General features: G+C 41.0%; 1 protein-coding gene and 1 non-coding gene across 5 annotated transcripts; one reads left to right on the top strand and one right to left on the bottom strand.

Moving 5' to 3' along the window:
* Positions 1-3,246: 3,246 nt before the first annotated feature.
* MID2 (midline 2) lies at positions 3,247-120,748 on the top strand. 4 transcript variants are annotated; one of them, XM_055122830.1, is made up of 10 exons: positions 3,247-3,371; positions 20,800-21,515; positions 35,952-36,047; positions 93,066-93,173; positions 94,749-94,897; positions 101,974-102,101; positions 104,494-104,727; positions 112,807-112,968; positions 114,721-114,928; positions 115,926-120,748. In XM_055122830.1, exons 2-10 carry the CDS (start codon positions 20,856-20,858, stop codon positions 116,326-116,328), a joined length of 2,148 nt encoding a protein of 715 aa, XP_054978805.1. In that variant the 5' UTR covers positions 3,247-3,371; positions 20,800-20,855; the 3' UTR covers positions 116,329-120,748. The 4 variants fall into 4 exon arrangements, with proteins under 4 accessions (XP_054978805.1, XP_054978807.1, XP_054978804.1 ...); XM_055122832.1 differs by having other exon boundaries at positions 104,494-104,637; XM_055122829.1 differs by lacking the exon at positions 3,247-3,371 and adding an exon at positions 3,830-3,968.
* On the bottom strand, positions 81,905-82,023 carry LOC129400601 (small nucleolar RNA SNORD22). The gene has a single exon (XR_008627808.1). It is a non-coding gene; the product is annotated as a small nucleolar RNA SNORD22 (small nucleolar RNA).
* Positions 120,749-121,943: the final 1,195 nt, after the last annotated feature.

The raw sequence follows: 121,943 nt of genomic DNA on the forward strand, positions 1-121,943 counted from the left end.
CGGCCCCATCGTTCTTCCTGCACTAACATACGCCTCAGAGACCTGGGCCCTACATAAACAGGATGAAAACACTGTTCAGGTATCCCAAAGAGAAATCGAAAGAGGTATGCTTGGAATATCATGTTTCACTCAAGTGAGAGAAGGAATCCGGAGTTCTGACCTCCATGGATGATCAAAAAACAGGGACGGTGTCTTGTTTACCAAGGCATCAAAAATCAGATGGTAGGACACGTAATGCGATTTAGAGACGACTGTTGGACTAGAGCTGTTACTGACTGGATTCTATGGGATGTCAAAAGACCACGTGGCCGCCTACCTACGAGATGGTCAGACTTCTTCGTTAAAACCCTGAATGAATGGTTTGAAACTCTTCGTGTTCCTGGAGCAAGCAGATGCTATTGGACTACACTAGCACGTGACAGAGACAAATGGAGACGATACTGGCTCCCGCTCGAGCAAATCAAAGATCAACAGGAAGACAAGTGATGAAATGTATATGCCACATTCCACTGCAATTTGTCACATCTTCTTTTTTTAATAAGTTATTTATTTTTTAATTAGTGAGTCACAGTGAGGGTACTGTTACAGATTCGTGTTTGTTTTTCCCTCATTCTCCACCACTTATGAACCCAGTATCCTTCCCACCCCCCTATCCCATCCCCCCACCCCGCTCCACCTCTGTGGCAGAGCATTCCAATTTGTTCTCTCTCTCTCCTTTTGGATGTTGTGGTTTGCAATAGGGGTATTGAGTGGCCATCATGTTCAGTCTCTAGTCTACTTTCAGCGTTGTCACATCTTCTTTATCCATTCACCACGCCACTGTATGTATATGCCACATTTTCTTTATTCATCACCTATGGGTGAACATTTCAGTTGCTTCCACCTCTTCATTATTATGAAAAATACCGCAGTGCACATGGAAGTGCATAAATCTGTTTGAGATTCTTTCCATTTTTTGTATTTATTTTAAAGTGAGCTAGCAGAAAAATGGGAATTCTATTTAAATTTTTTTTTGCTTTTTTAGGACCACGTCCATCAGTGCTTGGGGCTCTTCCTGGTTCAGTGCATTTAGAGTAGCTCCCAGGAATTGGTGGGGGGGAGGAGACGGGGATTAAATTTAGGCCTCCTATATACAAAGCATGGGCTCCAGCCCCTTGAGCTATTTCCTCTGTCCTGATTCTAGGCTTTTAAAAAAGAATAAAAAGAATGATAGCCCTTTTTAGAGGGTGTGAGGTGATAGAATTACATAGTGATTTTGATTTGCGTTTCCATTGGTGGTAATATTGACTGTCTTTTTTTAACCTGCTGACTATTTGTATGTATTCTTCAGAGAAATGTTTGCTCAAGTGCCTTGTTTTTGTTGCTTTTGTAGTTTGTTCGGGGGCCACACCCAGTGTGCTCAGGGCTTTATCATCTCAGGATTTGGAATCACTCCTGGCAGACTCAGGATCATTTGTGGGCAGCCACGTGTGAGGTAAGCGTGCTACCTGCTGTACCTCCAGACCTCAAATGCTTTGAAATTGTTTTAAATTGAGTTATTTATTGTTATGTTACAGTGTTGTAGAAGTTCTTCCTATGTTCTGGATAGCAACACCTTATTGAATTAATGGTTTGCAAATAATTTATTTTCGCTTTCTCTCTCTTCTTTCTTTTCTTTCTTCTTCTTCCTTTTTTTGTTTTTTTTTCTTTTTGGGTCACACCCGGCAATCCACAGGGGTCAATCCTGGCTCTGCACTCAGGAATTACCCATGGCGGTGCTCAGGGGACCATATGGGATGCTGGGAATCGAACCGGGTCCGCCGCGTGCAAGGCAAACGCCCTACCCGCTGTGCTATCACTCCGGCCCCTCTTTCTTCTTCCTTTAGGGTCACACCTGGTGATATTCAGATTATTTCTGGAGGTGCTGCTCTCGGGACCATGGTTGTTGGGGATTGAACCCAGGGCTCCCGCATACAGAGCATGTGCTCCAGCCGTTTTAGCCAATTCCCTGGCACCTTTCTCTCCATTCTTGCCTCTCATGCTGTTGAATAGTTACTCAGAATATTTTAAGGGTTTTGGGTTTTTTTTTGAGTTTTGAGTCACATCTGGTGATGCACAGGGGTTAGTCCTGGCTTTGCACTCAGGAATTAGTCCTGGCAGTGCTCGGGGAAGCTGGGAATCGAACCTGGGTTGGCCGTTGTGCTTTGCTCCAGCCCCAACATTTTAAGTTTTGATATAGTTGCAATTGTGTACTTTTGCTTTCACTGCGTTTTTGGTGCGACACATTAAGTTTTGCTTCTATGAGGGACACACTCTCATCAGATAACTTGGCTGTGATTTTTGCCTGTTTCCACCTCAGTGCTATTTAGTACATTGTTTAAAAGGGGTGTTGGGTAATTACTATTGGTTCCCTAATAAGACACACCCAGAACTACCTTAAATTTTCTGGATTAATTTTCTATATTCCCTGAGGATGGGGGGTGGTGGCAGGCATATTGTTTCCTCTTGTTTCTCCCTTCTTTCCCTCTTTATCTACCCTTATAGCTCACTTTAGAAAGATTCTCCTCTGGGGCTACCCCTCAACTCCTAGCTCATCTTCCGTATCATTGTGAATAGTGTGTGTGTGTGTGTGTGTGTGTGTGTGTGTGTGTGTTCTCAGAATCAATGACAGGTGAGCCAACAGGCTGACTCCAGACCAATGGCAGCTCCTGGGTTCCAGATGGACCAATTAGGTTATTAGGGACATTGGATAGCTAGCGGACAGCTAGCACCGGCCTCATTGTCTTCTTAGTAATGACCCTCTTGTTCTGCCCGTCAAGGAATTCAATGTGCAGATGCAATGCACTTTGTGTATTGGTTTTTTTTTTTAATATTTTGGTGGCTAAAATCCATCCCCACCACTTCTGCCGAGGGCCAATAAAACACTGCCATTCTCCCTTTATAAAAAGAACGAGGGGTTGGGTTTCCTTCAATTGTCTGCCCTTTTTGTGTCTCCTCTACAATTTTTTGTTTTGTTTCACTCTGTAGTTAACTTTGCATAGAGCAGCTTCATCCAAGCATTTGTGCGCTGGACCCAGGCCGCGTCTTCGTATCGCCGACTGCAAGGGGGGCCTCTCGGGTGTTCTACGCCGAGGGTTTGTGGCACCAAGTGGGTGGCTGGTGGAGGAAGAGTTTGGCTCTAGTCTTGCTGCCTTTCATTTCACACATTCTGCGCGCGCTCTCTCGCTCGTGCTCTCTCTCTCTCTCTCTCTCTCTCACTCACACACACACACACACACACACACGCACACACGCACACACATCCCCACGCGCGCGCGCGGCCGCCGGGCCCCTGTCGTGTGTGCTCCTTCAAGATGCCAGGGCGCCGGAGGAGAGGCTGCTGGCATCAGCTGGTAGGTACAGGAGTCCCCGACCCCACCCACCGCCGCCCGGGCTCGCTCAGGTTTCTCCGGTCACTCCTGCCGGGGCGCGAACCTGCACGGGCGCCTGCAGGGGAGGGGCCGGGGGCGGCGGAAGGTGAGCCGGGAAGGTGGCCGGGCTCGGCGACGGTCGGGCCCTTCCCTGCGCTCCCTCCGGGCGCCGGCCGCAGCCCTGCGCGCTCCCCCCCGCCCCGACTCCCCCCTCCAAGTCCTTCCCCGGCGATCGCCCTTTCCCCCCACCCCTGCGGCGGCGGAAATGACAGTGTGGTGCCGCCGCGGTGTCACGGCGCTGGCCCTGGCCGGAGAGGCGCAAACTCCCTAAGTTTGGCCCGGGAGAGGCGGCCGCCGGGCGGTGCGCGGCGCGGCGCGCGGGCGGGCGGATCCCGGCTGCTGCGCGGCGGCGGCGGCGGCGGCGGCGGCCGGGGCGGGCGGCGGCCTAGAGCGGCGGCGGCGGCGGCGGCGGCGGCGGCGTTGGCCCGGGAGCCCGCGCCCCTGCTGGAGCCGGGGGCCGCGGAAGCCGGCGGGCGCCTCGGGACGCGCGGAGATGGCCGGCAGCCCGGGACGCTCTGGGTAAAACGGGCCCCCTCCCCCGCGCCGCGCACCCCCTCCCCCCCCCCCACCCCGCCACCCCGGGGGACCCGGCGCCACCGCCCGGGCGCGACTCGGCCGCCCCGGCCCGGGTCGCCTCTCAGGTGCCGCGGGCCCGGCGCGGGCCGAGGGCTGCGGGGCTCGGGGGGGCGGGGGGACGCGGCCCGCGGGGCTCGGGGCGGCGGCGGCGGGGGGGCAGGGCGCCCCGCGCCCCGCGCTGTCCTCCGGGGACGCACTTGGCGCTGCCGGGCTGCGGGGCGGGGGCGGCCGGGGCCTCGCGTGCAGCTTGGCCGAGCCCGGCGCGGGCGGCCGGGCGCGAGTCTGGGAAAGGGCACCGGCGCCTTCCCACGCTCCCGCAGCCCGCAGCCTGCTCGGCCCGGGGGGCGCCCCGTGGCCTGTCCCCCCGCTCCGCGGCGCCTCCCGCAGCCCTCGGAGATGCTGCCAGCCGCCCGCCCGCGGGGAGGCCCCAAGGAAACTTAACCGCGTTCTTGCCAAGGGGTGCGATCCTCGAATCTGCGTCGGGGGCGGCGGGGGGGCAGGGGGCGAGGGGGTCCTTAATTCCTGGCCTAGCGTGGCCAGGGGACTTGACATCTGTCCACAGGATGGACTGCGACGGAAGCAGGCAGCGGTGGGATTTTTTCCATACCTGTCATGGAACAATTAAGTACATCGTGGCGGGGTCGTTGGACAGAAATGTATTATTTTTTTGAAATGCCAAGGTTTTGCTACTTAGTACTTCCTCGTGTGCAGCACGTTATTTCGGCAAGGGCGGGGGTGTGTGGTTTCTTAGCGCCGATCTCCCAGTTCCCCCGGCCCCTTGGGTTCTTCGCTTTCTCTCAGGCTCACCACCCCACCTCCGAGCTCACTCCCCTTCTTCCTCCACGTGGTTCCGGCTCACCTAGGACTGCCACCAGCACCCATCAATCTCCTAGTCTCCTTCCCCTTCATCCCTCCCCGCACTCCCAGCCTCCTGGCCTTGCACTCTCGTGCTTCTCAACCGGTTTGCCTTTTAGAGGATTTTTTGTGTGGGGCGGGTGAATAGTGATGGTTGTGTGTTTCTGAGGAGGAGTCCTTATAAAGGAATATATTGGAGGCTGTAAATAGACAAGCACTGTGTGTGGGTTGAGCCCTCTCATTCTTAAGTTGGGCCATAAGGGCTGCCTTTAACCCCATTCTGTTTCCTCCCACTATGATCTTTCTCTGGCAAGTCCAAGGGAAGAGGAATGCTAAATGGAGACATTCCTTCCCCCACTTCTGACACTGCCCCAGCTGATTAGCCCTAACCCCTTCACACCCTTTCCAGTCCTTGCTATTTTTATATAGTCTTGCCCAATCAATTTACTTAATACAGATAGGCAATGTGAGTTAGATTTTTTCCGATTATTCCTTACAACTTGATTTATGTGGGTGACATACAGGTCTAAGAGCCAAGAAGATCACACAGTTCGCCCCAAATCTGATGTTGCATCGGCTTCCTGGCTTTGGGACATTTCTCTGACCTTTCCTTTCTGTAGCTGATGCACTTGGGTAAAAGACGTATTGTATATCGGGTATTGTGAGTCTTGACTTGGCCCTTTGAAGATAAAAGGGTTCTATAAACTCTCACCATTTATACTTTTCAAAGAAAGTACTTCATTTTCCTTTTATTCAGAGGATAGATTCACCAGGTGTAAGCAGGAACCCGAGTTTACTGGAAACCGAGCTTGCTTTGGGAGCGAAATCCGTCACTGTACTTAAGCCCTCCAGTCTGGTGGTTGTGTTTTTTTTTTAAATTAATGCACATACACCTGAATGAAAACATAAATAAGACTCAGCATACAGAGTACCGATGATTCTTTTAAGTCAAGGCATGAATCATATCGAATGTACTCCAACCTAACAGTCTGAGTCAGACTGGTTTGAAAACATAACCTCACCCATTTTTAGCCAAGATGGGGGCTGTTCATGTCTACTGAAAAGTGGCCTAAATAATTTCAGTCATGTCTCTCTGAGCATGATTAGCGTCTCACAGTGGGTGAGTCAATAATATCTATGAAATGCAGTCTACGGTGTCCTCTGCAGCCTGTGCTAAGGCCATGATCCCCTCTTAGTGTCTTGGGCTCCTGCTTGTTTGGGGCCTGGTTCCTCAGCTGCAGCTCTAGGCAAGGTCAGGGTGCGACTCTGTGGGCAGAGGTAGAGGACAAGGATTTGAAGGAGCAATTATTTCTTTCCCATTTACTTTCAGGACAACTAAACATCTTGTCTAGCATGTTGTGCCTTGTAAAGCTCCCCTCCAGGAAGTAGTACTGCTGAAAAACAGTGGCTTGCTTGCTTTATGAAGGTATCTTCTAAACAGTGCGAATTGATTTCGATGGAATCAGTTTAGTTAATCCCTCCCGTAAGTGCAAGATAACTTGCTCCAACTTGCAGGTCCTAAAGCAGTGCCAGTGGAGTCTCATAATTGCATTCAAAAATTGCTCTCAGTAGTGAGCCTGTTCATTCCCTCCTCCCTCCTCCCATGAAATCTGCTGACACCATGACAGTTGCGAAGAAAGTTGCAGAAGGAATATATCTTTATCACTCAGCAAACCTCAATGGCTCGATGAAGAAGTGAGCATACCGTCTTTTCACTCTATCCCTTTAGCACTCTAGTTCTCTCATCAGGGACATGGCCCTAAAAAGGAGGTGAAGAAAGTACTGCAGTGGAGAATGTGTCTCAAATGGCTATTGTCAGAGTTCTCTGCTCAACCTTGTATGCCTCTTTAATTCAGTCTTCATGGATTTTGCAACTTCCTAGCTGTTGACCTCGAAGATGACTGCTAGTGGAGGCCAGGTGGTGCATTAAATTTTTGTCCTCATCTTTGAGACCGGGAAAATGGGACTATATTTGCAGATCACCTTCATACTTAAGCTGGCTTAGAGCATTGTGTCATCAAAATATTACAGTAATATTGGTATTACTGTATCACTGTCATCCCGTTGCTCATCGATTTGCTTGAGCAGGCGCCAGTAACGTCTTCATTTGTCCCTGTCGCATGCTAGTGTCTCCCTATGGCATCTGCTCACTCCAGGAACATGAAGAGCATGTTGTTGTTACTGTTTTTGGCATATCAAGTACATCACAGGTAGCATTCCAGGCTCTGCCATGCGGGGGAAAAATAAAATAAAAATAAAAATAAAGAGGTCGTATGGCTGCATTTGTGACCACACTCTCCAGGAAAAACTGTGTCACTCTCTTCCAGGAGTTTTCATCTTGGTCGTTGATGAAATTATATAGCACGGGCAGGGGCAGGGGCGGAGGGGAGTTTGTGGGTGTGACTGTCAAGCTACTGGAAAACTGGTGATCTGGGCAGAGGAGGCCCAGTCTGATCTGAGCAGGCTTGGAGATCTCAGCCATGGGTCCCACATACCTGGGTTCCTCTGTCAGTTCCTTCATGGGTGAGGCTCGTCCGAGCATGTGGAGAGTGGCCTTGAGCATGGCTGTGGCTGGATTCTGGAGGTTTTTGGCTACCCGGGCTCTGCTTGGGACGGGGAGGAAAACTGAACCCGTCCCCCTCTGAGGGGGCCCCAGTGAAGACAGCCTGGTGCAGGGGCAGGAGATTCTGCATCGCTCTCTTCTGGGAGCTTTGTTTTATGGTCTGTAGATCTTGGCTGTTGATGAGATTACATGGTGTGGGGGGACGGAGGCAGTTTGTGGGTGTGACTGCCAACCTGGGGATCTGGGTGGAGGAGGCCCAGTCCTAATCCAAGCAGGCTTGGAGATTTCAGCCACAGGTCCTGCATACCTGGGGGACTATAGAGAGTGAATGATATTGTAGTACTAGGATGGAACCAAATGTTTGTTTCAAGGCTACAGAGAGAGTGTAGCAGTTAAGTTGCTGGCTTGCTTTGCCCATGCCCACGTGGACTCAATCACCAGCACCACATATGGTCCCTAGAGCCCCACCAGGAGTGAAACCTAAGTGCAGAGCCAAGAGTAAGTCCAGAACACTTCTGGGTGTGACCTAAAAGCCATACAACAAACAGAACCCCCCGCAAATGTCTGCATTTCAGGTCTCTTCCTCTTTTTAAAAGGTTTTGGGCCACACCTGGTGGAGCTCAGCGGCCACTCAGCTTTGTGCTGGGGCAGGGAGGGGGATGGTTTGATTTTTGGCAGTGCTCAGCGACCATATGGTGCCCTGGTTCAAACTCAGGCAACCTGCATGCAAAGCATGCGCTCCAGCTTGTTGAACTATCTCTGGCCCTGTATTTCAGGTTTCTTTTAAAACACTGTGTTCATCACTGAGCAGAGTACAGAAGAGAATAAGGAAGTGTTTCTCAACCAGGGGTTGGATCATCCTAGATCGGATGAGTGGGGTTGACAAGGAATTTTAACTCCAGGGATCTTGTGCAGAGGGCGAGTTCCTTCTTTATTTCCTCTCCCAGGGATCAATTTGTGTTTTTCTCTCCACATTCATGAATTGAATTAAAACTGTGCTTCGGGCTGAGGATGTAGCTCAGCAATCGAGCAGAATCTTATATATGTGAGGCCCTGTTTTATCTCTAAAGCTGCAAAATTTAAAAAAGAAAACAGTGCTGAGTCTTCCATGGATACTGGAGTTTTGTGGTTTTCTCTAGCATTTCTCACTACTGTTTATATATTCCCCTTCTCCATGATCAGAACAGATAAATAAATCTCCCAGCTCCCAAAATTTCCTCCGACTACTAAATGATGAAAACATGGGTGGTAGAGAAATTTTGAGTAATATACCAACAACCTTACGATTTCCTTACCTATTCCGGGTTCACCTGAGTGCATGCTAGGTTATGGTCAAGCTAAATTAGCTAGAAAAATATTGGGCTTTTATTTGGGTGGGGTTGGACCATACCCAGCAGTGTTTAGGGATTATTACCTGCTCTGTGCTCAGGGATCACTCCTGGCAGGCTTGGGGCACTGTATGTGTATAGGGATCTAACCTGGATTGGGCCCCTTGAAAGGCAAGTGTCCTACCTGCTATATTCTCTCTCTAGGCCCCCAATATTGTTTTTTGTGTGGAGACTTAGAGGGGCTCATACCTGATGATGCTCAGTGCTTATTTCTGGTGGTGCTCAGGGGATTATATGTGGTGCTCATGATCGAGCCCACGTTGGCCTCATGTAAGGCAAGCACCTTCCTCACTGTACTATCTCTCAGGTCCAGTAAAGTATTCTTTATAAGTTTTGTCCTATTTGGAGTCTTGTTTCCCTGAAGAGCTCTTAACTATTTGACCTTGGGTTTTGTCTCTCCTGTAGGTCAGAATCCTCTGGGAGGTAAATAGTGTTCTCAGTCTTTGTATCTTCCTCTACAGACCACACAATCTGGATCACAAGCTCATTCTATCATCTAAAGCCTCGAACATAAAATCCCAGGTTTTACCATTTCCTTGATGTGTCGGCAGGAGAGACATTATATAGATATTATACATATTAGATCATGAAGGGTCTGAATGTTTATAGCACTGAGATAGAAAAATGTTTTATGGTTCCGAATCCTTGATTGCTTTGTCTGTAGCCCTTTGTTCAGTGTTACTAGGATCCTTGTAGTTCCTAGGGGAGTAGAAGCTTGGTTTCAAATAGTCCCTTGTTTTGTCCCTTGTTTTTGACCTCAACTTGGGGTCCTTTCAGCCAAACCTTCAACAGTTTGCTTTACATACATTATTGCCAGTTTTATTCAGTCAACATACAGGTGAGCACCCATCCAGGTGTGCCACTGAACATTAGAAAATGTACTCATAGTTCATTCACTGGGCAACATGTTGAGAAAAGCAGTCCTAGAAGAGATAGAAAGCTATCATTGGCAGCCGTGGGTAAATGAAGTTTGTCTCCATTTGTTCTCCAGCCTTGCAACTGCCTGTGTAATCTGCATGAAGATAAAGGTATTATGAATTGTATTTAGGATTCCTGTCAATTATCACGAGTTCCCTTGGCAAACCTGTTTCTTGGTTACTTAGATTAATCCTTTGTGTTTGTGGCAGACTTCGAACTTTTCATTCTGCTATTGTGATCGTTGTTTTTAATGTTTATAATGACTAGATTATATAAAATAGCCAATGGTTGGTTTTAAGAGCTCATTATTGTAAAGAAAATATCATTAAGTCCACATATTATAAAATATGAAGTAGACTTTAATAACCTATTAAGCAGGAACTGGCTCTGGCACTCTTTGGCAGTCGGTAATCAACCTCCACTCCTGAGCTCTCTGAGTGCATGATTAAAGCTTTAGAGAAAAGAAGAGACCTCTTCTTGCCTAGAGGGGAGGGACCCATTTTAACAGGGAGAAATTTGAGCATAAGAAACAGCAGGTTCAGATCCAGTGCAGAACTCTTGCGGGAGGAGTGGCCTTTATTTCAACCGGGTGTTTTGGAAACATTTCTGTATAGTCATTGCTTTCCTTCACAGTTTGTCTCTCATCAGTGGATGTCTAATGTATCTATATGATTATGTGTCTACATGTGTATCTATATTTGTAAAGTGATTTAATGGTTTATTTGCTTGTCTTCTGATCCTGACAAGAGCCTGTGAGATGGCTAGGGTAGGTATTTTTCATTCTTCAGATAAGGAGGCTATGTCCCAAATACTTTTTTTTTTCTTTTGGGGCCACACCTAGTGACGCTCAGGGCTTACTCCTGGCTCTTGGCTCAGGAATTACTCCTGCCATGGCTTGGGGAACCATATGGGGCGTGGGGGATGGAAGCTGCATTAGACATGTGCAAGACAAGGGCCCTACCTACTGTACTATCTTTCCAGACTCCAAATACTTTAAATGTCTTGAGGAACACTCAGCCTATTCACTTTAGAGCATAGCTGTGAGCAGATTCAATAAAGAAGGTCAAATGAGAGAATGGCCTGGAAACCACTTGAAACAAATATGGTAAACCAGTGTAAGATGACGTATTAATTATGCTTACGGGACTAACACGCCTTCTTTTTTCTGGATTTCTATTTTTAGTCTGCATCCTTTTTAGGGTGAGAATTCTGAGTCTTTTTATGTTGCCTTTTATGTTCCCAAGTGATCTTTTTTGAGCTTCAAAGGGTCTTTTCCTAATAATAGTGTTCTAGGATTTGGCAGTCTTCCTTTCCAGTTCCAAACGGTGTTCTCATTAGTTTATACTTCCTTGGCATTCCCCTCCCCTACCCCATTAGTTGTCCTCTGGAACACCCATTACTATCTTCCTGGAGATACAGAAAGCAAAGCCAACAACTGTGCTTGAGCACTTTGGCTTACTTAGCAAAGAGAAAGTAATGCATCTTGTTCCCTTCCACTTCCTTATCTGGTGATGCCCATGGGTTGGCAGCCCTTCTTGTCAAACTAATAAATCAGATTTGTGTTTTGAGCAAGTTTACAGACAGCCAAAGTGCCTTTTCTACCTGGTAACAGATAGCAAGAGCTCTATAATAATAGGATGTCAGAGCTGGAACGCATCTTAAAGAGATCATAAAGTGATTCTAGTTCAACTTGAATGACATTTTACAGTGGAGGAGACATCAGACTAAGTCAGAACTCCTTTGTTTATTCCCATCCTCCCCAAGGCAAAGAGACAGTTTCTACTGTTTCAAGGAAGAGCGATTGGGACACCAATGTTAGTGCCTGAAGAATGTTTACTTTAGAATAGTTTGTTTTTTAAACAAATCCTACCACTCAGCTCAGTCCTCAATCCTCATTCTCCAGACCAGATGCCAGTCTTGATTTCATACTCCCAGTGTTTTCTGTGAAGCATGTTATCATGACTGCTCAGGGAAGTAGTGAAAGCCCAGAGCCATGCTCTGCAGACCTGCAGAGAAAGATGAAAATAAGATGACATAGCAACTGTTGATATAAATGGGCATTTAATTATGTTCAAATAACATTTGAAATAATTGAATCCTGCAAGTGCAGCTCATGGATTCTCTTTGATCAGTTATCTTGAATGCTGTGTTTGGAGGGCAATGCTGAAATCAATCTTCAGTTTTGTGAGTGTAGCATACATTATGCTTATCTTAATCATCTGCATTGAGTTCTCTTTTGTGTGTCGACCTAATCACACAACCTTCTGACGCCTTCTTAGAGTGTATTCTCCTCGATGTCAGTTTTCTAAGGTCTCAGCCTGGAGAGGGATCTGGGTTGGACGATAAACCTTTCAGAAGCAATTTTATAACAGAGCGAAGGCAACTATACACACATCCATCTTTAACTCCCAGGCAGTAACTACATGACATGGAACAACCCTTCCTTGTGTCCAAGGGTAGGTGTGTATGTGGACATAAGTATTTGCTCTGTAACATGACTATTGGTCTACCTCTCAGGCATTTCATCGATGTAGGTTTATGACTTGCTATTGTGTTTTCTTGTAAAAAAATATTCCTGATTACCTATCATTGGGTTGCACCCTATCTGGTTCAGTTCCTGTCTTTATACTTGCATACTCTCTAATTCCTCCTATATTAGTGATTCACAAACTTTATGAAGCTGCAACACTCGACTACTGCTTTATCTTTGTCATACCACTTACCCCTGCACTTCCTGAAAGAATTTGTGTCATAGGAGTCAAATAGTGTTAGGAGTTTCATATTCTTAAAAGAATAACTCTTGGAAGCTGAGCATTATCTGACACCTATTGATCGTTCATTACAAATATCCCAGGTATTACAAAACCTGTACAGGGAATCTCTGACCTAGAAAAACAGTGGGAAAGAGTAAGCAGAGTATAGAAATCCTGCATAATCACACAATTGGCAGCGTAGTGGTGTGGTTAACTGTTTATGCTCTGGAGTCATTCATGCATGGTTTTGTATCATTTTAAAGATTGAGATAGAGGGGCCAGAGTGATAGTACAGTGGGTAGGGCATTTGTCTTGCATGTGGCTGAACCGGGTTTGATCCCAGGTATCCCATATGGTCTTCTGAGCACTGCTGGGAGAAATTCCTGAGTGCAGAGCCAGGATTAAGCCCTGAGTATTGCCGGGTGTTGCCCCCCAAACAACAATAAAAATGAAGATATAATTTGCATGCCATGAATGTCACCACTTTAGACTGTACATTTTAGTGGTTTTTAGTATATTTATAGAATTAGGCAACTGTTACCACACATTTTCTTAAACATGTTTGTTATCCATCCCCTTCTGAAACCCTATGCCCTTCAGAAGTAACTCCACCTCACCCCTACCTCAACCACTTCCAGTACCTTCTGCCTTCTGTTCTTATAGGTTTTCCTATTCTGAACATGTCATATAAAGGAAATCTTAAATCTTTTTGGGGGGTTATCAAATCTGGGTTGGCCCCTTGCCCGCTGTACCATCTCTCCAACTCTGTACAAGTACTTGAATGGATATGTACGCCTATGATTCTTTTGGATGATGTAGAACTTAACATTTAACCTTTTGAGGAAGTGCCAAGTGATTTCCCAGAGCAGCTGTGCTATTTACATTCTCAGCAGCAACATATGAGGTTTTCAATTTCTTGACATCCTAGCTGACATTTGCTATTATTTTAAATTATAGCCATCCTAATGGGTGTGAAGTAGTAGTATTGCTGTCTTAGTGGGTGTAAAGTAGTATTATAGCCATGCTAGTGAGTGTGAAGTGGTGTCTCAGTGTGATTTCATTTGCATTTTCCTATTTGCTAATGATGTTTTTCATATGTTTTCATATGTTTACTTTTCCTATGTTTGTCTTATCTGGAGAAAAGTACTCAAATCCTTCGCCAGTTAGAAATTTTTGTCTTTTATTTGTAAGATGTTTATATCCTAATTGTAAGATAGAACTTGTAAGAGTTAGATATTTTAAGATACTAGATCCATGTTATTCATCTATATCATTGGCAATTAATTTTTTCATTTTGTGGGTTATCTGTTTTACTCTTTATGCTGTTCTCATTTGTAAGCACAGAAGTTTCAACTTCTGCTGAAGTTCCATCTGTATGTTTCCCCCACTTTGCTTTTGTGCCCTCTTAGAAACCCTCGCCCAACCTAATTGCATTATGATTTACACCTTATTTTCCTTCCAAGAATTGTGCAGTTTCCACACTTATATTTAAATTGTCAGCTTAGATTGGGTTCATTTTATAATGAGGTGTGAGTTAGGGCTCTAACTCCATCTTTTCACATGTGGATATCTAGTTTCCCCAGCATTAATTATTAAAAAGATTATGCTTTCCCCTATAAATGGTTTTAGAGCCCCCTGTCAAATCAGTGGACCATATATTTGTAGGTGTGTGAATTTATTTCTGATTTTCAGTTTTATTATGAGCTTGAATATTAGCTTTATTTTTGAATGCTAGCGTCAATATTTGCAAGTATGTGGGATCCTTTGTTAGTTATCTTTTTAAAAATGTAACAGTTTTGTTACCTTTCAGAGGGTTGGAGAAAATTAAATGAGATAAGTGAATTGAAAGGATTCATTTCATTTCTGTGATAGTACAGTGAGGAGGGCATTTCCCTTGCATGCAGCCAACCTGGTTGATCCCCAGCATCCCATATGGTCCCCCAAGCACCGCCAGGAGTAATTCCTGAGTGCAGAACCAGGAGTAACCTCTGATCATCGCTGAGTGTGACCCAAAAAGCAAAAAGTTAATCACTGTATCACTGTCATCCTGTTGTTCATCGATTTGCTCCAGTGGGCACTAGTAATGTCTCCATTCATCCCTGTCACATGCTAGTGTAGCCTGATGGCGAACTGGGGGGTCTTTCAGGATCAGGGGAATGAGGACCATCATTGTTACTATTTTTGGCATATATAGTATGCCACGGGTAGCTTGCCAGGCTCTGCCGTGCGGGCCGAATACTCTCAGTAGCTTGCTGGGCTCTCTGAGAGGAACGGAGGCTTTTGTGGTGGCCTGTAATCGCCTTTACTGGTGTTTCCAGTCTACCAAATGTAAGCTTTTGGTCTACTGGCATGTTGAAACGATCTGCACACTGACAAACACGCACCTGCCTGCGTCTCTGGGCAGCACCTGGTACATCTATGGCCTCAGGTTGATCTCCTTGAGGTTGATGGAGTGCGCCCAGAGGTTGTTGAGCAGCTGGTAGACCAGGACGGCAGTTGGGTTGTGGAGGTCGGCTGCTGGGGCTGAGTCCCTTATGGTGGGGAGGGCTCTCACCTGCCCCCTTCTGGGGCACCCTGAGTGAAAACAGCCTGGCACGGAGTTTATTTTATTTTATTTGTTTAAATAAAAATTTTAAAACTAAAAATAAATATATAAATAAAATGAATTGAAAGGATAATATTTTGTATAGGGCACAAGATATTTCATGCACTCTAAAGGGTAAGGTGCTCAGATTGTTAGGGTATGGGGAAACTGGGGAAATAGTTGAAAGGATGGTGAAATATTAGGAGTGACCATAACAAGGTAGCCTCTAAATGAGAGGTGAGGTGAACAAATATTGGAAGTTGAAAATGCATTTAATTCCCCAAGTTGTTATGTATGCTAAAATAGAATGATTTGAAACATTGTATAGAACAGTTGCTTGCCATTAGTAACAGCTTGTAACCATCTCCTATATTATTCTTTATAGAGCTGAAATCAATTAAGGCGTGCATTTTAGACCACTGATGTTTGTCTTTTTTTCTGTCAAGGAGTCTTTTGAGAATATTTTGAGTACTAGCACAACCCTCTCTCCATGAAGATGCATATTTGACATGCATTTGACATTCTTCAAACAGTTCTAGGAGTTCAGCAATCCCTGGTTAATAAATCCTATTTTGATCTTACCAAGGCAATCCTGACTCATGCATAGCATGCTTTCCTGGGCTTAATTTCATAGGAAGGGTCTAGTGTCACATTTACTTTGGGGAACAATTTACGGACTTTCAGAGAGTTTTTTTCCTTTGTACCGAAGAATTTATACAGAACCCTCCTGAGACCGAGAAAGGTTGTGGTACTCTGTTTTTCTATAGGTTTTAACACATGTATGTACATTTATTTCAGCTATGCACCTGATAGGCTGTCATTGTGGTGGGAGGCCGTATTTGATTTTTTCCAGGTAGCTCCTAACACAGACAATGAGGGACGCAGGAAGAAATAGTGATATAAATGTGGTATGAGGTGGTGATGGACCTAGATGAGAGAGATATGATTCTTGAGGGAACTGGAAATGAGAGGCAGATTCAGAGAAACTCAGAGGGACATAGACGAAAATAGCAGCAGAAACAGGCTGTTTAGAAACTCTTGTAAATAGCCAAGATAAACTTCAGTAAAGGAGGTGAGATGACTGCAGTAAAGGTGTAGGGGAAAGAGCACAGGCATTGGCATTAGACTGACCCGATGCACTGGCCTGTAGTTTCTTGGTTGATTGACTTATCAATGCTGAGCCTAGATTTCTAACTATAAGATGGATATAGTACTAGTTGATGCCTCACGGGGACCCACTGGAATTTAATGAGATAGTGTGTGCAAAGTGTGTACTATAGTATTCCATATACAGGAATACAGGAGTATATTCCAAATACAGGAAGTGCCTTGACTACTCATTTAAGAGATTCTTTATTTAACCATTATTAAGTACCTAGTGTATGTAACCATTGTGTTCTGAATAAAAATAGAGTATAATTGATGCCTTCTAGAGTTAGCTAGAAACATGATATAGAAGTAAGCCATGGGCCAGACCAATGGAACTGTTTGCCTTGCATGCAGCCAAACCGGGCTTGACCCCTGGCACCACGTATGGTTCTCAGAGCCTCCTTGGAGTAATTTCTGAGTGCAGAGCTAGGAGTAAGCCCTAAGCACAACCAGGTGTGCCCCCCCCCAAAAAAAAAACAAAGGAAGTGAAACCAAATGTTCAGGAAGGAACCAGTGCTAAGGTTAGGAGAAAGATGTCAATGAGAGAACCTTTAGGTTTATAGATTTGCATGGTGACAATCACAGGAGCAGAAAAAGCTTAAAGAGGAGCTGGTGTTTCTTTTTTATGGGAAGAGGAGACTAACAGGTAGGTTTTAGACATGTTGACTTTCAGCATTTGTGGGATATCAGGAAGTGCTGCCAATGGCAATATCTTGCCTTGAGTGGAAATTGAAATCTGTCATATATCCCTTCCAATTCTGAGATTCTATGATAGAAGCACATTTTATTTATTTATTTTTAATTTATTTTGTTTTGGGGACACCCACCTGGCGATGCTCAGGACTTACTCCTGGTTCTGCACTCGGGATCACTCCTGGCAGTGCTTGAATGCATACATGGTGCTGGGGATCAAACTTGGGTCAGCTGCATGCAAGGCAAGTATTCCACCCGCAATACTCTCTAGCCCCCAAATGCACATTTTATTTATTTATTTAATATTGAATCATCATGAGATACAGTTGCAAAGCTTTCATGATTGGGTTTCAGTCATATTCATTCCAATACCCATCCCTCTACCATAGTACATTTTCCACTTCCAGTATCCCTAGTATCCCTCCCACCACACCGCTCCCCCAGCCTGCCTTTATGTCAGGGACTTTCTCTCTCTGTCTCTCTACTTTTGGGGATTATGGTTTGCAATGCAGATACTGAGAATCCATCCTGTTTGGTCCTTATCCACTTTTAGAACAAATCTCCCACCCAAAGCCATCCTTTCCAACCATTATTGTCATAATGGCCCCTTCTCTAGTCCATTTCTAAATGCACATTTTAATTGTTTCACTTTTCAGATGAATGCTGATAGATGTCATAAGCTATAAAATACTGCTTAACAATTCCTAAGCACTTTTCAGTTCTAAAATAAGAACGTCAGATGTCTCATATTTTTTAAAAAAGTAGTCATGGACCAGAGTGATAATACAGTGGGTAGGCCATTTGCCTTGCACGCGGCTGACCTGGCTTTAATCTCTGGCAGCCCATATGGTCCCCCAAGCACCTGAGTAACTCCTGATTGCAGAGCCAGGAGGATGTGAGCATTGCTGGATGTGACCCCCTCCCCCAAAAAAGAAGTGGTCATACAAATGCTTAAACTTACCAAATCATTTCAGTGTGACTATTTTACAAAAGTCTTCACTTTCACAGCCCACATTTCCTGTAGATATTTGTTAAATAGCTAGCTGTTCCAGAGCACTTAAGAGGAACAACTTTCAGGGCACATGCATCGTGCTTATCCTCAAGGCATTGTACTCACTACTTAGTATCATGTGAAAGGACAATGCAGATATCACTGCTATATGAACACAATTCAAGCAAATATTAATTGTAGAATCAAAATATCAAACCTTGATGAGTATCTCTGATAGAGATGAGAGATAAATGTTATATTAGAGTGAAAGATGTCTTATTTCCTATAAGCAGGATTACCAGTTTTAATGAGATGTATCTTTCCTTTTTCTTGTTAAGACTTGCTTAGAATATTTCTAAGTGTTAGCTTTAATTAGTGGAATAACCACATCAGTAAGTAAATGTCCGACTCAGAAATGTCTGGGCAAAGAGAGAATATGACTAGGGTTAGATTTCTGTCAGAGGGGGCTTCTTTTACTCCAGTGTATACTCTAAAGATTACTACTACTAAAATGAAGGTTATTTGGAAATATCTGGCTCCTCAACTTGCTAATTTAGATCTAATTTTTTTTTTTTGCTTTTTGGCTCAGACTCGGCGATGCACAGGGGTTACTCCTGGCTCATGCACTCAGGAATTACTCCTGGTGGTGCTCAGGGGACCACATGGGATGCTGGGATTCGAACCCAGTTCGGCTGAGTGCAAGGCAAATGCCCTGCCCTCTGTGCTATTGCTCCAGCCCTTGTAAAAAACTAAAGCACGCCGAAGGGCGTGTGCACTCGCGGGCTCTCTGGGCGGCTGTCTCACTGCCCACGTTCTGTGCTCTGGAACTGCTGTGTATGGGCTGGATTGGGACAGCTGTTGGCCAAGGACAGGCGAAGGAAGAACGAGGACCAAGCTGGTTGCTGATTAGTTACCGTTTATTCAATCTTCCATCTTTCCCATCTCCCGCACTCCTAGCTCCGGCCTCTCTCTGGATCTGCTGCAGCCTCCTGGATCCCCTCTCTCTCTGTCTCTCCTCCCCTTTTCCTCTCTCGCCCTTGCCCCTAGGTTACACACTGCCACTTAGCAAAATCAACATAAAAAGCCCTTCCTGAGGGCTGTCAGGTTCAAAGGAAACACAACCTAGGGGCATTCCAAAGCCCTTCCTGACTGCCAGTAGGCAAGATACCTCTTAAGGGTTTTTTTTTCCTCTCCTTATTCCAAACACTCATTAACATCTTAATACTAGTTATTTTTGTATGGACATAGCAAGAGATACATTGAGGCTTGCAAGGCAGCTCTCCTGGCAACATCTTGCCACAGACTCAGACTGCAGCACTCAGGCCAGATTAATCACTCCTAGTTATCACTGTTTGGATCATGACAGCATTTGTCCATGACCAAGCTCTTAACTTATAGTTAAGCATTAGGCCCATCTCGATGCCAGGGTAGCACACAACTCACCACTTGCCCTGGGTCCATCTCGTCCCTCGTCGGGACCCTGCTTTTGGGGGTGCTAGGAAGTAAGGGCAGCTGAGGCTTAGGTCAGAGAACAGATGCCCAGGAGGAAAATATCATGTAGAGTCAAATGACTCCTAGGTAGCATTTGCTAAGTCTTCCTGTGTCCATACAAAAAGGACATTGCTCTGAATAAACTATGCAAAGACTCAAGGAGAAGAGAAAAACAATATTTACAAGTCAACAGAACACTAAGAAAGAAGCTACAAATAAACAAAGAAGAATGGGAGCACTGTAATGGGAGTAACCCAATAAACCCAAGATTTATATCTAAATCTTGACTTGAACCTTGTTACATTTGTGGGGAGTGCTGGTTTGACCTTATACCTCTCAGTGCTCAGAGGTTATTCATGGCTCCGGGCTCTAGAGTGACCTCAGGCAGTACCTGGTTACCCATATACAGAGCCAGGGATCCAAACTGGGTTGATCCATGCAAGGCAAGCACCTTACTTCCTGTACTATCACTCTGGCTCCACTGTCTTGTTAACTGATAACATATGTTATGAGGTATGAAAGGACACATGGGAGGTGAACTCATAGCAGGCTATTTTTCTTCATTGGATGTTTAATAATAGTACCAAATAAAACTTACAAGTCATATGTGTCCATTATTGATTAGAAACTATTGCTGAGGAAGGTGAAATCATTTCTTTTTCATTCAGCTTGGTGAAAGGAAGAATATGCTGAATGTGAGGGAAGAAATTTAAAGTGAAAATTATCTTTTGCCTCTACTAACTCAGTTTTCTGGAAATGGGATGGAGCAGAGCTTTCCATGTCTGGTAATAGAAAAATAATTCCCATTCACACTCTGAAGAATTCATTACCCGACACTGAGTACTATATTTTGTCTAAAGCTCTCTCTTTCTCTTCACGCATGCTTTCAGAATGGAATCACTCAAGAACTAGAGAGTTAGTTTGAAATATGGCCTTGTTTTCCTTCCAGTTGATATGAAGTAGTAGCAAGCCCTTATATTTTACCTTGAAGTAAAATAAAGGACAGTATTAGAGAATGGAGGCTGAGATTTTCCAGGGCCTTGGGCTCATCATAATCCAGGACAGGAGATGTCAGTGGAGAACATATAAGAATGATCCATGCCAGTATTGTGAATTGGAATAGTAATGTTAATCAGTAAACCAGTATCTAAAGATAGCCACTCGACTCTATTTATTTGAAAGAAAATAAACTCAGGCATTAGTCAAAACCAAGGTTTGAAGGGGAAGAAAGGCTTTTTTAAAAAATCAATTCCTAAATTGTTTTCTATTGCTTGAGCATCCTGGGGAATCCAGCATGTGACATTTCTGTTGGTTTGCGTATAATGATGCCTTGTCCACTGCTTTAGGGTTTGAAATGGCTTTCTGATTCTCTCTTTGTATTGCTTGCAGGTGAAAGCCCAGCCTCTGTGGTTCTTAATGCCTCAGCAGGATTATTTTCACTAAAGATGGAAACACTGGAGTCTGAATTGACCTGTCCAATCTGTCTAGAGTTGTTTGAAGACCCCCTTTTGCTCCCTTGTGCTCATAGCCTCTGCTTCAGCTGTGCCCATCGCATCTTGGTCTCCAGCTGCAGCTCTGGTGAATCCATTGAACCCATTACAGCTTTCCAGTGTCCTACGTGCAGGTATGTCATCTCACTGAACCATCGTGGTCTGGATGGCCTCAAGAGGAATGTGACCCTGCAGAACATTATTGACCGTTTCCAGAAGGCTTCAGTCAGTGGGCCCAATTCTCCAAGTGAGAGCCGCCGGGAGAGGACTTACAGGCCCAGCCCCGCCATGTCTAGTGAGCGAATTGCTTGCCAATTCTGTGAGCAGGACCCGCCCAGGGATGCCGTGAAAACATGCATCACATGTGAGGTCTCCTACTGTGACCGTTGCCTCCGGGCCACGCACCCCAACAAGAAACCTTTCACCAGCCATCGCCTGGTGGAACCTGTGCCAGACACACATCTTCGAGGGATCACCTGCCTGGACCACGAGAATGAAAAAGTGAACATGTATTGTGTATCTGATGACCAATTGATCTGTGCCTTATGCAAACTGGTGGGGCGTCACCGAGACCATCAGGTCGCGTCCCTGAATGATCGGTTTGAAAAACTCAAGGTAAGGGAGCTGGGAGCTAGCCCTGACTCAACTTTGCCTTTTGTTTTCACTTTCTTGATGTATCACTGTGAGATGGACCCTTACAAAGCTGTTCATGATTGGATTTCAGTCATACAGTATTCCAACACCCATCCCTCCACCAGTTTCCATTTTCCAGCACCAGTGTCCCCAGGTTCCCTCTCAGCACCGCCCCCCCCAGCCACCCATCTCCTGCCTGCCTCTATGGCAGGTGCTTTTCTTCTCTCTCTCTCTTTCTGTCTCTCCTTTTGGGCATTGTGGTTTGCAATATCGATATTGAAAGGTTATCAAGAAAAATCCCTTTACCTGTAACTTTGCCTTTTCTACACAGTTCCACAGCTAACAATTTCCCTAATAAAATGGGTCTTTTTTTATTTGACAAGTGACTTGACTCCAAGTTGTTCTCATGAGAATAACCTACTCCCCTGCAGATTCTCACTGGGACTGATTTCATCTGGTGTATAAACCTGTTTGATTTTATTCACCTCTGGCCAGTTCTGGGGAGTTGGCCCATATCTCGCCTCCCCAGTAGTCCACACAGGGAAGTAGCACCCTGTGCCCTCTTGTCAGTGACAGAATGCACACTGCATATCTTTGCCATGATCTTTCCACCTCTTTTAAGTATGTGAGTCCGCGTGTAGGTGTGCTCAAATTAGCATATGTGCTGATCTGCATATGTATGCATATAGCAATGGGAAGGCTGGGTGTGTCTCTGTGTAGGTGTGGGTGGAGGTGTCTGAGTCTATTTATGTAGGTGCAAGATTTTTGTGGAGGACAGTAATGTGTATGTATTTGCATTCTCAGTACATTGAAAAGCCCTAAAGTTGTTACCCATCCCTTTACATGGGGCTGAAGAGAAGCATCCCTTTTAGAAACATAAGGAATTGTAAGTCATGATGCCTAAAATAAAATAAATAGGAACTTGGAGAGATTGTAAAGCGGGTAAGCACTTGCCTTGCACATGACTGACCCTGGTTTGATCCCTGGCAACCAATGCAGTCCCCCTAACCTTCCAGGGGTGATCTTGAGCGCAGAGTGAAGATGAAGCCCTGAGTAAAGCCTGGGAGTGGTCCTGAAACCAAAAAAAATAGAATAAATAAATAACAAGGAAACAAATAGACAAAATAGGGGAGCTTCCGTGTACCTTCAAGCCAGCAGAGATGATCAAATATCATACTTAAAATGAAAATTGAAGGTATTACTTGCTTCATCCATTTTCCAATTTTGTGCCAGTGTTTCATTTTGTGGTCCTGGACTGAAGCATTTATTTGTAGTCCCTTGGAAGTTCCTAGCTCTTTATTTGTGTTCTGTGGCCATAATTTTCCGAAGATGTTGTGCCACAGAATTGAAATGCCTATTTTTTAAAGCCCTATTGCCTGGTGGTCCTATTAACAAATGTCACATCCAGCAAATTATTTTATTTCTATTGCCTGCCAGCTATGTGCATGTTTCTGCAATGCGGTTCTGTTAACTGTAGTTACCATGCTGTCTAGTTACCATGCTGTGCATTCCATCCCTAAGATTGATTGATTTTGTAAAAGGAAGTTTGTTTCTCTTGACCCCCTGCACTGATAGTATGATAGGTTAAGTGGTTCGATCAAAATCACAGGACTGGGAACGTGGAGAATTTCTCAGGAAGTAGAGTAGTCTCCTAGCATGTGCACGGAGTCCAGTCCTTGCTTACCACATGCGTGCCTAGCTCAGTCAGGTCTAGCCCTGGTGACCTGTGGGCCCTGCTGAGTGTGGCGTGGGATCTCCCTCCTAGCGCTAGCAGTCCCAATCAGTGCCAGGAGTAGCCCCAGGTCCTTGAGCACCACTAGGTGTGACCCTATTAAAGCCAAACAAAACAAAATTATTGAACTGATGAGTCGGAGAGCTAGAACTGGGAGTCCGTCCCTAACGCCTGATTAATTGTACTTTCTACTATAGCCTGCTGCCACTTTGTTTTGGATTGAGGTTTTTTTTTCCGTGAAATATGATTTGAAACTTAACTTTATGCTCCAGCAACTGCACATTTTATGGGTCACAGATAAACGATTAAGAGCATTAAGGGAAAGACATATTGTATAAACTTACAGCTTCATAATTGCAAGAGACAGAGGCGGAGATGCAGGAAGAGTGGGGGTATGGAGAGGATGGAACAGTCTCTGCCAAATATTTGCAGGTGTTGGAACTATAATAAGGCATTGGCCTTGAGAAATATTCCAAACAGAAAACTGTGTCCATATGTACCTTTGAGATAACAAATGGCTGATAGAACAAGCCTGTATCCATAGAACACCAGCTTTTTAAAAACATCCGAAAACATAAAAAACATTGGATAATTGATTAGATATTTGGCATGATACAGCTATAACCCTCACCCCCAGGGATGGACAGAGAACATAAGTATTTTACCAAAAGATACTTTAGTCTGTAACTAATCAGCAATTTTTTAGAAAGAAAGGCCAGATTTTGAATAGTTCCCTTTAATTTTTTTAGGAAATGTGCAGAAAATTCTGATTATAAATTAAGTGGAAACTTTTTTTTTTTGCTCATTTTTGGACGGAGAGTAGAAACATATGAATCATTCCCATCATGTGGTTTGTTATGTTGTCTGGAACATCTTTGACTTTGGGAAAGGAGAGAGAGGTGCTGCTTGTGTGTGTGTATCTGTGTGTGTCTGCGGTCATTTTAGTTTGACGCCAAGTGTAAAAGGATATTAATACACCATATTAAGCAGAGAGAAGGTCTGATTTTAGTGTCACATATACTCACTTCTTTGGGTTAATTTTAATTTATAAAAGCATTTATGATTATTCCCCTTAATCTGCTTGATTTTTCCCCAAGGAAGAAAGAGAACTGTAGATGTGAGATGCTGAGGGAAGGTGACCTTGAGCGTACTACCTTTGCCCTGATACAGGAGAGAGAGCACATGAGTTTTGCAAAAGAAGGAATATGTTCCTAGGCCCTTCTAAGTTGTTGGCCAGTTACTGCAATATGATGCTATTTTTTTTTATTCTGGAGTTTTACTGTTGGCAATGCCAATTATCTTTTTGGCAACTTCTCTGATTAGGTTTAGTTCTTTCTAGGATATTTTTTTTTGTTCAACAAGTAATAAACAGACTATTATATTATGGATGAATTGTTAGAACAATCAGAAGCTAATCCAGAAATTAGTTCTTCATTTTAATATGAACTCAAAATGCACTCTAGCACTGTTATCCTGTTGTTCATCGATTTGCTTGAATGGGCACCAGTAACGTCTCCATTGTGAGACTTGTTACTGTTTTTGACATATTGAATACGCCACAGGTAGCTTGCCAGGGATACCTGTGGGATACTCTGGAGAGCTTGCCGGGCTTTCCGAGTGGGACGGAGGAATCAAACCTAGGTCGGCCGCATGCAAGGCAAATGCCCTACCCACTGTGTCCAGAACTTGTTCCAGTCCAGAACTCAAAATGAATTAGAGATAATTTGTGAAAATGTTGTGCTTTTCATTTGAAGTTTTGGGACCACAACAGAAATTCGCAGGGGCTACTCCTAGCTTGTTGCTTGGGGGTAACATGGTGTTCAAAGGACCATGAAATGCTGGGAATTGAACCCAGGTCTCTAGTAGGCAAAGCATGTGGTCAAACCTTTGAGCATTGTCTTTGGCTGAGCTTGTGATTCTTCATGTATTTTATTATTTTTATTTACTTGTCTCATCTACCTGCATATCATTTAGAAGGCTACTAGTGGGTTATTTCTTAAATTCAGAAGAATAATTATGTTTAAGAAAATTATTACAATAAGGCATTTCAAAGTAATTCTTTCCTCTGCTTCCTCTTTCTTCACATACTGGTCCCAATATATATTTTTGTTCGTGCTGCTTGCTATATTTCTATAAAAGTGCTTTTTCATACTTTAGAATTTTCATTGTGACAAGTTCACCCCTCAAATAAGATTACTATTATTTTAGTTAATAAGTGTTGTTTTTGTAGAAAGATGTCATATTTCAGTGCCTCTCTATTGATGCCAGATCTTAACTTGATTCTCTAAGGTCATCACTATGGTTGCCACACTGCCCTTCTATCTTTTCTCCCTACCATGCTCAAGCATGTGACCTTTGTCTGCTCAGACTAGCTTCTTGTCTGCTAAAACCACTGTTCTCTTTTCTGACTCATCCTTCTCAGTAGTGCTCTTCTCTTTCCTGCTCAGGAATTCTAGCTATACTTTAATGTACACTTGAATCCCCACAAGTCCACTTCGTCACACCCCAGCTCTGTCATAAATTCTTTTGAGGCCAGGTATAATACCTTTTCTTTTCTCAGTAGCCTCCTTAGTGCTTGTACACATAGTCTGTTCTCCAAAAGTTCAAATAAGCTCAGTCTTTTGAATGGATTTGCAGGAAGGGAAGTATACCAGTGTCTAAAGGTGGCTTTGGTTGTCATTTCATGAGCTATAAATCTATCTGGCCATAGTGAATACTTTCTAAGTCTGAAAAAAATTCCTGTGAACTACTAGTACTATTCAAAAAAAAAACCTGAGTGTTAGCAAAAGCATGGCATGTCCTTCATTTTAAGTGCCTATTCAATTTGATTGCTGGATTTTCCAACCCTATGGTGACATCTATATAAATCAGATGTGATTATTATAATTCTCTTTGAGAGTGATGTCTTCACATTTCCATGCCCATGGTCTGCCAAAAATATAGCTGATGAAAACCAGGGGAACAGAGGAATTTCCTGAAAGGAATAAACAATCACATTTTCATTTTCTCATTACATTTCCAAAATTCATTACTACAAATAATTACTACAAATACAAATGTAACTGCAGTTACTTTCATATCTCAGAGAGATTGTTATTATAAATATTACCTGACATTAAAGTGAAGTTTTTCTTATGGGAAAGTAAAACACATAGTCATACATGAAGAGAGATTGAGGCATTGCTAAAGAGAAAGGAGATAGGAGACTTAGATAATGTTCAAAGGAAAGCCACCATAGGAGTTAACAGGTTGGAAAATATGATATTCTAGAATGTTATCATAGTTGATTACTTGTCTTTCCGACTCAGTCACTCTGTCATCCACCCACCCATTCTCACTCTGCCACCAGCTTCTCTCAGTTATTTGTCTACTCACCCACTTAACACCCACTTCTGTCTGGCTTAGACAGATACCCTCTCAAATTATCTACCAATGGGCATTTGACTATTTCTGAACCAGTATGAGTATGACTATAAAAGAAAGAAAGAAATATCATTATGAGAGTCTGGGTTGAAAGGGGACACGTTTGTATACATATGTCTGTGTCACTATATATGTGTCTATGTGTATCTGGCTTAATGAGTGGTTGAGAATGACTCTGTATGTGTTTTAGTATATCTGTGAATGAGTGTCACTGTGTGAGAACAGTGTCTGTGTTAAACATCTGTGGGCATAACTGTAAATAAGTTGGGCATGAGGAAGCCATGATTGTAAGGCAAGCTTTCTGTGCCCGATCCCAGTAGAATCTATCCTGACACCAGGGATTGCTCTGAGAAATGAATCCGATCAGGTATTCTTATGTTTTGAAAAAATGGAGGCTAGGATGGGTTATTAGAGGTGAAGCTACGGAAAGAATTACTTCTCATCCTTGTTCAGTTAGGAAATAAATCGCAATAGCTAAATATAATGGGAAAACATTCAAAACCAGATACATTCAAAACCAGATACGCCTTTTCTAACCTTTGGTGATGATGGTGGTGGATGTGACTGTGGGGTGGAGGGCAATATCAAACACAAAGGTGCTCCTCTGAATTAGATTTCAACTCATGACTTTTTTCTGGTGTGTGCCACACCTGGGTGTGCTCAGAGCTTACTCTTGGCTTCTCACTCAAGGACCACACCTGACTGCTGGGAGAGCAGTATCAGGGATCAACCCCAGGTCAGCCACATGCAAACTAAATGCCCTGCCCACGGTATTATCTCTCTGGCCCCCAACTCACAATCTTAAAATCATTTTTGCTTATTAGACTTGGCTTCCATTACCATAGTGTACATGAATCTGAATGTGTTTAGTGTGTATGTGTGAAGAGTGAAATCCATTTTTAAATTCCACCTCTGCTTAAACTGGGTACTGAGTCATTTGAGCCCTTTTTCTTTTTTGTGGCTCTTTGGGTCACAGCCAGCAATGCTTAGGACTTCTGGTTCTGCACTTAGGAATTACTCCTGTTGGTGCTCTGGAGGACCCTTTGGGATGCCAGGGATCAAACCCCAGTCAGCCGTGTACAAGGCAAATGCCCTACCCATTGTACTTTTGCTCCAGCCACCACCCCTTTATTTTTGCAACAATTGTACTGTTTCTCTGGCTTTGTTCACAGATATTATTAATAGGACTCTGTTTTAGAAGATATTCTCTACTCTTTCTTAACTTTGAGAGCAAGTTTATCAAGAAGATAGCCCTATTACCTATTTTTCATCATTCTGCTTTTCACTAATTCTTTTGTCCCAAGTCCTTTCCTTATCAACATCTGAAAGGAGCTAAGAGTCTGAGAACAATTTGCAAAATGTTGACTCAGAGTTTGTTCTTGGGTGGATGAAAATCCTTTCTGTTATTATTGGGCAAAAGAACATATTACTGAAATATAATACAGGTGAGGAAAGATTAAGGAAACAAGAATTATTGAACCCCCAAAAGCAAAGCTTAAAGGGGAATATGTGATAATGACATTCAAGTTCATGAAAGGTTGACATAATGAGGTAACAATGTTCTTAATCTCCCCTCCAGGATAGGACAGACAATAACTTAAATGGTACCATCAAGGATTTACATCAGGGACTCATTCATCCATTTAACAATCAATAAAAAAGAAAAAACCAAAACACACAAAATTCCAAACAATTAATGAATATTATTATTTTTTAAAGCACTAAATTATTTTTTAAATGTGGTAAGAGATAGGAGCATAGGAAATAATGCACAGTGCCTTCCCCATGGTGCTTTGAGCTTAGTAAGGGAGAAAAAGATAGACTGAGTACATTGAACATTTTAGTTCAGTATGGTAAGTATAATGATAGAGGTTGTTTGGGATGATTTGAAGTACAGAGGAGGCGTCTGGCAAAATTAGTTGATGAGTTTAAGAACAGGGATTCATAAATGAATTTATTGGAGAAGAGGATTAAATTGTACCAAAAATGTGAATGACAAAGATTGTGAAGTTATTGGACTTTAGTGAGTGACTGTGGTGCCTATAGATGATAAACAGAATATAATGCACGCTGATTTTTAAATAGGAGTATCTTGAAAATGTGATATGCAAGAAGAAATGGGAGAGTAGGAAGGAGCTAGAAGTTTTGGTAAGATGAATTCACTTTAGATGTGCATTTTGATGTGGGTTATTCAACAGTTGCTCATTCATCAAACACTGAAAACCTGTTAGTTGCCAAGCACCAGGAGAGATGTTGGGGTTATAATAATACAGACTGCATAGTCCCAAGCCTGGTGGAGTCTTAGTGTAATGTGGGGAAACAGGAAAATAAGGAAACATATGTCAGATAGCAAGTCTATGACCATGACAACACAGAGGGTTGAAAGAGCGTATAGGAGGGGCATGAAAAGAGTTTGTGGCTGGGTTTTTGAACCCTACCTGGGAAGCCGGGCTGGATAAGAGCAGGGATTGCTTTAGTCAGTAGAAACTTTTCACATCTTTGGAGAAAAAACATGGGAATACTGTGAAAACTAAAAGGCAAGTGTGCTAGAAGGATTTGCTATAGAACCTTATTTCTCAATGATGACGAAAAGATAAGGAACAGAAGCGTAGATTTGTGTGTCCTTGACTTTAGCATGGAGGTAGAGCCATGCAGTAGTGAGCTGAATGGGGGCCCAAGCTGGAGCTTGATAGCACTGGTGATCTGGGAGGAGGGAAAGTAAAAGGGGCTGTATATGATGACAGCAACTGAGAAATGAATAACCCAAGTGGGATCCAATAGTGAGGCCTCCAGGAAAAGTAGAGTTGGTTTTGGCTCACTGTGCTGAGTGCTATCAAAATAAACATGGGATTTCATTTTTAGTACCAGTTTTCTTTTAAACGAATCAAATAAGAATTTGCACATTTCAAGTAGAGATCAAACTACTATGCCACTGAAGAGAGGGGGAAAGAAAGAGTGTTGGATGGTTTGTGTCACATTCCTGATAAGGAGACTGGGGATGTGTGGGCTTGGTGATTAGATGGGTGCAGGAACTTCAGGAAAGAGTAGGGTAGCAATCTGTTTCACCTGGCTTGGTATGGTTGCACTCCACCATTCTCAGAGTACATCTTGGACATCTAGTTTGTCACCTGCATCTCATCACGGGACGTTGTCTGTCTATGCAACAGCAAATAAATGTTTGGGAAAGGAATAAACTCAGGCATAAGGGTGTGGGCTTCAGTCTGTGGACCAGATGGTGTGTTCTGTTGTTGAAAGGCCATATGTAATTGATACATAAAGTGACAGACTGAAGCAAAAGCAAAGTAGGTATTTTAAGACAGGCGGTTAAAAAAAAGAAGGCAGAAGTGACCCCCCAAAGTAGGCTAAGATTTTTGGTTACTGGCCATTGGAAGAACTGGGCACATCATTGAGTAGACAGGATGGCGAAGACTGGCAATGAGGTAATTAGATAAGATTCGTTGTAAAGGTGTAGTTGGTTGAGAAGACTAGGTTGGGGTGTGTTATTGACCTTTCTTTCTTCCTTTCACTTGTTCCCACGCTTTCCCACTTTGCTGACATCCCTCAAGGTTTAATTCCCACATCCAAACAGTTGGGGAACTTTCCATTTAGGTAAGGTTCCTGTGTACTTTGCATTTCTTTTTTATTTTTTGTGTGTGTTGTGCCACACCCAGCGATGCTCAGGGGTTACTCCTGGATTTGCACTCAAGAATTACTGCTGGTGGTGCACTGGGGACCATATGGGATGCTGGAAATAAAACCTGGGTTGGCCGCATGCGAGAAAAATGCCCTACCCACTGTACTCTGATCTCAGCTTCCTTCCATGTACCTTTTAGCGAGCAAAAATAAAATAAAATAAAATAAAATAAAAAATACAGGCTTTCTGTGGCAATACCACTGGTTCGATAGAACAAACAGGGCTGCATCTGTTTCAGGCTTCAAATATGCTGTGTCACATAGGTGTGTATAAGCATGTTCATCAATGTGTGGGTCACATGGCCCTTCACAGAGCATGAGGAATGGCGATTATGGCCCAGTCTTGCCTGAGGGGGAGGTTTCTCTTGCTTTAATGAAGAGCTGGTGTTTTGATGTATAACTAGATTTTTTAAGGCGGCCAAGGAGGAAGTTACCTGAAATAAGCTGTGTCTAGAGGAATGAAAACAAGGACAGCAATTATTGGAAAGGGTTAGAGAAGCCATTTCTTTTTATGGGATGCTGTCTGGAAGAAGAATAGCCTTTTCTTTGGCTTTATCAGAAATGGCAAAACAGTTTCCTCTGGGAAGAACATAACAGAACCCCCAAGAAGCTGCTTAGATAGGACACAGATGAAGTGGAACTTGGGGAAGAAGGGGATCAGTATAGACTGCCAATTTAGTTAAGTCGGGTCTTTTCAATGAAATCTCAATTAGGCAAATCAGCCAAATCTTCCTTCACAATGTGCTGTTTAGACACATCTGCTATTTTATGAGAGCTATAATGATGCAGTCATCTAGGGGGTGCAGAGGGTCTCAGTGTTTCACAGCTTAAATGGCTTCACTAATTCTCTCATACGGGAAGCACTGAAGAGGTAACTTCCTACAGCAGGAAATGGGAGCTTCATCCTGCTCCCCCTGCCAACCTCCTGTCCTCATTTCCTCCCTACACATATCTCCATTCCAATCGGCCCTGCCACTTTGGCTCTTCCACTGGCACGGCTCAAGTCTTCCGAGAAAGCTGCACTAACTTGACAGAGGGAACCCGGCCCAGTCATTAGCTGGACCATACAGGAAAACAGCAGAACCAGCCAATTTTTCCTACCTAAATAGCACTACCGTAACTTATTTTGCACCACAAGTTTTGCACTAGATTTTATACAGGAACACACACACACACACACATACAACATGTTTACATACCCAAATATCTTCTTTGTTTACTCAGCCACAGAACAGGCAAGAGAACTGCTTGGTCAAATCGATGAAATCATTTAAGCTTAGAGTAGCCTAGAATTTCTAGTTCTAAATTATTTGTCAGTGCGAGATATGATAAGGTACGGTGAGGAAATTGACTGCATAATTGCTTCAATTCTCCGCTTCCCTTTGCATATGCTCATTATTGAGAATCAATTCCAGTTTGAGAGGAGGCTTTAATTCCTTGTAAATGAACAGGAAGTGAGTAAGTAAATGTTCGGTGTTTTCCTCAAATTATGTCTCATAAGAAAAACAGTGGCAAAAAGCCATCAACAGATGGTGTTTTCATTAGGCAAAGATTTATTTTTCAAAGCATTTTCATATTAATGAAGTAAGGTTGAAATTAGAGTCATCTTGTCAGTTCTAGTTCTATGTTGTTAAAATGTGCTGGCATTTGGAAAATTGCTAGGGGGCCTGAGTAAAATAGCCAGTTGCCATCATTTTTTAATGGCAACCCAAGGTCCATAGTCTAACCAGCTCCCAAATTATATGTTCAGCCCTAATTTTTGTTTTCAGTGGCGTTACAGAAGCTGAGAGTCTCAGTTCTGGGCCATAAATGAGGAACACACAGCAGGGATCTCAGTCCTCTCTGCTCTATGAATTATGTATAAGATATCAATTCCGTGACAAGTGTTGCAACAGGTTGCATGTTCTTGTTAGAAAACATTCTCTTGGTGGAATGTTTGAACAGAAACACTTTGCAGCTTGAAATGCATATTTCTAATATTATATTTGCTCTGTGCTCATAAATCTTCATTGTGTTTCTGTAATATGCCAATAGAGTCCTTTGAAACCCAGGGGATTTCCATAGATTTTTGGAAGGGGAGCAATCTGCTAGAAGAAATCACAGACTGACCAAGTCTGTGGCTGCTTTGCATTCTCTAACATAAGCCGGGCCCTTTCCTCAAACTCCAGCTCTCTCATGGCCACTTCACACCAACATATTTGAGGAGTCCAGACTTGCAGCCTACGCTGCTTGTCACTACTGCTTTTCGTCTTAACCCCGTCCGAATTTGGCTTCTGCTTTTATAACTCTCCTGAAGTAAAAACACCGTTCACAAAGGTCCCCAATGACCTTTCATTACAAAATCCAGCTGTCTTTTATCAGTCTTCATATTTCTTGCACTCTCTGCATATTTGACAGTGACAAATCCTTTCCTGAGACAGGTTTCTCTTGATTACTCTCTTAGATTAGTCCAGACTTGAATTACCAACTAACTGCCCTGAAGATTGTAGCCTCCTTCTAACCAGAGTCCTTGCCCCCCGGGCTCTCCGTTCGAACCAGCCCCACGTATTACTGGTTGGTTGATCTCCTAAATGTAGCCCTGATTATGTCACCACCTTGCTCAGAAGCCTTTGGTAAGCCCCCTGCTTAAAAAATAGGCGGAATTCACCTCACTTAGGCACCCCAGACTTTCATGACAAGGCCCATTTCTCCATTTCCACCTTGTCTGCCCGGCCCCACTCTCTTACAACCTCATTTCTAGGCGAACTCACACTTACTGTCCTGAACATATCCTATGCTTTATCCCTTTTAATTTTACTCTTGGGATTCCTTGTGCCCGAAACAGCCTACAATCTCTATTAAAATCCTAGTTATCCTGCGGAACCCATCAAATTTCACCTGTTCTTTTATCGTTGAGGTTAACTTCATCTTAAGCAGAATAAATGCTGAATGCCTAGTTTTATAGGAAATCTTGAACTGCTATGTTCTTTTTCCCCAGATGTCTGTTTGCCTTAGAGATCATGTCTAAGTTAATGATTGCTGCCCTTCGTTTTTTCCTTCTCTCTGTTGTTGCTAAGGAGAAAGCCACAGGTTGAGATAAGGGTGGATATAAAGAATGGCAAGGGAGAGGTTTCCCTCAAGCTAAGAAAAAATAGAATCAATGGTGAAAAACCACTTTCATAAGAACAAAGTTAAGGAAACCAAGATGTGTCTGTCAAGAAGGGAAGCAAAAGCTAAGCTGGTTTCATAATCCAATTTGAAAGTAAGTGAAACCAGGCTATATAGCCTGAAAGTCCATATATCCAGGGAAATACATTCTCTGAGATAGATCTAGGGGAGAAGGATATTAAGGAAACACAGATAGGTGTCAGTTACATGAGTTTTTTCTCCTTCCACCTTCTCTCACATCATTATGCCCTGTTCCCTCCCTCCTCTGCCACAACCAGAAGCTTTTTTGTGTGTTTCATATGTTTTTAGGTCACTCCTAATGGTGCTCAGGACTGACTCCTGGCTCTGTGTTCAAGGAGTCACTCCTGGTGGTACTTGGAGGATCATATGTCATACTGGGGATCAAACCAGGGTTAGCTGAATGAAAAGCAATGCCTCAATTCCTGTTTTATCCCTGAACTTTGAACGATTACAAATCATAGGATCTATGTAGACAGCAATGAAGCAATCAACAGGAACCAAGTGAAAGAATGTTAGTGGGGAAAGGATTAGGAAATTGGGGAATTACAGGCTATGGGGTGCAGAGGTAGTGAAAGAGAGAAGTGGGCATTTGATATTTGGGTAGGTCGTAGAGGAGAAACAGCTAAAAATATACTGAGTTCTGAGTACTGCTGTACGATGTTATGCTTGATTTACAAAGTTTTTCTAATGTATGTATACCTTAAGGTTCTGTGTATCAGAAGGTAATTGCAAGCAATGCAAATTCTGTCTTGATAAGGTGTGACTTGAAGTTTTGAATCTTGTGTCTCATGGGCTCTTTTTCGGTGCCCATGAAAGGAAGCTTTGAGTTACAAAGCTAGATTTAGATTAAACTCATATTTATTCTTTGTTGCTTGCCTTTGGGCAACACCCATTGGTGCCCAGGGCTTACTTTTTGACTATGCTCAAAGATCACTCCTAGTGGGGTTTGGGTTCCATATGGAGTGCCATGAATTGAACCCAGGTCAGCTGCATGCAAGGCTTTATCTGATGTACTATCTCTCTGTTCCCTATGAATGCTACATTTAAAATGCTATCTTTTCTTTCAAGGAACCTATTGATAAATGCGTAGTCAACAAAACAACAGGGAGCAGGAGTGATAATTATAGGTGGTAAAGGGCATTTCATGCAGCCACCCCTGATTCAATCCCTGGTACCAGATGTGATCCCCAAGCATTGCTAGAGGTCACTCCTGAACACATATCCGAGAATAGCGCCTGAGCACCATCAGGTGTGGCCCAGCCACTACCCCACCTCCTCCAAAAAGAAAGCAAAACAAAAATAAAGGTACTGCAAAAACCATGGATTACAAGGGACAAAGCTGTGACTGAGGCTCGAGACCTGGGTTTCGGGTTTCTGTCCTACCTTAGCTATATACTAATTATCTGACTTTGCACAGCACTAGCCCACTCTCATCTACTTCATGTGTCATTCTGATGATTAAATGGTATATATGAAATTACTTTGCATACTGTCTGACAACTAGTGATTTTTTAAGAGACAATAATATTCGCCCTTTTGTCAAAGGACTGTTATGAGGCCAAAATGAGGTACTGACTACAAAATGACACTTCATTTTGGTGTGGGATTGGTGGGCCACACCCATTGGTACTCAGGACTTACTCCTGGCTCTGTGCTCAGGGGTGGTTCTTGGGAGACATTAGGAGGTGTCTAATGCAAGCAAGGCAAGCACGAGACAAATACCTTAACCCTTGTTATCTCTCCAGTCTTGCCACTTAATATTTTTGGGTTTTTTTGTGATTAAAAAAAAACAAAAAAATGAGTGTATTGTTAAGTATCAGTTTTGAGGCAGCAGATCCAGAGGCAGTACACACCCTCAGTACTGAGAATGGCCCTACGAATTTAATTTTCTAAAAGCTGTTTTATACAGGCCAGGCATTTATTATATATGCTTTGCTATATGTTAGTGCTTTAGGTTTTATTTGTCATTTGATATGACCCAGTAAGCTATTTGGGGGGTCTAGGTATACTTTGGTATCTTCCACATAAATTAATGGTAATTTCTTTTTCACTTTATCCCATTTTTGGTTTACAATTTCCTTTTGGATAACAGGAAGCTTTGACTTCAACAAATTAAAAAAGTTATAGGAAACACAAAATTGCTTTAATGTCATCAAATTACTATAACTCAAGCATTATCAATAGTACCCTTTCTGCAAAAATGTCAGTCTGGAGTCAATATGAAATGTTATTAATTAGAGCCTATACCATTGTTTGTCCCATTGTAAGTGTTCAGTGAAACTGAAATACATTTCAATCGAATGATAATTTCCACATGAAATTTGCTTCCAGGCTCACTAAATATTTCTTCTTTTCCTTTTTTTCTGGTTTCCCTCTGGCTCTACAACTCTCTGCGATGACAGCAAACTCTGGAGATGAACCTTACCAACCTGGTTAAGCGCAACAGTGAATTAGAAAATCAAATGGCCAAACTAATTCAAATCTGCCAGCAGGTTGAGGTATGTAACAAATATGTGGGATTCTTTCAGAGGAGGTGGATTAGATGAGCTTGGGCTGGGGGGTATTTGAGTTTTCCCAGACTGTAAGCTCAGTCATTTAGAGTGAGGAATGGTAATTCTAAGAAGTCACATTTCTTTAGAATGTGTATTCCAAGAAAACTGGAAGATAGCTGTTGTTTAAACAAAAAACAGATGGGCAGTGGTGATGGGTCTGGGGGTGGGAGGTGTTAGCAAACTGGAACAATCCCTTCTCCCTTACAAAGAACAGGTAATATGATAGTCTTTGGTCAAGCTGGATATTTTAACTCACTTAAATTGCTGAGGTGTCATGGGAAAGCTGGAAATTGTGAATCCTTGGGTAGGGTGAAGTGTTTCATAGAGTTTCTGTAACCTTGTCAGAACTTATTCTCTGCTTCCTAGCCTCTCCTTTCGTCTCCTGGCACCTTATCTGGTCACCAACTATTATCTTTCCAATAATTATCCTGTCATTGATAATTGGTATCTATGTTAAAGCTGTCAATGATAAAGTGTTACAAACTATCAGGTTTTCATCAATTGTTATCACTATCAATTCAGAGCAAAGCTTATGAAAAATTGGTATCTTAAGTAGACATAAGGTTTATTTTTTTAAAAAAAGAAAGATGTTTCTCAAGAACATGAAACTTCAGCTATAGCACTTGAATCTATGTTGATTTTTGTTGAAGCAACCATGTTATGATTGAAAGGGATTAGGTAAAATGTTATGGGAATCCTCATAAGAATGTTGGATAAAAATGTTTGTAATTATATATCACTGTATCACTGTCATTCTATTGTTCATCGATTTATTTGAGCGGGCGCCAGTAATGTCTCCATTCATCCCAGCCCTGAGATTATAGCAGCCTCTCCTTACTCGTCTTTCCCAATGATTGGAGGCGCTTTCAGGGTCAGGGGAATGAGACCTGTTATTGTTACAGTTTTTGGCATATTGAATATGCCATGGGGAGCTTGCCAGGCTCTGCCATGCATAATTATATATATAATATATGGATATACATATACATATTATATATATGCTCTTCCATCTATTTTAAACAGCAGAATAATTTTGTTAAGATTTCATCTCTTAATCCCACCTGAAGTGTTCTAATTCAGACAATGTGGAGAATCTTCTCATAAGGCCAAAAATTCCCTTACATAAGTAATCACTCTAACTAGCCCTCCTCACCGTGACATTGCTTGGATTTCTAAAGGTACTGGATTTGTTAAAGTAGTTTCTTTTTTGTATAGCATTCCATTAGTGGTTTAATTCCTGCTAGCTACTACATTTGTGGAGAGAGTGGTGCTATTTGTAGTGCATGGGATATCAGTGGTACTCTGTTGTGAGATTATGACATTTCTCTTGAATAAGGATGTTGGAAATAAGGATAAGAGTATAAAGAATGTAGAATATGAGTTGGAAATGTCAGTTCTGGAAACTGGAATGTGAGTTGGAAAAGTGGGTCTTAGACTTGACTCTGCCATTAACTAACTGGTGGTGTGAACTTGATCTTGATTAAGTCATTCAGCCTCTCAGCTTCAGTGTCCTTATTTATAAAATGAGTGTTTGAATGGACTATGTGGCTTTCAGTGCTTTTCCTGATATCATAGTTCACAATTCTCTGAATGGTTACTTTATTTCTTTCTCTGGACCATCTCATCTTTCCCAACAGGGGAGAAACAAAACAGAAGACAGTTTAGAGTGGTTTTCAGCTATCAGAAGCCCTCTGTGTCTCATCTATTAAAGCTTCTGATTATGTTACTGGATTAGGGGTAAGAAACTTATGTGAAAAAACAAAGGAGTATTATAAGTAGACAAGATAAGGGATTGTTTGGTTTAGAATTTGCATGATTGAGGTTGGGGCAACAGCTAAAAGTGAATAAAAATAAGAATTAGAAATCATAATCATCTTCATTATCATGAAAAAGACAGATCTAACACAAATTATAGTCAAAATAGTAAAGTAAGCAATTTATTTTCATTGTGTATTCACTTTGGGACCTCATAAAATCTTATCCTTCCACCCCAGGGAGCTTCATCACTTTGGCCGGTCCAACCCAAACAGCCCTGTTCCAGCTTTTCCCAGACCATTGCCCCAATCCAACCATTATAAATTCCATGTCAAAGAGCTACTCTCATAAAACAGTGTGTCATTGTGTGAATAAAGACGGACTCATTTTGGCCCTCTAGGTAAAACACAATATTTTAGCATTGCCTGTCTGAAGTTAGTGTTCCTCCTTTGGCCTTGAGGAGAGGACACAGTGCTGCCAAATATGAACAAAGTAGGAAGAAAGAATAGCTCCATGATGAACCAACAAATGACTTGCTTAGAAGTCTCACTTAAGGATGCTTATTAAATTGTGTTGCGTAGATCACTGTCTGCTCTGGTTAGGTTAAAGGTCACCTTTTACTGTATATGCATGATACTGTATCAGATATAAAATCTGTATAGAGCACAATATCTTCTCTCAGGGAGTTATATTTAACACAAATCCACCCTGATGTAGAGACATGCATGCAGGAAACAAACAATGAATTTGCTTTTGGGATTTGGGAAAGATCCGGAAGATACTGCTGCATGTCAAGGGTTAGACTATATTTTGGGAGTTCACTCCATACTTTATTGAGTGTGGAGCGCTTTGTTGATATGGGCTAAATGGGATGATTTATGGAGGACCGTGACTATTCTCTTAGACATTGACTCTTAGGAAAGATTAGAGATGTGCCCTTAACTTCCCCATAATAACAGGGTGAATCCAGGGTACTCATTATATTCAGTCAACACAGAGCCTGTATGTCCAAAAGGTTTCAGGACAAGCCCCAGGGTTAGCGATGCAGTTTAGGAAGGAACTTGAGACTCATAAATGCATATGTATGTATATATATATATTGTAAAATGAAATACACTGTTGGATATTATCAGTCTTGGCAGCCAGATATTGAAGGGTGAGTTGGGCCTTTTTTGTTATTTTTTTAAAACCAGGTTTATCTTTAGTGAATGACTATATTCACAATGTAAATCAGGCATTTCACATTGGGCGGGGTAGAGTATACTAGCACAGGCTCTTATGAGAAGACTGGAATAGGTTATTTTTCTTGCCAAACCTGTTTTACTTCCTTATTGTCTGCAAATGTTTTTGTCACAGATTGACTTTTCATAAAGGGGCCATAAATACTGTCTCCCTCCCCTTGTTTTTTTTATTCTTCTTGCTCTCTATTCTCCTCTAAAAGTAAACAAAGCTGCACTCTTCCTATTATTACAGAAACAGAGATTAGGATCACTACCAACTTGTGAGCTGAATACGATGGCAATGCATTCTCTTAGCGTTGCAACCCAGCTTTAAAAATTGAGGTAGACAGTTGGGCAATAATTTGTTGGAGCTGGAGAGAATGGTCTGGATATGTCTTTAGTCTGGATAAGGAAGGACACACTGTGACCTTGCTACTCTTGGTACTTGAGCTCTATATATAGTTCTTTGTCCTGTCTCATCAGGCATCCTCTGTTTACTTTTCCAAAGGAAATTTCTGTTTAATGCATAGCCAAGGGAAAATGTATACCATCAGATGGATATTTCCTCTTGGTGCCCAAGACAGCTTGGTTTTGTGAATAATAACCATTCCTAAAAAATACCAAGAGGGCAGAAAAGAGTCAGATACCTAGTATTCAGTTTATCAATTCCATTTCTTGAGGAAACACTATGCACCCAGTTTCATGGGCGGTCCAGGGGTATAAACATAAATGTAGAGGATTCATGGCTTCCAGGAGCTTCTAGTCTAGCCGAGAAAACAAAATATCCAATCAGAATGAGCAGTATTTAGAATGCAGCATTCACTCTAGATAGTAAAAATAAGTGTAGTGTTGCCCTTCCGTTATTTACTTATTTGGTCTCGTATTACGTTTTGGGGCACTGGGCATATTAAAACACTTCCACAAACATGTAATATATTGCCTCTTTTCTTCTCCTGAATATCTGTAATCCAATGGGGCACCAGGGTTCAATTGCTGCCATACTCAGCCAATGAGGAGTCAGTGCTAGAACCTGAGGATGCCGTGCCTGGAGTGGGGTGGGGTGACATGCAGTGCTAGTGTTTGAACTTGAGTTCTGATACATGCTTTGCATCTGTCCTCCATAGCTGAACTTTCTCCAGACCCTCATCTCAAACCTTTTAAAAAACACATTATTTTTGGGGGCTGGAGAGATAGCATAGCGGGTAGGGCGTTTGCCTTGCACGCGGCCGACCCGGGTTCGAATCCCAGCATCCCATATGGTCCCCTGAGCGCGGCCAGGGGAAATTCCTGAGTGCAAAACCAGGAGTAACCCCTGTGCATCGCCAGGTGTGACCCAAAAAGCAAAAAAAAAAAAAACATTATTTTTTATTGATTCACTGTGAGATATACAGTTACAACGTTGCTCGTGATCGAGTTACAGTCATACAATGTTCGAATGCCCATCCCTTCACCAGTGCACATTTCCCACCAACACTGTACCCAGCTTCCCACCCGCTCCCCTCCCTCTGCCCCACCCAACCCCTGCCTCTATGGCAGACACTTCCCTTTTCTTCTCTCCCTCTCTCTCCTATTTTCCTCTTAGGCACTGTGGTTTGCAATACTGTTACTGAAAGGGTATCATGGATATCACTTTACCTCCTTTCAGCACTCAGTTCTTGTCCAGAGTGATCATTTCCAACTATCATTGTCATAGTGGTCTTTTCTCTGTCCTAACTGCACTTCCCCTACCCCTTGGTGGCAAGCTTCCTACCTTGGACGAGTCCTCCTTGCTCTTGTTTCTTTGAATATTATTCAATCTATTTTTAATATGTGGCAAATGAGTGCAATCATTCTATATTTTCACCTCTTCCTCTGATTAATTTCACTCAGCAGTAGAGCATTGCAGTATAGTATTAAGAAAGAAGAAAAGGAGATGTATTGCGACAGAGGGGGAGATTTCCTCCTTAGTTTGAGGAATTTCAGTTTTCTGTCTTGCTACCCGATTTTAGCTTCAATAACTTAGGGAAGTCCTTTTCCTAAGTTCAAACTGAGGTGACTTGATATTCTCCCTTTTCTGTCCCCATTACTCACTGCAAGGATGTTTGGTTTGCGAAAAGAAAGAATCAGTGTTGGATTGCATCTCTGAATGTGAAAATGGGTGTTTCAGAGATAGTACAGCTGGGAACACACTTGCCTTGCAGGCAGCCCACCCAAATTCAGATCTCCGGCACAGCATATGATACCCTGAGCACCATAGGAAGTGAGCCCTCAGCACAGAGCTAGGAGTAAGCCCCAAGCACTGTTGGTGAGGCACAAAACATACAATTAATCTTTTTTTTTTGTTTTGGGGCCACACCCAGTGGTTCTTGGGGACTACTCCCAGTGCAGATCTATGAACTGGTGGTGGATGGGTAGCTGGGTGCATCTCTCTAATGGTACTTGGGAGCCCCGTGTTGCTGGGGATAGGACCTGGGCCTCCTATATGGCAAGCATGCCCTTAAACATTTTGAGCCCTCTTTCCATTCAGAGAGTTAATGTTACAGAATTGTTATGAATGATTTCACAAGATGTTAAATGTTTTAGGATAGTCCAGCTATCTGAAATAAGAATGAATCGTTAAAGCACATGGTTTTGAAGGAGTTTTTTTTTTTGCTTTTTGGGTCACACCCGGTGATGCACAGGGTCACTCCTGGCTCTGCACTCAGGAATCACCCCTGGCGATGCTCAGGGAACCATATGGGATGCTGGGAATCGAACCCGGGTCGAACGCGTGCAAGGCAAACATCCTACCCGCTGTGCTATCACTCCAGCCCCTGAAGGAGTATTTTTGTTTGTTTTGGAATTTTTTGAAGGAGTCTTCTACAAACTGTGGACATGGTAAATTGAAGGGGTGATTAGAGGAGGAAAATCTTAATCAGGGAAATTTAATTAAGAAAGTTTATTATAGCTAAATGGTGGAGGAAAGATACATTATTTCTTCAGATGAGACACAGTTGAGTTATTAATGGACTGCAAATGATCAAATTGTTGGGGACATTGCATGCTGTGCTCTGGCTATACAGTGAGAGTAGAGAGATAACTATGAAACAGCCCTGACTTCAAGGAACTTGCAGATTGAGTAGTTGAGAATCTAAAAGGTAGAATGTCAAGTATAATGTGAAGTGATAATGATTGTAAAAAAGGTAATCATGATGGAAAGCAGATGTAGAGGAAGAAACACCCAAGTCTGTCTAGGGACTTAGGAATGAGAGTAGAATGGGAATAAAATTCAAATTTTCTTGAATAAGCAGTATAATTTTGCTAATGAAAATGAGGTGAGAGAGTAAAGTGGACATATGAAAGTCCAAAGACAGGTGAAAGGCATAGTGATGTTATAGAATCACCAGATATTTGGTTCAGTCAGAATGTAAGATCTGAGAATCTTTGTAATAGGTAAATGGAAAAGTAGCTAAGGCCTTGATAATGTAGCCTAAGGTTGTGTCTGTTACACATGGGGGATTGAAACTTATCCATGGGATTCTGGGGAGCAGTGAAAGCATTTAAAGTCAATAAACAACTGGGTAAATATCTGCATTATAGAAGATTGCTCTGGCTATAAGATGTAGTATGGAACAAAGGATAAGGATTAAAAGTAAGGCAAAGATCTTAGAGGATCTTTGCTAATATTTTTATTTTGTTGAGGATCTTTGCATCATCAGGAATATCAGCCTGTAATTTTCTCTTTTTTGTGGTGTCTGTCTGCTTTTGGTATCAAGATGATATGTGCTGCATAGAAACTTTGGGATTGTTTCTGTTTCTTCAATTTCTTGCAAGGGCTTGAAAAGGACTGGCATTAGATCCTCCTTAAAGGTTTGGAAGAATTCACTAGTGAATCCATCTGGACCTGGACTTTTGTTTTTGGGAAGAGTTTTAATTATTGTTTCAATTTCCTTGATGTGATAGGTCTATTCAGGTATTACAGGTCTTCTTGATTCAGCCTTGGGAGATTATAAGAATCAAGGAATTAATCCATTTCTTCTAGGTTCCCTTGGTTCATGGCATATAGACTGTCAAAGTAATCTCTGATGATGTTTTGAATTTCTTTGGTTTATTAGGGTTCTCTCTCTCTCTATGTGTGTTTCTTTGTGAGTCTTGCTAGAGGTTTATCAATCTTGTTAATTTTTTCAGAGAACCAGCTCTTAGTTTCATTGATCTTTCGGGTTTTTTGGGGGGGTTTCCATGTCCTTAATTTCTGGTCTAAGTTTTATTATTTCGGGGCTGGAGCAATAGCACAGCGGGTAGGGCATTTGCCTTGCACGCAGTCGACCTGGATTCGATTCCCAGCATCCCATATGGTCCCCTGAGCACCACCAGGAGTAATTCCTGAGTGCAGAGCCAGGAGTAACCCCTGTGCATTGCCGGGTGTGACCCAAAAAGCAAAAAAAAAGTTTTATTATTTCTTTCCTTCTGCCTGGTTTGAGCTCCTTTTGTTTGTCCTTTTCTAAGATATTGAGCTGTGAAGTCAAGTTATTTATGTGGGCCCTTTCTTCCTGATAAATACTTTCAGATCTATAAACTTTCTTCTTAACATTGCTTTAGCTGTGTCCCACTAGTTCTGGTAGCATGTGTTCTCATTCTCATTTGTTTCCAGAAATCTTTGCATTTCTTCTTTGATTTTCTCTTTAACCCACTTGTTGTTCAGAAATGAGCTGTTTTATTTCCAGGAGTTTGATTAGATTCTCCGTTTCTGTGTGTGATTAACTTCTATATTCAGTGCATCATGGTCTGAAAAGATAGTTGATACAATTTATAGCTTCTTGATTTTAATGAGGTATGTTTTCTGGCCCAACATGTGATCTGTCTTGGAAAATGTTCTATGTGCATTGGAGAAGAGTGCGTGTTTGGATTTTTGCATTCATTTGTGGTGTATAAAAATACACAGTAGAAGACTGATATCCAAGGCCAGGGAAAACAGAGTCTAGGAGGACAGGTCAATGGTTGCAATCGACCACAAGTGTGTGTGGGGCGGAGGGTAGGTAAGATAGAAAAGGGACCAGTATGACAATAATAACTGGAAATGATCACACTGCACAAGCACTGAGTGTTAAAAGTAGGTAAAGGTAAATGCAATATACATGATAACCTTTTAGTATTGGTAATGCAAACCACAATGCCCAAAAGGAGAGAGAGAAACTGAGAGAGAGTGAGACCAAGAGTAGCCAGCACCTGGAGACAGGATGGGGGGTGATGGGAATGGAACTGGGGACACTGGTGGTAATGGGAAATATACACTGTTAGAGGGATGGGTGTTGGAGCACTATATTACTGAAACATTATCATGAACAGCTTTGTAAGAGTCTGTCTCCCAGTGATTCAATAAAAATATTTTGAAAACAAGTAAGACAAAGAAATCATATCAATTTTACTGATCTAGGGTCGTGGCTTTTATTGATACAGAGGTAATGGCAGTAGGGTTAGGGAGGAAGGGATAAATTGGAAATTATTTCTAGGAGGTGGGATCAGTTATTAATGTTATAAATTAGAAATTACTTCTAGGAGGTAGAATCAAGTAGATCAGTCAGGTGCAATGGGAAAAAGGGTGAGAGACTTGTAGCATGATTGTAGGGCTTCTGTCTTGTGTGCTTGAATCAGAGGTCACCTTTCACTACTCTAAGGAAGTATCTATCTCTCCTAGGGAAGTAGGAGATAGAAAGAATTCTTTTCAGGCCTGAAAAGTCTGTAGTGCCATAGGTTAGTCAATACCAAGTAGATAGCTGTTTAGCTGGATCTGGAGGTCAAAAGAGAGGTCTGGGAAAAGGATAGACTTGGAAGTCATCAGCATCTAATTTGCACTTAAAGAAATAACAGGTAAGTGTCAAATGAGCAGGCAGCCCAGGACAGATTACCAGTTCAACAGTTTGATACTTGGAGTACAACAACAAGCTGACCTTCCAAAAAATAGACTGCAGAATTTTCTTATGAAATTTCTGAGAGATATTGTGCATTAAAAATATAAGTATCGGGAGTAAATTATTCATTTGTGGAAAGAATCAGTTTTAGGTACTACCTTCATAAAGACTGTAATAGCAGTAACACTTAAGGAAGGTTTCATGTTCTAAGTAAGCACTTTATATGTGTTAACTCATTTAATGCTTACAACAGCTCAAGAGATAGACACTGTTATTATTCCTACTTTACAGATAAAGACATTGAGATACAGAGATCAAAGTGACTTGTCAAGGTCATGCAGCTTATTGAAAACAGAGTAGGCATTTGCTTTTTCATTTTCTTTATTTTACTGTTGTGTTTTGGGCCACACTTGATGGTGCTCAGGGGCTCCTCCTAGCTCAGAAATAAGAAGTTATTCTCTGATAGTGCTTGGGTTGATCATACAGCATTAGGTATCAAACCCAGGCCTTCTGCATGCAAAGCATGAGCTCCAGCCCACTGAGCTAGCTCTCTGAACTCTGGAGTAGGTATTTGGGAAAGCATGTTAGCTCCAGGGACCAGAGACATAGGATAGTGAATAAGGTTCTCATCTTGCATGCAGCTGACCCATGTTGGATCCCTGGCACCTCATATGGTCCCCTGAGCCCAACAGGAGTGATCCCTAAGTGTAGGGTGCAGAAGCAGAGGTAAGCCCTATGCACAGCCAGGTGTGGTTCACGCAAAAAATGTTGTATATAGATTATATAATGTAATGTATAATGTAATATTAATATATAATATACCATTATATATACCATTTATATACATATAATTTATACGCATGGAATATGGATTGGAGGCAAGATGGTGCTGATGCTGCCAAAACCACTCATGCTCTCCCAAACCCAGCTCACCATCTCACCCTAGACAATGCGCAGCTCAGCATGTCAGGCATGGAACTCGATACGTGATTCCTGCTGGAACTCTATGTATGATTCCTGATGACATTGCCAACTGTTTTGCAAGATTTGGACAGAATGGCATTGGCGGGGCACGGAAAAACTGCGGCGGTAGCCGCAGCATTGCCGCCTGCCCCAGCCTGGCTGAGTCACAGAACCGTCAGACATAGAGCCATAGAGCCATAGAGCCTTGGCGGCAGTGTGTGCAGTGACTCATCCACTGTGGGGTGCTGTCAGCCAACCATTGGGTGACCTGGGACTCAGCACAGGTGTTCGACCTGGCACAGACCCTCTGGAATAGGGTCCTGCTTTGTCAGCTGCTCGACAACCTCCAGGCGCACTCCTTCAACCACAAGGAAATTAACCTGAGGCCGCAGATGTCCCAGGTGCTGCCCAGAGACGCAGGCAGGTGTGTTTGTCAGTGTGCAGATCATTATAACATGCTAGTTGACCAAAAGCTTACATTTGGTAGACTGGGAACACCTGTAAAGGTGATTAGAGGCCGCCCCCAAAGCCTCCATCCCTCCTCGGAGAGCCCAGCAAGCTACCAAGAGTATTCCGCCCCCACAGTAGAGTCTGGCAAGCTACCCGTTCATACTCGATATGCCAAAAACAGTAACAACGGTCCTAATTCCCCTGATCCTGAAAGAGCCCCCAATATGCCATCAGGCTACACTAGCACTCAACAGGGATGAATGGAGACAGTACTGACGCCCATTCGAGCAAATCGATGAACAATGGGATGACAGTGATAATTTATATACATACCATATATACATATACACCATTTTTATAGAGGTGCTGGGATTTACAATACAGTTAATCATGCTTTTCATGCATACATTATTTCAATACAACATGTACCACGAAAAAGCCCAGTTCCCACCACCAGATTCCCAAGAACATCTCCCAAGCTATGTTCACCATGTAAGTTCCATTATATAGACAAAATCTTCAGTTCGGATTCCTTTGACCATTTGCTGTTCTATTATTATGTTTCTTTAAAAAAAATCTCATATGGGAGAGATTGCTCTCTTCTTTTAATTGTTGAGGTAGTGACACCTACACACATAGATGAATAGAGCTTATCTTCTGGATTCCACAAAATTACGAATCAGTGATAAGTTGATAAAGTAAAAGTATTTCAAAAGCTGCATATTTAATTTTAGAGGTATATTTAAAATTATATGCAATGTAGCACTGTTGTCCCATTGTTCATCGATTTATGAAGAATAATTGGAATAATTCTGTGCTAATATATTTTAAATTTAAAATGAAATAGGTAAATGTAAAATTTAGTAAGAATGAAGACAAGAAAAATTTTAGAAGAAAACATGAATAGGCCTATAAAATAAAGGTGTTTTATCCTAAGAAAGGGAATACTTGCAATATATAAGAAAATATTGTAGTATAGATACTGCTTAAGTGCCTGTATTAGTAAATAAAAGATTATAATAACAACTCAGGTAATGAAATACCTGATCAAACAAAGAACATTCATTATAAATGAAATGTTAATTTGTTATTGAAACTGTAGAAAATTCTTTAGCATGCTAGAGTAAACGTGCCTTTCTTAATCTAGTCAAGGGCAGTCAGAAGTGCCAAGAGTGAATGCATACTCAATGCCAAGTACTGGGACGTTTGTCTTGTTTGTTAAGGAAGCTTCTTACAAAACTGGTTTCAAGGCTATGAATTTCCTAATCTGTTGTCTATGAAGCTCTTTATTGTTACTTCAGATTAGGGACCCAAAGGGTCCCAACGAAAATAGACTCAAATAGAAAAACTCCAAAATACATTCTGCTCAGAATGACAAAAAACATGGACAGAATACTCTAAGCAATAGGATAAAAAAGAAATGTATGTACAAAAGGAAAGCTCATAAGATTCACAGCTGACCTATCAAATGAGACTCTATGATCCAGAAGAGAATGGAAACAGTGCAAAAACTCTATAAAATGAACATCTCACCAAGAAGACTCTATTTAGCTAGATTATCATGCAATTGCTTTTTGTTGGATTTGTTGTTGATTTTTTAACCAAACCTGGTGGTGCTCATGGGTGTCTCCCTGTGGTGCTTATGTGACCATGTGGTGCTAGGGTTCCAACCTGGGCTTCCTACAAACATTTAGTCCTTTGAGCAATCTTTGGCCTCTATATTTGCTTTTGTAAGATCAAGGTACACACTTTTTGGATACCCCCCTTTTTCATCATCAGTGGTTCCTTCACCCATTGGGAGCATGAATTCTGGAGGAGAACAAAAGAGAAATGGAAGGAGTGGAAGGGTGAAAGAAAACAGAACAGAGAATTGATCAACAAAGCAGAACATTAGGGCCGAGAGGTAGTACAGTGTGTAAGACTCTTGCTTGCCTTACACACAGCTGACCCAGATAAGGCAATCCACAGCATTACATATGGTCCCCGTAGTACTTCCAGGACTGATCCTGAGCACAGGGCCAGGATAGTGTCCTGACGTGGTTGGATGCAGCCCCCAAACAAACCAAACAGCATTAAAATGATGAGAAGAGCCATTAGTGTATAAGAGGTTTGAAGGGGCCCACTGGAATAGCAGCATTATGTCTAAGATATCATTAGTCACTTTTGAGACTGAATGTTGAGTGGATAGGTGATGGAAAATAGACTCCAAGAATTCAAGGGAAAAGTGATTTGTAAGGAAATGTAGCCTGTGAGAAAAGAAGTTTGGTCTGAAGGGAAGGAGAAAATAGAGTAGTAATTATCCTCTTAAAGTTCAGAACAATCAGTCTCACGAACGTATGTAACAATAAATGTTTATTCTGTTTCTGGGTCATAATAGGAGTTACTAGTTCTACTAACAGTGACTACACTTGCTTCATTTCCCTCCTGACTTGGTTTTCAGTCACCTCTCCAACCCAGGGTCATTTGGCCTAGCTCTCAAGGTTCAGTTTCTAAGGCTTTCTCTTCCTCAAAATGATATAGGGAGTTCTTGAACACAGTATGCTGAGGTAGCTGTGATGGATGTTGGGTAGAAAGGAATCGTGTTAGTTGTGTAACTTTGGGCACAGAACTACTCTGCACCTCCGTTTCAGACCTTGGACTAAACAGACCTTGGAGAGAAGGATAATACATATATTTGCATTATCATATCTTTGTGTGTACGTAATACGTAATACACACAAAGTACCCACTAATGTGTCTGAAACATAGTCAAGACTCAATAAAAGTGGTGATTATGGTATTGTGGTACTAGGAACAGGAGTAATAGTAATAGTAGAAATAAATTTTAGTGTTATTTCTGGGCACCACGCCTTAACCAGAGATTACTACCCCTAATCTCAGGATTTTTAAACGTAAGTATCAGTATTTCTGATAATGGAGAGAAGTGGCTCACAATCAATCTTCTGTTGGATACATGTGATCTGGAACTTCCCTTGGAAAGGAAGCACAGAAATGAAATGACAGTACTAAAAATGTCGGGAAGTTCAGGCACATGACCCTATTTAATAACCACCTATGAATCTGTGAAGGTGGTGCACTGAAAAGGGTTATTATGCTCAATAAGCTGCTGGTTTTCAGTTAGTAATCTAGATGCATTTTGTTTAGTAGGGAAAAGTTCACTCCCTTCTGCAAGAGTTCTAAGGGGTTCTTTAAATTCATACTTAAGTAAACTCGCCTTTTGTCCTCCCCAAAATACCTCTTGATTACTGCCTCTAAGTAATGGCGAAAGAAAGTTTTAGGGTGGAACCTAGCCTTTCATCTCAGGAGGTGTTTAAAGAGAGATTTATTTTGGACTTTTAGCTGTTTATTAGCAACATGTTCTCTAAGTGTTTTTTGAGCTGTAGAAGACCAACAGCAGCAGATTTGCTAGCTCCTGACAATGGAGGATTAGAGCTACCAGCATTTTGTGAGAATGAAATCCCTATTTTGACATTCAGGTGGAATTACAGGTGGAGAAAATGATTTTCATGAATAATGGAAAATAAGTATATAGTAACATAGTCTTAGTATTCATTTATACTACTGGAATGACTAATTCAGATACTATATTCAATCTTATTATGCCTATAGCAATTGACATTCAATATAGATGAAACCCTCAATCAACCAGGCAATCTAAGGTGTAGGCAGAGTCTATTTTTATACTAGGAAGAAAGTGGTCTATAATTTTTCAGATAGCTAATGCATTTGATTCTTTTCCCAAAATATTTTGTGACCATTCTCTGTATATTACAGGGAAATAAAAATTCTGAGGACCTTGAATGTTGCATCAGAAACTTTTAGAGGGTATGAACACATCACTAACTTGTAAGGATGAAATGATTAAGGGTTAATATTGTTTGTCCTCCTCTGTACTCCCACATAGATGGAGTATATAAGCTTTCCAGTTGATGATGTTTTCATAATCAAAACAGTGCATACAAGCATGCTTGCTGGCTTGGGTTTTGCATTTTCCTTTCGTGCAGTGAAGCTCATTTTCTTGCCATATTTCCCATCTGCTGTTGTCTTTCTCCAGTTTCCTTGTCTCAGTGTCTGAGTTCCAGGTTACTCACTAAATGATCAGAATACTTGACTAGTTTTGAAACCCCCAACCCTTGCCACTGCTTGATCCACTCTGCATAACCCACCCAAATTCCCTATTTTAGTGCACTGTTTGAACATTGATGGTATGCCAGTAATTTAAGCTAGAGCCCTACTAAGCCTAAAACATTGTACTTTTAAGTGTTTCCAGTTCTACCCCTGCTTTCAATTTCTCTTGCCATCAAGCCAACCAAAAAGCAAAGAAAACAAAACAAGAGACGGAATATTAGAAACAGCCATCACCACCATGACAAATGTGTACACAATCATTGAAATGCCCTTTCATTTTCTGTGCAGCTCAGAGACCAGCTAGGTATACGGTAAACAGGTATTGGGAGTGGTAGAGAATCCTGTTAGAATCATATGAGTGGGGCACTTTGCTAGAAGTGGTCTTGTTTCTAATGTCAAATTTTATGACAACCCTGCGAGATACCTGGTGCATTTCCCTCTTGCAAGCAAGGAACCCTGAAGGTGAGAGAAATTGGGTGACTTCAAGTCTCACAGAGAGAGGAAGCTAAGCTTTAGGCCTGCATCTCTCCTTGCCTATTTTTTATTGAACAGTCCTAGAAGAAGAAAAAGTCTACTTGGGGGAGTGACTCTATGATAAGCCTCCTATTTACCACAGCCATTTGTCTGTCTTTGAAGGCCCAGTGTAGCTTTCTGTCCTTACAGTTTTTCCTGGAGAAGGGGTTAGAGAGCTAGAACTACTGCTTGAATTGGTGGAAGGAAGTAATTAGTGCCCCATATTGAGGTACTTCACTTGTTCTGATTATTTTTGTGCTGAGACAGAATGGAGGAGTTAAAGATAGAGTGGTTAGTTTTAAGGACCAATACTGACCCCAGTGATGAAGTTTATTATGGGACCTTCACTTCTTTCCTGAGACTGTCTTGCTGGGTGCAGATTTAATGGCAGTGAATGACTGTGTTGCAAGGTAAACATGGTCTGGATGTGACACAAGGCTTTTCTTAACACTTATGAAAGAGTTTGGCAGTGATGTATACTTTCAAAAATGTACTTAATGTTAGTATGTGTAAGCAGACTGAATAATAAGTAGAATACTACAGTGACTGCAAATATATAAATTTCCTTTTTAAAAGAATGGGTGGAATTGGAGAGATAGTACAGTGGATAAGGAGCTTGCCTTGCACACATGACCCAGGTTAGATTCTGGAACCCGTATGGTCCCTCAGCCTAAAAAAGTGATCCCTGAGTACAGAGCCAGGAGTAAGCCCTGAAAACCATTGGATGTGCACTTCCCACAAAAAAGAATGGGTGATGCATTGTTATTGTTAATGGCACACTCATATCCTTTGATGGAATGCTTATTGAGAAATTTAGATATTCTTAGAGAGTCAGCTATCTAATATTTTAGGACAGAGATTTCCATACCTATCCTTGACTTTTATTTTATTTAAATTTTTTATTGGAGTGTCATAATTTACCAACTTACTGATAGTTTCGTTCCTTTTCCACTACAGCCCTGCCAAGACAGATTGTTCCCACTATTATTGATATGTGCTATTCTCACTGGTGTGAGGATAGGTTCATTGAAGATATCTTTGTGGTCCAGATCTTAAAGTGTTCTGCCTATATTTTCCTTAGTGTACTTGATAGTTTCTGGTCGAATCTCCAGGTCTTTGATCCACTTTGAATTAACTTTTGTGTGAGTTGTAAGGTACATATCCAGCTTTAGTTCTTACATGTACTTATCCTATTTTCCCAGAACCATTTGTTGAGGAGGCTATCTTACTGTCTCTTTTCTGATCTAAATCAAACCATTATTACAAGTTTAACTCATTATTGATAGTCATTATCTTTATTATCTATCTCATTTATTTTTCTTTGAACCACTGTGATATACATATACAGTTATAAAGTTGTTCACAATTGGGTTTCAGTCAGTGTTTCAATATCTGTCCCTTCACCAGTGTACATTTTCCACCACCTATGTCCTTCCATGTATTATCTCATTTAATCCTCAGCAGGAACTTATAAGGTACTTACTATTATTATTCTTTTTGTAATTAGGGAGATTGAGAAGCAGAATAGGTAGCTTATCTGAACAAAGTCAACTAACATGTAAGTGGTAGAGTGAGCACTTGTCTCTACTCAGAATACATGCTTCTTAAACACCATGCTGTATTAAAACTGATGGGCAAAAGTAATCAATCAATGGCTCTCTGTGCAGTGCTTTGCAAGTTGTCAATTATTGTGCCTATTATCTGGGTAAGGATAGATTTTTTGTGCTTCTGTATGTTATTTATGTGTCCATGCGGGAATAATGAGGCATGCATTTAGAGCAATATTGGGCATGCCTATTTTTGTGAGCATTTTAAGCATATTTTAAGAACATACATCTTAGTGCCCTTGAACATGTTCCACCTGTTTTTTTTTTTTGATGATTGCCTGGGTGTTTATCTCTAGTGTAGGGGTCAGATCACAGGATATATTATAAAAAGAATATAATTGGAACGAGCAATATAAGTCTTGTAAAGAATCAGTGTTTAGGGGCTGGAGTGATAGCACAGCGGGTAGGGCGCTTGCCTTGCACGCGGCCGACCCGGGTTCGATTCCCAGCATCCCATATGGTCCCCTGAGCACCGCCAGGGGTAATTCCTGAGTGCAGAGCCAGGAGTGACCCCTGTGCATCGCCAGGTGTGACCCAAAAAGCAACAACAAAAAAAGAATCAGTGTTTAGGCTGGGTGGTTGAAGACTGCTCTGATACCTCTTTTTTCCTCAACGTTTCAATCCAAGCTCCTGGTATTTTCTGCATAGAGAGGGAAAAACTGGAACGCAACTGGAGGAAGTTGGTTGCTTTTGATTTTCTCTGATTGGAAACAACCTGTCTTGTTTAGAGCAAGTTTCATCCCTCTTCTCTGGATCCCAGCTTTGTTCCAGCTTCTTCATAATGATAACTCAAGTGCAAGATAATCACTGGCTTTGAAATCAAATTAAAAACCAATTAGACTTTAGCTAAAAACACTGTATCATATCCATGGGGGTTCAACTCATATCATACCACACAGTTCACCTGTATCTCTTCAACTCCCAACCTATAACTGAGTAATCATGCACAGGTATAAAACATCAATGTACGAACACATCAAGATATCTTCTTACAAATATTTCAGGTGGCAGGTCAAGCCCCAAACATGAAGAGAAATCAAGAATGGAGTGAGATAGATAGACTGAAAGAGGGAGCACAGTTATAGACGGGGGTGCAGGGGAAGAGTATGTGAAAAGGAAGAGGAAAATGATTGCAAGGTGACAGTTTACTATGTACTGTACAGACAGTGACATTCTTGCTGTTTTTTAGGTGTAGGTTAACAGTTGAAATGCTTTTTATTTTTATTTCAGTACAGTTGACGTTTTGATGTTTTTTTAAAAATTTTTATTAATGAGTCACCATGAGGTACAGTTACAGACTTATAAACTTTTGTGCTTGCATTTCAGTCATACAAAGATCGAGTACCCATCCCTCCACCAGTGCCCATTTTCCACCACCAATGGTCTAAGCATCCCTTCCACCACCCCCACCCCGTCCCCTCCACCCCACCCCACTTCTGTTGCAGGGCATTCTCTTTTGCTCTCTCTCTCTCTCTCTCTCTCTCTCTCTCTCTCTCTCTCTCCTTTTGGGTGTTGTAGTTTGCAATAGAGGTATTAAGTGGCCATCATGTTTGGTCTGTAGTCTACTTTCAGCCTGAATCTCTCATCCTGAGTGGGCCCTCCTAGCACCCTTTACTTGGTAGTCCCTTCTCTATCTGAACATTCTTGCTGATTTTGAGTTGTGTTCTAGTATCCGAAGAGCCTCTGACTGTTCTAGTTCCCATGGGTTATTCTGTGATTTTTGCATGCCACCTAGCTATCAGCCAAGAAATCCAAACCATTTCAGGAGGATTCTATTGGCTCTTGAATGAAATGGGATTTATATTACATTGGTAGCACAAAGAGCGCATTTATATTTAAGAAGTAAAAATCCGATCTCACAGATGAGTAGGCAAATTGCATACTGTCTGTATGCCAAAGAGTAGAATTAAACATCTTCATGCTTTCACACTTCATTTATGTCAAAAACAGGAGCTTGACAGCAAACCAAATGAAAAAAGCCACTGACCTACAGTGAGTACTGCTGAACTCCATGTTTAATGCTATCCTACTTGTCTATTGCTAACCTAGCAATATGTTATTAGCCAAGGAAGTGAAAGCAAATTGTGTTCCCAGGGTTTTGGATGTTTATTATTATGGTCTTTAAAATAAGTTACTGTAAAACCTTTGCCACTTTTTTCTTTGTGGACCTTTATCAAAAGGTATTTATTAAACTCTGCTGTGTGGTTAGCATTGTGATAAGTGCTAAAGGGAACTAAAAAAGGTATGTAATCACTGCCCTTGTCTTGAAGGACTTAAAAGTCTGGCTAGGGGAACAGAACAAATAGTATGAAACAGCAGTAAGTAATACAAGTAAAAGAATTGACCGCTCAGTTGTATGATAGCAGGTATAACTGCTGAAGGGATTCAGAGGAGAGGGTGGTCAAAGAAGGCTAGCATTATTATCACTATTATCAATAGCAAACCTTTTAGACAATATGTTTCAGGCATTGTGCTAAGTGCTTTACAGGTATTTTCTCACTTAATCCTCTCAACTCCTTCAAAATACTCTAATATTACCTTCTTTTTGTCAGAGAAGGAAACTCAGATGGTGTGGTAATGTGTCTTGGGCAAACAATGAAACTAAGGAAGCAAAGAGGAATTTGAATCACAGAGGACCTGACAGTCATGTTAAGAACTTTGAAATTCATTCTAAGGTCCGGGAAAGGCAATTGAAAGTTAGTGGAAAGCCATTTTAAACATGGAAGTAGTATTTTTTGAAAAATATTATACTACTTGGCTGCTGGATTAAGAAAATATCAGGAAGATACAGAAAAGATATAGAGGAATTAGTTAAATGACTGAACCAGGACAGTGCCTGACCACAGAGTAGATCTTTCGTCCATATTTGATAGATGGATGTCAGATTTAGGAAAGACATTCTAGCCGAAAGAGATAGAGAAGTAATACTAAAAGACAGAAATGGATAGATTTATATTGTGTTTCAATTAATTCTGTTTCATCAGTTAATCCAATGGTTAATTGGATGTGGGGTTTGAAAAAGAGAATAATGCCCAAGGTTTCAAAGTAACAAGTCTGCCACTCATTCATAGAAAGAAAATGAGAGATGAATAGGATTTCATGGAAAAATGTGGAACAAGATTTGCAAACTAGGAGCTTGCATGCCTGGGATCCTGCAAATTCAAGAGTCAAGCAAGCAGTTAGACATATGTGTATAAAATCAGAAGAAGGATTTAAGATGTGAGTGATAAATGGGAAGAAGGGATCTTTGTCGGTGACAGATTACTAAATTGCTAAACAGAATACCAAGATTGGATTGTAGTGATGGCTGCCCAATAGTGTAAATGCACCAAAAGTCATTGGATTGTTTATTATAAATAGGTTGATTTTTATGAATTATAAATTGTATCTCCATTACGGTTTTGTTTTTTGGGGGGCCACACCTGACGGTGCTTATTGCTTACTACTAGCTCTGCTCTCAAGTATAACTCCTGGTAGTGCTGAAGGAACAGTATGGAGTGCCAGGATTAAATCAAGTTAGTCTCGTGCAAGGCTAGCACTGTGCTTTCTGTACTATCTCTCAGGCCCCTCCATAAAGTTCTTAAAGTTAACAAAAGACATAAGCATGATACCAGCATATAGATAGTATTGAGACCTTCGACATAACGATTTTACTATATAAGATGAGTGTAATATAATTCTTGGAATGCACTTCTTTGGATGAGGAGAGGGCAAAGATGGTTGAAGACACAGGTATGTTTGTCCATTGCTTGCTTCTAGAAAAAGGAATTCCCTGAAGAATTCTATTTTCTTTTTGCAAAAGAAAGTAAAATCATATGCAGGGACTTTAAGTGAGAAAAAGGGTGGTACATTTGGAGCTTTGAGTATTGTAGAGATTTGAAATGGGTACTGCAGAGATGTGCAGAAAGATGAGATAAACAGGATTAGTAGGAAACTGAGATCTTGCTAGAAGATAGATACCATGGATTAAAAGGGAAAGCAATCTACGCTGCATATAATTCACAGTTAAATCCATGACAATGCAGTTGCCCAGGTAGAGTATATTGGTTAGCTGAGAACTGGGATGTACATAAATACATAATATTTATTTATATATATAGCCAAATATGTGCATATCCAATTGTGGCTATAATTCTATATATCTCTATATGTATGTGGGCAGTAATGCTTTGTCTGTCACATGTGTAGCTATTTTTAACATTGTGATGTTTCTGTTTCTATATGGTTTTCTTTTGGGGATGGGAGGGGGGCTCACGTGCTACTCAGGGGGCCTAGGGATGCTATCCTTCTGGTGATTTTTGGTCTATTGGGCCAGCAATTTTTTTTATTTATTTTTATTTATTTTTTGAAAAACATGAGGAAACTTTATTTATTTATTTATTTATTTATTTATTTATTTTTTGCTTTTTGGGTCACACCCTGGCAATGCACAAGGGTTACTCCTGGCTCTGCACTTAGGAATTACTCCTGGCGGTGCTCAGGGGACCATATGGGATGCTGGGATTCGAACCCGGGTCGGCGGCGTGCAAGGCAAATGCCCTACCCGCTGTGCTATCACCCCAGCCCCTGGGCCAGCAATTTAAAGAGAGGACCCTGTGGTACTGGAGATACTCAGGCCACCCCAGTGGTGTTTTTGGCCTCTGGGACTGTACCCAGCAATGCTCTGGGGGGCATGCAGTGCCACGGCTAGAACAGGGGTTAGCCACACATGAGGTCAGCACCTTAACCCCTGTGCTTAATTGGTCAAAGAAGGCTAGCATTATTATCCCTATCATCAATAGCAAACCTTTTATTGTTTAAAATTGTATTTTTATAAAGTAGTTCACAATATTTGATCACACCTAATGTTCGAACACCAATCCCACCACCATTACACCTTCCCACCACCATATTTCGGATGTTTCCATCACGAATCCCAACCTCTGCCTCAAAGCAGAACCAAAATTATTTATTTTGTATTGTTTGTTATTAATAAATCACTAAAATGCTCCGGAAAACTTTCCTTAGAGGAGATTGTGTAAAGACTGTTGTATTTCACCCAGGAGCCATCAAGCCGTTCTATAATAGATTACTAATATATCAAGAACAAACCTTCTAGAAAATATGTTTCTAAATATATTAGGGTTTAGGTGTGGAACACAAAAAAATCGGAAACCAACCACACAAACATACAAACAAACAAACAAACAAACAAAAAGCAAACAAAAAAATTCCAAGCCCCATCCTTCGTATTTCTTCTGGCTTGTATTGGAAGGCCTTCTCTCCTTAATATTTTCCTATTTCCTGTAATTTTTTTTGTATTTTAAATCTTTAAAACCCTTGGAATTTATTTTGAGATATGAAGATTAAAATTTTAACTTAAGTATGTCATCTTATTTTCTGCCAGATGATTAACTACTGTGTCAATATGGTTCACACACCATCCTTTTCTCATTGAATGGCTCTGTCACTTTTGCCATATATTGCCTTGTGATAGGTCCTTGGATCTTTCTGTACTCTGTTTCATTGATTTAATTTTCTCTTGGTTTCAATATCTTATGTTAATTTTAGTGGTTTTAGTGATCATTTAAAATTTGAGATCTGTAACAGTAACATTTCATTTTAATAATACCTGGCATTTTCTTACTATTCTTGACTATCTTGTTGTCTGTATAATTAACTTTATCCAGTTACAGAATATACTCAAAATTGGATTGTGATGATCATTTATTGCAATTATATATTAATTTGAAAAAGAAATTATGTTATATTTAACACCCAAAGAATCATGGTGTCTCTATATCTCTAGTTTTCAGGTTTTAAGTTTTTTTGAAGCTTCTGTTTTGTGGGTTTTTTTTTTTTACTTTTTGGGTCACACCTGGCGATGCACCGGGGTCACTCCTGACTCTGCACTCAGGAATTACCCCTGTCGTTGCTCAGGGAACCATATTGGATGCAGGGAATTGAACCCTGGTCGGCCGTGTGCAAGGCAAACGCCCTACCCACTGTGCTATCACTCCAGCCCCTGTTTTGTGTTTTATTCTGTCTTCAAATAAGTCTAGTGTCTTCCTTGTTAAATTAATCTTTAGGTACTTTATGATTTATGATATGCGTGGGTGGCTTTCCCCTCCATTTACTAAATAGGCTATAGAGGGGGGCCTAGGAGATAGCTCCAATGAATGAAGTGCTTAGTTGGCATATGCAGAGCCCTGAGTTCAATTCCTGGCACTGCATGACCTCCTGAGAATCCAGGGTACAGACTTAGTAGCTTCTATATCTTTTAGCTCTTCTTTACCAATATTTATAAGGTGATTTCATTCCTCAGTTTTCTTTGCCTCAACTGACATATTAAAAACATGTGAGTAATAGCTAGAATCTGGAAACAACCCAAGTTCCTGAGAACAGACGACTGGATAAAGAAACTATGGTCCATCTACACAATGGAATACTACACAGTTGTTAGGAAAAATGAAGTCATGACATTTGCTTATATATAGATGGACATGGAAAGTATCATGCTGAGTGAATTAAGTCAGAAGGAGAGGGACAGATATAACATGGCTGCACTCATTTGGGGGATATTAAAAATAGTGTGAGATTAATATCTAAGGCCAGGAAAAACAGGGACCAGAAGGACCAGTAAATAGATGGAAGCTTGCCACAGGTGTGTGTTGGGTGAAGAGCAACTATGATACCGAAGCGACCAGTATGACAATAATAGTTAAAGATGATCACTCTGGACAAGAACTGAGTGTTGAAAGTAGGTAAAAAAATATATACATGATAACCTTTCAGTACCTATATTGCAAATCACAATGACCAAAAAGAAAGGGAAAGAGAGGTGATAGAGAGAAAGAGAGTCATAGACATAGAGAAGAAAAGTGCCTGCTATAGAGGTAGGCAGTGGGATTGGGAGGGAAACTGGAACATTAGTGGTGGGAAATGTACACTGACTAAGGGACGGGTGTTGAAACATTATATGACTGAAACCCAATCATAAACAAACTTTCAACTGTTTATCTCACTGTGATTCAACTTAAAAAAATTTAAAAATATCATATGAGTGGGGGACTGGAGAGATAATACAGTGGCTAAGACATTTGCCTTACACACTGACAACTCAGGCTTGATTTCTGGCACAACATATGGTCCACTGAGTCCTGTCAGGAGTGATCCCTGAGCGCAGAGCCAGAAGTTAGTACTGAGCCCTTCTTGGTGTAGCCCACAAACAAGCAACACACATGAATAACACTGGTGATAGTATACACCCATCTTGAACATGTCTGTTTTTTTTTAAAAAAAAACAATGATATATAATTTTTAAAATTTTCCTTTGTATGGGCTGGAGCGATAGTGCAGCAGGTAGGGCGTTCGCCTTGAATGCAACCGATCTGGGTTTGATCCCTCCACCCCTCTCAGAGAGCCCAGCAAGCTACCAAGAGTATTTCGCCCGCATGGCAGAGTCTGGCAAGCTACCCATGGCGCATTCAATATGCCAAAAACAGTAACAAACAAGTCTCACAATGGAGACATTACTGTTGTCTGCTAGAGCAAGTCGATGAACAACGGGAGGACAGTGACAGTGATAGTTCCTTTGAATAGAACTGGCTAATTTTTATTGGAAAAACTTTTAAAACGTTATTTATTTATTTATTTAGCTTTTGATTTGGGGGCCACACCCTGAGATGCTCAGTGCTTCCTCCTAGCTTTGCACTCACAGATCACTCCTGGTAGGCTTGGGGAACCATATGGGATGCTGGGGTTGAACTGGGTCAGCTGTGTGCACAGCAAGTGCCCTATCTGCTGTATTATTGCTCCAGTCCTGGAAAACGTTTGGAACCATTTTGAATATATTTCTCTGTAGTTGATACATTTTCTTCATTGTTCAGTGTGGTAGGGACCTCCCATTGGTCAGCGACTCAGGGGTTATTTACTATGATACTTAGCTGAGCTGTGTGGGCTGCAGTAATAATGACTGTGGACCCAATGACTGTGGCTTGAGGGTCACCATGGCCTCATCTGGTGGCAGTTTGGAGACTAAGCAGTGCCAGAGACTGAACTTGGGATACTCCAGCCTTTTGATCAGCCCTCCTAATAAATTTCTAGCATTGAATGATTCTTTTAATTCCATATTGTACATTTTTTAGACATACGCATTTTTTTTTTTTTGCTTTTTGGATCACACCCAGCGATGCACAGGGGTTATACCTGGCTCTGCATTCAGGAATTACTCCTGGCAGTGCTCAGAGGACCAAATGGGATGCTGGGAATGAAACCTGGGTCGAGTATCGAACCCTACATGCTGTGCTATTGCTCCAGCCCCTAGACATATACTTGATATTCTTTTGTTACCCTCTTGAATTTTTTTCTCCACTTTATTGGTAATTTTTCTGTAATGATAGTTTTTCTATGGACGTTATGTGAAGTACATCCATTCTGAGAACCTTTTTGACTTGGTATTATGATTATACTAAATTCATCAAATATATTCTGGTTCTTTTAAAATCTTTCTCTGTGAAACTCAGTAGTTCAAACAGTAAGGGGACCTAGAAAGACAGTTCAAGGGGTAGAGAATCTGTCTAGTGCATGAGTTTGATCCCCAGTTCCTCCAAACCCTGCCATCCCCAGTATCATGGGATATAGCCCTGGGTACCCAGGATCACGGGCTGGAGCCATAGCACAGCGGTTGGGTGTTCGCCTTTCACGCAGCCCACCCGAGTTCGATTTCTCCGCCCCTCTCGGAGAGCCCGGCAAGCTACCGAGAGTATCGAGCCCACGCAGCAGAGCCTGGCAAGCTACCCGTGCGTATTGGATGTGCCAAAAACAGTAACAATAAGTCTCTCAATGAGAGACTGAGAGACGTTACTGGTGCCCGCTCGAACAAATCGATGAGCAACGGGATGACAGTGACAGTGATCACAGCCAGCCAGCAGGTGTCAAACGGAACTTTTTAAGAGAGAGTATCTCAAAATTGTTGAGAATTGTTTGGTTGTCGCCTCTATTTTTAGAAAAAAATCTCCAGGACTAGAAGATACAGTATATCGATGAAGGCACTTGTCTTTTGTGAGTTCAACCCCAGATGGATCCTGGCACAGAGCTGGGACTAGCCCCTGAGCACTCCTGGGTATGGTCAAAAATCTCTTCCCCCAAAAGATAATGGAACAAAATTTTAAAAATTCAGTACAGAATTGAAATCTAAAGAGTTTATGAATCTCGGTTCTGAAATCACCTAAAACTGGGCTTGAAAAATGCCCATCTTTAATTACCTCTTAAAACTAGGCTAAAGTTTCTGGTCTCTAAGGGTTTTATTACTTCTTGGGTATAATTAGGTAATATTAAATAGACTTTTGAGCTTTGTGCCATTGGGTGCACATAATATTTCCTTGGAACTGGTTTTATTTCTGTTTCCTGTTATGCTGGAGCTGGCTTGCAAATTGTGTTTCTTTTTGTCTTTGGTTTAAGTTATTACTAGCTTAAAATCTACAACAGTGCAAGATTTTGCTCCATTGAAAATTAACCAGGAGAGTCAATGGTTAAATGATTGCCAGCAAAATATTGTTTTATTTATGAATCTTTCTTTGTTAGTATTGTGGTTTTGATTTGCTCTGCTATCTGTTTTTCCTTAGTCACTGTTTCCTGAGTACCTGCTTTTGATTTTAATTGCACTTTATATGCATTTCATTCACATTTTAATTTTTCAGATTTTAATTTTTTAGTTTGTATTTAGGTGATACCCTGTGGTTCTCCAGGGTTACGCCCTGTTCAGTGTGCTGGATTGCTCTTGGAGATGCTTAAGGCTTTCACAGGCAAAGCATGTGCTCCAACTCTTTGATCCATCTCCCCAGCTGCTAATTTTAGCTTTTCAAAAGTCAGTTCATTTCTCCTAATACTTCTTTTCTTTTTGAGTCACACCCAGTGATACTCAGAGGTTCCTCCTGGTTCTGCACTCAGGAATTACTCCAAGTAGTGCTCGGAGGACCATATGGGATGCTGGGGATCGAACCCCGTTGGCTGCATGCAAGGGAAACACCTGCCTGCTGTACTGTTGTTCCAGTCCCTTTATTTTTTCTCACATTCTTATTGAGGTACCATGTTTTGTAAAATACTGTTTTTTTCATGTCTCAGAAAGTTTATATTTTACAATGAATAAGTAAAATGTAATTGTGTTAGCTGGTGGTGAGTCCTAAAATAATAATGCTGGAAAGGAGCATAGAGTTTGTTTTGGTTTGAGGGTAAAGTGATAATAATAAACAAAGTCTATGAGAAGATGCCATGTAAACAGGACCTGAAGAAAATTGGATCTGAAGCATTTCAGGAAGGGAGAGTTCTAGGCAGAGGAAACCTTAGTACAAATGCCCTAGATGTGACCATATGTAGCCATTGAAAAACCAGGGAAGTCAGAATGGCTAGAAATGAGGAAAAATGTATAAGAAGGGTAGGTGTGTATAAATTGGGGATGATGCTAATTGATGGGCTGGGAGGTCTTTTTAAGGACTTGGCTTTTTTGTTTTTAATTTTATTTTTATAAAGTTGTCCACAATAATTTATTACATTCAATATTCCAACACCAATCCCACAAACATTACACCTTCCCTCCACCATTAATCCAAATTTCTCCAACTATCACCCAAGTCTGCCCCAATAGCAGACCCTAAATAATTTATTATGTATTGCTTGTTATGAATAATTTGCTGAAAATTATCAATAATATTTTTCCTTAGAAGAAAGTGTGAGAAGATTGTTGTATCTCACCCTGGAGCCATTAAGCCCTTGTATAAAAGATTACTGCATGTTATAGGTTGAAACTTGTGAGCTAATATTTTTTTAATTGAGATAGGTTGCCTTCTACTTTGCATCCCATCCAATTTGGTATGCATCAGTGCATACCCGGTGCATCAGTGGTGTAGAGAATAAGATGTTGTGCAGCTGCATGTGGCCACGCAAAGCTGAACATGATTTGCACTGTTTTTAATGATAGTATTTTTTGTAGCTGTGCTCAGGGCTTATTCCTGGCTCTGCACTCAAGGATTACTGCTGGTGGGCTCAGGGGATCATATTGAGTTCTAGTGATCGAACCAGGCTAGGCCATATTATTCTTACCCTCTGTACCATCTGTAGCCCATTACTGGTAGTTTCATATATAGTGCAAATTAATTCATTTATTTTAAGACTGCTTAGATTTTCCTCAGTAGAGCCTTTAGTGTGTCTATACATTTTATTATTTTCTGTAAAATGAATTTCAGTTTTAATTCCTCTTTGATTCCAGGGATTTTTAGGAATATATTTCAAAGTGCCTAAGGATTTGGGAAATCATATTTTTGTTATTTTTTGTTTTATAGGGTTATAATCAATGGAGGCAGGGCACAAAACTGCTACTTTTGAAAATAAATTTATATTTTTATTTTTATTGAATCACCATGAGAAACAGTTACAAAGCTTTCATGTTTGAGTTTTAGTCATACAATGATTGTACACCCATCCCTCCACCAGTGCACATTTTCCACCACCAGTGTCCCCAGTGTCCACCCCCCCGCTCCTCCTCTCACCCCCTGTCTCTATGGCAAACAATTTCCCCCATGCTCTCTCTCTACTTTGGGGCATTATGGTTTGCAATACAGATACTGAGAGGCTATTACATTTGGTCCTTTATCTACTGTCAGCACACAACTCCCATCCCGAACTATCTCTCCAACCATCATTGACTTAGTGATTCCTTCTCTATTCCAGCTGCCTTCTCCCCCAGCTCATGAGGCAGGCTACCAACCATGGAGTAATATTCCTGGCCCTGTCTCTCCTGTCCTTGGGTGTCAGTCTCATATTATGTTATTTTGTATTCCAAAAATGAGTGCAGTCCTTCTATATCTGTCCCTCTCGCTGACTCATTTCACTCAAACTCTCCATTACCATCCACTTATAAGCAAATTTTATGATTTCATCTTTCCTAACAGCTGCATAGTATTCCATTGTGTAGATGTACCAAAGTTTCTTTAACCAGTCGTCTGTTCTCAGGCACTCGGGTTGTTTCCAGATTCTGGTTATTGTGAATAGTACTGCAAGGAACATACAGGTGCAGATGTCATTTCTACTGGGCTATTTTGCACCCTCAGGATATATTCCCAGAAGTGGTATTGTGGTACAAATTTGTATTTCTTTGGTTGAGGCAGAGATCAGTTGTGAATCCTCTTTAAATTTTATAGAACATGTTTCCTGTAGGGTGCAAGCTCTTAATGTCACAAGTACACTGATTTATTGATAATGTTTTTCAAGCTCTCTATATCCCTATGTTTTTCAGTGTGAAATCTACTTACTTAATCTGTTGGCTTTACACACTAACTTTTTTGTGTGTGGGACCAGGGATCAAACCTAGGGCCTCATACATGCAAAGCAAGTACTCTACTGCTGAGCTACATTCTTAGCCTGTATCTCTAAATTTTTCTAATATTTCCTTTGTCTTCTTTGGGGGGTGGTCTCCCAAGAATTAATCAAGAGTAACTCTTTCAGTTACACCACAGAGACTGGCACACATTCAAAAGAACAAAAGCAACCAGTGCTGCCGTGGTGGTGGGGAAAAAGGGACACTCCTTCACTGTTGGTGGGAATGCTGACTGGTCCAGCCTTTCTGGAAAACAATATGGACAGTCCTTTAAAAACTAGAAATTGAGCTTCCATATGACCCCGCAATACCACTTCTGGGAATATATCCTGAGGATGCAAAAGAGGAAAGTAGAAATGATATCTGTACCTACATATTCATTGCAGCACTGTTCACAATAGCCAAAATCTGGAAACAACCCGAGTGCCCTAAAACAGATGACTGGTTAAAGAAACTTTGGTACATCTACACAATGGAATACTATGCAGCTGTTAGGAGAGATGAAGTCATGAAATTTGCTTATAAATGGATAACATGGAGAGTATCATGCTAAATGAAATGAGTCAGAGAGGGACAGACATAGAGGGACTGCACTCATTTGTGGAGTGTAGGGTAGCATCACATGAGGCTGACACCCAAGGACTGTAGATATAAGAGCCAAGGGGATTGCCCCATAGCTGGAAGACTGCTTCATGAGCAGAGGGGAGAAGGCAGATGGAAAAGAGAAGGGATCACTAAGAAAATGATGGCTGGAGGAACCAGCTGGGATGGGAGATGCATGCCGATAGTAGATAATGGACCAAACATGATGACCTCTCAGTGTCTGTGTTGCAAGCTATAATGCCCAAAGTTAGAGAGACAGTATGGGGAATATTGTCTGCTATGGAGGCAGGGGGAGGGTGGGAAAGGGGGGTATACCCGGGATATTGATGGTGGGGTATGTGTACTGGTGGAGGGATGGGTGTTTGATCATTGTGAGATTGTAACCCAAACATGAAAGCTTGTAACTATCTCATGGTTATTGAATAAAATTTTAAAAATTAAAAACAAAAAACAAAACAAAAACTCTTCCAGTTACACTCTGCCCGGTAGTCTTGTTGTTCATGGGAGGGCTGGAGGAGGCACCGCTGCTTAGGTTCTGGCCACCCATGCAGTGGTTGGAAACATACAGAGTGACATTCAAATTGTTAGTGGACCTCCGCGATTTTACCCAATGATTATCAGGGGTCATGGGGTGTAGGGGATTGAGCCATGTTTGACAGCATTCAAGGTATATGCCTTAACCCTTTGGACTGATTCTTCAGCCCTTTTCTTTTTCCTTTTTATTTTGCTTTTTTGGTCACACCTGATGATACACAGGGCTTACTCCTGGCTCCTGGCTCTGCTCTCAGGAATTACCTCTGGTGGTGCTCAAGGGACCATATGGGATGCTGGGAATTGAACCTGGGTCGGTCGTGTGCAAGGCAAATGCCCTACCTGCTGTGATATCACTCTAGCTCCTCTTTTTCTTTTTTGATGAATTTGTTTTCTACAAGTTCAACTTGACTATATGAAGCAAAAGTACATTTTAAAAGTTATTGATGTGTATTGTAAACAGTCTACTAGTTGCCAAGTTAATTTTCACACATACCGGAAATGTTAAACTGAACATATGGGGTTTCCCTTTATGTTCCTATACCAAGACATTACAGAATACTACTTAATTCTGTCACTACATTTTAGTTTGTTTTTCTCTTTAAAAGAAAAAAGTTTGTATACCTGGCGTAAGCCAGAGCAAGAGCTCCAACTTTATTAGGGTAAGGGATGCCATCTCACAGGCCTGGTATTTCCATTGCATATGAGACAGTCAGTCTTGGGTCAGAGAGGTGCTTAACTTACAGGTGGCTGACCTTGCTTTGATTCCCAGAACTGTCTATGGTTCCCTGAATATTTTCAGGAATTATCCCTGATCACAGAGGCAAGAATAACTCACTGAGTGTGACACAATCAAAGACCACGAATCATTTTCTTTTTGTTTTGGGGACACACCCAACAGTGCTCAGGGCTTACTCCTGACTCTGTGCTCAGGGATCACTGTTGGCGGGCTCAGTGGACCACATAGGGTAATCGGGTTGAATGTGAGTTGGCCACATGCAAGGCAAACACCCTCTCCGTTGTACGATAGCTCTGTCCCTGACAATGAATCTTTTTGAAGGAGGAATGATTCTCAGGAGTCCTGAGGGCCTCTCCTGGCAAGTCTTGGCCACCATAGTTCAGTGTGACAGCCCAACGGTGTGGTACTGCTCAGGCACTGAGGTACAGGTTTACAAGGGCTATCCCAGTGGTGCTCATGAACCTCCAGGGTGACACCTGGTGGTGCTTGGGGCATCCAGGGCAGCCCTTGGGAATACTCAGAAGTTCCATGTGTACTGGAGATCAAATCCAGCTAGGGTTCATGCTAGGCATCTACTGAGTCTGTTTCTCTATCTTCCAGCCCCCAAATAGTCTGGAGGCTTGGGTTGATTCAATAGAGAAAGGAGTTAGGGAAATCAGAAGCAGTTCTCATTAAGCAGACCCATGTTCCCATGCTGATCCTTAGGTACTGCAGTTCCTCACGTTCCTCATTTGGGTTTGTGTGTGAGTGTGCCTCTGTAATGTTGTTTTCCATCCAGTCCTGGTTTTGTTCATTGTGTCCTAAGCTATGGGAATAGACGTCAGCTACCAAGAAATCCTGAACTTGAATAAGCTGTTTAGAAAATGAATTAATATAATTCTCTAATATTAGTCATCTTTGTTGTTCTTAGAATGAGATGCATGCTGAAAGTAGATAATGGACCAAGCATGATGACCTCTCAGTGTCTGTGTTGCAAGCCATAATGCCCAAAATTAGAGAGAGAGTATGGGGAATATTGTCTGCCTTAGAGGCAGGGGGGATGGGAAAGGTGGGTATACCTGGGATATTGGTGGTGGGGAATGTGCACTGGTGGAGGGATGAGTGTTTGATCAGTGTGAGATTGTAACTCAAACATGAAAGCTTGTAACTATCTCACAGTGATTCAATAAATTAAAAAAAAAATTTTTAAAGGAATATTTCTATAGAAATTTCATGATGTTTTGTGACTAGAGATATGCCACAGGAACTTAATGATTTGTAGTGATTAGGATCTCATAAAATTGATTCAGTTGCAGATTTTTGAAAGTGAATTTCCAAGAGTTTGGCGACAATACTCAGTGAGTTGACTTAACTATAGTTCTCTCCACAGTTTTTGCCATCCATGGCCAAGCATCCTTGAACTTTCTCGCTCCCTGTTCTACCCAGCTCTGATCTCTCTTTCAAAAATCTTATTTTTTGAGAATCAGACCATTACAGTGCTGCTCAAATACGTAAGAGATGTGGTAAAGAGACCTGAATTTTCACAAAATACCTACGGTGAATCCTCAATTAGCATTCTCTCTGGGTTCTTGGAAAAGTCCACTGGGCAAAACACTGAACAGAAAGCACTACCTAAAATTGTGCCATTTTCCTCAACAACAGGGTAATTTTTTATCATAGCATTGTAATGGATCATTATATTCAATAGAATCTTAAAGCTTAATAATTACAGCGGAAGGAGTAGTAGGGCTTCAGGATTTTTGCTTTTGAGCCACATCCAGCAGTGCTCAGGACTTGTTCAAGGCTTGGCACTCAGGGATCACCCCTGGTGGGCTCGGGGGACCATATGTGGTGCCAGGGATAAAATCTAGTCAGCCCTGCGCTAAGCAAACACCATATCCACTGTACTATACTGTTGCTCCAGCCCTTAATTTTTTAACTAGGAAATTGGTATTTAATTATTTGTTGAAAATATCCATGGACTTTAAAAAAAATTTTTATTGATTAAAGTTTTGTAATGTACAATAATGTTAATGATGGTTTCTCAAATACATAATTTCTACAATACCTTGTAGAAATTATATTAACTTCCTTATGAAGTAGCTGAATCAAATAAGTCACCTGTAAAAGTAATTTTTATACATTAGGGAAATTAAAAATATAGAACGAGATTTAAGTGAATGATTTAAGGAATTATTTGAGTCATTGTCATTGTGCTACAATATATTATTTTATTTTGGGGATACAGACAGAAGGATTTAGAAGTGAAATAACATGATACCTTAGATTTGCTTTAAAATATTCCGTCATAGAGACTGGAGAGAGTACAGCAGGTAAGGCATTCACCTTGCATGTAGCTGACCCAGGTTCGATATCTGACATCGCATATGGCCTTCCAAGCCCTGAGCTCAGAGCCTCGCTTTTTTGAGCATGGCTGAGTTTGGCCCCCAAACAAAAAAATTTCCATCACAGAAGGGTGGGAAGCATATCAAACAGATGTACAAAATTCATCAACAAAATATTATTTTGTTGATGGTCACTGTATTTGGAGGAAGGGTACATGTGGTTTTTTTTGTTTTTTGTTTTTTGCTTTTTAGGTCACACCTGGCTCTGCACAGGAGATACCCCTGGCTCTGCACTCAGGAATCACTCCTGGCGGTACTCAGGGGACCATATGGGATGCTGGGAATCGAACCTGGGTTGGCCGCGTTCAAGGCAAACGCCCTACCCGCTGTGCTATCGCTCCAGCCCCAGAGTACATGTGGTTTTATTATATTTTTCCAGTTTTCAATAAGCTTAGAAAAATAATTATTAGAAGGCTGGAGTGATAGTGCAGAAGGCAGTATGCTTGCCTTGCATGTGGCCAACTCTGATATGATCCCTGACATCCCAGAGCACCCCATGCACCCCATGCACCGACAGGAGTAATTCCTGAGTGAAAAGCCAGGAGTAACCCCAAGCACTCTCAGGTATGACCAAAAGGGCAAAAAAAAATCATAATCAGATGTTTGAAATGGCAGAAGTGACATGTTCATTGCAACCAATAGAACAATGCTAAATTTTATAAAATAAGATATTTAAAGAATTTTCTTACTTGTATTTCAAAACCTTCTGCAACTTATTTTTTAAATATTTATTTAAAATATTATTTTAATTGAATTGGATTGAAATACACAGTTACAAAGTTGTACATGATAGAGTTTCAGTTTTGTCTGCCATTTTCCAACATCTTAAGTCCTCACTCTCAGGGAGATCCAAATTTTCTTTGATGTCCTACTCATCTTCCTTTTTTTGTCACATTGTTTGAAGCTTCAGTGAAAGGAATATGACAATAGAAACAATTTAGGTACAATAATTAAGGCACTTTACTGTCTCAAGATACCCCATAGGAAATTGGCTCTTAACATATGCATACTTTCTTTTTTAAAATTTTATTTTATCAAAGCATTATGAATTGTAAGGTTATTCATAGTTCGGTTTTTGACATACAACATTGCATCACCAATTGCACCACTAATGTCAACTTCCTTCGATCATTATTCCCAGATTCCCTCTCCTCTCATACCCCCTAGTCCCAGCCGGCCCTCTTGACAGGCACCTTTTAAATTTGGTTACTAAAGTTTAGGTCTCAGGGTTTCAGTGTTGTTGAGTTTGGTTGGAAATTTTGTATGTAACTCCTTAACAACACCGATGTATATGAGTCCCCTTGACCCCTGCCTCTCATCTCTCTCTTCTCCCTTTCCTCTTTGTTCTGTTTCTTTCCTCGATATATTCTGCAGCCAAGGATGATCTAGGCACCCCCTCTTTAAACCATTGTGTTTCCTCATCCCATTACTCTAAATATCACATACAAGCGATATCATCTTAACTTCTGGCTTATTTCATTTAACGTGATGTATGTTGTAGTACATTACGTGATTTCTTCATTCCTTAAAGCTGCATAGTATTCCATTGTGTATATGTACCACATCTTCATGATCCACTGATCTGTTGTTGGACATCTAGGTTGATTCCCCCAGCAGCCTCTTCAACAAATGGTGCTGGTAAAACTGGAGAACCATGTGCAAAGAATTAAAACTGGATCTGTATCTCATACCTTACACAAAAGTAAATTCAAAGTGGATCAAAAAACTTTGGGATCAGATCAAAATCTATAAAATACATCAAGGAAAATATTTGCAGAATGCTACAAGATTGCTCCAAGACATCTCAGAGGTGTCTTCAATGCTACAATGCTACAATGATACCAAGGCAACCGAATAAAAAAAATAAACAAAGGGGACTACAGCAAATTATAGAGTTCTGGAACCATCATTTCCTTTTTTAAAGAAATTTGAGCCACCCCTGGAATTATTCAGCTAGGGAATATTACTGGCACTACACTCAGAAATCTCTCCTGGTAGTGCTCAGGGGATCATATGGAATGCCTGGTTAGCTGTGTGCAAGGCAAGTATCTTACCCATGGTGCTGTCTCTCTGCCTCCCGAGGATGCATCCTTTTTTAAATAATGCATTTGGAATCTGGTGTTAGAGCTGGACTTCGAGAGATCACAGATCTGGATTCCCACAGTATATTCAGTATTAGCTGGATATTATTAAGTTGACTTTTCATTTTAGATGAGATTATTGAAGGTGATTTATTCAGGCCTAGAGAATAGAAGTTATTTCTGCATCATAACTTAAGTCTTTAAATGGTTTCAGAAAGCATTAACATGCACACTACAAGTTATAAATCGTAAAATAATCTCAGTTAACCAAAAAAAAGAAAATATCAGCTGTAAAATGATAAACTATCCAGAGTTAAAAGACCAGCCATACTGCTGGACATTGAGACAGGTATATAGGCAGATTTCATGTGTGTGTGTGTGTATGTGTGTGTGTGTGTGTGTGTGTACACCATGTACTATATATATATATATATATATATATATATATATATATATATATATATATATACCAAAGCCTGAACTTCAGCTTTCTCTATAAGTACATTTCCAAACTAGAGTAGAAAGTTGGGGTAGAGTTATGAGGGAAATAATCAATATTTACTTGTTTATCTCCTACTATGTTCCAGAAGTTAAAATCTTATTTCAATTATCTTACTTGGGTGTCATGACAACCTTTGAGATATTTTTATTTTACTCCTCAGCAGAGAGATGGACTCAGAGAAGTTCAATAACTTGTCCAAAGTCATTCCACATGTAAGTGTCAAAGCTGGAATTCAGATAAAGAGCTGCTTGACTTGAATCCCAAGAGATTTCTACTGTACTTTGTTCCCTTCTGGGAGGAAAAAAAAAGTCCTGTGAAGAAATGGAAACTTGTGCCTGAAAATCCTTTAAAATTTTTTAACTACAAAGAAAGTGATCAAAGGGAAAGATTACTTTGATGGTTAGAATGGAACACAAGACGTCCGGTGGCACCCTGGCCTTGGAATTAGAGATTCTAGTGGGGTTGTAAGCCCATCACTTGCTATTCACGTCACTTTACGTGACTTTGATAATTCACCTTGTCTGTCTAAATCTAGGTTTCCTGTTCATAAGATGCAGACAGTACTGCCTACCCTTTCTATCTGATAAATTTGTTGTTGAAAGTAAATATATATATATATATATATATATACATATATATATAGTGTCTTTGATCCAAACCATAAACAACTCTACAGCTATAATGACTATGCAAATGATTATTTTTTAGCAGTAGCAATGTATTAAGGCAGTCATCTCTTTGGAACGTCCTAGCAGATTGAGATTCTTTCTCCTTTACTTTGTATTTTCTCCAGAGTTCAGAAGAACTGAACTCTGAACCCTAGGAAGAATGTAAAGACCCAAAGTAAATCTGCCTTGGTATCCCCTCATACCCACCACCATTTGTATATAAGTGTATCAGGTTGGGGAAAAAAATCAAAGGAAGACCTATAAGGGAAAGAGAAAAATCCAGAAAGGCAGCCTTTTGTAGCATATATGGAGGTAAGGCACACACCTGTCTGCTCTGCCTTGTAATTTATTGGCATTATGTGCATGACTATAAATGCTTTCCTCTATATGCTTCTCTTCTTGGGGATTTTTCTCTATGAAACAGTCACCCATCAGGATAGGATCCCTAGATGTGCTTGTCTAACCAAGGCCTACCTCTAACCCCAGGAATACTTTCAGAAAACCACATTCTCTCTTCATATTTCTGGCAACTGCTTCTTGTCCTCCCTCATCAATACCACAGGCAGCCTAAGTGGTAGAATTTCTGCTCTCCAGACCAGGGATTGTGTGTGGGAAGATGAATATTAATCATTCCAGTAACAAGTATTTTAATGAGACTCCAAAGTCTAGCGCTCCAGTCTGCTTATAGCTTCAAGTATAGGGCATATGGGTCCTCTCCCTCAGGGAACACTGCTGCAGAGGAGACTAAAAGCGAATGTAATTACGGTATTACATTTTTCAAAGGGAGGGAATGTGGTAGATAGCTTTCTTGCTTACACACCTATTTCTTCTAGACTCAACCTAATATCTTTTGGGCTCTGAGCCTGGGGAATTGTGTTAATTATGGGGAAGCCCAGAGCAGAAAAACAGAGAAGAACAAGCTCAGGCCAGCCAAATTCCTTCGCAGGCAAGGATGTGAAATATAATCGGTATTTTGTCAGAATTCAGCAGGTGAGCGCCCTCCTTGCATCAGCCTTTTGCTCTGAATAGAGGGAGTAGGTGTGATGCTGTGGTTCCTGGTAGGAAAAAAAGTCATTTACCAACAGAGGCAAGGCAAACATTATCCTGGCAATGTGGCAGTAATTGCACTTGGTGATGAGGTTTACGTGTTGCATTGTGGGAAGAAAGATTTTTAAAAGGGGCACTGCCATTTCAGAGAAAAGCCAGTTGTGAGCCAGTGTATTCCTGAATGCAAAGCAGACTATATTGAGAGATGGAATAAAAATAAATGAGATGACAAAATAGTGCCTGCTTGTTTGTTCTACAGAAAAGTGCAGAAGCTATGGTGATTAGAGCAATAGCAGTCAAGCATCATCCCATCATTATAGTACATTTTTTTTAAAAATCCCCGATCATTGATTGTCATTTATCAGAAAATATATTAAGGTATTTTATTTCTGTTATTTTATTCAGTAAGTATGTAGAAAACCCTGTGAGGCTTGGTAGTGGCATGAACCTCATTCTTTTTTTTAAATGCATTTATTGAATCACTGTGAGATAGAGCCTTTCAAAGCTGTTCATGATTAGATTTCAGTCCTACAGTGTTCGAGCACCCATCCCTCCACCAATGTACATTTCCCAGCACCAATGTCCCCAGCTTCCCTCCAATCATCCTCCACCCCACCCCAGCCTGCCTCTATGAAAGGAGCTCTCTCTCTCTCTCTCTCTCTCTCTCTCTGTGTTTCTCTGTCTCTCTCGGTCTCTGTTTGGGCATTGTCATTTGCAGTACCGCTACTAAGAGGTTGTCGTGTATATCCCTTAGCCTACTCAGTTTTTGTCCAGCGTGATCATTTCCAGTTATTATAGTCATACTGGTCCCTAGTCCCTTTTCTATCTAACCTACCCTCCACCCCACACACACTTGTGGTAGATTGCAGCCATTGACCAGTCCTCCTAGCCCTTGTTTTTTCTGGCCTTGGACATTAGCCTTCTACTATATGTATTTCTATATACCACAAATGAATGCAACCATTCTATATCTGAACTTATTCTTCTGACTCATTTCACTCAACATGATACTTTCCCTGTCCATCCATTTATAAGCAAATTTCATAACTTCGTTTTCCTAACTGCTGCAGAGTATTCCATTGTGTAGATGCACCAGAGTTTCTTTATCCATTTGTCTGTTCTTGGGCACTCAGGTTGTTTCCAGACTCTGACTATTGTGAACAGTGCTGCAATGAGCATGGGAGTGCGGGTGGTGTTTCTACTGTGTGTTTTTGGATCCCCAGGGTATATTCCCAGACGTGGTATTGCTGGGTCACATGGGAATTTAGTTTCTACTTTTTTGATAAATGTCCATATTGATTCCCCAAAGGGCTGAACAAGTTGGAGCCTCATTTTTTTGGGCTGCTTGCCCACTCCCAGGTTGGTAAGCAGCAGAACCAAGAGGCCACGCTGAGGCTAATTCAAAAGCCCCTTCTAAGAACTATTGCCAATTGTAATTTGTGGGTGGGGTTCAGTTGACATAAGCTCCCATCACAGACGCTCAGGGGACCATTCTCATTCCTGTGCACTGTTTCTGACCCCCTAACACCCACCCCCATCTCTACCAAGAGAACTTCCCCAGTTTCTGCTTCAGAACTTCCTTGTTCCTTTCCCCTATTAACAGTAGTTTTTGTGCTGATGCATGAGGCCAGTAGGGCCTATGGAAAGAGATGTAGTCGCAGAACTGGGGGTTCTTTTGGTGCCTCCCTTCCTTTGTAGGTTGTCATACAGAATCCTTCAGAATATAAGAATTATTTTGTTTTGGTTTTTATTTTGGACAGACCTCTGCAGTACCTATGGCTTTTTTTTGGCTCTGCAGTCACTCCTGGCACGACTCAGGGGACCATATTGTATGAGTGGAATTGAACTTGGATCAATTGCTTGCAAGACAAGCGGTCTGTCCGCTTTACTATTTCTCTAGGCCCCAGATTATGATAATTCTTAACTGTCAAGAGTATGAGATTCCTCATGTGCCTCATTATACAGCCTACAATATATCCTGCTCTGGAATCTTGCAATTCTATGTTTAGTTTCTTTTCTTGAACTATCAGGTTCTATTTTTATTTTTTTGTTTTGGGAATACACCCAGCGGTGCTCTGAGCTTTCTCTTGGCTCTTAGATCAGGGATCACTCCTGGGAGTACTTAGAGAGGGTCCATATGCAGTGTTAGGGATGGAATGGAGTCAGCCACATACAAGGCAAGTGTTCTACCTGCTATAATATTTCTCAGGCCACTATTAGCTTCGTGAAGGCAGCAGCCACTAAACCACACTTGATTCATTTGGAAAGCCATCATACTTAAGATCACTTTCACTTTTATTTCCCCCACAAATTCATTCTCTACCTTGCTATTGGAAAGGAGTTTTCTAAAACTCCTAAATAAAATTCTATAATACAAAGTTCATTATGTTGCTTTCCTACCACAAACCCTTCAGTAGTCCCCCATCACCTTCAGGATAAAAGCTTAAAGGACCCATCATGGTCTAGACCCTGCCTCTCTATCTAGCATGCTCTCCCCTCAATGCTCCCCCACTCACTTACATCCACTGATGTCATTGCAATGACCAGGGCTTACAGAGACATGTGTGACTGTGAAGTTCACACATTTAGAGGTGATTGTGAAGTTCACTCACTCAGCCATGGTTCTCACTGGAGATTTCACTCTCACTTCCAGTGCTTGTACATGAGCTTAATAGCTCGAACATTCATTTCTTTCTGATGCTTGCACATTAGCATGCCCTTTTAATTGCCTGACACTGTGTGTGTTTTGGGGCAGGAGGGTGGTGTCAGAGAGCTACACACAGCTGTGCTAAGGGCTTTCTGCTGTCTCTTCTCAGGGATCACTTCTGTCACTGCTCAGGGTACTTTATCTGGTGCTGGGGATCAAGCTGGAGTCTTCAAGGCAAAAAGCTTAACACCTGGGCTGTCTGCCTCATGAAACTCTGTACTCTCTGAGCTCATTTGCCCCTTGCTAGGTTTTGGGAAAACAATGATAAGGGCATAGTGATAATGTAACCTGCCTTCAGAGAACTTGCACTCTTCTTCCATCCCTATCCCACTTCCAGCTCTTCCCTTAGGGTCAGTTCAGTCATCACCTCTAGGAAACTACCAGCCCAAATCTATGCCTCTCTCATATCCTATGTACTAGGGGCCCTTTATGCATACTTCTACCATTGTACTTCTACATAACACTTTGTTTCCTACCATAATGTAAATTTTGAGTGTGGGTACCATGTCCTATCTAATGTTTTATACCCAGCCCATTACTTGTTGTATACTGCATACTAAGAAAGGACAATTGTGTAAACACTTCCCTCTAGTGGCTAGCTGTTATAGGTACACTCTTGTGCACCATAAGAACAACCAATTACCCGGAAAAGGTAATTTTACGTTCTAACACTGGGAAAGGAACCTTCAGAATTTGTGATTTCCTAGGATCTAGATAATCATTATGACATCTTTTCAGATATTTCATAATGTAAATAATAATACAGAATGACTGTTTTGAGTAAATGTATGAAAAGGAAATATAAGGAACATCTGTCTTGATGTGAAAGATGGTCTAGTTTTTAAAATTGTATCTTTATTTTAGAGAACTGAGTAGGCATAGAGTGGGGAAGGATTTTGCCTTCATGCAGCTGGCATAGGTTTTATCCCTAGCACCCCATATGGTTCCCCCATGCCCCACCAGGAGTGATCCCTGAGAACAGCTAAATGTGGACCTCAAAACAAAGCAAAGCGAAATTATTTCTTTATTTCATGTTCAGCAAACTCAGATTCATTCAGTAAATATTTATTGAGATTCTACCATATACCATACAATAGTGAATAAAACAAAAACCTTTAACAAATTGGTGGGGGTGGGGCCGGAGCGATAGCACAGCGGGTAGGGCGTTTGCCTTGCACGCGGCCAACCCGGGTTCGATCCCCGGCATCCCATATGGTCCCCCAAGCACTGCCAGGAGTAATTCCTGAGTGCAAAGCCAGGAGTAACCCCTGAGCATCGCTGGGTGTGACCCAAAAAGCAAAAAAAAAAACAAATTGGTGGGGAAATGCAGAATAAATATATTTTTAATCAGAAAATTTTTATTTTGCAGTTAAAAGTAAACTATGGTATAAAGTGGCATGTGAGATGAGATGACATTTGAGCAAAGACCTAAGGACATATTTGCTATAAATTTAAAATTTGTTATAAATGTTGCTTCATCAGACCTGCCTAAAACATTATGGGACTTCTAGAATCTTACAAAATTGTCTATTAGAACAAGGAAATTATCATTGATACAATATCCTAGTGAGCAAACTTCAGACCTTTTTGCCTTTACCAGTTATAAGCAATCGACTTTTTTCTCCTCCCTCACAGGGGATAAGATAAGGTAAATTATCTTAATAATAAATTAAGATAATTAATTTATTATTATAAATTAATAAATTTAATAATAAATTTATTATAAATTTATTATTCACTTATTTATTCACTTAATAAATTTCATCACATCCATTGATTTGCGTAATCACTACCATCATTCAACAGTGTAACTTCATCTCCCCTCAAAAAGCTTATTAGTATTATCTCTTTTGTGGGGAGTTGAGTTTTGGGTCCATAGCCTGCAGTGTTCATGGCTTAGTCCTGGCACTCTGCTCAGGAATGACCACTGATTCTGTTCAGGGGACCATATGCAGTGCTGGGGATAGAACTGGAGTCAGCCTTACGCAAGGCAAGTGCCTTACCCCTGCACTATCTCGCTGGTTATGTGTACTATCTATTTCTAGTTACATCTTCACTATCCCGATGATGACCAATGATGTTTCTATCATCACCATGATATCTAACTGGTAGAAAGTTGTAAAAATGGAGTCTCAAAGTGTGTGACACATTGGGCGTTGATGATGTCACTAGTCACACTAGTCTGAGATCCATTTAAATGGTTGTGTATATTCATCATTAAAAATGTATTGCTTGTGTTCTACAGTTTGTTTCTCTGTATCCCCATTGAGAGACATTTCTATTTTTTTCTAATGAAGAACATATGAAGCTATTAAGAACATGCTATAAAGGTTTTCTTTCTTGGTGTGTAGACATGATTAATTCATTTTTTGTAGCAGGTAGGGCATTTGCCTTGCACGTGGCCAACCCAGGTTCGATTCCTCCATCCCTCTTGGAGAGTCCGGCAAGCTACCGAAAGTATCCTGCCCACATGGCAGAGCCTGGCAAGCTACCCTTGGCGTATTCGATATGCCAAATACAGTAACAAGTCTCACAAAGGAGATGTTACTGGTGCTCGTTTGAGCAAATCGATGAACAGTGGGATGACAATGCTACAGTGCTTTGTTCGTTTTGGAGCTATATCAGCTATACTCAGGGATAACTCCTGGCTTTGAACTCAGGATTCAGGAGTTCCCTGAACCCTCCTTTGGAAGGGCTCGGGGAACCGTATGTGGTGCAGGGAATTAAACCCATGTCAGCTGTGTGCAAGGAAAATGCCTTACCGGCTCTACTATAGCTTAAACCCTAAATATTTCTAAGACAGATATATAGAGGTGAGATCTAGAGAATTTTAGATCTTCCAAAGGATTTGTAAGCAAGTGGTAGTCTTCCCCAAACAAGGAATAGAGTGGAAATATAGTTAAAAGAATTGGCTTCAGCTTGGTCCTTTCAGATTGTACTAGGAAAGCACTTGACTATACTAGTCCTCAACTTTTCTTCTTTTATTTTTGAGTTTTAATTTAATTTTATTTTTTTATAAAGTTGTTCACCATAATACATTACATTTAATATTCCAACACCAATCTCACTGCCATGTACTTTCCCACCACCCTAAGAGGAAAGTGTGTGAAGATTGTTGGTATTTCATCTGGTAGTCCTCAACTTTTCATCTGCAAAATAGTGGGGTGAGAATTGATTATTTGGTTGGTCTTTTCAAGAGCCTGTAATTTTGTATTCTGAAGCAACAGGAAATTTCTGCCTCTTTTTATGGAGAACTTACGGGTTACACCTCTCCTACATTTTTCCTTTTTATGTTCTGAACAGCTTTCTTATGCATAAAGACATTTGCACACCTATGTTTATTGTAGCACTATTTGTAGTAGACAAAATCTGAAAACAACCCAAGTTTCCAAGAACAAATTGCTGGATAAAGAAATTGTAGTACATATACACAATGGAATACTACTCACTTATAAGGAAAGATGAAAGCATACAGTCTGCTGCTATGTGGACGGATCTTGAGAGTGTCCTGCTGAGTGACATTAGTCAGAAGGAGAGGAACAGAAGCAGAATGATCTCCCTCATAAGTGGTACAGAATAAAACAACTAATACCTAAGGACAACAGAAACAGAGAACTGGTCTTTAATGGAATCATAGGACTGGGTTGGTGGGGGATACTGGGACAGTGGTGGAGGGAAGCTTTGCAGTACCTAAAATAAAATTTAAGGAAAGAGTACAGGGATGACAAGTAATTCATAACAATGAGCTGATGTCTGTCCCTCATAATACCTTCCACAGCATGTACCCCTGAGCCCAATTCCCTAGGAGCCTTAAACTTCTAGAGAATGTCTGTCTCCCTTCCCCACCCCAGCCATCCATACTACTCTCTAGCTCAAAAACCTCCATCCCTTTCCTACTTCTAGCTCTTAGCCCCGTATTCCTTCCTCCTCTAAAACATAGTTTGTTTACTGTGCCTCATTATTTGTTCCTCCTTGGCTGTGTTTTCTCCAGGACAGGGAATAAAAATTCTGTTCACAGTTTTGTATAACTCCTAGTCCTTAGTATGCCCATCCTCCCTCAAATAGAAGAAGCATAAAATCCTGTTTAAAACAGCACTCCTTCATTTAGGTGGAAATTTGGCGGTGGAGGGATGTGTTGCGATCATTATCCGTGGTTCTCAGGGCTTATTCACCTGGCTCTGAGCTTAGGAACACTCCCGTCAGATCTTGAGGGATTGTATATGGTGTCAGGTGGGGATCCAACTTTGCGTCAGCCATTGAGCCTGGATTGCCTACTTGCCTTGCTTGCAAGCACTATATCTGCTGTACTATCTCTCTTGTCCCTAATGGGTTATTTTTAGTTTAAAAATCTTTTATTTAGAGAAGTTGAAATGATTGCAGGCTACGCTACTTAAAAAATGAGTTGATTTTAAAACCTATGTTAATAAAGTAATTAAAATCATTTAGTACAACCCAATTGTATTCATACTCTATTTACATCAATAAGTTTTCAACTCAGTCATATGGCAACCAATTATCACAAATTGACTCTTTTGATCATATAGCAGCATAATTTCACAAATTGGCTTTTGTTGATTTTTTTTTCATTTTGGTTTTTGTGGCACAAAAAGCCCCAGCAATGCTCAGGGAATACTCCTGGCACCGTGCTCAGATATCAATCTTGGAGAGCTTAGAAGACCGTATGTGGTACTGGACTTTGAACCTGGGTTGCCTCATATAAGACAAGCACCCAGCCCACTGTACATGTCTCTAGTCCCTATTGATTTGTTTTATGATAACTTCACTTGCCATTCCTTTAAGATTTGTTGGAGAAAATAATACAAAGTAAATTTGTTATGTGCCTGCTAATGGGAGAGGGAAACTGGTGATATTGGTGGAGAGAACGTCACACTGATGATGAGATTGGTGTTGGAAAATTGTATTTTTGATACAGTTTGTAATGAATAACTTTGTAAAACATAATTTTATATAACAACGTTTTAAAACAGTTTCAAATTTTTTAATACAAGATAAGTTCTCAGCAAACAAAAAGAAATGAGTTGATAGGCTAGAGAAATAGAATGGTGGGTAGGACAGTTGTTTTGCATGTGGCTGACCCTGGTTAAATTCCTGGCACCTCAAAGGGTCCCCTTAGCACTTCCAGTGATCAAGGAGTAAACCTCAGCACTATTGGGTGTGGTATCAGTGTATCACTATCATCCTGTTTTTCATCGATTTGCTCAAGCGGGCGCCAGTAACGTCTTCATTTGTCCCTGTTGCATGCTAGTGTAGCCCGATGGCTTCTGCTCGCTCCAGAAACACTGAAGAGCACGTTGTTGTTACTGTTTTTGGCATACCAATTAAGTCACGGGTAGCTTACCAGACTTTGCCGTGCAGGGAAAAAATAAAAATAAAGAGGTCCAGGCCGTGCGCTCCAAGAAAAATTTTGGGTGTCATACCAAAACATAAAAGGAATGAGTTAACAATCCCCTTTTTTGATGTTTACTAAGAGTAGAATTCCACTATAATCACACAGTTCTTTAAATCTGGAAAAACCTATATAACTGATATTTGTATATCTGGTTCTTTTTTTTTTGGCCCACACAGTTATGGTGCCAGGGAATCAAATCTGGAGTCAGCCTACTGAAAGCTCTCTCCAGACTGTACAACTCCCCTCCCCTCTTTTCTCAGTGTACAAATCCTTACCATCCTTCAAATAGTTACTTCTGGAACAGGCTTTTCTCTTCTCCCCAAGTTTAGTTAGTTCAGGTCAAGGTGGCTGTAGGAAGAGAAGAGGTAAAATGTGTAAATGCTTTTTCACTGAAACAGTTCTTTTTTATTGTTTTTTTGTTCGGGGCCACATCTGATGGTGCTCAGGGCTTCTGACTTGTCACTCAGGGATCACTCTGGCAGCGCTGAGGGACCAGATGGGGTGCCAGGGATCAAACTGTGTCATCCACGTGCACGGCGAGCTTGCTACCTGCTATACTGTCTCTCGGCTTTGGACCACTTTACTTGTATGTAAAGCTGAGAAATTCTCTTATAAATGTTTTGCTTTTCAAAACTAAAATGAACTAGTTTTCTATTTTCTTTTTTTTCTGATATGTGTGATATGGTGTGTAGGAGGGGGGTTAGAGAGAGAAGTGAAAGAAATTACCTTTTAAAGTATGATGTGAATTAAAGTTTAATTTCAGATGCTACTGTGGTGGGTACTACCCTTGCCTTACCTCTATGCTTACCTCTTCCCCCCATCTCTCTTGAGACGTAATTGCCACCTGACAGTATGCGTTTGGGTTGCATAACATGGCGATTTGATACACGTGTATATTGCAAGGTGATTAATACAATAAGACTAGTGAATATATCCATAACCTCACAAGTGACATTTTTTTACTTATTTGGGGGGATGGCAAGACAGTTAAGATTCACTCTCAGCAACTTTCAAGGATACAATGCAGTATTATTCAGTGTAATCCAGAAATATTTTTTAAACCTGAACTTGTAGAAGTACAGCACTGTATTTCCTTGACTGCTTCATTATAGAACAGAAGTAAAATCTCTGCAGTGCAGAAGAAAAAGCTGTCCATAACATCTGTTTGATACTCTCTCAGATGTCTCACCTTCTTGTCATCTCCTACGCACAGACAGTGACCGCATGGAGCACCGAAAGGGGCTGTGTTGACAGAAGCCCACTCAACCTCTTTTCTCTGGTTTCTGAGGAGGTGGGCTAGCGGTGCCACCTCCGTCACGGCGAGTTGCAGTTTGCTGTACTCGCCAGCTGCTTGCAGCACTGTGCCTAAATTTTCTCTGCAGATGGGCTTGGCTAAGTGTTAATTCACTGTGGTTAAGGTGACAGAATTGCAGTGTTAAGATACTGACTTTTGGACCAGGTACAATCAGAGACTGTGGCAGTGCTGCTTTCCACAATACAACCCCAGTTTCCATTTCAAGCTACTGGCCCTCCATTATCAAGCTGCTTTATCCAAACATGTTCTCTTATTTTTACTCGTGTTCATAACACTTTCACTTCCTGGAGGTAACTCCCCTAAAAACCCCATTTTGCTCATTCTCTAAGCTTCTTGAGACCCTCCTTTGTTTCCGGATTGTTACACCACCCTAACCCCATCTCCCACAGGGAAAATCGGTTTTCATTTCCTTATGATCTTTCAGATATTCATCTGTTCTCTTCCTCCCTCCCTCCCTCCCTCCCTCCCTTCCTTCCTTCCTTCCTTCCTTCCTTCCTTCCTTCCTTCCTTCCTTCCTTCCTTCCTTCCTTCCTTCCTTTCTCTTTCTTTCTTTCTTTCTTTCTTTCTTTCTTTCTTTCTTTCTTTCTTTCTTTCTTTCTTTCTTTCTTTCTTTCTTTCTTTCTTTTTTCCTTCCTTCCTTCCTTCCTTCCTTCCTTCCTTCCTTCTTTCTTCCTTCTCCTTTTAATATCATGGGCTGAGTTGACACAAATCATTCTCTGAATGCCTTGAAAGCAGAAGCTGAGTCTTTATCATGATCCTTTCCCATTCAGTGACCAGTACTCTTTGCATGTGCTGAAGGCACTTCAGAAATGCTGGTGGAGAGAAGAACTTCCCCAAGTGAACTTTTCTGCTGACATTTAATTTTTTTTCCTAAACAAAGGGGAAGAAGTATTTTAGAAGAGTTCATAGATTAAACTTGGACTGATTGTAGAGTAGAGCTCATAGAAGTGAAGAGGCCAGAAAAGCTGTCACCATATAGATAGTATGTGACCTTGGATAGAGGACTTGTCAGTCACTTCACAGATATTCTTCCACAAGAACAGGACATTGGTTCCTTAAGACTCCCATAGACTGGTGAAGAAGGTATGAGGGGAAGTTTCTCATTAAAGGTGAAGCTGACACACTTTATAATTTTTTTGGTTTTGTGTCATACCTGTGGTGCTCAGAACTTACTCCTGGCTCTGTGCTGAGGGGGCTTGAGGGACTGTACGGGATGTTGGGACTCAAACCCAGTTTGGCCTTGTTCAAAGCAAGCATCCTACCTGCTGTACTTATGATCTGGCCCCAGCTGATACACCTTAAGTCCTGGATTAAAACTTATAGAATGTGCATGGAAGAACTTTAGAACTTTTTAACCATCACTTAAGTCTTCACAAACTTGAAAATTTGTGATGGGTTTCAGGTAAAGTCCTTCAGACAGAGCTTGCATATTTGTGCAGGCAAAGGAAAAAGAACTCGGGAAGTGGGTTTGATTGGGTTTGACTTTTGGTCTTGTAGGTACGAGTAGATGGAAATTACAAAGAAATGAGCATGTTCCAATCTTGCTGCATTTGGAGAAAGAGTCAAGCAGACCAGAGGATTCAGAGATGTAAACGGGCCCTGAGGGAGCCATATGAGGGGCTAGGGATCAAACTGGGGTTGGTTGCATGTAAGACTTTACCTCCTGTACAGTCTCTCCAACCACAGATTTATGCTACAATTTTTATTTGTATTTGGGCCATACCAGGTGATGTTCAGGGCTTATTCCTGGCTCTGCTCTTAGGAATCACTCCTGCTGGAGCTTAGGGGGATCATATGTGGTGTTGGTCACAGGCAAGGCAAGTACCCCACCTGCTGTGCTACTTCCAGCCCCCGAATCTTGCTCCTAAATACCAGAAACTGCCTTCCAAAAGTTTTCTAGGAGTGGCGATATTTATTCAAGTTGGTTGCCAAGACTACCCTAATGATATTTTCAGAAAGGATCGATTTTTTTTCACAGACATAAAATCAGCCCAAGCAAAGGGCAAACCCACAAACCCAAGCAAAAGGCAAAGGTCAAATATAAATCTAGAGTCTTCCACATGCCAGCAAACCAACCACCACCAAACCAAATTAAGCCCAGTTAATTTCGGCGAAGGGTTAATAAAAGCAAGTGAAATACAGCACTGTATTATTAAAGAAGGAAAAATACCTAGAGTTTTCAAGAGCCATATAGGCAGTTTGAATTCTTTTATTCATATCATGTAGACAGATTTTCCCCGGAGTGTTTCCTGTTCAGAAAACACTGAAGGACCCTCCTCTTTTGGGCTGCTTTTTGACATGGAAAGATTTTAATGTCACTGCTTTACCTTTAAGCTTGGAATTTTGCCTCTTCAGCCAACTTTCCGCTCTACTAGTTATGCCTAGCCATTTTATCTCCCTTCTGTACGCCGAACCTCACTCTTGCTTCCTCCTGCCAATCTATGGTCTCTCTACAAAATGCATTTTCTGTATTTCCTAATGTTACCTGTTCTTGTTTTGATTTTTTGCATCATCAAATCAATTGGTAAGTGTGTTTGTTGTCTACAAAGGCATTGTGTCTACTAGCTAGGAGAAACAATGTACTAGCATAAAGCCTTTTTTCAAGCTTTCTTGCAGCCTGAGAGATAGTACAGAGTAGGGCAGTCACCTTGCATGTGACTAAACTAGGTTTATTGCCAGCACCTCATTCGGTCCCCTGAGTACTGCTCGGAATGATCTGAGCACAGAACCAGGAAGTAAGGCTTGAGAATTTCCAAGTGTGGCACCAAAAACAAACAAACAAACAAACAAACAAAAACAGAAAAAGGAGCTTTCTTTCTAATTGCAGAGAATTCAGCCAAGGAAATCTTTTATTTTCTTATTTGATCTTTTCCTCTTCCTGTTACATCCTTAGCTAGATCTTCTTCATCTCCTAACTCATCCCCAAGGTTACTATTAACCCTCAACTCAGTCCAGTTAAACTTACAGAGATAGTCATTCTCACATCACCTTACCTACATCCCCCAAAATATTTCTCAAAGATAAACATAGTGCCTACTCTAGTACTCTACATACTACTCTACCTGGAATCATCTTTCAATTTCAATTTATGTGTATGTCTTTCACATCCATATTGAAAATGTATTTAGAACAGATATGGATGATTGAGATGGTGGGTATTTTTTTTTCAGTTTTTAAAGTACATACTTAGCATTCAGTGTGCAGAGGGTCTGGCAGGTTTGGTGCAAGTAAAACGGCTAAAGTAAAGCAAGTGAGGAATGTTTATAGAGTGTGCCACGAGGGGGCGTGCTTGGTGGGGATTAGAGGCATTAGCCTTAGAGTGGGGATGGATGTTGCAATGTATATGGTATTGTAAAACTTTGCAGAATGGTTGTAAGGATTTTTTTAACACATTTGTAATGGTTTTGCACAGACAATTTTCCCACTGTTGCCTAGGTCTCCAAAAGTAGCAAGATGTTCTGAGCATATGTGGTCCCATCTGTAGGGATTTGTCTGAGGTCAACCAGTCAGCACAATTGTCTGAAAATACTGTAGCCCACAGTGTTCTCCCTTCTTACAGAGAGCAGTGTAAAACGTTAAAATGAAGAAAATGGTCTGTTTCTTGAAACTTGATGCTGTGGGTTTTTTTTTTTTCGGGGAGGAGGGGAGTGGTCACACTCAGTCTGGTTCCATGTTCAGTGGACCATCTGTAGTGCTGAGGATTGAATCCAGGTCAGCTGCATGCAAGGCAAGCACCCTGCCTACTGTACTTTAGCTCTGGCACCACTGACGCTGATTTTTTTTTAAAATTTTATTTATTTTTAATTAGAGAATCACTGTGAGGGTACAGTTACAGATTTATACACTTTTGTGCTTATACTTCCCTCATACAAAGTTCGGGAACCCATCCCTTCACCAGTGCCCATTCTCCACCACCCGTAAACCCAGCATCCCTCCCACCCTCCCCAATCCCATCTCCCCCCCACCCCACCCTGCCACTGTGGCAAGGCATTCCCTTCTGTTCTCTCTCTCTAATTAGCTGTTGTGGTTTGCAATAAAGGTGTTCAGTGGCCGCTGTGCTCAGTCTCTAGCCCTCATTCAGCCCGTAACTCCCTTCCCCCACATGGCCTTCGACTACAATGTAGTTGGTGATCCCTTCTCTGAGTTGACCTTTCCCCGGAACGTGAGGCCAGCCTCGAAGCCATGGAGTCAACCTCCTGGTACTTATTTCTACAGTTCTTGGGTGATAGTCTCCCACTCTGTTATTCTATATACCATAGATGAGTGCAATCTTTCTATGTCTGACTCTCTCTTTCTGACTCATTTCACTCAGCATGAAACTTTTCATGCCCATCCACTTAACTACAAAATTCTTGACCTCCTTTTTTCTAACAGCTGCATAGTATTCCATTGTATAGATGTACCAAAGTTTCCTCAACCAGTCATCCGTTCTGGGGCATTCGGGTTTTTTCCAGATTCTGGCTATTGTAAACAGTGCTGCGATGAACATACATGTGCAGATGTTGTTTCGATTGTACTTTTTTGCCTCTCTGGGATATATTCCCAGCAACCACTGACGCTGATTTAAGGATGCAGAGTTCCTGTGCAGTTCTTTGTGTCAAAGAGGAAGGTACTTGTAGGTACTTGGGCTTGTAGGTCCAAATTGTTGGTTGAACCTCAAGCTGTAAATTGAGGGCCTGGAAACAAGAGTAAACAAACTTGGTTATTGGGTGAAGAGGACAAGGAACAAACGTCAGAAATATTGGTAAAGTTGTAGATGCTGGACCTATGAATAAAAGAAGGGTTTGTACATTGAAATAATTGCAAATATTCTATAGAAAGGGCCAGCTTGGGACACCTAGATGATTAAATGTAAAAAGTCATAGTCTATGCCAAGAGTGCAAAGGGATGTTGCCTATAGGCTGCATTGTAAGAATATTGGAATGATTCTTCAGCCCAGTCCTGGATGTGCATTTCTGTGGCATACAGTGTTCCCATGTAGTAAGGTGTCCTGCAAAAGGATGTGCATATGGTCAGTCATCAGTATAATGGTGGAAAAGGTCTGATTTAGGGACCCTCTTTGCAACCCACAGCATTTCCCACTCTGAGAGACAACAGTGCAAATCTTAAAATGAAGATGATGGTCTGTGTATGCCAACCTGATGTAAGGATGCAGAGAGCCTCTCTCTATGCCATTGTTATGTTGTAGAAGGAAGAAGCCAGGCCAAAATTCCTGGCTTGAAGATTCAAACTGATGGTTGTTTGAACCGCAATCTATGTAGGTTGAGGACCTGGAGGTAAGGGGAAACAATATTTGCTTAAGAAAACAAGAAGGCTCAAATACCACTCACTTACCCACCCCCATAAAAAAAGACAAGTGTCAACCCCCATAAAAAAAGACAAATGACAAAAAACAAATGTCAAGCTTGCTGGTCTGTATGATTGTGGATGCTAGTCCTAGAGATACAGAAAGAGTATGTGCATGGAGAATAATTACAAGCATCCTATTGAAAGGGTTGACTTGGGCGTCCCTGGATGATGAAATAGAATAAGTCCTGGGTTGAGTCTGTAGAGATCTCACAGCAGGTAGGGGCCTTGCCTTGCACACAGCTGACCCAGGTTTGATCCCCAGCATTTCATATGGTCCCACAATCTCCACCAAGAGTAATTCCTGAGTGCAGAGCCAGGAGTAAGTCTTGAGCACTGCCAGGTGTGACCCAAATTCAAAAGGAGAAAAGAAAAGAAATTCATAGCCTATGCCAAGCATGGAGGGGCCACTGGGTGTGCTGCCTGTAGGAGGTTTTGTAGTGATCATGTAGCAATTTTCCATATCACCTTTCAGCAGTAGGCAGCGTTATTTTGGGACGCAAGAGCCAAGATGTTCTGGGCTCAAGATGTGCCTGCGGTCATCTTGTCTGTACACTGTGAAAGGAGAGTAATTGTGTTGTCTTTGTAGCCCACACCACTACTGATGATGAGAGTGGGTGGTAAAGGACAGATTTTAGAGGTAGGAGGATAATTAAGGAGAATTTTATGACAATAGCTCAAAGAAATGATTAGCGCTCTGACTAAGGAGTTCTCCGGCTCCACAAACATCACTGTATTACAGAAAAAAAAATCTTTAGTGGGGTTGAAAAGATAAGGAGGGCAGGACTAAATATCTGTATGACAGCTGTGAATGTATACGGCAGGGTGAGGGAAGATGTACAGTCAGTGTTAACTCACCTAGAGTCAATGTGGTAATGATAGCAACATTAACAAAAGAAGAGGAAATCAGGGGTGGAGATGATGAGTTTGTCGTTAAATATACTGAGTTTATGGTAACAAGTAGTGACCTGGACATGCCAAGCATGGAGGAAGGACACCCCTCCCCATCCAATTCAGTGGCAAACATTTACTGAATATGTACTATCTCCCAGTTGCTGTGTTAAAGATAGAGGCAAGGCAAACATAGCTGCTGACCTCCACCACTCCTGTCTGAGTCACATTAGACTTTAACAAGAACACTCATACAAGATCAGTGGTATGATAGAATTATACACACACCCATATATATGTAGCACTGTAGCACAGTCATCCCGTTGCTCATCGATTTGCTTGAGCAGGCACCAGTCACGTGTCCATTGTGAGACTTGTTACTGTTTTTGGCATATCCAATACACCATGGGGAGCTTGCCAGGCTCTGCCGTGAGGGTGGGATACTCTTGGTAGCATGCCGGGCTCTCTGAGAGGGGCAGAGGAATAGAACCCAGGTTGTGCACAGCAAGAGTCTTACCTGCTGTGCTATCACTCATACATAACAAATTCCATATATATGTATATGTGTATATATATGTAGATCACAATGGGAACATAGAGGGCCAATTGTATTTAAACAGGTGAGAATTGCAGAGCCAGTGATTTTGGGCAGGGGGGACTCCCGTGTGATGCTCAGGAGATCTGAGGGATCCCTTCAGTAGTTCTTGCCAACTGGCTGTCAGTATGATGAAAGGGACAGATGTGGAGGTGAGGCTGTTTAGTCCCAGTGGTTCTGAGGCTATCTGGGCCATGACAGCACTGCTGGGGACCTCCAGAGTTCTACTGATATGTGGTTAAAGACCTCCAGGGCGCTGATGTTGAAAGACTATGCAGTACCAGTAATCGAACCTAGATGAGGGCACGCCTAGCATACACAGTAACTACTATACTATCTCCTGGCCTCAGAAGCAATGATCTTTGAGCAAGAATTGGAAAGAGAAGTAGAAATTGGTTACTAAAGAAGGAAATAATCTTCTGGTGCCAAGACAGTCTGGATCCAGAGCCCAGGCCTTGTAAGTGTATGCCATAATAGGAACAGTGTGTGGTCTGAATGGAGGACTAAAGATTAGGGGCCGGAGCCATAGCACTGCGAATAGGGCATTTTCCTTGCACATGGCTGACCCGGGTTCGAATCCCAGCATCCCATATGGTACTCCGAGCACCACCAGGAGTAATTCCTGAGTGCAGAGCCAGGAGTAACCCCTGTGCAGTGCCAGGTGTGACCCAAAAAGAAAAAAAAATAATACAGGGTAACAATAAAGACGAGTGGCACGAAAGAGGTCATGGTTCACAGAATCTGAAGGCCCATTTTATTCTACTAGACCAGGAAGGTGCTAGAATGTTAGATTTAAAGGCACCAACTCCTTTGGTTCCAATCCCATCTCTGCCATACTCTAGCTGGGTGGCCTTGAGCCAGTCACTGAGTCACTTTACTGGGGTTAATACCATATGTCAAGTAAGAAAATTGGTACCTGCCTCACAGGATGGATTTGAGAACTGGGACAGCTAATAGATGTCAACTGATTAGACTAGTACTTGGCTTACCAAAAATGTTAAGGAGAGGTTACTCCAAGGGTCGGGTTACATGTAATAATGCATGGCACCATTCTGCACTATACACCAGCTGTAGGTTCAAAAAGACACTCCTTTTTTGTTGCTTTTGGTCTACAACTAGCTGCACTCATGGCTTACAACCAGCTCTGCACTCAGCTGTCACTTGCGTGGGGCTTGGGGGACCATATGGGTTGCTGGGGATAGAACCCAGGTTAGCTGCATGCAAGCCATGCCCTCTACCTATTGTACTATCTCCCAGACTCTCAAAAAGACACACTTAAGTGAAAAGTATCTGAGTTTCCAGATAGTCTCAGCAAGACTCTGGGGAGATGATTCCTTTATTCTCACATGAGTGAGAGTTCCACAAGAGAATAACATTGTCTGCTTTGGAAAGATTGATTCAATTTAGGAAGAGTGTGGAGTCTGAGAAACAAAAATAGAATGGCCAGATTGCAGCTCTCCATTCATTTAGGATCTAAGGAAGCTTTTATTGAGACATCCTACCCTAGAAAGTGCAAATAAACTAAAACTAAGGTTGCTGCGTGACAAACTGTATTTTCTCCCATTTAAGTAAGAAACAGAAAATTGGCCAGCCAGGGTCTTAGAGGATGAAAGAGGAGACTCAGGCCTGGTGGCAATTGTGCTGCGGGGGTGGTGGTGGGGTGGAGGATTTGGAGCAACCTGCTGGAGAGGGCTAACAATTGGAAATGCAGCCTTGCCTCGTTAATGAAGCATATCTGGCCCCCTGAGCTTTGACAATCTTAAGCAAACCACTGTCTGTTCCTCCGTCTTCTAAAATTCTGCCTGAATGGTCCTTGAAAGGTTTTCTGGAATTACTTTGTTTCCCTCTGTGGCTGCTCTTGCTCTGTGCGCTGATGAAATGGACTTGAGCCTTCACTGCCAGGCAGCACAGAGGTTTCACTTCACAGAACTGACTTTGAATCTTTTTTCACCATTTCTTAGCTGCACGATATTGAACATGTCGCTAAAAATGTCTCTGAGGAACTGGATTGTATAGATTGAAGGTGCTCATCTTGCATATACTATCCCCAAATTGATGCCTGGACACCACTATGTGTGTCCCCAAATACCATCCCCCAATTCTCTGAGTCTTAAGTTATCTATGTAATGGGAATTAAAAATGATAGGATATAAAGTACTATAAAGGATATAAAGTAATTGGCTCATTGAGTTCCTTTAAAGGTGTACATTTTTTTCTCCTTTCTTGCCCTTTAAACCTGGACACCCTCAAGGACCTCTGTTGTCATTTTAGCCACTCAGTGGAGCTTCATGCCACCTAATGTCAACAGAAGTCAAGATGGAAAGAGGGAGAAATCAGTACATGAGAAGACAATGAAAAATAGTGGATTGAACTGGGGAAATAGCTCAGAGGGTTTAAGAAAAGTTGAAGCCCCCAAGTTTAATCCCTCATCCCCTTTGTCGCTTCACGCTGACACCACCTCATGAAGCCCTGGTGGCCACAGCACTGCTTGACCCGAAAACACCACAGCACTGGGCCCAGGTGCTGAGTCATCCAGCAGGTCCAGGTGGGCCAATTATCTCCAGGAGTGACCCCTCCCCCAGACTCCTTGAGTGCCCTCCCCCAATAAACTTATGATGGATTGTTTTCAACACTGCTCTGACTTTGCTGTAGAGCAAATTTGACATCAGTGGTATTCCACAGTGGGAAAATCTTCAAATACGGGGCAGCTCAAAGTGAGAAATATCTATAAAAACAAGACTGCTATAAGACTATAAGACTGCTAAGTGAAATATATCTATAAATGCAGTTAGTCAATGTAAAAATGTAGTTGGACATCCATATATTAAAAAATTTGAAGGAATCAAGGAAAATGAAAGGCATTTTTGTTATAATGGTAGAATTATATGGTGCTGTTATCATAATAAGATTGTATCTATGGAGAGGGTTCCTCTTTTTCTGATCTACTTAAATCTCATTACCCTCTTTCCAAAAGAACAGCAGGAAAACAGGGTGCTGGAGAAAAGGGAGTTGTACAGTGGGAATAACGTGCCCCCATCTCATCTGTCCTTCTGCCCAGCCTTCCATTAACCATCATGATCTACCAGAGGCCCGGAGAGCTTCCTATCTGTGGTGCTTCAATGCCCTTGCATCATTAATATCATCATCTCTACCCTTCTTCTAGGAGTGGATCTTATGAGGGAGGTATGGAAGAAGTTGTGCATGCTTAGCTGTCAGTCCGAACCTTTGAGAGCCAGCAGGGGACAAAGACAGCAATCACTGTGTAATACTACTCTGGACTTTCTTGGCAGGTGAATACTGCTATGCATGAGGCAAAACTTATGGAAGAATGTGACGAGTTGGTAGAGATCATCCAGCAGAGGAAACAAATGATTGCTGTCAAAATCAAAGAGACAAAGGTAAAGCCCAGCACTTCAGTGAGGCCAAGGAGGAGGTGACTTTCCAGATGTCAGAATTTTATCCCAATGGTTCCAGCTTGAATTTGGGTCATTAAAGCATGGGGAAATGAGCACGGAGGGAGGGAGGCAAACAAGAAACCATGCTTTGGGCCTAAAGCTGAGAATCCAATACAAATGCTGGCAGGCCTGTGGGTGTTGGGAAAGTTCTGTATCTTTAATTTATTGGTGGTTAAATGAGTGTTTTTATATGCAAAAAATCAAGTGGTAAACTTTAGATAATGGGTTCTTTACTGAATGTACATTATAAGTCACCACATGTAGAAAAATAAGGGGAAAGTCATGATAGAAATATGTGTCAGAAATATGCAAGGAACGTGATACCCCTTCAGAGGTTTGGGCTCACTCTCATAGGTATTGGGAAGGCAGTCTAGTTTCTTAAAAAGGGAGAAATTCATTTGAAGAGAAGATCAGAATGGGAGAATACTGAAGTCAAGGAAACAAGTTCTAAGGCTTATGGAAGGATCCTTGGCATGAATTCATGAAGAACCTAAACTAGAGAAGCAGAAGCCTGAATGGAAGGGAAAATCTGAAGAGATATTGCTGGAAAGGAAAAGCTAGTAATCTTATACAGATTCTAGATGAGAGCTGAGGTGAGAGAAAACTTGTAAGCTTGTAGCCTAAGAATTGAAAATCCTGATCAAGAAGGTCAGGGGTTTGGGGCGGGGGTTGGTAGCGGGAGGGAAACTGGGCTCATTGGTGGTGCGAAATGTACAATGGTGCAAGGATGGGTGTTGGAACATCGTATGACTGAAACTCGGTCATGAACAGTTTGTAACTGTGTATATCACAATGACTCAATAAAAAATATATTTTTAAAAAAAGCTCAGGAAGGAAACTTCATTTATCAAAGTAGTTTTAAGCTTAAATTTTAAGTTTAAGTGTTACGTGGTCTTCTGGTCAGTATAATGGTTATAAGCTCATGCCATATGTGTAAAATGAGAAGTTATGTATGCCTGGAGGGCTAAAAAACTGTACCATGTTGGGGGATTCCAGCTAACTCAGGAACTGAAATTTTCAAAGATATGGTTCTGTGAATAAAGATATGCATAAAGACACAAAAGAACTATAGACATGGAAATTTAGTTACTCATAAAATGAAGGCACTTTTTTATTAAACATTTATCTGAAAATATGCTGGCACTAAAATGTAAGCAACGTTATCTCTGCATGGCAGGGTTTCTTTTCTTAGTTTTATTTTTGAAATGTTCTCAAATGAGCATTTATTGCTTTGAGAATCAGATAAATTAATGTTGTTAATAAAAAGAGAAGGTAGATCACCAAGGCTACAGGACCAAGCTTGTTGCAGCACAAGCGAGTGGGCTAGAGGAGGGTGAAGGACAGGCTGGCAAAGCAGACGTAGGTGGCAGTGGGAAAAGGTGAGCGGTCAGTATAGGATCATGGGCTGAATAGCTTTTGTTTCACTGCCTCTGAATCACTGCAGATCTTCAGGTTTGATGGTCTTTAATTAAGCGTGGGTGTTTTATCTTGTTTTTCTCTTCGGCTAATTCTGTTAAGGTTATGAAACTGAGAAAGTTGGCACAGCAGGTTGCTAACTGCCGCCAGTGTCTTGAACGTTCAACAGTCCTCATCAACCAAGCGGAGCATATTCTAAAAGAAAATGACCAGGCACGGTTCCTCCAGTCGGCAAAAAATATTGCTGAGAGGTATGTTCCTTTTGTTCTTTCCACACACCAGTTCTGGTGAAAAGGGAGACTTTGTTTTGGTTAGGCCTATAAACAACTGAAGCTGTCACTGAAGATCCTTCCCAGCGAGGGCTCCTTCTATGTATACACTGTTTGTCAAGAATCCATGACCTACATTGTGGCAGTGGAAACTGGCCGGCCCTTCCCGCCTCCCTGCCCACTTGGGGTCCTGGCTATCATGACCACGCTCTGCCTCCAGGCGCCACTTCAGCCTATCAAGGGCCTTAATCCAGAGACTCCCAAAAGAATATCACAATGGATTAGCTCCCTACAGAAGTGTCTCTGGACACCAACCATCTACAATTTTAGAATTCTGGAAGTGCACAGCTGCAAAAGCAGCCATGTTATCTCTCATGATATTCCTAATAGGCTGTCACTGTTACTGTCACTGTCATCTGTCACTGTCACTGTCACTGCTCATTGATTTGCTCGAGCGGGCATCAGTAAAATGTCCATTGTGAGACTTGTCGTTACTGTTTTTGGCATATGGAATACACCACAGGTTGCTTGCCAGGCTCTGCTGTGCGAGCAAGATACTCTTGATAGCTTGCCGGGCTCCCCAAGAGGGGCGGAGGAATTGAACCCGGGTCAGCCGCGTGCAAAGTGCTATTGCTCCAGCCCCTTATGAAAATAAAATTGAAAAAAAAAAGGAATCCATGGCCTATTGAGAGTGCCAGGTTAGGAGTGAGGGAAAAATAGGCTGCCTGGAAGTTATACAGGAACACAGGAGAAGGTTCTCGAACACATTGGTGGTGCTAAAGGAAGTAAAAAAGAAAACCATAACTGCCAGTCAATAAGAATGTGTATGGGGGGTAGTAACCTTGGACCAGAGAGGACTTAAGGATGGGGGTCATGGGCACCTTGGTAGCAGGGTTGTGCCATAATTTTATACATCCATACCAGAAACTAGGGTCTAGAGAGATAGTAGAATGGGCAGGGCATTTGCCTTGCATGTGGCTGGCCAACTCGGGTTTGATCCTTGGCACCCCATATGTCCCCAAATCTTCCAGGATTGTGATCCTTGTGCATAGCATCAGGCATTCGCTATGACCACCTCTGGGTGTGGCCCAGAAAATGAACAAAACTATTTGTTACCCAGAAACTATTGTAACCCTATTACTTAAACTATAATTAAAAATCTTTATAAAGAATCCATGGTCTGAAGGAAAATGTGAAACATTGCTAAGCAGAGTGACTCAGACATCAAGAACTACAGGATTTGCATGCCAGATTTGACCACCTCATGGCCTCTCATATACTGAAGACTTTGCCTCTAGACTCGGCGTTCCCTTCTGTTAATTCTACCATCATTCAGGGAGTCACTAACACCATCCACGTCACTGCCCCTGGAGTACTCTGGCTGTCTTGTCTTCTGGTTTCTTCTACAATGTCTCTCACCTTTGCTTCACATCATCCACTTGCTTCCAGAGCTGCTAAACCACTCCATCACTCAGAATTATACTTAAATCGTGTGAAAAAGAATCCCACTTTCTAACTTCAATCTATATATTTAAGACGGTCTGTTTTTCTTTCCTGTTACCCATAATGACTACTTCAAGTCTTTTGAACACATCTAATACTTCCAACTCTGTCACCTTCCCTGTCATGCTCAGTAGAGACAATTCAAATCCAGGGAACTAAACTTTTATAATAAAGATAAGCAATTCAGCTCTATTATCTGTTACTATTCGCATGAGCCTTCTAAGTAATATTCACCTGATGCTATTTTTTAAGTTTTATCCATGAATTGTTAATGTCTGCTAATTTGGAAAATTTTCAGCGATTATTTCTATAAATATTTTTATACTACCTCTCTTATGAGGAGTCCAGTTGCATCCAATTCTGCGCAGTTTTTCTTGTTAGTTTTGTTTTGGGGCCACATTCTTCTGTTTTCAGACGTGATTTCTAGAGACTGTATGGTGTTAGGGATTGAACCTAGGATCTCACACGTGGTTTGCATGTGTTCTAACCCTTTGATCTATCATCCCTTCAGCCACTTGTTATCTCTTAACATATTGAGCCTTATCTTTTTCTCTTTGGGCATATGGAATACAGTTAGAATTACTTCTAGTGTCCTTGTCCGCTAATGCTGACCTCTGGGTCAGTTCTGGGCTAGTTTCTGTTAGCTGTTTTTTTTTTCTCATTATTTCTTGTATTTTCTTGCCTCTTTGCATGCTCGTAAGTTGTGATTGGATGTCAAACATTGAGAATTTAATTGTCACTGGGTGCTATATAGTTTTATTGCTATATACATTTGCTCAATGGGTCTGGGCACCACTCGTGATAACTTTTGAACCAAAGGTTCAGTATCAAGGTCTAAGGATATACCACGTCCAAGGGTCATCTGGACCAGCCCTTTCTTGCTGGGGGCCATCAGGGCTACATCTGGGGATGTTCAGAGGACTGGAAATCAGATCTGGGTGAGGCATAAGCTATGCATTCACCCTAACCATGTCCTATTTCCCAGGCCTAAACCACTTTGGTTGTGTTAAGAAAATTGCCCAGAGCATCCTAAGAAAGAGTAAAAAGGAAATGAAAATTTTAAAACTTGTTTGTTTATTTGTTTTCAGTCCACACAGACCTACAGCTTGGGTTGTTTCTCATGGCTCTGTCCTGGTGGTACTTGGTGGATCATGTGGTATTAGAGGATCAACCCTGGGCCTCCCGAACACAAAGCATGGGCACAGCCCATTGAGTTCTCTCTCTGACCCCTACAATTATTTTAAATTGAAAAACTATTTTAAATTTATTTAAATATTGGGTAGGATTTCCCAACCTCCACTGTTGTGTAGGGAACTATACCACTATTTTGATCTCTGTTACTTTGGATTTTAAAATACCTGTATTTTAAAATCAACATTTTGAAGTCTTCAAAGCTGTTTTTCTAAAATGTTGCTGACATAGATATGGCATACCTTTGGTCTTTTATCATGCAGTTTTTCCTTGGGCAATCAGCGGGTCGTTCCAATATGAACAGTGGTGAATATCTGTTCTGGAAAATTTAAGAATATTATTTGTTAATATCCCCCATCTTTATTTTTGTATCACCCCTCTTTCTGGACTCTAAGTATATATTGACCATCTTAGATTTTCCCTCTGATATTTTTGTTTGTCTTTGAACCACACCTGGTGGTGCTCAGGACAAACTACTGGCTCTGCGCCCAGGGATCACTCCTGTTGAGACTTCAGAGACTCTATGTGGTCACAGGGATTGACTCCAAGTCAGCCACATGCAAAGGAGGTGCCTTATCTACTGTACTCTCTCTCAGGAGGATCTTAGTTATCATTTGAAAAGTTTCTTGTAGGGTTAGGAGGGAATACAGTGGGTTGAACAGTTGCCTTGCATATAGATGACCTGAGATCAATCCTCAGCACCACATATGGTCCTTGGAGCCCTGCCAGGAGTGATCACTGACCACAGAGCCAGGAGTAGGCCCTAAGCATCTGGTTGTGTGTGGCTCAAAATACAAATAAGCAAATATGTTTCTTCTGAGGACTGTATTGCCATTGTCTTGGTTTTCCTACAGATTTCTTGATTCCTTAGTTCTGTTTCTCTAGTAACCTTTGGGTTGCCTGTTTAAATTTAAGACCTAAAAAGTAAGTCAGATATCAAGGGAATGGGGACAGTTTGCTGCTTGCTCAACTTTGTTATAATGCCAGATTTTTGTGGAGAGCCTGTCTCAGTTCTTAGGTGTTTTCTCCTTTGGTCAGTTTACCATTGAAGGAATTCACCCAACCCCTGCTTCTATTAGGGGAAGAAAGGCACAAGTTACTATTCTGAGAGTCAGGGAAGGAGAGAGCTGAAGGATTGAAGACTTTTTAAAAGTACATAGTGTCAAAGGTAAGCAGACAGAAACTTCACATCTCTTGCCAGCATGAAGAAGGAGCATGGGTAGTCTGTGCTTCAGTGGTTCTGGAATTCTAGATGTTCCCCTTGCAAACCATAAATTGTTTGTGACATGAAATCAGTTTGATGTTGTTGGTTTCCTGGCCCACCTTCCTCTGGTGTGTTGTTGGTTACCACGCATCCATTTCTCTTGCTTCCAAACACTTTTTGATGGTCTGTTACTCTATGGCTTCATTTTCTCCATTTTTCTTTGCCCTCATCAGTTTATGATATTACATTCTTTATCATTTAATTACATTTCATAATATATATTTATAATAATTTAACCATCCCCACTAACTTTTCAACCCTTTTAAAATGTCTTCTACAACTGCACTATTAGAAATGTTGTTCCAAGTTCAACAAATGAACACCTTGTTTTTATATACTAGATGTTTTTGGTTTGATTTTACTGTTTTGGTCTTACTTTGCTCTCTCGGTAGCCTCTTGCTACAGAATGGCTGTATTTTTATTCTCTCTGCCTTTAGCTTCCCTGAATATGCTTGGTTTTCTTGCTACCTACCATCTGGTTACTTTTGTCTTTTTGAGCGGCTCTTCTTTGACCTATCATTTAAATGCTATGTTCTCTGAACTCTATCTTGTTATTTTCTTTTCTAAGTATAAATTATTCCTGTTATAACTGTACTTTCTCTCAGAGCTTCAGTTCTGGTCTAGGTGTTCATGACTTCAAAATCTCTCTTAAACCTTTTTTATTTTTCCAGAGGCACAGGTGTAGCCTATGACATAAGAGGAACAGAGAGCTATATGTGGTATGGTTTGCAAATCATATTCCCAGCTTAAGTAGAAATAGTACTCACTTGTCTCTCATAGGTTCTGATACTTTTCTTCATCATTATTCATTGTATTACATTAAAGCAAAGTCTTGAGTTAAAATGGACTTTTAATTGGGAAAAGCATTCCCCCCTCATTATAAATGACATTCTATACCTAATAGATTTCAAATAAAGGAGCACAAGGGTGCACAAACAGACGTTCTCGCATACAATCCAATATAATTTATTTTTACTACTTTTTTAAAATTAAAAATGTTATTGAATCCTCATGAGAAACACAGTTACAAAATTTTACATGTTTGGATTTCACTCTTACAGTGTCCCTTCATAGTGTACATTTCCTACCACCAATGTCTCCAGTTTCCCTCCTGCCACCCTCCCTAGCCTGCCTGTATGGTAGATACTTCTCTCTCTGTTGCTCTGACCCTTCTTGCTCTCTCTCTCTTTCTTGTACTGTCTCAAATCCGATGTGATTTAATTCATTCTTAGTCTACAGCTAGTACTTATGTTTAGGAGTACAATATTCAAACATAAGGTTTGAATACTACATGTTCTGCATTATATCCTCATTTGAAACTTATATCCTCATGTGAAACTTCATATATCATGGACTTTTTGTCTGTTTATTTGTGTGTTTGGGTCACACCCAGCTTATTCCAGGCTCTGCACTTATGGCTCACTCCTGATGGTGCTTAGGGTACCATATTGGATATTAGGGATTGAACCCAAGCCAGCGCATGTAAGGCAAGCAACCTGCCCACTGTACTGTTGCTCTGACCCTTCTTTGACTTTTCATGTAGTTGGGTTTTTAAATATATGCTGGCTATTTTTGTTTTATAAATTAACTTTCTGTTTTGTTTACTCTCCTATTATCACTTTACTATCAGCTCATGCCTTGATACCTAAAGTCTCTCTCCAGCTGTAAACACTTCCAGCCATCCACCACATCTCAGCAGCTATTAATAATCATATGATTTTTTCTTTCCTTTTATTCACATAGTGTATTACATTGATGGTAGTATATTTTATCTTGCCTGCCTGGACTAAGCACGTCCCGCTTGGTCATGTCGCATTTTCATTTTGAAGCATTGTTGAATTCAATTTACTAGTAATTTTAGAGAATTTTACATCTGTGTTCATTAAAAATAATGGACTGTGGTTTTCCATTTTTGGTAATGTCCTTGGCTATTTTGGCATCTGAATATTGCTGGCCTCATAAAATATGTCTGGAAGAGTTCCTTCTTGGAATTTTTCGAAGAATCTGAGGAGACTAGGCTTAAGTTCTTTCGATATTGGGTGGTGTCCAGGAAGGTAGTGCAAAGGAGGGGCGAAACCCATATGCAAAACCCGGGTCTGAACCAGAGCATGGCGTGGCCTTGCAAACATTTCTAGGTATACCCTGGAGGTCCCCTGGCACTTATGAGCCCAGACAGCACTGTTTCACTAGGCCTGAGCACTGAGCCATCAGGCATACACCATTGCTAAATATTACTTGGGTCCAAACTTTGCTGGGGAGGCCACTATAAAAATCAATCACTATTTAGTAAAACCTCTATTGCCTAATTAATACCTTTCTCTTTCATGATCTATGATCTAAGTTGTAAGGGCAACTCATGACCGAATATTATTCTATCTGTCCCTAGTGTCTTGCACATTAATTGTGCTTAGTACGTTCACAGGGTTATGGTAAAGAATATATTAGAAAATGTCTGTAAAGTACATGCATGCTGCCTTGTATATACTAAGTGCCCCATATTATGTTAATATAACTCAGTTATTCATACAGTTACTTATTCATTATGTGTTCAACAGTATGTTCGAATCCACGGAAGATAAAATATACAAAGTTTAAGCCCTCAAGAATCTTAGAATTAGTTGGGGAAATGAATAATAACATTAGATGTAAATGTTATAAAGGATCCAACAGAGTACAGTATTGCGGGGAAAGTTTGAACACAGCCACAGTATGCCGACTTTTTGTTTATCATAAAACCCATAAGAAAAAAATCTGTCAAATTGCTCCTACCAAGCCTGTCTTCAGAGGTCTAGTTTTGATGCTGCCTGCCAGATGGAAAATGATGCAGAAGGGAAAAAATCCTCTATTTACTTCTCAAAATTAAGACAGGATAGGGGAGTATGTTTAAGGGATGAACATATGTGAATAAATATGGTCTAACTTAATTGGTTCCTCATGATTAAAATTGAAATGGTTTCCACTGGAAAAGCACAGATATTTTTCACGTAATGAATCAAGCCCTACGCATTGTTTATTTCACCCTGTTAAATCAGAAATCAAACACTGGATAAAGGTTTCAGAACTATTTTGAAGTATATTGATGTACTCTTCTCTTTTCCAGGGTCGCTATGGCAACTGCATCCTCTCAAGTTCTGATTCCAGACATCAATTTTAATGATGCCTTTGAAAATTTTGCTTTGGATTTTTCCAGAGAAAAGAAACTGCTGGAAGGGCTCGATTATTTGACAGGTGTGGAAATACTGTGCTTTCCTTACTATTTTAGTCCCTTTCTTTTCATGTGCTTTTACTCTAAAATAATAATCAGAAAAGGACAATATTTATAATGAAAGTGCATGTGTAACCTTTTCAGTGGCACATGTACTTTTACTGTTGAATATATTTTGGTTTTTGTAATGGAAAATAAAAATGATATGTCAAATATTTCTGGAGGTAGAATATGTATACATATAAATACATATATATATTACTTGTATTTACCTTTAAGCATATACCCCACATATATACTTAAGTACTTTTAAGTATTTAAAAGTATAAATACTTTTATATAAATACTTTTTTTTTTTTTTTTTGCTTTTTGGGTCACACCCGGCGATGCACAGGGGTCACTCCTGGCTCATGCACTCAGGAATCACCCCTGGCGGTGCTCAGTGGACCATATGGGATGCTGGGATTCGAACCCGGGTCGGCCGCGTGCAAGGCAAACGCCCTACCCGCTGTGCTATCACTCCAGCCCCTATAAATACTTATTTTTAAATAAATACACATACATACTTTTTGAAGGTAAAAAGATAAATTGCTGGTGGAATTTTCCATATTAGTCTATCATTATCACTTTCTTTTTTTTTTCTTTTTGGGTCACACCCAGCAATGCACAGGGGTCACCTCTGGCTCTGCACTCAGGAATTACCCCTGGCCATGCTCAGGGGACCATATGGGATGCTGGGATTTGAACCCAGGTCGGCCACATGCAAGGCAAACGCCCTACCCGCTGTGCTATCTCTCCAGCCCCTGTCATTATCACTTTCTTTTCGCTTTGGAGCCACACCTGTTGTAGTCAGGGCTTTCTCCTGGATCTGTGCTCAGAGATCACTCTTGGTGGGGCTAGGAAACCATATGTGGTGCTGGAGATTGAACCTGGGTTGGTGCCATGCAAGTCAAGTGCCTTAGGCACTATGCTATCTCTGTGATCCCAACAGAACATCACTTTTTATGGGGGTAGAACTCAGGTGACAATTAGGAAACATTAGGGAATTCCCCACATGGTACAGGTTCCACTCAAATGGTTTTAAGTAACTTGAGGAATTAGCACAATAGGAAGGAAAATGTAAAAAAAAAACTTGCAGATAATTTTAGAAAATGAGGGCTACAAGTTGTCTTATTGCAAGTACTTCAGGATTACTGAATAATCATTTCATGAGAAAAATACAGAACAACTATGTGTTTGTGTGTATCTTTGGTTCACTGCAACCTGTGTTCACTGCAACACTGCTTACAATAGCACTGTAGCACTGCACTGTAGCACTGTCGTCCTGTTGTTCATCGATTTGCTCAAGTGGGCACCAGTAATGTCTCCATTGTGAGACTTGTTGTTACTGTTTTTGGCATATTGAATACACCACGGGTAGCTTGCCAGGCTCTGCCTTGCAGGCGGGATACTCTCAGTAGCTTGCCCGGCTCTCTGAGAGGGATGGAGCAATTGAACCCGGGTTGGCGTATCTTTGGTAATAAATTTAAATAGCTTTCATTCATCAAATACTCTGTGCCAGACTGTATATTAATTTTATATCATTGATCCTCACAAAAATCTGAGAGAATTGTTACCCCATTTACAAATGAGGGAAATCATATTAATCTGGATTTGATATACTTCCAAAAATATAATAAAACATTTTAAAATTTTAAAAACTGAGGGACCAGGAGTTAAAATGCATGTTTTGCAGATGGCCAACCCAGATTCAATCCCTGAGCATCACTGAGTATAATCCTTGTGCCCGTGTGTGCCACCAGGGTGTTCCAGGCATTCACATTGTCGCAGGGCCCAAACAGCGTCACATCCTCCGGCTCTCATATTGAACAGCTGGTCTGGTTGGCCAGAAATTTCCAGGAGGGAGCCCTGGCTTTCTGGAAATTGCTTGGCTCAAAGGACATGCTTTTCATGTGGGAGCCCCAAGTTCTCTCCCCCATACCACGTGACTCCTTGAGCACCACTGGAAACAATCCCAGAACCAGAAGTAACCCCGAGCACTGCTCTGTGTGTCCCCCAACTCAACCAAGCAGACACCTTTCCCACAATAAAGATAATTATATGCTTACAATATAATCACAATATAATATATAGTAACATATAGTAATATATTAATATAATATATTATTGTATTATTAATAATAATATAATAATATTATAATTATATGATTGTCATATAATGAGAAAATTGTGTGACCCCTTTGCTCAAATATATATGTATGTGTTTTTACAGGCAGATTAGACTGTCTCAATAGCATGCCGAAATGCTTGCAAATCTTTCCCCCAAAGACTTTGGGTCAGTCAGCACTTGTAACAATTGTAAGTATTCCAGAACAGAGAGTATGCTTTTCTTACCTTCTCCACCTTTCCTTTCAGCCCCAAACCCACCATCCATCCGAGAGGAACTCTGTACTGCCTCCCACGACACCATTACCGTCCACTGGATCTCGGATGATGAATTCAGCATCAGCTCCTATGAGCTTCAGTACACCATATTCACTGGCCAGGCTAACTTCATCAGTAAGTCATGGTGTAGTTGGGGCCTGTGGCCAGAGATAAGGAAATGTAAGGAAGCAGTAAGCTGCTCAAGATTGGCCGGGGCGCCACGAGGCAAGTGTTTGTAAGACATGTTAGGTTGTTTAGTATAGTGTTTCATAGACAGTGTAAGCTCCCCAGGGCATTGCACAAACCTGACTAATGACAGACAAGCAAGTTGTGTATTTCACTTCCTGGGCAATCACTGGGGCCACTCCCATTTCTTTATATGACCCTGAGCCTTCTCTCCATTCATCCATGTCATTTCACTCTCCCAAGTCATCACACAGCTCAGGATTAATTTGAGGGAAGCTCAACCACCATCATTGCTAATATGTGTGTGAACATCTCTCATTTTATCTCTTGTTCCACTGTACTATCACGGTAGGATACATTTATTTATACATTTATTTCCTACTATTTCCTTTGCCGTATTCCTTTTCATTAGCAAATACAGTGATGTCTCCATCCCTTTTTCCTTTCTCCCTTTCCTCCAAAAAAATGAAAGTAAATATAGACAGCATCTCAGGGAACTATAAAATGAATGTTACTTTAACTTAAATGTTAAAATTCACCTTTCTGATCAATTTGGAGCAATACAGGGCACAGTAGGAATTTTGGCCAGACAAGAAGGGTCCAGCTGCCAATTCCTTTCCATCCACTGTGGGAATAAAAGCCAATTTAAACTCAGATTCAAGATTGGAACTTAGTCCCACTCTAAAATGGCATGTACATAGACCCAAGTCAGCAAGTTCTGTAATCTTTATCTTTTTTTTTTTTTGGTTTTGTGCTTCTGCCTTCACAGGTCCTATGAGAGAAGTTTCTCCGTAATATCCTGTAGACCTTCTTTTCCTACTTTCTGGAAATTCAGGGAGAGATTGCTGACTGCGGGAGGGGATGGGGACTTTTAGGGTTCATATTATAAAAAAAAGTTTGCCTCGTGCATCTCTAATATAAGCCAGTTGGCCTAGTAACTGTGTTACTAGCAGTTTCTCTAGGCTGTGAGGTCACAAGCTCCAAAACCTCTTGGGCATACTTGACTTTATTGTCTCTTCTGCTCTGGGAAGTATGAGAGTTAGAAAGTATGCTGCTTCCTGGGAATTGGCAATAAGTCCCCAAGTAACAAAGATCTAATGATTGTTATCTGTGTTTTCAAAGATATCTAGCCCTTTGTTTTTTAAAAAGATGATTTTTAGCAGGAATAGGATGGCAACTCAGAATTGGAAGGGACCTTGCAAGTTACAGGGTCTAAGCTTTACTACCAGACAACTTGTAGATGATCGGTCTGACTCTGCCCGAACGTTTCAGTGATGGAGTGTGCACATCTAACCAAAACGGCTCATTGAATTATTGTGCAGCAATAAATAGTTGTCTGTGTTTCTTTATAAAAGGCCCAATTCCTCCTTCTAGCAAATGGGTCTGACAACAAAAATTGGCATGCCCATTACTCTTTGCTAATTGCAGTCACTCCTGCTTACTGTATTTCATTTAGTACTTATGAAATAGATTTGAATTCTGTTTTGTAGGTTAAGAAACGGAGACTCGAGTTATATGAATTTGTTAAGATCATTAAGTTCATAGAGACAAAATTTGAACACAAGCCTTGAGTCATGCTTCATTTTAATGCTCTTGAAATTAAATCACAGCTACCAATTGGTTCTAGTCCTGGATTTCTGTGCCTCACTAACTAATCCATTGTTCATAGGACAACTCTTCAGATAAGTTTTACCTATCTCTCATGTCCCCTCTAGATTTCTTCTTTCCCAGGTACAGTTCTTTGAATTGTTCCTCATGTTACAAGGTTCACACCCTTTCTTGTTTTGGTATTCTTTTTATGGACACATTGCTGTTGATCCATGTGCTGTCTGGTACGTGAATCCAGCACTCCCACCATAGAAGAAAGCAGGGTTGTTTTTCTCAAAGTTAGGTGCTGGCCCCCTTTTTCTATATTTATTTTTCTAGTGAAACATTGACTACTAAGTGTAGACAAAGCAGAGTTTGCAGATATCCCTAGGTTATCTAGATCTAGATCCTGTTGCTAGACAAGTATCTCAACTGAAATACAGCTTTATCCATATTAACATTTATCTGGTTCATTTTGACTCCTTCTTCCAGCCTCTTTCTGCCTTTCAATATATTTGCTTTTCATCCCAGTCTGCCTAATGTCTGCGTCTGGTAACTGGTAGAAAGGAATAAATAGACCAGGGGTCATTATTTGTTAAATGGAAATAGGCAAATAAGATCTAACTGTTTTACTGGGAATAAATATTTATGAAGAGTGTGGGTCTCGGTCCTACCTACCCGTCTGCCCCACTTCTCTTAACTATATAGCAGGTCTGAGAGTTCTTTTTTCTTTGATATTTCTTTTTATTTATACCTCAATAAAAATTGTTTTATTTTGCCATAATAGCCAATTAAAAAGTTGTTGTGGGGCCAGAGAAATAGTACTGTGTGTAAAGCACTTACCCTGCTTCTAACTAAAGTGAGTTCTATCCTCAGCATTCCATGTATTTCCCCTGAGCACAGCAGGATGTGTCCCCAAACCTCCCCCTCCAAAAATATGTCAAGGACATTGCTTTTATTCTAAAATTTCACTTATTATTGAGGTAACATAGTTACAATAGTGTTAATGCTTATGCTTTTGATGTACCAAGTTATTGCAACGCCACTACCAAAGTGCCAGTCCCTCCACGACTCCTCATGCCACTTTTAGCCCTTCCTCCCCAACCCCCAGCCCCTCTCATTACCCCCCACTTGGTAACCGCAGTTCTGTTGTAAGAATCCAAGGGTTTGTTTTCGTTGGATTCTTGTTTTGTTTCTTTACAGAGTGTATTTGGATGAGATCCATCTGGTAGTTGTCCTTCTCCCTCTGATTTATTTCCCTTAACATAGCACCCTCCAGTTTCACCCATGTTGTAGCAAAAGGCAAGATTTTGTCTTTCCTTATAGCTGAGTAGGATTCCATTTTGTACAGATATTATAATTTCTTTTTTAAAATTTATTTCTTTATTTTTCTTTCTGAATAATTTTAATGAGTATAAACAGTATTGTTTCATCAAGCAAAAAATATCTTTGTTCTTAAAAAATACCTTCTCCCTGATGCTTGAAAATATAGCACTGAAGATAAAATAACCCAGAGATGTGTATTTTTGTTCCTGATTCTTACATTTATGCAAAAATTTAAACATGTGAACATCCCTTGAATCTTAATTGTATTTCTCCATTGAACATACTTAAACTCTTTCCATTGTTTTCCTAAAATATATCCCATCTCCATGATTTTTTCTTTATTCAGCAGTAACAGAGCTTCTATTTTGTTTTGTTTCAGGGTCACATCAGATAGGGTTTAGGTCTGTATTCATGAATTACTCTTAGAAAAGTTCAGGAGACCATATAGGATGCTGGAGATTGAACCCAGTTGGCAGCTTGCAAGTCAAGTACCTTACCTGCGTTACTATTGTTCCAGCTTCCATAATAATTTTATAGATATTATAATTTCTTTAACCAGAAGTTTATTCCTTTCTTGATAAGAAATTAAGCTGGATAAGTGGTTTCCTTATTTCTTTGAACTCTCTTTATTTTTTTTGTTTGTTTTTTGCTTTTTGGGTTACACCCGGCAGTGCACAGAGGTTACTCCTGGCTCTGCACCCAGGAATTTCTCCTGGCAGTGCTCAGGGGACCATATGGGATGCTGGGAATCGAACCTTTGAACCTGGGTCAGTCGCATGCAAGGCAAACGCCCTACCCGCTGTGCTATAGCTCCAGCCCCCAAACTCTCTTTATTTTTAACTATCTCCTGCCTCTTCTAAGAATTGAAATATTAGCTAACAAGTAATGTTTCAGATGATGCTATCAGCTTCACGAGAATTCCAATAGATATTGAAATGATTGCCTTCCCCTTTCCTGTAGATCTTTCCTTGGATTTAATATTTTGTTTCACATTACAAAAGCACTGGCAATAACCTCTGTCTGGCCAGGTAGGCTAGAATATGCTGCCATAGCAAACTCAGTGGTACAGAATTTACATTGCATGTGTGCAGGCCTGGGCTTGATCCCTAGCACTGCAAAAGACCCCCCACAAAAATGAAATATAATATCCTGCCTACAACCTCTGTTACCCCTTTTTTCATTCTCATGCAAATTTTCATCTCTCATTTACACTCAAGTTTTTTTTTTTTTGCTTTTTGGGTCACACCTGGCGATGCACAGGGGTTACTCCTGGCTCTGCACTCAGGAATTACTCCTGGCGGTGCTCAGGGGACCATATGGGATGCTGGGAATTGAACCCGGGTCGGCCGCGTGCAAGGCAAACGCCCTACCCGCTGTGCTATTGCTCCAGCCCCTACACTCAAGTTTTTAGATTTCTATTGTTCCAATTTCCTTTTAAACAAGGTGTAAATGTCCATGCCATAATTCAATCGGAAGTCCCATCTCACCAAGTCTCAGTGATATCAGGAGGAGTATATATTTTCATTTCGTGAATTTTAAAAAATTATAGACCAGGGGCCAGAGAGATAGTACAGTGGGTAGAGCAATTGCCTTGTTCCCAACTGACCCAAGTTCAAACTCTGGCACCACATATCTTGCCCCAAGCTCCACCATGAGTGATCCTCGTGTACAAAGCCAGGAATAAGCCCTGAGCAAAACCTGATGTGGCTCAGGAAGAAACAAACAAACAAAAAAATAAGTCACAGACAAGTTGCAAGACTTGCACAGGAACACTGTATACTCTTTACTCAGATTCACCCATTAATAGCTTGCCCCGTTTCATTTATCTTCTCTACTCTTCTTGATCCATTTAAGAGTAAATTGCACTCATCATGACCTTGCATCCTATATTCTTTCGTACATTTTTCTCAGAAACTGAAAACTATCTGACATAGCCACAGTACAGTTGTCAACTTAAAAAGTTAACAGACACTTTTATCTAACTTACCAATTCATAGTACATGTTTTGATTAATATTCTTTATAAGATATCGTGGGCCCAATGTTGTCCTTTATAATCTAGGATTGAGTATTTTTTTTGTCATGTCTAACCTTTTTAAGCTGGAACGTTCTCCCAGTCTCTCTTTGTTATTTGATGACAATTTAAAAAGTACGCTTGAATTTCTGTTATATTGTTCCTTATTTCGAGTTTGTCTGATGTTTCCTCCTACAGGAGATGGTGTTCCAAGTATGCATTAATGACTTGACTATTAAATCAGATGCTGTGACCTCCTCAGGGTATCACATCGGGAGGCACCACAGTTAATTTTAAGTTCCAGGTCTCATGTGTTGCTCAATGTCTTGACCATGAGGCTGCTATTTTTTTTGCAACTAGTAATTGTGCAGTGATCCTTTGACTATGCAAATATCCTGCCTCCTAAATCAAGCCCATCTCACCGGCACTCATGTTTTAGCAGGGATCCTTCTTGCCAGATGGAGTGTTTACTGTGATGATTGCAACATGATGGTTTTTCAACTGAGTATTCCCTCCCACATTTACAAGTTGGCACACCAGCATTCTGCTGGAAGCCAGAGCCTCACCCACCATTTGTTTGTTTATTCATCTACATAGTATGGGCTCATGAATTCCCTATTTTCAGTGGTTGATAATTACTGTTTTCTTACCTTTGTGTTCAAATTGGTAGAAGCCTTTCAAGTTGGCTCCAGGGTGTTTGGATCCTACCATCATTTGCTTGCTCTCTTCCTTACTTTACAAAACCACAAAAAGGTCTATTCTTGCTTTGACCTCACCAGCTTCGAAATTAAGCCATTTTGTTTTCAAAGAACCCTAGATTCACTTTGTGGGCAATGGTATTAGATATGTTCTCAATATAAGATATGCACACAGGTGCCCATTTATGTAAACATATGCACACATGTAATACACTTAACTATACTGTGCATATGCATGTATGTGTGCATGTATACACAGTACATATATTTTAGAAATCACCAGCTTATACCAGTTCTTCCAATTCAGGGTCCTGCAAGTACTGTCCCTGCAGGTTTCTTCTTGACTTTCCAATCCCATATTTGCATGTTTCTCATTCCATAATTGTCCTGGTGCACACTAACATTACGGCATATACTTCTTTACTTAGTCCCGTAATTTATATGAAATAGATTCAGACTTGCTCTGCCGCTACCCCTACAAAAACATACAATGGGTTAAGATTAGTTTGCTCTCCTCCTCCCACTTTCATCCTGTTGATGTGTTTGTTTGTTTTGAATGCAGTTGGGCTCATTTGTTTCAGTTTGCTTCCATTTTTATTCCCCACTCTGCCCATTCACATAGATTTCATTTTAATGTTTTGATTTTGTAAAACAATGGTATGTTCCCCAAGTGGAAAACAGAACCAAAAAGGTATACACAGATAAGTGTCATTCTCACCCATTGCCTTTAAATTCCTTTCCCGTAACCCTGTCACTCATAGGTAATGGATCACATTTTTTCCTGGTTTGTTTTTCCCTTCCTGTTGTTGTTTTATAAATTTAGGCAAACATATATGTTTTCTTATTTGTCTTTTTTTGAATTAAAAGTATCCTACTTTAAGCACTCATTTGAAACTGGCTCTCTCAGTTGATAGTATATCATGGAACTCACTCCATATAAATTCATAGAGATCTTCTACATTGTTTTTATACAGATGCATAAAACTACATTGCTAAGTTTGTTGTTTGTTTGTTTTGGATTGCTGTAAGTACATCTGGAGGATTATGTGTTTCCCTCTTTTTATTAAAATTTCATGTGCAATTTATAATTTATGTTGTACATTGGGACATTGAAAAACCAAGGCCTTAATCACAGTTCTTGGGCCTTATCCTTATTTTTATTTATTTATTTTTTTAATAAGTGAATCAATTATCCTTATTTTCTTTTAATGAGAAACACTGAGTATCTCCACCAGTTATTTTTCTTTGTACAGTATATCTATTTATTCTACATTGTACTTCTTTTTATATTTTAATTTAGAATTTTTCTACCTCTCTTCCCAACTAATTATAAAATGCTCCTGATTAGATTGCTCTGAAAATACTCATTATTGCTTTCAATTTTCAAACTCCCGAATATTTTACTAGAGCTGCATATCGGTGACTAATTTCACCACCCATTTTTTTCTTACTCTTTCCACCCCCTGGTAGAAATACGGTTTGAAAAATGTTAAACTAAAAAGCAGATAACAGATAAGAGAACTCTAGATAATCCACATACAAGGATGTGGATTCTGCTTTTACTAAAAGCCAAATGATATGTCTTGTTATGTACGTTTTTGTCTAAGTCACAATGGTCCAAGGAGTTTTCAAAGGAGAAATTCAGATCTCTGATCCCTTTCACTATTTGGAAAGAAAGATGCTTCTAGGTAATAAAGTATTCCTGGGCTACCCAGTCGCAAATGACTAATGGAATCAAAATGGGGAAAGGGTAAAACTAAATAGTGTTGTGAGGAGATGTTCTTGCAGTTTGGTTATCATGTCATCTCCTTGGCTTTCCTATGATATATTGGAGCCCAGCTGGTTTTGGAAGTAAGGATGAGAAGGAGATAAAAAGAGTTTAGTGATAAGCTCTGAAAGCATTGCTAAATTGGCAAGACAAAGAACATTGTTGTTCACCCAGTGGCTTGTAATGTAGTGAAAACACCACTGGACTAGGATTAACGACACCAGATTTCTCCTCTCAGCTCCACCACCAGTTGTTTGGATAAATCACTTTTCTTTCCTTGATCTTTGTTTCTCAATTGCAAAATGAGGGAAATACCGTGTCAAAGGTGTCCTTTTGCCCTTGAGAGTCTGCTTCTGTGTGCTGCATGAAACTGCTCTATCTAAACAGAAATCCAGTACTCAGAGGACTGCACCTTTGGAATCAAGATCTGCAGACTCCACAGAAGTGATTATTCTATGATTTTTATACAGAGGCCTGTCTGGTATCACTAGACAGAAAATCGTTCATTTTCTAATTTTCACTCCTGGCTAGCATTGCCAGGAGTGAGAAGCTGGGCATACCTGTAGCTTCATGGGAGAAAAGAAACAATGTTTTGTGGGATTCAAAAGAAACAAAATGAATTTTGTGATCCCTTCTGAGGGAGGGGATATAATGCCATTTTTGTGTGCTTCTCATCCTGTTTCCATGACCTGCCTCTTAATAGCTCTGTCTTTCCCCGTGTCACAGGCCTGTACAATTCAGTGGATAGCTGGATGATTGTGCCCAACATCAAACAGAACCATTACACAGTGCATGGACTCCAGAGTGGGACTCGCTACATCTTCATTGTCAAAGCCATAAACCAGGCAGGCAGCCGGAACAGCGAACCTACCAGACTCAAAACAAACAGTACGTTGTGATGACTCTGAGAGAGAAATTTTCCCGTTGGTGCCAGGGAGTCCTTTCAGCAGGCCCCCAGAGTAGGACCAGAGCCCAGAGGCACTGGATAGAGGAGCTTTGCTGTTGTAGTTTGTGTTGGGGACAGCAGGTTTGTGTGCACCCCTGGGAGGCATGTGGACACATAGAGATAGTTCAAATAATTGGTGACTTTTCAGGATGTTTGTGAAGCGTTTTCTCCCTGTTCCCCATGCTTGAAGGATAACTGAGCTCATGATAATGATAATCGATCTGGTAAAAAAAATCCTTCCACCAGAGAATCTGCTGCTTGGGAATGGTTTTGTCTGCAAGGGACAGGAACTTAAATTTAGCTTTACAATCCGTATTTGTTCATCGTTGAAGCAGTATTTTTTTCTTCTTGCTTGGCAAGAAATTTGAAGATAGGTGGTTCAGGGTTGGGATAGTAGCTGTGTGATGCCTAAAATTCTAAGAGTCCTCTGTATGTGTGTTGACTTATTGCTGCATGACTGTAATATGGCCACAAAGATTTCTAGCAGTTAATTCCTTTACAGAGAGGAAGATGGGGAAAGGAGTTGGTGTGCATGCTGATTGTTCTTTTTTAATTAAGAAAATGAGTACTTTTACAAAGTCACCTGCCATTTGCTTCCATCATATGAGCCCCCTGTGCGACAAGGAGGGAGGTTAGGGGCTTGAATGTTTAGCTTTCCTGGTCTCTGTACACAAAGATTGTAAGAGAGGGAAAAAAAGTGGGGAATGAGAGTTAGTTCACCTACAGTATGTGCCACAGATGCACATTTTATGTAACACACCCTTGCCACACCCAACTGTTGGTCTTCTGATTCAACTAATTTTGTCATCTGGTTCTATGCGATTTTAGAAGCCAACTATTGTTGTCTGTGATGCCTCATGAACAGTGGCTCTAAAATTGACTCTACCTAGTTATGTGTTAATGATGTTTCAACTGTCACTGTCACTGTCATCCCGTTGCTCATTGATTTGCCCGAGCGGGCACCAGTAACGTCTCCATTGTGAGACTTGTTGTTACTGTTTTTGGCATATTGAATACACCACGGGTAGCTTGCCAGGCTCTGCCGTGTGGGCAGGACACTCTAGGTAGCTTGCCGGGTTCTCCGAGAGGGACAGAGGAATCAAACCTGGGTCGGCCATGTGCAAGGCAAATGCCCTACCTGCTGTTCTACCGCTCTTGTCCATATTTCAACTGTAGAAGATCAAAAGTTGTCCTATTGTTGCATTCTCCTCAGTTTGTGTGTGTGTGTGTTTGTTTTCGTGGTGCCAAGGAATTAAATCCAGGACTACATGCAAGGTTCTCTGTGTGCCTTATCCCAATGAGCCACATCTCCAGCTCGCCAGTTTGCCTTTATATTGCCACCAAGCAGCAGTTGCTTCATTAATTGCTCTCACCTTATCTCACCTCAAATACTCCTTTACCTAAAATCTACTTGAATCCTAAATCATTCTCTGAAACAAAGCAAAGAACTCAGCACATTTTGAGAACGTGAGACCTTGAGAGACCCCTTTGAATTTGACAACATATAGGCAGGGGACAGCTTTTTTAAAGAGAGGAGTCGGGTTTGGGCTTGATTTATTAATGGAGTCCAAAGAGCCACCAATGTGTATAGCCTATGAATAATCTCTCTGAGGCTGCCCTGAGAGTGGTATTCCTAGAGGACAAAGATGACCTTCTTAAAATGTCCTCACTTGCTTTTTTTCTTCTTGTCTCAGGCCAACCCTTTAAACTGGATCCCAAAATGACACACAAGAAATTGAAGATCTCCAATGATGGGCTGCAAATGGAGAAGGATGAGAGCTCTCTGAAGAAGAGTCATACCCCAGAGAGATTTAGTGGTACAGGGTGCTACGGGGCAGCAGGAAACATATTCATTGACAGTGGCTGCCACTACTGGGAAGTGGTCATGGGTTCCTCAACATGGTGCGTGGATCCAAATTTCTCTATTCTTTCTTGTTGTGAGGTTCTCAGGAACTTCAGTTCTCTAGCAATCATGGGATGAAAATGATTCTTAGAAAAAAATGCCAGTTTATTTTTTTTAATTTTTTTTTCAGTAAAGTGACAGGGAATCTACCAGGTTAGGAGTTTGAAAAATATAACTGCTACTTTTTTATTTTGCTTTGGGGCCCCACCTGGCAAAGCTCTGGGGTTACTCCTGGCTCTGCACTCAGGAATTACTCCTGGTAGAACATGAGGAGACTATATGGGATACTGGGGATCAAATTCAGGTTCTCTGTGTGCAAGGCATGTGCCTTACCCCTTGTGCTATGACTCCAGCCCTCTAATTGCTAATTAAAAAATATGTAGTGGTATCAATAAGGAAGAAATCTGTATTTTATCCCTTCCCTTCCTTCCCCTCCTCTGCTCTCCATTCTCCTCTCCTCCCCTTCCTCCCTCCCTTCTTCTATTTCCTTCCTTCCTTCCTTCCTTCCTTCCTTCCTTCCTTCCTTCCTTCCTTCCTTCCTTCCTTCCTTCCTTCCTTCCTTCCTTCCTTCCTTCCTTCCTTCCTCTCTCCCTTCCTTCCTTCCTTCCTTCCTTTCTTTCTTTCTTTCTTTCTTTCTTTCTTTCTTTCTTTCTTTCTTTCTTTCTTTCTTTCTTTCTTTCTTTCTTTCTTTCTTTCTTTCTTTCTTTCCTATCTTCCTTCCCCCCTCTCTCTTTTACTTTTTTCTTTTTTTGGGCCACACCCAGTGATGCTCAGTTATTACTCCTGGCTTATGGATCACTTGGCAGGGCTGGGGTGGGGAGACCATACATAGTGCTGGGGATCAAACTTGGGCCAGCTACGTGCAAGGTAAGCACTTTACCTACTGTCGTAATCTCTTCGGCTCCCTGTATTCTATTTCTTATATATGCCATGTATCTTGCACTGCTCCAATCATTAATAAATGCTTATATCTCTCTCCTTTGTGCTGTTTGACAGGTATGCAATTGGTATTGCCTACAAATCAGCTCCCAAGAATGAATGGATTGGCAAGAATGCTTCATCATGGGTCTTCTCTCGATGCAATAGTAACTTCATAGTGAGACATAACAACAAGGAGATGCTGGTGGATGTGCCCCCACAACTGAAGCGTCTGGGAGTCCTTCTGGATTACGACAACAACATGCTGTCTTTCTATGACCCAGCTAACTCTCTTCATCTTCATACTTTTGATGTGACCTTCATTCTTCCAGTTTGTCCAACATTCACAATCTGGAACAAATCCCTAATGATCCTATCTGGCTTGCCTGCCCCAGATTTTATTGATTACCCTGAGCGGCAGGAATGCAACTGCAGGCCTCAAGAATCCCCTTATGTTTCTGGGATGAAAGCTTGCCATTAAGTTACAAGAGAGCATATAATTCACTGGCTCTCCAGTTCAGCAGTTTTTCCACTTCTAAAACCTCAGTTAGTGTTCAATATACAAGATACAAAATAAAGTTTATTTCAATCATTTAAAATAACTAGATATTCTAGATTTGATTTGTGTGCATTTAAGCTTGTATTCAAATCAATGTATTGAGTGTCTCAGAACAAATGATCTGAGTAGCCTGGGTTCAAGCCATTGAAGAAAAATATTGTAGAGAATTCCTCTTGTCATTGGAGATGTGACAATTCCCAATGATGCGAGACTATAACTGATACTGAAGGAAGTTAGGCTCATTCTAGGTAAATAATGTAGAACGATGCTCCAAACAGGGAATAGCCACATGGAAAATAAGGGTGGGTGGGGCATCAGCCTTTCTAGTACTGGCTAATTTAGCCAAGTAGAATTTTGAAGTGTCAGATGATCATGTACTATATATAGCTTTTGATAAAATCTGCAATCAAGCATTTGTTAGAAAGAAAACATGTATCATGTATATATAATATATTAAATGAATATATAACACATATTATATATTCATTTTAATTATATATGCATCATAAACTTTTTCATTTGTTCATTGAGTGAGAAATATACTGAAAGAAAAAATAAATTATCTTATCCATTTTTGTCCACTAAAAGGAACACTAACTCCATCAACATTTACCTTTCCTCTTTCCCTTCCTCCCTCTTATAATGCAATCCCACAAGTTCAGGAATGACTAGCACAGTGGGAAGGGGTCTGGGTGGGATAAAAAGAGATTGGGAAACATATTGCACAGGAGATGGAGGCTACTTTTGGATGAAAATGGATCCTGGTAGAAATATTATATGTAGTGCAGTTCAATTGATACTATTTAATGAAGATAGTTCTGAATGGTTGAAAATTGTGTCACAGAATATTCAAAGAAATACAATTTTACTACTTGGATGGCTATGCAGTTACTAGAATTAGGCTTTTAAGAAAGTGATTATTGAGGACAGAGAACTGGTCTAGTGGTTACGGTGCTTGTGTTGCATGCAGCAGACCTGATTTGATCTCCAGCACCAAATGGTTCCCTTTGCACTCGCAGGGGTCACTCCCAACCCAGAGCTGGAAGTAGTCCCCAGGCACACCGGACGTGGCCCCAAAGCCCCCGAAAGAAAACAGTGATTGACCGTATTTACTAATTTGTCAAATGGACTGTTATAACTTATTTACATATATGTGTATCTGTATCTTCAGATAAAGAACTTTTTGAAATGCTTAAGAATGCTGAGAACAGTTTCCTGAAACAGGTGAAAAAAATCATTCCTCTTGCAATATTGTCAACATCAGTCAGCTGCTGTGTTGACCCTTTTTGGCAAGTACAGCCTAAATTCCATCCTTGACCTCTTTGCTCCAATCGAAGGGAATCAGGCTTTATGGGCTGTGATTTTGATAGTGCCACTGCAGGCATTGGAGATGGAAGAGCCAGAGCTTTCTTTCTCTTTTTCCAGGAGCCAAGTCTGCTTCAAGAAGCCTATTCTGTGGGAGTTGTAAAAATATTACTGTTGTATGCAGAACGATAGCTGTTACAGGCCCCCAGATTGGAGTCTTGAAAAAATATTTTATTAATTCACTCAACTATCTACTAGATGCCACGTACCATACTGCTGCTGAAATGTTGATAAGTCACAATTCCCTGTTTTCAAAGAGGTTTACCATTCTCAGAGTGGGAGAGCAAAATAGCTATATAAATCACCTAAATGACAGTTACTATTTGTTATGGAAAGCTAAACGGATACAGGTGACAGGCTAAACTTAACGTATCTAGTGGCAGAGTTAACTTTTTCATTTTCAAAATCAGGATGTGTACGTACTTCCTGCTAATCAGGAAATGAGCAAACTCAGTAGGATTCAGCCATACTGGGAAAGAGCTTGTGATGGAAAGCTCATAGCTTTGGCTAAAATGATACTATTTCCTCTGCCATTTAAGGATGAGAACTAGGGCAAGTACTTCATTTGTCAGAGGCTGTTTCTTCTCTATAAAATAATATCTACCTCACAAGGCTGTTGCAAAGATTAAAGAAGATAGCACATGTGAACTGCCTAGCACTGCGTCTAGCATTTAGTAAATGTGTAAGAAATATTAATCTCCGCACACACTCCCTCAGTTTGGACCTCAGAATTGGTCTTACCTACCCTGGTCTCTTCTAGAGACCATCCCCAAATTCTTAAAGCAAAGCAGAAAGATGATTTCCCCTTTTATATAACCTTATCTAGCTCCTCTAGCATCCCCTAGAATTCAGTTTCTAAGGGTTTGACTTTATGGGACCCTGTTTGCTTTCCTGGGTTTATCTTTTGCCACTCCTTACACCCTTTCTTCCCAACACCTCAAGTTTTTCTAGCTGGGTTGAAATTGTTTTTTGGTCCTGAAGCAGAGAAATTAGTAACAATTTTGATGTTCACAGTATATATAGCTGGAATTGTTCTTAAGTTAATGAAGTAGTACGAAAATTCTCTGTGGTGGTGACATTCCACTTCCACCCCACACATTCAATTTTTCCCATATTTTGTTCTTGGGTCATCCACACTACTCATTTGATATGTCCTTTAGATTTTAGTGACTGGCAATGCTTCAATTTCCCTAGCCTTCATTTGACTCTACCCCATAATACTTTTCCTACCCTGACAATTGAGTCAGATTGACTCCTGACACCTCCCCCAGACAGCACTCTGAGCCTGCAACAATAATCACATGGTAGAGCTTTGTTTTCCAAAATGCTGCCTTCTATGTGAGAATTGCCTTTTCTGTTTATTTAAACAACTGCTTCTTGGACCCCAGCCCTGATCTCCTTAATTAGAATATCTGGGCACTAGGGTGGAATGTGACAATTTTGACAAGCTCCCCAGGTAATTCTGATGCACAAAATTTAATGTGATAATCACCTTCCTTCCTAGACACTGAATGCCTTGAGGGGAGGGATTGTATTTTGTTCTTGTAAGTGAGTGGAGCAGAGTAGGTGTCTGGCTCATGTTTATTGAATGAATGTGTGACTGAACAAATGAGTAATCAAAGTTTTCCTCTTGTACTCTGAGATCCACATTGGTATTTTGTTATTTCCTGGGCTGAGAAACTTGGTTACTTACTTCTCCATTTGGGCTGTATTGATGGTATTTTGTGGATGTTCTTGGACTCATATGTCTAAACAAACATTGTCACCCTCAGAAACTTAGAATTTCTCTTGGGAGATAGTTTGCCGCATGTGGCACTATTCTGTTCAATGCTTGTCTATTCAAATGTTATTCTTTGAAAGTGGATTTAGGATTTGGATATAATCAAAAGTCACTCCCAGCTAAGTCTACTGAGTAAAATGGGAAATTAGACTAGGATAAGCAATAAAGTTTCTGAGCCCAATAACAAAAAGTGCTTTCCAGGAAATAACATGGAGGTAGAGTATTCAGTGGAGACTTGCCTAGAACACTGGCAGTGCCAGGGACCTTAAGAGAAGTCAGTGACTACCTCTAGGTAAACCCAGTTGAACAAAGGGACTAGGGCATGTATTTAACACCTTCAGGGAAGGTGTTTCCATAAAAAATTGTTGTTTCTCTGTTCAATCTATGCTATAATTCTTTCTGTTAGAGTATGTTATATTATTTCTCTTCTGTGTGCAATTTATGCTTGTTTCCACATTTTATATTGTCTTATTGAAGAAAGCACAAATATAATCACAAAGTCAAAAGAGTTAAGAGACTATGAAAAAAAATTTATTTCCACATTGGAGTTATGGCTACTTGTAAGTAACAGTAACTGCATCTGGATGGTTTTTTTTATCACATATTTCCATTGTGTAACTTTGGATGCAGTGAAATTCAGATTGCAGCAAAATCACTTTCATGTTCTTTTCAGCTAAAATACACTAGGTCAATTTTCTAAACTTCCATGGTTTACTTATTTATATATGACTACCTGAATGGACCAATCCATAGATGGACTTTTTGATAAGCTCAAGTATTTGATACCCTTTTCTTCACAAAATGTGAGGCTGATCAATTAGAACAACTCATTTAATTCAATATCTGGGGTTATTCGCAGCCTCAGAGTCACTGGGCTTATATCTGGCTATGTATTACATGTTGGCTGGATTGACTGCCATCAGGTCAAATAAAACTGCCTTTTATGGTTTGATCTACTGGCTTTAGACATATACTGTGTTATTATTGGCTAGAATATTTATTCAACTATTGTTGGACTATTTTTTATCAAATGCTTTATCCCCAGGCTTGTTTGTACTGGGAGATCTGGACCAATGCTGTCTCTCCTTGTGACAGAAATCTGAGCATCTGTGGATTACACAGCCTCATCCCTCTGCAATATCCCAGCCCATCTGAAATGCTATATTATGAATTAAATAAATATCTATGTATTCATGAGGTTTTTATGGTCTTTCATAGAGTTTACTTGGGGGGAGGTTAAAAGAATGTGACTTTGAGTTACTGGAATCGACTCAGTGACTTGGGGATAATTTATTATCAGATAAAGGTTTGGGCAGAGATGATCCAGAGAATTCTGGAAACTGACATCCAATTATGTAGACTTAGGATTCAGGAACATGATGAGATCAAGAGTACTACATGAAACAAAGTATAACGTTTGAGAAAACACTACTCATTAAGTTTGGCATTGGGACAGAAGGCAGAATTTATAGAAGAAAGAAAATCCCTAGGCTAAACCTTTGTTTAAGATCAAGGGACATTAAACCAAAATATAAATAAATAATAAAATATTGTCCTTAAACAAAGGAACCAGAGAGAGGAGATCACTCAGTGAGGTTTGGGCATTTAGGCAAAACACGATTTAGTGTCCTTTGCTTTGTGTGTTGCAGATACTGTTTATCTTTTAATATGAAATGAATGTATATGGTTAACCTGCATTGAGAAAGTCAAACAATGTTAATTTTCCAACGTGTATTCATTTAGTATAGATTACATTTAAGTAAGGTATATACATTTCTCTTTTTTAAGAAAGACATAGTATTATACAAGTAATAAATTACAGTATTGTGTACACATGATTTCTACAGACCAGGAAACAAAACTTCATTGACTCACTTCATTGCAATACCCTATTGTGGTTGTCTGGAACAAAACTGCAATTTCTATGAGATGGGTCTGTATTCTGATCAGAATTAGAACAATATAGGCACCCTAGGCGAATTAAAGCAGGTCAGTCAAGGGTAACTGCTAGAGTTATTTGAAATAGGTTGTCATATCAAGAGCTCACAGGAACTAAAGGCCAACATTAAGAGGATAAAAAGGTTAAGATATAAAAGATAAGAATTTTGAATATCATGGAATTAGTGGTCTAATTGGAGAGTAGACTGAGCAAAACTCAAATATGGGGCTATTATCTGCAGCAAAGCATTTTACTTTTGGAGGCTCAGGGAAATAGCTTAATTGGCTGAATTGGCCTTGCATGCCAGATGCTTTTGTTCTTTTACTGACACTGCATGGTCCCCCACACTCTGGGCGTGACTCCCAAGCACAGAGCCAGGAGTAACCCATGAGACCACTGGAACAAGCAATAAACAGAAAAGAAAGTTTATACATTTTGGGGGACATGATGGGA

This window comes from Sorex araneus, chromosome X, assembly GCF_027595985.1.
Source record: "Sorex araneus isolate mSorAra2 chromosome X, mSorAra2.pri, whole genome shotgun sequence".
NCBI classification, from domain to species: domain Eukaryota; kingdom Metazoa; phylum Chordata; class Mammalia; order Eulipotyphla; family Soricidae; genus Sorex; species Sorex araneus.

Bases quoted from the DNA above. Each gene is read 5' to 3' on its own strand.
- MID2 (XM_055122830.1), top strand. From the start codon at position 20,856: ATGGAAACACTGGAGTCTGAATTGACCTGTCCAATCTGTCTAGAGTTG. The intron at 94,898-101,973 runs GTATGTTCCTTT...TCTCTTTTCCAG, and splicing joins GCAAAAAATATTGCTGAGAG to GGTCGCTATGGCAACTGCAT. The intron at 104,728-112,806 runs GCAAGTGTTTGT...CCCGTGTCACAG, and splicing joins ATTGGCCGGGGCGCCACGAG to GCCTGTACAATTCAGTGGAT.